The following is a 144,179-nucleotide window of genomic DNA, read 5'->3' as shown; positions in this document are numbered from 1 at the left end:
AAGGCTCCCGTCATCTTCAGCCACTCCTCGGCCTACACCTTGTGCAACCACGACCGCAACGTTCCAGACAATCTGCTACACGCGCTGGTCAGCCTCAACACACAACGCACTGACGCTGGCAAAAAATTCCCACAGTGTGTCATTACTTTCTCTGTCTCATACTTGTGGTTTGGAAGCTTGACATTCCTGTGTTGTTGTCTTTTAAGAAAAGGAATAAGGGGCTTATTATGGTCACTTTGTACAACGAGTTTGTAGGCTGTGGTCGCGAAGCAAACATCTCAGTTGTTGCTGGTGAGAAGTCATTCATGTCCACTATTGTACTATATGCTACCCCTCGAACAAGTTAAGAATACATTACTTTAACATTTGCTTCTTTCAGACCATTTTGACCATATTAAGAGTCAGGTTGGGGCTGAAACCATTGGGATCGGAGGGGACTTTGATGGAGCCTCTTAGTAAGTATGAACTTTCCCAGATCTGATACTTCCTCAATGTGGCAGACTGATTACTGTTTACCTTCCGGCTGTAGTGAGGGACTAGCATGCGTGCTGTCCAGTACCTCAGTTCCGTCAGAGCTTTTATGGTAATGCAGGAATCGCTGATTTGTAGCTTCCCAGAGGGCTTAGAGGATGTGTCCAAATATCCAGCCCTGATCCAGGAGCTTCTGCAGAGGAACTGGACAGAGGCAGAGTTGGCAGGAGTGCTCAGACTCAACTTCATCCGGGTGTTTGAGGACGTAGAGCGAGTGAGTGGGCTCATGAATACACCACGAGAAATCCCATTAAGTGTACTGAAGCAGCTTATAATGGTCTTTGATGCCTATCTGTCACTAGTACCACCTGATTGATCCAATATCGATTCATATCAAACACCAATCCATAAGCCTTATTATTTTTTTGATTATTTTGCCTAATTTACTTACTTAATTATTTCACATTCATATGTATTTATAAACAAGTTTTAATTTAATTTGGTGATGCTAGTTTCTTTCGTGGTGACGAATGCAATATTTGCATTTGCTCTCACATCACAATCAAATGTTTGTAAACATGTGCGTGTCCGCATAAGAAAATATGTCATATGATATCAGGATTTTTTTGTGACAAACAATTCAAAACAAGTTTGTGGTTGGGTCATTCTTCTATGGGTTCACTTTCTCAGGTCCGAGACGTGTTGGAAGGCACCTCTCCCAGCGAGGCAGAGATCCCATTAAAGGAGGTTGAAAACCCGTGCCGTCTGGTACTGAGGCCTCCCAAGCCAAACCAGAACTCCGTCAGGGCGTTCATGCTCAAGAACAAGAGCATTTTCCTGTCTGATGGAGCTGTCATGTGGATGACACTCCTGTTCTGTCTGCTACTTCAGTAGAGGTGTTATACTGATAGCTAGCAGGTCAGATGTAGCACTTATTTGCATATAGCCTCCGTCTGATGGACTTTGTTTACTCTAATCATTTCCAATTTGCAAGATATCTTATGTGGCTGTGTATAGCAGAACAGCGAGGATATAGACTGTATCAGGATCTGAGTAAAGTGACTGAAAAAAGTGTAGCCAAAAATAGAAAATATTAACAAGGAAACGGTTGTCATCCGAATACCAGACACCAACTTTGAAACTTACATCATTATTCATTCATATTTTACACTGAGTTTTTGACTTAACATCAACAATATAACAGTATAATACTGTGTTTAGTTTCTATACATTGTAAGATAGCAGTTTATGCACATATGCTATCTGGTTTTTTTCTATTCTGTTCTATCCATTTTGCTCGAATAAACAAACAAAACAAAAAAGGAAAAAAAACAAAGGCAATGTTGTTTCATCACATGCCCAAAATGTTTCAAATTAATCACAACATAAAATAATTAGCACAGGGCTTGTTATGGAAAATCTTTTAGTTATTTGTAATTTTGACAGGAAAGATAAAATCATTCACTGTAATGATGGATCACATCTTTTTTTGGTGCGCTAATCAAGCGGAATACTAACCAGAATGTACTCTTTGGAAAAGTCAGAATACAGAAAAGTTCTGTAAAAAAATCACCTGTTGTTTTGCATCTGTTTTTCTTATTACTGAATTGTTTTCATGTCCTGGGAGATTTCCATTTTATCATTCAAGTATTTGATATAATGCAAGATTATTTTACATTGTGAAATAAAATAAGTGCATTAGTCAGTGTATTGTATGAATTCATTTCTGTAATGTATCACATAATCGTTACTGCTGCAGTTTAGGCAAGCATAAAGCAAAAAGGTAGTGTTTTCTTTTTCTTTTTTGGTCTTTATTCAGTGTTTATTATTTATTTATCAGATTTCTGCTGAATAATGTTCTTGTTTCTACAAGCAAAATACTTTTATAAATAATATTATTTATTCTGATAATACTCTGGCGCTGGTCATATTGAGTACTGTGCATGAATTTACAAACTCTCTCATAGGATTATCAGTACACATTTACAACCTGAAAAGCTGCCATTCTGCAATACAAAGCAAATAGAATGTACAAAAGTCATAAATTACTTGCTCTTTAAAATGCTCCATTACAAATTTCCAATGTCCATCAGCAATGCAAACCCCACTTTAATGTACTATCTACAAACTAATACTTGATCCCAATGGGGGTGTTATAAAACAAAATAAATACGAAAATAAATTATCTTTCTCAACTTCTCAAATACAAACCAACGTTTGGCACTTTTGTTTGCAAAGGCAGTGTAAGATGCTCAACACTTGAAACCTAGAGGAATATTAGCTGACGTGAGCCTTTACATAAATGTAATGAAACCGAAAGAGAAATGTACTGTACATGTGTATGCTATAGGGCCACAGTCATATCAGAGAATTGCTAATTTGTTGTCAGAGATATGACTAAGAATCTTAGTCAGCAGCTTTTACTACCTTAGAGCTCCATGCACAGTGTTTGGTCCTTGTCAGTATAGAAATGACTCCCCAGTGAATGATTCAAATGACTGGTCAGTGGTGGGACATGAAAGTACATATAGTTCATGGCACTGCCATCTGCGTCAAAACAATGCTGCTGGACAATTTTGCATAGATACGCATCCTTGTTTAGGGAAATACATTCCGTCTCACCGCCACGCTCACTTTACACTTTTCTTTCTGTGTGGTATGCTACACAGAACCTTAGCCAAACCTAACCAGTCAACGTCTTTATTATTGTGTCTGACTGTTGGTGTGGACCTCTTAGGGTTCTGCTGTAAAATGTTGTGAAGGTAACCCTGGCTGCTTCTAGGGGTCGGGTCATGAGTAGATAGTGATGACCTCTCGACCGCCACCTCTCACCAACAGAACCCTTTCAAGACCCTCTGTCAGGACTTCCAGGAACTCCATGTCTGAGGAGCAGTTAAGGACACACACACACACACAGACATTCAGGCACTCAAAACAGGAAGTCTCTTATCATAGGAGCCATTTGGTGCCTGTCATGCATACAGTTCTCCACTGAGAATAAAGGATACAGTTTTCATCCCCGTCTGTGTTGCGGGGAGGACCTGGCATGTTGAGCAACACTAGCCTCGCATCATGGGATCTGTTGACGATGACCTCGTTGAGCTTAACAGCTGTGTGCATCCGACGCACATTAGACTGATCCCTGAAAGCAAACAAACTCATGTCAACACGAAAGCAACGGATCCACTTTCAGTATTAATTTCAGCTAGCGCCTGTATACAAGCAGCAACGTGTTAGCAGCTGACTTACAGACCGACCCACTCTCTGTTTGCACAACAGCAAAGACGAGAGCATGTGAGAGAGCATTAGAGCAACATGGTTAAAACAGACGCATCTGAAAACGGCAGTCTGGTTGAATTTATGGCTCACTGTACATACGGTTTGATACTGATGAGCTCTCTGAAGTTCTCTGGAGCGTTTGTCCTGTTCCTCTTCTCGGCCTCACACTTCTCCACGGTCCAGGTCATCTGAATCTTCTCAGACAAGGGCTCCGGCACGTCTTCTTCCTCGTCCGAGTACAGGCTGCCCATGCGGATTATGGAATGCCGGTCTTTCACCAACTGTGCCTGGGTGGATGTTTCACAGACATGCGGTTATTTTCCACCTGACTTACAACATTTACACAGTAACTGTGGCAAATTTTTTGCTACAGATGGGAACCCTCATACTCAGTTTCAAACTGAAAAGTTTAAACTTGAAAAGCCAATAATATAATTAGTGTGTCCATGACAGCCATACCTCTCTGTCTCTTTCTGTATTGGATAGCCTCATTTGCCTCAACATCTGAGACCTCTGCTCCATCATCAGAGTCCGCTCGTACGTGTACGCAGAAATGTCGCTGTCATGCTGGGGGCACAAGTGATTATCACAAGATAATTAATACTTGATTTCAATTCACATTATGGACTTTAATGAAAACATGACCGTTAGTAGGCTGGCCTCCAGTTGTTGAGCTGCATGGAATCAGAGCATACCATCTCCACCACCTCCACTTCAGCCTCTATCCTCAGCTGATAGAGGAAGGTGGCAAGGTCTTTCTTCATCTGAATGCTGTTGTCGTCCATCTGGGCCACCGTGAAAATGCGCATTTTACATTTCCGCCAAACCTTAAGAGTGAGTGAGAGTGAATGAAAGATGTTATTATTGGCTCAGTCAGTTTTTTTGTCTGTTTAGAGATTCCTCGATTGTCAAGGTCACTATGATAATTAAAAAAAAAAATTGTTTTATTGTAAGTATACAATTACAATAAATGGTTAATAATGGTACAAATCTTACATATTGTCACTTCCGTACACTCACATGCTTTACCATAAACAGTGATTGTAAGACGATGATGCCCTCTCACCTTGTGTTGTTTTAGGAGGAAGGGAAGTAACATGAGCATTCCACCGTCATGAACTATCCACCAGACATCAATATGGCCGTCAGTGAAGCGTTCGTGATTGCTGGGGTAGAAAGACACATTCTTTGGCACCATGAGAGCAAGGTGAGCCGCTGTTGTGCTTCTGACAGTATCTGCAATGACAGGAAGCCGAACTTTTCACATCGGCAGTCGACCAAACCACAAACGATGACATACGGAGCATCTCCTTTGCATCATGCACACACACACACACACACACACACACACACACACACACACACACACACACACAAATATGTTGATTAAAAAGACCCCTCAGGAATAGAAATGGCATGTTTTCTTTCATCATAGATTTTATTGTTGTTATTGTTATTGTTGTTTATTTCAGCTCTTTAGGTACTATAGCACATACATGTCATCTTCTTTGTTATCATCATCATCACTAATCATTTGTCCGCCCTACTCACTGATAAATGTCTTCCAGGCCCGTGGGTCTTCACTCTGTCTCCAGCCGTATGGCCAGCCCATCACCACGGTATTGTGCTTCATCCCACCCAGACCACATGACTGGATGAGGTGGGCAATGCCCTCTCGTACCTTTGAGGTCACCACCACCTGACAGAAACCTTTCACCTTCTCGATCTCCATCATGTTTTTGATTGCCTGGGGAAGAAAAACAAGTTGTGTGAAATTTACAATTTCAATTTGTAGTATATACTGTAGTGTGTACTGTATATCCTGTAGTATACTACTATGGTTCTGAGACCAGGAGTATGATTTCCAGTAGTTGTACCTGTTCAGATGCTTGGGTTTCACCATAGCTGTCGAGGAAGTTGCCCTGAATGACAGACCCTACGATAGTCAAACCCTTTCCTGCCTTCAGCTGAGAGGCAAAGGTGAGCAGTCTGGGATACTTCACATGCAGGTCCTCATCTAACTTCAAGAGCACCAGCAGCTGAGGCCTGAGGGATGAATATTACAAAATATCTTAAATTGGAAATATTTCTTATATTTATGTTCCAGTTGTGTTTATGAGAGTCCAGAGGGCACCAACCTCCAGTTTTTGGTATGAGGGGGTCCTGCCTCAAGACGTAGGAGGGCATAGCGAGCAGCACTCAAAGACAATCCTCTAATTCCATCCCCCCACTCCTTCTCAGCTCTAAGAGAGGAAGAGAGAGAGAGAGATTTAACGTTGTTTGTTATTGAACTCATTCCTTTAAACCACATTTCACATTTTGTTTAAACAAAGATTACAGGCTCAACTTACCCTTGGTACTCAATGTACTTGTATATCATTCCAGCAATCCCCATAGCCACAATGGCGTAGTACCAGGAAGAGATGAACATCAGAGCCACACACATGCTCATTCCCAGGAAAGAGAGAGCCCTAAAGCAAAACCATTCCAGGGTTAAAACGATACTGCATTACTCTTCAGATAATAGAGTTGTCTTGTATGGTGAATGTCTTAGCTGAATAGGTCATAATGTTTATCTGGAGCAAGTCTGACCTGTTTCTAAGAAATCGTTAATTGATAAACAGTCAGTAGGAATTTTATAAATGCCATTGTCAGTAACAGTTTTCCGTGGAATTGAAGACAAGATAAATCAGTAATGGTAGGCCACAAATTACCATAATACAAATAGGACACGCCTGTCAGAGGTAGTGTAACAACAGGGGCTATTTTTACAACTCACCAGTGGTAATATTTGAACCTGGGTCTCCAGTTTGGAGTTCGGAGTAGTGTTTGCACTGCACAGGCTAAGTTCACAAACAGGTAACACATCAGGAAGAACCTATTGGGTAAAGTCAAACATTTACGGTACATCCGTGCATCTGTATGGTTAAACTCAGTTTTATGTTGATTCTGGGTTCAGCATTCCAATATCTTGTCACACTGCAGCTCTGAATAGCGTGTGCTATCCAACAGTTTTCCATTCCAGGTAACTGCCTTAAGCAAAACTCTTACACAACTATGTCATGAAGTAATGAGCTTTAACTATTCACATGTGTATGAACTTGACTGTGTTCTCACATTGAGAGAATGGGTGCCACCATGTCCAACGAGGCGATGAGAATACCCAGTTCAGCGATGATGGCGGTCAACAGCAGTGCCCACGTTGGTTCCCCATTGGCCTTGCCGTGCCCAAAGACCTGAGAGGAAAAAAAAACGAAACCACAAAGCGTGTTGAGCGATCCCACTGAGTCAATACCAGGCCAAACTTTGCATGTGAAAATGCAAATATATATACATATCTTTACATAAACAACCACGCTTTTCTGATGTGGGAGTACAGCAATACAGGTTTTGTTCAAAATCCCGTCCCACGCAGAGTGTTTATTACTGACAAGCCAGGACCTTTCTATCATGGCAAGACTCAGTTAGACGCTAGATGAAGTTACACTTGCTGAGCATTACTGTAGCATGTTGGAACCCTACCCTGAGAAAAGGGATGATGTTGTCCTTTGCAATGGCCTGCAGCAGTCGTGGGGCCCCAGTCAGGGACTGCAGCCCTGCTCCCACAGTGGAGAAGAAGGACCCGACCACAATGACCCAGGGCGATGGCCAGGAGAGGGTTCCCACCACCAGGTTTTTACTGACAGCGTCCCCAAACCTGCAGGATACAGTTCAACTCTATCATGAACGTGTACAACCACACTAAGTAAAATAAATAAATATGTAGTATTACTATTACTATACTATTTAGTATTGTGCACATTGTTATTAATTGGAACTAATGATGTAGGTCACTGTGTTGACAGTATCACACACTGTTCCCTTACTTGTCTCTCAGGACTGCACCCTCTGTGCATGCCCCAAACAGGACCACTGAACTCATATATGTGGTAGCAACAGTTAAGGATAATGTTTTAAATAGATATTTCAACATCAGATTGACACATGAGACAAATTAACTTTGTTTATTAACTTTGTTTATCATGCTTCAGAAATAAAGAAATCCTGTACAGAATAAATCTGATGGAATTTACTAATCAGTATAATACCAAAGTGTACAGCTGTTATGTACAGCCAGAACTTTATGGACTCATTGAAGGATACAGACGAGGGAGGTGGTTATTATTGCCATAATGGTTCCCACTGGTATAGACCGCTGTGCATCTTTGAGATCTCCAGATCTGTTGGAGCCTGCCATGATACCTGGAGCAAGATAAATTATTCCCTAAATCACTCGTCAAAATAACGTTACCACTACAGTTCCACAATAATATCCAAATTATGTGTAAAAAGGACTTAACTTGACCTTAAACAGATGGATTACAAATATATGTGTGCAGACTGACAGGAATAGGTAATTATGAAAAGTTTTTTACCAGTGGATGATGGGAAGAATATACCCACTAGGAGGGTGAAGGAAGTGGCAATATCAGCAGACACGTACAGGCCAAAGTTCTCTATGGACCCAGGCACATCCACTGAGGCCAGATTGGTTTTCTCCAGGATCTGTCCCTTATCAAGGTAGTTACCCCACATGTTGTCTATTGCAAAGCGGAGCAAAAATACCAAACAGATATTGGAACAATTCCATTAGCACAGTTTATTCGATACTATATAGCAGAGGTAAAGAGCACGAGTCTATATCACGTTTTAAAAATCTAGGCTATATGGCATTGCACTAAATTACAGCACATTTCTCACTGAAAAAAAAAAAAAGAAATCTTAGATATTGCCTTTAACCACTACCCCAAACATACCACATTTAAGTTAATGCAATATATCCCAAATTGAGCATACTGACACTACAGTCTGATTCTTACCTCTAATGACCCCACTGGACAAGCCAGGGATCCCTTGGATTTCAGTGACATTGTTCTGGTTGAAGTACTCATCGTCACAGTGGAGGCTGGTGGCGTTTCCTGAGCCACAAAACCTCTTCCACAGTTGGCTTGGCACGGTGGTGTTGCCTTCCACAACAGTCTTCCCACATGTGTCAAAGAGGTCCCTCACCAGTGTCCGGTTTCCCAGCATACAAATCCTGCATATGAAGTGTTTCCACATAGAGTAAACAGAAGAAACAATGGCCGCTGTCTCAAACAGTGTATGTGATATACACAAGGTATATGCATCTCTACTGTATTTGCCTGAAAGAGCATACATGTGGTAGTCCTGCACTACTGAAACATTGACTTGGTGTGTTCTCCCTGCTGCCTGTACTTGTAATGGTTCAGATGACCTTAAATGAGATTTCCCCCTATTACAATAGAAGAAGTTGTCCAAACTATTCTTGTTGAGGGTGATGTGTGTCAACTGTTTAAAAAAGTCATAATGAACATAACTAACACCTAAATGTAGTGATAATTAACAGTTTATGTGATGTCTTGTATTCTCTGTCTTACTTACGAAAAGTCTGGTGGATGGAAGCTGGACATCACAGCTCCGGCATAGATTGAAACAATGGAGATCATGACGCACGCGAGAAAGAGGGAGGCAAGCTTGTTGACGTACTTAACCCCCACAAACACAACAAGAGCCATCATACTGAGGCATATAGTGCCATAGACACGCATGTTGTTCAACATGGCCCCATCTGCGCCATGAATATCGGTGGAGTGAAATATTTCAGACTGCGGAACCAGGTATTTCTATGGATGAGAAAAACACAATGAAAATACACATGAAACATGTAGGCAAACAAAAAAAGTAACGAACACCTGCAGTAAAAACAAGACTATTGACTCACCAGAAATATTTCAACTGCACCTAATATGTACATGGCCGCTGCAAATGTTGTCCCAAGGTAAAAGCACAGTCCGACTGCACCTCCAAACTCCGGGCCCAGGGAGCGAGAAATCATAAAATATGCCCCACCAGCTGCAAGAACACAAGAGTAACAGGTAGGCGAGATGGATGAAAGACAGCTCAAGCTACTCCAGACTCCATTCCGTAGTCAACGGAACTGATAGATTCTATCAAAATGGCTGAAACATCAAAGGGAGTTTTAAATATTAGGCCTACCTGGCACAACTCCATTCGTGGCAATTGCGCTCATAGATATGGCAGTAAGCATTGTCTGTAGGATGACAAAAACAAACATGAAAAACAAAATACAATATAGGCCTAGTAGGCATGGAATATACCGGTACACAACGTAAATCACACTGTTCCGTTTATAATTATAGAATGTAAATAAATATTATAATGACGTTTTGCCCCAGGCCTTTCAGCTACCCTATTGTCCAGGTTAGGGTTAGTTCAATCGCAATCCTTTAGCCTAGTATCTCTAAAAGGGTCAGGTGAATATTTGACGAAACACCTTATTTTTATCATTTGGTAAAATATAGTAGGTCTAAGTAACCTTTACTGGTTAAAATGGGATTGAGGTCTCATGTAGTGTAAGCAGGGAAGTTGTTTATTTCTCAGTGCTCTACTGCAGCTCATGTTATGACCGGCAAGAGCTTCCTAATGTTGTAATCTCTTAGCTAATTGCAACTTTGTTGAACGATTTCCTTTTGGTATCAAGTGTGTGGCCACACGCGACACGAAACAGCCAAACATAAGAATTCGTTATTTATACAGTAGGTCTGTAATTTCACTGATGCCCTGCCTGAGGCCTTTCCTCTAGAACGGCAGTTCCGCAGCCAGTTTGATTCCAAAATACTCAGTGAGTGAGTAGACAGTGAAACTCATGAACACGGGGTTTTATGTTTTTGGAGAAATCCTAGCACCACAAGGCATCTTACCATTACAGTTTTGAAACATGTTTCAGGACTTTTTAAACGAGGATGTGTCACCTAGTTGAAATTGGTTTGACCAAAAAGAAAAGAAAATGTGTAAACTTACACATGCACAGCACATGACAACTATGATGAAAGACTGTACGACTCCAGCCATGCCCACGATCCAGGTGAGACGGAGGAAGAGGATGACTCCAAAGATGTTTTGTAGACAGGGCAAGTAGACACCCATCAAAGTGCCCATATTTGGTGACTACAGAGAGGAATAAAACACAGCCATGTCACCATGCAAATGCACAGAGTCACTGTAGAGCATAAATATTAGAATAGTGTAATATGATTTAGTGTCAGAATTGGAAACATTGTAAAATTTTAGGGAAGATAGATGAGGGGCATATTCACACAGTGTAACCCAACTGTCTTCATTTACCAAGGAGATCTGCAAATGTTTTCATCTACACAGTGTTTTTTGTTTCAAATTATCATCGTAAATACAACGGAAAAGAACAGTGAGTTAGAAGCTTGGATCACAGATGGCTCCATGAGTGTAGGGCATCGATCAGAATCATTGATCAGTGGCATCTGGGTCATTCAGTAGAGCTGACCCCAATAAGTATCCAATAAGAGGTAGCATTGACATGGTCACTTGCAAATGTAGGACACGATCACTGATCATGTAAGAGAACCTGAAAAGTTAATTTATTGTAGAAGCACCCATCTCAATCACCATGCTTTGGTCCACCACTATTAGTCACCATCCTCATGTACACCAAGTATGCTTGCCTATTGAATCTTTTTTGAAAGAGCCCTCATTCTGTCATTCCTGTTAGTATTACAGATCCTTAATATTTGTTGCCTATTTGTTGATACAATATGTGTACTATTTACACATTAGTTACACCTTTGCCTTTCATAATATAATTCAGTATACTCTATTTTGAGTGTATTTATGGATACCACATGTGTGCTGTCAACTCTTTCTCTTTGCCTGATATTCACAGAAGTACAGTCTCAAATCTCAGCATGAGATTTTTACTATTTTGATGTTGTCTGTGAAACTGCATGAGGAGCAAGCTTCTGCTTGTGACTGTGTTTTGTCTGTGACCTTAACCTTTGGGATATTTCTTGTAGATGCGTCTGCGTTTTCAGCCTCCTCGTGCTCTTTGGCCCCCTGGGTGACGGGGGTGTAGTTGACCAGTCGGCTGAGGAGAGAGGACACCTTGGGCCTGATGTCCAGCTCCTCCTGCAGGGCGGAAAAGGTAATGTTTTTAGCAGTGCAGGTACAGACTGAACGAACAGTTAGGGCTATTCACAAGAGTCGTCACATCCACTACTTCCAGGCCATTGCTCTGCCAGTAAATGAATACTCCGTGATAAGGCCGTAGTGTTTGACACAAAGTGGTAAGAATTTACCAGAAATGGTTATTGCCTCAGGAAATACAGAGTAGAGTGGCCCCTGCGAAAAGGCGCTCACCTCAAACAAAGCCAGGTTCCTGTCATAGAAATCAGTCTTCTTCGATGGGGAATCATTGCTGTTGAGAAAGGGGCTGTCCTCTTTATGATTTCCATGACCTAAAAAAGAGCAGAGAAACAGATAGAGTCAGAGACAGTATTGATTTGGGTTGTCAGTGCTGCACAACATATTTTTGGTCAGGGTGCACCACACAGTCGGTGCAGTTTGCCCTTTTGGGGGCCTGGGATGCTTTTAGAGCCTAATAGGGACGTATTGTCCTCTCAGGCATAAGTTACATACTATGTTTGGAAACAGAGTGTCCACAACAGAGTTAGTCAACAGAGTGCTCTTTAAAACCGGATTACAATCATGGACAAAAGACCACAATTGAGAAAATGTACTTTATTTCTTCTGAACGCAGTGATTGCAACAGAAATGAAACCACCACCCAGTAAACACTTCGCTGTGTCTTGCCTTTTTTAAAAACCCACGAAAAAGGGTAAAACAAAAGCATCACTCATGGAAGTCCAAAGGGCAAACATTGCGATCCAGGAAGGATATTATAAACAAGCCATAAGTGAAAAGCTTAAGTGCAGTACGACTACCGTTCACAATGCCATCATGAATGGACAGAAAGTGTTCTGAAATAGGCAGATGTTAGGATAACACAATCGCAAACAATTATTTTCATCTCTGAAGCATTCACTGCATTCGGAAGAGAAAAGAAAATGTTCTCAAGGGTGGTCTTAAAGTTTTGTCCATGACTGTACAACCACCACCGTATATGATTATGGCCCTTAGATTAAATGTGTCACCCCAAGCTGTTTGCATTACTAGCATGCCATCTTGTGGTCTTCTGCTGGTCTGAAAACTGGGTGGTGTTTAAATGGTGAATTGTGTAATGGGCTTTTGTGAAGTTTCAACAGTCCTCTGCTATGCAGTATGTTTTTAGTAGCTTGGTCTGTTGACAACCCAGCCCTTGGATGAAACTCAGCTACCATTGATTTTTCCCCCCACTCCTTCCGATCTCAGCCTGAGGAGTACCTCTGAATACTGTTGTCTTTCCTTGTTTTGTTCACACAGAAACAACCAAGTTGTTGTCTGGAATTTATTTATTTATTTATTTTCTGTGTATTATTTCCTGTGCCCTTAAACTTGACGTAATGTTCATTATGAATAATGCACTGAAGCTGTCTCCTTATAGGAAGTGAGTTTGGTTATTGTAGCTGATTTCCCATCCATGTGAATGTCCCTATGTAGCATGGAAGAGACTAACTGTCATGTGGCCTTGGGTCCTCTCTGCTACCCTGAACCAATCAGAGTGAATCAATTTCTCTGTCTCTCCCTTTCTCTATGTACGATTGTTGTGCAAAGTGTGTGTGTGCGCATGTGTATATGTCTATGCGTTTGTGTCCGTGTACATCTTTCTCACTGAAAACACACACACTCACTGGAGATCTTCTCCCAGGTCACTGAGTCTGAGACCTGTAATTGTTTTCTTATTCTGGCATTCTTATTGACTGCTGAAGCATTAACATGAAACACCACGGACAAAGGCTTCTGCCCAAGAGCAAATATAAGCAAATGAACTGATCTCAGCCTGGGTCAGACCAACAATTAGTCTAGTGTTTTTGCAGGCTTGATTGCTCACATTCTTCCAAGCAAAATCGTAATTTCCTAAACACTTTCATCAATGTAGATGTTAGACAGTACTGTTGCCACAGTCACATTGATTACATTATACCTCTCATTTTGCATAGTAGCTGTATGTGTAGCATAGTATACTTTTAGATACATACACTGTAAGAGAGAATTTAAATATTACGTCAAGGTCAAGTGTATGGATCATTTAATACACTGATTTGAAAAATAAAAATAAAGTAAGCAATAGCAAGTATTAAGCAATAGTAAGTCTTAAGGCTTCACTCAGGAGCAGTAACAAACCTCAATGGTTTAAGCATGAAGTCCTTATTCACTGCTCCTCTTTCTCCCTATCACTTTAGTATGCTGCACAGTACAAACAAACAAATGCACACGCTACGTACGCTCCATGCTCTGACATCCTGAGTCGATTCAACCTTTGGTTCATCACTCCATCATGCCAGTTTCTAATGCTGAATCCTTCTCATGCTGAATCCTTCTCCAAAAATCATGCCATAGCAACTACCCTTAGCTTAGTGCATCTGCACAGTCTCCAATAATTCCTCCTGGTGAGAAAAACAGCCAGACAGGTGCGAAAGTGAAAGGTGAGTTACCCCACACTCACCCTTCTCCAGCTATGCGTCTGAAGGAGCTTCACTCACCTGTGCCTACCACTGCATTGCCATTGATGCTGGTGTGTTGGGTCTGCATGCTTCCTCTATGGACACTGGGAACACAGTGCTGTATGCTGTGAGCATGGCAGTCCCAGAGCAAGCAAGGCACAATCCAGGACACACTGTCACTCAGTCAGCTCTAACAGGGCAGGAGGGGGGATATACTGATCCTGCACACTAGGCACACAGCATGAGCCGGATACACACACAGAGAGCGGAGGCTGTGGTGTGTGAATAATCTCCATCATCCAATACAACATGCATTAAGATAAACTTCCACTCAGGGGGTTGAACACACGTACATGCTCACATGTTTGCTGCTGCAGTTACTGCTTACTCGGAGACAGCATGGCCCAGAGACCTAATTGTGATGTCATAATCAGTGCAACACTGTGATGATCTGTAGAGTGTACTGTTAATAACTGTTCCCAGATACACTTTTATTTATTACATGTGTTTGTTTGACAAGCAAAAACTAATAAGGGAGAGAACAAATCAAGCAACCACTTGAACTCTGTAATGTCAGAGAGGGTGGAGACAAGTCAAAACATGACCAAAACGTAGCTTCAGCAAAAATTATTTACAGGGCATGAGGTAAGGGAAATACTCCTTATTAATCGTTACTCTACTCTATTTCTCCTGAAATGCTATGGCAGCTTTGCCAGGTTAATGGAAGCAACACCTCTATGTGTAGGAGGATAGAACTCTTGATAAAAATGGCCGGTATTTGTGGCTCTCTTTCCTATGGCAAAAACATAGTGGAAAACATGGAAGTGTTGAAGTTATGCCATAATTTACGTCAACACACCGGATGGATAACAACTTGGTTGTGTATACTGCCCTCTAGTGTTTTATCAATGGTATTTTTCCTTATCGGAATTTGTGTTGTTCGCATCTTCCTTTGGTTTGTGTCTCCTTTGGCATACATCAACGTACTGTTGATATTAGTCTCAGGTCTTTCCACTTGAATGTCTTTAAATCAGAGAATGAAGGATTGTAGTGTATGACATTGACATTGTGGGACAGTAAGGGAAATGTCAGATTAGGTTTTGGTTTTACAGTCTCGTTTTAACTCTGCTGGCTTCTGTCTTATTAAAGAAATGCTGGCTGTTTCCCCTTGACCACATGCTGGACATCTCATTAAAGGAATTACAGGTTTCACGAAAATATCAAGCACACTCCAATGCCCTGCTGGGCTGTGCTTATGGCAAGCCTGAACAAGTCAACAGTGCCTCCAGAAGAATGCCTCACAGTTCAGGACACCAAGGAATGGCAACAAAGCAAGACTGGCAGTTTAAAAAAAAACTATAGCAGCAGTTGCTGTGTTGGGCTGTTTCTAACTCCTGAAAGTGCCAGTAGGTTGTGTGAAGTTTTCAGGTTTGCCGTTGTTACTCTGTATCTATCTGTATTCTAACCATATGTGACACCATGTGTTATTGGTTACCAGTGAATAACTACACTGTGAGGATTTAAATCTCCTTAAGTCTGAGTGTTCCCTTGATAGAATGTTCGCAGGGTACTTGAAGAGCCAGTCATTTATTGGCCTTTGGACAGGATGTGACATAAACATGTTTTTAGTCTAAATAGACTTGTGGTCTCTGCTGTTGTTAAGGAACAATGGTTGGAAGGAAAAACTGAGGAGTTGTAACATGGTAGAAATGGGGTTGACTTGTTGTGCAAGCATTGATACTTGATGTTAATGTAAGATCTTCTCCACAAACTGGCTGTGTGTGTGTGTGTGAGAGAGAGAGAGAGAGAGAGAGAGAGAGAGAGAGAGAAAGAGCAAGCTGTGTGTCTATTTCTGTGTGTGTGTGTCTATGAATGAGAGAGAGAGAGCAGTGTGTGTAGTTATGCGTTCCATTTTAACAGTGAATGCCCATGTTCATAACTCATAGCACAGGGGGAGGCCGGGCTGTGCTCTGCGAAATGTGTGCTCTAAATCCGATTAGCCCTCCAAAACAATTTACCACACCATTAGCTTCTTAGGTATGAAAGCTTATCGGTGAAAGTTCCCATTTAATGAACATTTAAGGACTTCATTAGACAAAAGTCACACGGCTTAGGCTGCTTTGCTTCATGTTGTGCCTTTGCAAAGTGTTGTGTTATGGTGGCATACCCGACCGTTTCATTCATGTCCCAGATCAAAGAGCTCTTTCGAGAGACACGTGACTTTTTGTGGGTCTGAGAGTATATATGTCTGTGTATTTCAAAGGTTGTGATCCAGAGCTGTCTTTAGATGCGAAGGATCCTTAATGTTTATATAAGGTCTGTCTTTGACTTGCATCATGTATAGATCCCAGGGGGTCGCCGCCATGTCATCAGTCTCCTCACACTCTCTGGCCTAACAGCTCCTCAGAAGGAAAAAAGCAGAAGCTCTCTGTGTCAGTCATCCAGCCCAGTTACAGGTGGGAAAGAGCACGTTTATCCATATACCAGAATATATATATGTTGCATTGTGTAGCATATTTGCCATTGTACCAACAACGCAAATCTAGGTATTTTAGAGGGGTACGGGTTGTTGTATTTGGCAGGGACATATATTGAGGAATATTTAACTACAGTTTGTGTATTGATGCTCCTTTAAGTTAGGCTCAACAGGACGATGATATTCATCTCACTCTGTCATGTTTCTGTTACCTTAGATGTGAAGAACTTCAAAAAGTAAAAACATTTGAGTTCTAGAACAGAGCACAAACAGATTAGCATGACTTGAATTAGGTAAATCAGGTAAATAGAAACTGAATATAATTACAAAAGCACATGCAAATGATTTGCCTAATCTGTAGTGATGCACACAGGAACTAGTGATGCATACAGGAACTAGTGCAGTGTTGTCTTCTTGTTGCACAAAACCACGTGTAGCACTTTCTTACAATTTGGAACTGCTTCTAATCACTGTCCTGATCTTTCTCAACTGTAATCACAGCCCGTGTATGAATGCAAATGATATGCCATTACATTCTGGTTGTTGTCCTAGAAGTCAGAGCATGTGAGAGCCTCATCTGCTCAGTATGACTTCCTTAACTGTACATTCATGTGAAGTGTGGGAGGTCTATTAATCTGATTACCATGGAGTTCGCTTTGTGATGATAATATTCCCTTTAAAAAGTAAGGGGCAGATTATTAAAAACCGTGCTGTTAACATTATCTCAACCTTTGTTTTTCAGCAAGAAAAATACAAAAACAATTCTGAGGCAGTCGCCTGCAATCGTTATTCATAATAGGGCTGTCATAAAAGTAGAAAGGAGAGCAACTGTAGTGGAATAAAGAGGAGGAATGCTAAGCGTCTGCATCTGGCCTTTGTGTTGGGGCTTTAATGTGTGCTAACGATGAGGAATGAATGGAGTGTAGGGGGGGGGGGGGGGTGATGATCTGCTGAGATGAGGAGAACTTGCTTTTACCACGTTCTTTTCTCAAGCCTGCTTTTCACAGGGGAGACAAGTTAATCCACAGAAAATCTGCCCCTGAGTTTCTTTGTATGTGTTGGCGTGGATGATGTACTCTTAAAATGAGTTAGTTCAGCTGAACATGTGCTGCCCGCTTGAGCTATGTGGTATTGAAAGAACACTTTTATCGTGGCTTCTTGGTCCTGTGCCAGTTCGCAATACCAGTCAAGGCAAGTTAGTTCGGCAGACTGGTTAGTCACCAATTGCAGCCTATTGCTGTCTTTCAGCACAGACTGATACACCATTTAAGGAGGCACACTGTAGTTGAAGCAGAAGGACGTGGAGAGCTCAGTTATTCTCTGTTGGACATGATTGCTGGCCCTTGGCTCAAAAATAGAACAGGGTTGTTTTCATATGTTTCAAATAAGTCCTCCCTCAGGATGGTTAACATATAACAGCTTCCCAACTGCTGTGGATGTGTGTGTTGTTAAGAGTTAGTGTTTTGAGTGCAGTGGCAGATCTGAAAACAGGAGTCCATTTGAGCTGTTTTGAAAAGTTATGACAAAATGGCATCAGTGACTCATTTTTGTTTAGTGTACATTTGATTGTTTTTTTATCTTAGACTAGAGGTCAGATACAGATGGAGTCTGTGTTGTCTCACATTGCATAGGAACATTAAGAAGACTAGAGCTATACTCTTATAACATACTTGATAACACTTTCATGCTTGTTGACACCACCACGGATGTAAACCACCGATGAGCAGTGAAGGCTAAACCATGTGTACCCTTATTGTTGTACAGTTTCCCCCACTGTTGTTACCTCATCTCCTGAGTATGTGTTAACAGCAGTAGCTCAGCTGTTGGTGGGACATCTGACCAGACCAGACACACCCCAGACTCAGTTGGCTTTTGGAGCCCTGTCTCTGTTGGATCCGGCTCCTTAACCTCTCTTTGTTTATCTTCCACCACCTAATGCTATCAAATGGGCTACCAAAAAGGACCAGGGATAGCCACACTGCTTGCCCATACAAGGCCACAGAGCAAAACACAACAGCACACAACATTCTGAGATTCACGCACGACAAGGGAATGTTAGTCTGTCGCGTCATTGTGATGTGCATAACATGGGCGACATGCTCATTCACAAACACACCCCTTCAGGCGTACAGAGACGTGGCCTTGTTGCCGTGACGTTAATGGAATTATGGGGTGGACCACTTCAGCTTCCACTCAGTTTTTCTCTCTCTTTTTCTCTCACACTCAGCTGGAGTGCTGGTCACAGGCACAATGGTCACAGTGTGCAGTCCAGTGCCGAAACGGAGCAGAGCTCACTAGCTGGAACAAAGTTAGCTCTGTGGCCGTCTTCACTCTGCTCTGCCTCCCCCATCTCCCCTCCCCTCCCTTCCCCTCCGGTGGCTCGGATCTGCAGGTCCACCCCTTCCAAATCACCCCCCCTCAGACTCAGCCTCCCTGGCGGGCCTCCCTCCTCACTCCCCAGCTACTCAGAGCAGAGGGGGCTCAAACCAGGTCACTGCTCCCTGTCTTGTCTCACTCTTTCTCTCACAGCTCCTTGTTCTGTTCCACTATTTCTCTCACAACTCCCTCTCTTGTCTCAATCTTTGTTTTTTTTTTCTCTCTTTCTCTCTCTCTCTCCAATTCTCACCCCCTTTCTATCTCTTTCAGCTGTTTTCAGACCCTTTAAATTAGGATAACAGACAGCGAAGTTTGAGATGAGCTCTGGTGTTGATGTCATTGCCAGACTGACTGCTGTTAAGACAATATATATGAGAGGAAGAGTGTGTGGGAGCATTTCGGGTCATATATTTCTTGAACTCCAGTATCCCCTCTTATGAGGACAAAGTAAAAGGGGATTTGCAGTAAGATGTATGAATCAAACGAGACAAGTAAAATTCAGAACACACTTTAAATGGGGGCATGAATCAACATTTTTCATCTATTCCTCTTTCAAATCTCCTCTCTGTGTTTCAGGCTACATTGACTTTGAATTTCTACACACAAAGCAAGATGGAAATGTTTATAAAAAAAGACTATTCTTCAACTCAGCAGTGACATCATGCTGCTGAGGTGTCTGTGTAGGTGGTAGTAACTCTCTTCATCTAGTTTTTGAACTGAAATGAACTACTGTGCACAGTATGTGGGGAGAGACAGAGTGGAAGGCCCAGACAATAATAAACGGAGGGCTGGGCAACTGTGTGGTTTCCACGGGTACCTCCTTTTTGGAAAGTGTGTCGTCATTTTCAAGTCAGAAGCAGACTCAAAACTCTGCTCCTCTCCTCGCATTTCATCTCGCCCAACGTCTCCCGACTCCTCCAACTGCTCTGCCTTTCTGTGCCTAGCTTGTTCTCACGCTTATTTCACTCACTAAATAAGCGCGAGTGAAAATATTGTCTGGGCCTTCCACCCTGTCTCTCACCACATACTGTGCACAGTAGTTCATTTCAGTTCAAAAACTAGATGAAGCCCTTTTTTCAATGGCTCCCAGGGGTAAATGGGACCGAGAGAAAGCTCACCACACCAGCTGCTCTCTGGGGAGGGGGGAAGAAAGGGAACCCTGGCCAAAGTGGCACATCTTTTGTGTTCTGGGGAACACTCGAGGCCTGTCTTATTACAGAGAAACCCAGCACCCCCCACCCTTCCCTCTTTCTCTCTCCCTCTCCCGCCCCACACCTCTCCCTGTTTATCCAATTGTTTTTCCTTTGTCACCGCAACGGAATACACAAGGCCCTGGAGTGGACTTGCGAGAAAGTTTCGTCTCGGTTGGTCTCAAATCCTCTGCTGAGCCCCCCAAAATCCCTAAAGTCTACACACGAATAGCTGATAGTCCTCTCAGAAGCCCAGGGAAAAAAAGTGAACTGTCAGAGAGGCCACAACTGCTGGTTGGAGAATTGCCATGGTTACCGTACCGCTGTAGGGTGGAACACACAGCTGAGAGGAGTAGGCTCTGAGTTTTTATTAGAGTTACAGATTGCTACTAGCATAAAAGAAAGTAAACCAAAAAACTACTCAAGATGTGTTTCTCTTTCCCGCTGTTTTTCTTTCCTTTTTCACACATACAAGAGTTGAAGAAAGAGTGGTGAGCAGAAGTTTGTCTCGTCATAAACTTACCATCAGAACTGACAGTGTCTCCATGTCCAGGGTAGCCCTGTCCCGTGTCCCTGTAATCCACCCAGTTAATCCCTTCTAGGCTGTCATATGTGGACGGAGCGTTGTCTTCCACGGGGACTACGGTAAAATGGGGCATGTTTTCATCCGTTACCAGCACTTTAAAGTCCCCTCACTCAAAACGCTGTCTCCGTCAGCCTGCTCAGCTCCCACTAATCTCAACGCATTCCAGTACACTTCGGTCACTTCCTCTGCTCTGAATTACCATACTCCCCTCCCACCGGCCAGCCTCCTGGGCTCGGGGTGAAAAGGGGGCTGCTTTGACACTGTCATGCCTCAGTGTTTTCCATGCGAGGACACCTCGGATAAATCACCATAAAGGAGGGGACAGAAACAAATGAGAGTGATGACCGCTTTTCTCTGAGCTCAGGTGATCATCATTTCATGGGGAGGACCAGTCACCCATAGAGCCATAGGATATTTTTTCATAGTTATTAATAATTAATCAAACACCACTTTCCCTTTCAAACCATCATTTAAAATGTTCTAACTGAGGGGAGGTTTCTGGTTGGTTGAAGCAGGCTTTTCGAAGCAGTGCAAATATGTTCAGGTGCAGACATAGGTGGGCAGGTTTAATGGACAGTTTTTCTTTTTATTTGTCTTTTTCTTTTTAACTGTGTTTAAACAAGTGCCTGGCTCAGAGGGATTACAGTGTGCTGCAGCTGGTGATGGAGCTGTCAAGTTCTGTCATGTTTGAAGCATTATGCAGATTAAATCAAACACCACAAGGAGGAGCCATCCCAAAGCAGCTTGGTCATGAAATAATACATCTGCAGACATGTTACGTTTTCTGTAGAAACTTGTTTCACTGAGGAGCACTGTCCGGTGATTTCTGGGAAACGGAGTGGCCAAGGACAAGCTAAAGTACACCACAGAAGTGCTTTTTCTTTGAAATGTTTGACTTTTTCACTTTAGCGCAAGACAGTCATATATCTTTCCCCTGGGGAAATGGAGGCTTACTCTCCATGAAACAGATGTGAAACCCTTGGAAGGTCCTGTAATTACTCTGAACGATTTGCTGTAAAGTCATTTCAGGTCATTTTGTGAGTGTGTGTGTGTGTGTGTGTGTGTGTGTGTGTGTGTGTGTGTGAGAGAGAGAGAGAGAGGGGGGGGGGGGGGGGGGTGGAGGGTGAGAGACTCTGATCTGGTGAGGGTTAAAGTCTACTCTAATATTTGTTCAGTGTGAAAGAAGTGGGATGAAGAACCAACTTAATTTCTTCCAGTTTCCATTAAGAGGTTTGTGCGCTCAATCGATATTCCATGTGATTCATTTCAGTACTGAGGCTAATGACGTCTCCAAGGACTGCCTAGGCTTCTCCGTCTCCCTCTCTGCCTTTTGAACGGGACTTGTTACTTTGTTTTCATGGCTACAGTATCTAGAGGCCCTCCTTGTCTATAAAAACACCCTCAGTGCAAAGTTGTTTACATGTACAGGAGTCAGTGCCAACACAGACTGTCTTCCTCATTCCCAGTCCCAACAGTTTGTCACATTGTATAATGTTTATGTTTTCTACTTCCCTGAGTCATTTAAAAAGTATAAGCGCCATGGTTCTAACAGCAAAATTAAAACACCCCAAAACTCTCCTGGGACTGTAACCAGACAGCATAGGAGGCTGTGAATATCATGACCTCAGGCAGTTTATAGTGCTCTCATTTCACAATAATTACCACACAGACGTCATTACAAGTCCAAGGAAATTTCCCACCCTGGTGCTGTGTGTGGTTAGTGCGGGTCAGTAAGCAGCTGGCCCTCTGCTCTGTTCAGCCCTTCTCCCACTCGCAGTTACTCAGTCACGGGGAAAAAGAGCAAGGAGGACGGGGGTCTGCTTCCTGGAAATGCTGGGAGGCCCCACAAGGGCAGCCTTTTGTACCAAAACACACGGACAGGAAACTTCCAGACAAGCTGGCAAACACATTTCTAACTGCTCTCGGCATCACCCACCTTTGTGTGTGGGTGGGTTGGCATTTCCTTTAAGTGTTAGCTATTCTTGTACATTTTAATGCTTTTTGTTCAGGTTGTGTTTTATGTTGAGGCTCATCGACTATCTGTAATTTACTGTGTACTGTATACTTACATATAGTCAGGTATTTGTACATTACTTTGACCAGAGTATTCAGAGCTCAGACCTTTTGTCAGGCAAAGATCTGTTTGTCGGTTCTTTTTGTTCTTAAGTGACCGTGGTTTCATGGATTCGAATAACTGGCTTAGTCGGACTGAAATCGAATAATCCGTTTCATGTAAACACCTTTGTCCGACTATGTGCGGTCCGACTACGATCCGACTAACACCCTTGGATAACTCGATCCGATCCAGTTGATAGTTCGACTATTGCGGCATGTAACGGTGAATTGGATAAGGAACTGGACTTTGTGTCTTTGCGCATGCTTGAAATCCCGCCGCCCTCCTCCCTCCCTCCCTGCCAGGTCGTGACCTGGAAGACGAAAGAAAGATAAGTTGTCTCAACTGTTCATACTAATGACAAGTTTTTTTATGAATATTCTGCAGACCGTCTCACAAGCTTATTCTTGTTGATTATGAACAAACATAACAGAAGAGGTCCGAAGATATGAGCACCTTTACAACCCCTCCTTAAACACGTATAAGGACGTTCCATATTTAATTGCTTAAAACACACAGCAGTAGCCTACTGTCAAATCAGCTGTCACTCGGCTATTACCTGACCAAGGTTCCATGGCAATGTTCCGAAAGCCCATTATTCCGACAGCCCGCTGTTCCGAAATTGTGAGCACAGCAACGTGAACCACTATAGCCCACATGCACATCCCAATGAATCACACAATCATAAACATATAAATGCCTTTATTTCACAAGCTTTAAACCAGAATATTGTAACGTGCCGGCATAGTCGCCCCATAATGCCGTGCGGCGGGCGCATTCTGTTATACTCTATGTGATTCACTAGCGCTCAACGATGTTCCCTATATGTTCCTTACCGTTCTAAGTACATGTCGTTGTTCTGTGTTGGGACGGAGGTTATACAGGTGGGTGACGATGGCACAGTCTGTTCGTGGTAACTTGCACCAGGGCATAAAGCCTGTGCCATTTTGACAGTGTGTTGTGTTTAGTGTTTAATACAAATTTATTTTATTATACACACATGGCATTTGCATCGCGATGATACAATAATATTTGTATGATTGCCAACGCATGCATGCTTTGTCAGTGCTTGACAAGATCTGCGTAATGTCCTGCGACAATCTGCCGGTGATTTCCTTCGCATGAGTGGTAGCCTACCCCATATTCAAAAACAGAGTAGGATAAGTTAACAAATATTGCCTAGGAAAAGTTATATGCGTGATAGCCCGGTGAGCATCTCCGCTCTGCTGTGCAAACGAAATGCTGTGTGTGTTTTGTGCCACTTAAAATATTTCAAAATTTTGCCAGGGGGACTATTTTTCGGAATATTGAGATTTCGGAATATCGGGCTTTCGGAACACTGGGCCGTCTCCCCTGACCAATACCTGTCAAACTCGGTGATACTATTCACAACTAATTTGTCCTTCATTTGATCAAATATGATGAAATTTGGTATTGTGCCCGCGAGGCAAGCGTGAGTTTAGTTTTGTTCAGTTATCTGGCGCTGAAAAAAAACACGAATAAGTACTGTCAAATCAGAAAGCAAATCAGCTGTCACTCGGCTATTACCTGACCAATACCTGTCAAACTCGGTGATACTATTCACAACTAATTTGTCCTTCATTTTATCAAATATGATGAAATTTGGTATTGTGCCCGTGAGGCAAGCGTGAGTTGAGTTTTGTTCGGTTATCTGGCGCTGAAAAAACGTCAAAAACGTGACGGGTGGTGATACAGATACAGAGCTGGAAACAGCTAAATGAGTTACAGCCAAAACGCAGTGAACTTTATCAAGCCCTGGAAAGTTCGGCAAATTTCTACCCAAACATTCATTGCGTCCTGAAGGTCTTGTTGACAATGCCCGTTTCCACAGTGTCTGCTGAGCGGTCATTCAGTACAATGAGGCGTCTTAAGACATATCTGGGCAATTCTACCGAATTGGTGCAAAGTGTGGTCCCACAACAATAAAAACTATTTACAAAACAATTAAGTATTCAGACATAGATATTTACTAAGAACATGTTATGGTCTATTTAAACCCAAGACATTAATTGAGATAGGGATAAGCTAAATATATACAAAATCATCATTTATAGGGTACTTTCTATTGGGAAGTAGCTGTCCCTAACCGTGGCATCTAAATTTCAATGTCTGTAAATAACACTTTATAGATTTTTTTGATTTTTTTCAATTATGTAATTTCAAAGATCTTTACGATTAAGTTTAAACAGAACTTGGAAGATTTAGATTTATTGTGGGTTTAATTTAAACAAAAATAAACTATACTCAAAAAATCATGTCCATAGTTTTCATGTCACTACCGAAACACAGGAGTTTTAGTCCATTGGCTGAGCCTGGTTTTTAGCCACACCCCTGCATTTATAACCAGGCAGTGACACTGCATCCCTGTCTCTAATGGCTGAATGGTAAGTAGCTAGATCCCATACTTTTGATATAAATGTGTTCCAAAGTCTGAAAATCAGTGTGTAACCTTAAGAATTGTCACTACCGAACACCTTTTTTTCTTCAATTAAGTAAACTTTTTGGGGTTTTATGCAAAGTATTATGTTTGTTTGTGTGTACACCTCTTCAAATATTTGTTTGCTAGCCATGTGCTTGCTAGAATTATTTATTTATGCTCAAATTTAGCTAGAATTGTCACTACCGAAACAGTCACTACCGAAACAGTCCCTACCAAAACGTATGGTGAAGTTTCGGTAGTGACATGATCGTTTCGGTAGTGACAAAATGGAATGTTAAGTAGTTCAATCCCATCATTTTGAAATAAATGTGTTATGTGGACTAAATGGTAAAGATGTAGATAATGCTGATTTCTATCTGAAATTGTTCAGGAGAGAAAGAATCATAAGACACCAAAATGCCAAAAGGAAAAAGTGGAGCAGAGATGCTGAGAGAATACCGACAAAGAGTGAGGGATGACCCAGTCAAACACCAAGAATATTTAAGGAAGGAAAGAGAAAGAAATAAGAAACGAAAAGAAGAAGGAAAGTTGAAATGTATCAGTGATTTATCCAACAGGGAGCAAAAGAAGGTCAGAAAATCATGTGAAAAGACAGCAAAAGCACAAAACATTTGTGTTTTTAATATTCCCAACCTAAAGCATGGTATGAGTTAAGATTAAGCAATAAGGTTGAGGAAATATGATACAACCTTGCAAACAAAATACTGTGGTCACTACCGAAACAGTGCTGTCACTACCGAAACAGTGCAGTCACTACCGAAACACTGGATGTTTTGTAAAAAATATAGTATATTGAGTTATCAACTAAAATGTTATGATACTGATTGGTTTAATGTATGTTCAATTTCATCAATCATCAACTCTGGAATCAATATGATCAGTATTTTGCATTTTACAAAGAAATATTGCACTTAGATTTTGATGAATTGTATAAATTGAACTTTGAAATTTGGTAAAAAAATTCATTTTTATTGATTTCATTGTGAAAACCTTCAAGAAATATTTGTAAAAATACTCTTCAGAAAAGGGAAGGAAACACAATCTGAACAGGTTAATAATAATACGTTTTTACTATAGTTTATTGCTATGTTTCGGTAGTGACAATTTTTGGGAGAGGAAAAACATTCCAACACATTCTGAAAATACAATATAAAAATTGACGGTTCATTTACTAGATATGTGTACTTTAGATATGGTACAATATATATACGGACAAAGTTTTGGGAATAAAACATACAAATTTTCAAAATATTTCCAACCTTACTTTGCACCAATTCGGTAGAATGGCCCATCTACGAAGTACGATGACTGACAAAAGACTGACTGGACTTGCTCTCATGAATATTCACACAGATTTGGAAATCGACAGCGAAGAAGTACTAAAACAATTTGATGCAACTGGCAGAAGGGCAATGCGTTTAGGCTGTAACCCATTATTTGCGCGCGTGTGTGAATGTGCGTGCGTTTTTCTCTCGCCTTTTATCTTTCACCTTTGAATAATGTAACTTATAAACACATCGGCCCAGCAGAAACAAACAGACAACCCAAGAGGCAACACGCATTTCTGGACAGATGAACAGAGGCGATTCATGCTCAATCAACTGTTGTTGTTATTGGTAGTGGTGAAGAGGTCAAGCGGAAATGGCTGTATCACCACTAGTTGTAATGAAAACAGCGCCACCTATCGTATCGGATATGACATGCTTTCGGCCAATGATTCGATTTATTCACTGCCATGTATATTGGGATAATAGCGCTTGCCCCAAAAGATAGCATAGTCCGACTAAGCAAAGATTCGAATTATACCATCATGTAAACACACTGACTGTTTCATTGAGAGAGTAAGTAGATGTATTATAGATGGCTGTTAGTTGTTCATCAGTGAAAGCACCCTCAAACTATTGACATTGGAAACAAGCAGTGGTTTTTAATTGCCGCTTTTCCACTGCAGGAACTCGGGGCACTTCCCAGGTGGTGCAAACGTTTACAGGAGCAGCCCCCTAATCGGCCCTTCCAGACTTTCTATTTCCATTGCAGTGCAAGAACTATGGACCTACAAGTGACAGCCTAATATTTTGCCTTTCGATCGCAACATCAATTCCGAGCATGACAAAGTAATGATATTTCACGTGTCGCAGCGGTCATAGACTTTTAAACCAGAGATTTTTCTAGATAACGTTACGATTACCCCTAGGTCGAATCAATAGTTGAATTTTGCTATAAAGTTGCTCAAATTTGATTAAATGGCTTCATGTAATTACTTGACCATCTCCCCCATCTTGTTCATTATGGGAATGACCCTTCTCATTACAGCGGCAGTGAAGGAATCCAGAGGGCCAATAATGGAGTCTGGCATTCGCCAACCTCCACTGAGAGGCTTTATGGATGACCTCACCATCACAATGGCAACCCATGTGCAAACAAGGTGGATCCTGAAGGCACTCGACGACGTGGCAACTTGGGCTCGAATGAAGTTCAAGCCAAAGAAGTAAAGAAGCATGGTGATCAGGAATGGTAAGGTTACAAACAGGTTCCAGCTTCAAGTCCAGGGGGAAGTCATACCACCGATTGAGGAGAACCCAATAAAATGCCTGAGCAAGTGGTACGATTCATCTCTCAAGGACAAAGGCAGTGTTTCAAGGACCGAGAAGCAGGCAGAAGAGTGGCTTAAAAAGATAGAGAGCTCAGGCCTACCAGGCAAGTTCAAGACCTGGCTGTTCCAGCATGGCCTGCTACCAAGACCAAGCTCCTGTGGCTCCTGACGATTTACGAGATACCTATGACAGCGGTTGAAGGGATTGAGAGGAAAGTCAACAAACATCTCCGCAAGTGGCTTGGTATTCCCCCAAGCTTCACGTCAGTAGGGTTCTACATCAGGTCGGGACAGCTACAGCTACCCCTATCATCGGTGGTTGAGGAGTTCAAGGTGGCAAAGTGCAGGATTGTGATGATGCTCAGAGATTCCACCGACGAGATGGTTAGAGGCGCAGGCGTCACCACAAGATCTGGGCGCAAATGGGCAGCAGCCACACAAGTGGAACAGGCAGAAAGCCTGCTGAAGTTGAAGGACATCATCGGGAACCCATGCACTGGGCGGCAGGGACTAGGGTCCACCCATTTCCAACAATGGACCAAAGCCGACCCAAGGCAGAGGAGAGTCATGGTCCAAGCCGAGGTCCGGCAGCTAGAGGAGGAGGGGAGATGGTCTAGGGCTGTGGAGCTTGGTTTACAAGGAGCCTGGACGAAGTGGGAACTACCAAAGCGTAAGATCACCTGGCCTGAACTCTGGAGACTGGAGCCTTTCCGAATCTCGTTCCTGCTCTGCTCAGTGTACGACACCCTTCCAACACCAACAAACCTGTACAGGTGGGGAATGAGGGAGGACCCACAGTGCAGGTTATGTGGGGAGAGAGGAACAATGGCGCATATACTGGCAGGATGCAAGACTGCTCTTAGCCAGGGGAGATACCGGTGGCGCCACGACAAGGTCCTCAGAGTACTAGCCGACATCTTGGAGCAGGAGAAACGGAAAAAGCACCAGCCTCAATCGAGAACAACACCATCCATCCAGTTCATCAGGGAGGGGGAGAAACCATCATCCTCCAAGAAGACCAAGAAGGGCCTACTGCAGACAGCACCATCATGGGAGATGAGGGTAGACCTTGGAAGGAAACTACACTTTCCCCAGGTCGTCCAAACTTCCCTGAGGCCTGACATGGTCATTTGGTTAGAAGAGGCCAAGAAGATCATCCTGATCAAACTGACTGTCCCGTGGGAAGAAGGATGCGGTGAAGCCTACGAGAGGAAAGCCACCAAGTACCAGGACCTTGTCCAACAATGCAGGGACAAGGGATGGCAGGCCTGGCTATTCCCAGTGGAGGTCGGATGCAGGGGCTTCCCGGCACAGTCTGTGTGGAATACACTCACAGCTCTGGGAATAAATGGAAGGGAGAGGAAGACAGCTGTCCGTAGGTTGGGGGAAGCCGAGAGAGCCTCTTGCTGGCTCTGGAATAGGAGGGAGGAGAGAAGCTGGGGACCAGGAGAAGACGGGCAGTGTCTGGCCATCACTGCCGGCCCGCCATCTCGAGGGCGTTGTGGTTTAGGGGTCGAATCGTCCAATGAAAGTTGGTCACCACCTGATGACATCTTCTCCTGGTCGAAAGCTACAGTCACTTCCTAAGTGACTGAAAGAGTAAGCACTTTATTGTGTATATAATAGATGAATGAATATACCAGCACCACTATGATTAATTAAAGCCTGTATTTCATTCAGTGACTGTAACCCCAACAAGTTAACTATGTAAGCTATACCATGTTTTCCCGGCCATAAACCACACCGTATATAAACCACATTACAGTATTTTATGTCATTTTATAAAACAATCCGTGTATTGACTGCACCTGTGTATTAACCATAGTTTATTCAATGTCACATCATCCTGTCAGTTGTGGTGCGAGTGCTACTGGCCATTTAAAAGTTGTATTGGATGGGCATTTCAAGCAAATATGCTTGAAACACACGCACACACACCCTTCCCTTCCTCCACTGATGTCCCATTATTTTTCTCAGGATTGTTTAAAGTCTGTGTGAAGCTATCTCACATCATCCATAAGTGGTTGTAATCACTCTGAGATGATTTTGAGAAATTAAACTTTGCTTCAGGTTATACGGCACACAGTGTTACTTGGTTGCTATGGTTGCCTAGATGCTAGTTAGATAACTAGCCAGATAGCTAAAGGAAACTTTTAAATAACCTTAAATGGTTTAAATGGCAGTTCCATTCCAGAGCTCCATGACATGATAGCTAGTTATTGGGAAAAGTTATAATGGGTGCCTGTGCAGCTTTAAACAGGTGTTCATATTAACATTAGTTCATATAACACACACTAGCAGCTGCCAACTGTGAAGATGGTTCCCTAATCAAGAGATAGCTAGGATAAATAAAAAGCTAAGTTGATTGGCGTGAGGCCTTGCATGGTTTACACACCTCTTGCAGAAGCTCGAGCTCTGTAGCATCCCTTTAAATAGGCTACAATTAGGTGGGAATACACACACCCGTTTCTTCATCGTGTTCTATCCCATGCTGTTTTTAATGGGATTCATATGTGAAAAAGGGAGAGAGACCCATTCACCTGGTCATTTTATTTTGCTGTATTCACCTGCTTTTAACAACGATGCTTATTGTCTTCCACTCACATTACGTTTAACCATAGGCATCAACCATCACTTCAAGCCCCACCCAGCAGTTCCATGGCCGCACAGAAGTACCTACCCCGGAGTAAGTACTTATATCGCCCCTGAAACTGGCCCTGAAAGAGGTCCTACAAGGGGAGTTTCCTGCAGTGGAAAAGCGCCCAAAGGTGTCAGTCTCCTCTAAAACTGCCCTCGAGTTCCTGCAGTGGGGAAGTGCCTTAGTGAGGAAGGGTGCCCTAGTATATACTGTCAGAGGCCATTGGCATAGCATAAGTGTCTCAAAGAAGAGAAGAGAATTGGTGCCGTGAAGAGATATGTTGGTGCAAGTTTGATATGGTGTACCATGAAACATGATAATAAAAGTACTGAAAAGGAATGTTATTGTAGTCAGTCAAATTATCTAATCAGTCTAATCTTGTATGAAGTGGTAGTGTGAGTTGGTCTTTCATTCTGAAGCAGAGCGATGCTAGAAAGAGCCTGAAGTTCCCTGAATATGGTCAGGCTGTTAAAAACGTCTGACATTATTTACATTTACATTTAGTCATTTAGCAGACGCTTTTGTCCAAAGCGACGTACAAGGGAGAGAACAGTCAAGCTAAGAGCAATAAAAAAGCATGGTGTAACAATAAATACTACTTTACATGAGAATTAGAAAAACAACAACCTAGAAAAGAGGAAAAAGAAGTGCAGGAATGTAACTGCTGAAGTGCAAGTTAAGCGCTAGTCAGGTGCCAGTTAGGAGGGGAGGTGCTCTCTGAAGAGTTGGGTCTTCAAAAGCTTCTTGAAGGTAGAGAGGGACGCCCCTGCTTATGTGATCCAACTACAGATTCTTGGCAGATTTGTTTAGATCCAGACATAGACACTCTGCATTCAGTCTCAGCCAGTAGAGTGCATTGCTATCAATGCGTCACACAATAATTTGTGTCTAATATCAGCTGTTCTTCACTAACGATTTATTTGTAACACATGCAATATTACACTCATTGAAATGATTTGGCAAAGTGTGGTGGCATGCTCTCAAATATGCAGGAAGTTACAGTTGGAAGCATGACTTCTGCAACAATTGCTCTACAAATTCCTTGTACAGTTCTTTAGTTTTTCCGTATTGGGAGTTATCTAATATTTATCTTGTGTGAGTGTATTGCTATCAGCAGAAGTCAGCAGAACAATCCTTGGGACTCCAAGAAATCCAGTATACTAGGAATCTGTTTCATTTCTACCTTCATATTCATATTTGGACTCAGCTGTCTGAAAATAAAACACGCAAGCTGCTCTTTATTTGCATATGTATGACTTGGAAAAGGTGTAGAATAAGTAACCACCTGTAAGGAATGAGGTGGGGGATGATAATTAGTAGTTGCAAATGAATGGAATGAGGTCAGAAACCTCCTCTGTCTGGGACATAATTATGTATACCCATCAGCTTTAGCTGTGCTGTTGTGCATTCATGGCCATTTTAGATGGAATGATCTTAATTGGAGTTGATTGTATTTTGAAACCGATTAAATACTTAATAACTTAAAATCAACGTTGACAACACATTGACCAGAAGTTCAGATGCTTAGCAAGTGTGCATTTTTGAATGCATAATCTTTAGTTGACGTAAAAGATAAGATTGTGGAGTCAACAAGATATCTAATATATAATCTTCATATTATCATTGTAAGTAGAGTGCATCAGATGTTTTACTATGTTTAGTTTAATTTGGTTATGAGTTTTTTCCCAGTGGATTCATAGAACATAAACAGGAATGGGTTGAGATGGGATGCTGTGTGTAGTGGGGTGCAGTTCCTAAGAAACTTGCGCAGGTGGAGCCAAAACACCAGTTCTGAAGAAATGTTTTCTGGGTACACAACTGACAAAAATAACGTATGTAACCACTAGATGGCAGCAGGACTCCAGTATAAATGTGAGTATAGTATGTGTGGTGTAGTATGTAGTAGTGAATTTGTAGAATCAATTGAGGGCACTCTACTTTATGCTGTATAACATATGAAGATCCCTCAAGCACTTTACATAGCACCACAGAGTATGGCTGATTTAAGAGATTCGGGGCAAATAACTGATAAGACATTGACTTGCTGTTAGTAAGTGTCATAACTAGTGCACCATATGAACATCTTATGACGAATTGGGGTGTTTTCCATTATGATACCATAGGACGCTGATTTTTGTGTGTATGGGCTTATTCCAAACTGATGAACAGAAAAGGCCTGGCATATGCAGGGATAGTTGTGTGTGTGTGCGTGTGCTTATCCAATTTGTATGGGTGTGTTGTGGCCTCCAAGACCATATGTATTAGCAGTGACACATCTGCATTTGGGCTCTCATCCTTGATTCGCAAGTGTAAAACATAAAGGTAGAAACAGTCTCACATTTATGCTGTTGGTGTCATCTCTTACAGTCTTTTTTCAAGATGGGGTCAGAACAGCAGCCCATGTCAGGGACATTGCTATGAGGTGCACATAGTTTGCTGCATTCACTTACAAGGAGATCATATCCATGTATTTCCTGAAATTTGCTTGATTTTTTTAAAGCATCTTTAATCACGAGTGAATCTAATCCATAGCTCACTCAATATATCAACCGTATCAGTCAGACAGTACCAGATTTCTGATTGGCTCAAGGTGTAGCTGAGAAGTAAGGTTTGTAGCCTGCTGTATGGCCTCAGTTATAGTCGTCATTGTTTGTGACAAAGTAGTGTATATGGAAATATGGATTGTTGTGTAAACAATATATTAATGTAGTGGTGTGCTATATTTTTACCTTGTTTTACACAATATTCAGAGTATAAAACCAGAGCGATACATATCGTGAGGAAGTGTAATGCATGTGTCTACCTGTACAAATGAAGTAGTATCTTGTATGCTATTGGTAACTATTGGCATTAGGACAAAGAGGCCCTGAGAGCTGGACTTTATTAAACCTTGGCTCGGCCCTTGTAATTTTGTTTTGCACTGCTGCAAGTTTCCCATTCAAAAAGGAAGCTGAAGTCAGGGTGAAAGGAGAGGATTTTCCTTCATGAATGGGATTACGCATGGGTACCAGGGAACAGCATGCAATCTTTTCACCTAATCTCCAGACTACCAATGACATTCATTATACTTTCTGGCTTGGTGCTCAATGGGGCTCAGGTCAATCCAATTACAATTGCCCTCCCGTGTCATGGTGAGGGACCCTCAGGTCGGCCCTTATTGTTTCACATGACGAGCTGGTCTGAGGAGCTATGTCTGACATTTGTAGAGCCTGCATCCCTAGAAAAGTAATTATTTTGTATTGGCCTTCTGGAAATGTCCTCTTCCCTTAAGCCTCTTTCCCAATCAGGCCCCTCATAGCTGTAAATTTGTTAAAATAACATATATGTACTTGTTTCAGGCCAAGAGGCAAGTGGGGCTTTGATCGAAGTTAAAATGTTTGTTTAAACATACTTGAAGGTTATTTCATGTTGAATGTATTTCATGACTGAGCACATGCAATATAACCATTGCTTTTTGTTTTTTAACTCACCTTAAGATATGACCTCAGCTCTCAAAATTGAGAAGAAATAGTTCTGTGGCACCAGGTTATTGTCATAAAACAGCTATTAAAATCAAACTGTTGAAGAATGTTAGCACACATTGACCACTTTGTTCAGATGGTTCTCCAAGAACAGAAAAGCTCAGTTGGCCCTTTTTAACCCCTTCAATTTAAGAGTGATGCAACCTTTCAGCCTATGGTCCGGCAGTTTAAACCAAAACGCATCTCACCGTAATATTTAGAAGAGTTGTCTGTAGGTAAACGATGAGGTTGAGATAAGATGAAACTGATATCCCGACACACTGGAGGGAGGGTGTGTAGAGGGACGTATCTTTTGAAGGCCTGAGGGGTGGAGTGCTTTGATTTAGTGTCAGGGACCAAGTTTATGACTCTGCTATTTTCCTCTCATTAGAGCAGCTATTTAACAGTCTTCTATCCAGCTGTCCTGCCACAAACCATACATTTCCTAGATAAGAAGCTATTAGTTCATAGGCCCAATCACCATGCTCACTCTCACTTATTTTTTTGTGACAGACTGTATCAAGACACAGTCAACATAACTAGGTCCAGTTAGCAGTATCAGCATTATTGGGTCTCAACTGAGGGTTGGGTGGTGTTGTATACCTCTCCAGCATTTCATCCATGTGAAATTCAATTCAATTCAATTCAATTTTATTTATATAGCGCCATAACAATACAATTGTCTGAAATGAAATGTTACAGATGACATTTATCTTGGGTGTCCCGTAGTACTCCCTGTTGTGTTGTGGGTCCTGTCTAGTACAGTTGAACCAACAAATAGGCCCTGCAAACTGTGAGTCAGCAATAAAATGAGTATGTACCTTGGCTTTGAAAGCTGCCAGAAAGGCTGCCAGATGGAAAACCAAATTTTTTTTTTTTAAATAAATCAAAGCAAGTGACTACATTTACAAACCTTATTCAGGTACTGTGACAGTTTTCTGTCTGATTTACTTGCAAACATAAATAACGGTTCACTGTCATATTAAATACCTGCTTAGTCACTGGTGAAGGGGTCTAGACTAATGCTACCAAAATGTGCTGGATTATGCTGTAAACTTCAGATATTTTATGCGGATGTGAATTGAAGTTGCCAAATGACTGAAGTTAGATAAGCCCTTCTTATCTTTACAGTGGACAGGTTTGCTTATAGTATTAATTAGGTTTGAATAGAGATCAAGTTTATTTTGCTGAGCACCATTGTCACTTCATAAAACAGCCAGGCTCACTTCTCTATCACATTCACTGGCGGCCAGCTGCCAAAACTGTAGCCGTGTAAGACAGAAGACGTCATAATGCAAATTGAATTATATTTTCATTAGACCACAAATGAAAACCGTCGGGCTGTTTCAGAACCTCTTTTATTTTCAATTTTGACTTCAGCTTGAGATCAGCTACTGCTCACGTGTCAACCCCGTGTAGCCATCACGCTTCATGCAAGTCCTCTCCAAGTATTTGCTCAGCGCTCTCCCACCAACCAGTGTGACCCTCTGAGTGCTTAGGCCCTAGGGCTGAAGCTCTGTTCAGCTCCTGTGCTAATCCGGCCTTTCAGGATTCGGGCCGTATAGCTTTGGCTTTGCCGTGATGTGAAATGAAACCAGTAAACTCTGTTCTCTGCAGATGTGGATTGGAGATTCAAGAAAATGTGCAGATTTTAAATTGTACATTGATGGTATGCATAGGGTGTTTGTTTGCTGAAAATACATACTTGGTTAAAGTCAGAGTTTCATATTTCCCTATCAATATTTGTCATATAAATGGCAATTATATTTGACACCAGTTTCAGTTATAATGCACACCTATGCTGACATGCCCATCATTTTACCCTCAGTGTCTATAGTAGATGCTGCAAGTCCCGCTGTCTGTGTATGGATCTATTGTGAGATTCATACTTTGCCAGTGCAATGATAAAAGAGTTTGAGACTCGACAATGTAATCTGCAGTACAGTAGGTTTACAGATACCTCCCTCTATGTTTCATTCCTCTTTTCAGCATTACAGCTCTTCCTCGGTTAATGTCAACCAGCTTGTGTGTGTGTGTGTGTGTGGTGTTTGGTGTTTGGTGTTTGATTTCTGGCCTGTGACGGGGGGTGACTGGCAGGCAGGCAGGCAGTGTTTGCGGGATCTCCTCAGAAAACAGAGCACCCCCTCGGCGTCCCAGGAAATCCGCCGCAGATGGACGCGATAACATCAATTCCTCTTCCTCCTTTGACAGAGCACAGAGGAATAGTAACCAGCCCAAACAGGATTAGAGCATGATGAAGATCTAGCCCTGAGTCAGAGCAACATCACACAAACATTGCATTTTCACTGCTGTTTGTGTTTGTATCACGGTCGGGCCCGAAGGGGTCAAGATTGTCATCTCATAGCCATCACACACACACACACACACACACACACACACACACTGGCTGTCCAGATCCTGCCCCTGGTTTGTTAATGTTTAACACTGCTCGTGCTGTCATGGATGTTGATGGAGTTGTACACACGGGAAATGACTCCGATGTCACAGCCGTCACACTTGTTTTAAGCAGGTTATGTAATGTAACTCTATCTGATTAGGGAGCTGATAAACGGACACATTTGGCATGGCATTCATTTGATCCTTTTCTGTGTATTTTTTTTCCCCTTTCAAATGTTGCTCTGTTTACACAAGCTTCCTGGTTTGATTGTTTTTCTCCGATGATAATGTCTTGGAAAGCGATTCATCTGGGTTCAGATATGAAGCTGATTGCCCTGTGCATAGCAAGTGGCATGATCGAGTTGGGGAAGATATTTCCTACGTGTAAACTTGAACACTTGAATTAATATACATGTGGCTTTTTTTATTCAAGCCAAACTTTGAACCAACCATTGCTGTACATATAGCAACTCAGGGCCTCATTTACTAACATTGCGACCGCAGCGCAATCAGCGCCTTTGCCAAACCGCATATAGTGCACGGTATTTTGCATCCTATTTATCAAACAAGAACCCTCGTCGCGTCATCTGCGCCTAACACCGCCCATTAGTGTTATTTAGCGCTCCGCTAAAATAGGGAAGAAAGAGCCTGCGTGTTCCACCATGGATGATGAGCTAAAATTAGAATTAGAGCTTTTGGTTCACGAGGTTACAGCAAACTAACCCAGGTAAATATAGAAACTCATAAATATTTCTCCGTTTAGCCCTTCCATCCACATTAAAAGTTGTGATCACTTTGAATTCAAGACTTTTATTGGTGAGCTGATTTTGGGAAATTGAACTTTTCAGCGAACATTGAGTTTCTGGATTGCTATGGTTACCCCTCAGGGTGCCTGTGCAGCTACATATTAACGAGTTTATGTTCACAAGTTCATATTCACACATATTAACATGAGTTAATTACACACAGGCAACTGCAAACTGTTAAGATGGTTCCCTACGATAAAAGATAGCTAGGATAGGTAATAGCCAGGTTAACTGCTCCATAGCATCCTGTTAAATAGTCTGGTAGGAATACACAACACCCCTTACTTTAAAACGGCGTATTCCAACACTGAAAACCAATTTACTTAGTTTAGTTAGTGTACTTCGAGTACAAGTACTTTTCCTGAATAGATACGCGTTACTCCTGCGCAGAAGGCGAGCACTGTACTCGGTGTGCTTGAACTATGGGTGAAAATACAGTTTAAAGTAAACCATACAATGAGCGGCGATTCTGGGCAAAGCGTGGCCGAACAGCTAGCTGGTGGGACAATTTTGTATATGCCTATATTAAATGATATATCAAATATAAACATTTAAAAAAAAATAACATTTCTGATGTTCGTACTTTTCAAATTTCTCGCAGGCACATAGTTTTCATTTAGCAGCTGATATGTCATGCTGAAACACCTCTTGTTTCGTTACTAATACATAATTAGGCACACTTTACGCATCTCCTCCCATCTCTTTGCGATGAACACCCACTTTCCCTTATACCCTCCCAGCAGCGGTAATGTAAAGTGCGCCACCTTTGTAAATACGGTTTTATGTTTTTACCCGCTATTTTACGCCTGAAACGGGCGCAATCCTGTTAGTGAATGAGGCCCTCAGTGTTCTTTAGTGTTCTTGATGACAAAAAGAACAGTTTGATTATTTTGTCCCTCTTTTAAATATTTTTTGGGGGATTCAGTGTGTGTTTTCTATCAGAATGTGACTTATAAAGTCAAACAATGTGATATGATTAATAGGATAGGCGCAATAAAATAATATTCATCCTCTGAATGTAATCTCCCCAAAAAGGTTGTTTGACCTTCAGCAATCCAGCAAGACCAAACTGCTGGAACTATAGTATTTTCTGTGATCTCACTGAAGACGTAATAAATTATATTTACACTGTAGAGGCTCTGGTTTTACTGATAATTAAGTTTTTGCAAACACAATTTGAGAAATGACCCTTGGTGCATTTTTTCCTGACTGTTTTGTGACTCACCCTTGCTACATCTGACTCATATGTAGTTTGAAAAGGACCTGTTTTAAAGGCCTCTTCCTCTTAGATATGACCTCAGTGGCTTGGGTAATAGTAGTATAATCAGCACGGCATAAACATTTAACATTTTTATTTGATGAGGCTAATGTCAGGATGCCCAGGGAGATACTGGCTAGCTAGCAATGCGTGAAATAACCCCCTTCTTTCATGACCCCTAGCATATGTCAACACACACTCGGAGCAGACAAAACAAGCTGCAGTAAAGAAAACAAAAAACAGCTGTGCGGAAACATGTGTCTTGTGTACTGTTAAAGACAAAAACACTTTCAGTGACGCCTGGAAGAGCGATTGTAAGAAGCCAAAGGGTGGGTTTTAGTAGAGTGAAACATGCTTTCACATACCCATAGCTGTATTCGTCTTCTCCATTTAGGTGGACTTAAGTCTTAGTTTTTGAAATGTTGTCAGCAGTGACAGCAGCATGTAAATATGGACCTTGTAGTAGATGATTTTCTTTTGTATTGCTGCAAAAATAAAACAAATGTGATTTCCTCTGGTTGCTTTCTTTTCCAAATATGCTGTAGGCCTACGTGTGGAAGGTGTAAATACTTGAATTTCTCACAAGATTTTGATTACTCTCAAAATATTAATGCCAGAAATCTGAATCTGAATCTGAAAATGAAAATGGCCTAATGCAGCCCAGTCATTTAACCTCATTCCACCAAATAAATGGAACCTCTTCAACATGACCTTCTGACTGTGTGAGCACCTGGAAAGATTTCATGAAAATCTGACAGGTCATGAAAAAATAACTGCAGTTAGTGTTTTAAGACCTTTTGTGATCAGGTTCAATAAATGAGGTAATACAAATTTTCATGAACGTTAAGATGTATGCATATGATGCTGTAATCCAGCAATACTGATTAAGTGACAAATTGCAAATAGAACTTAAAATTAATGATGTAATTTGTCAGTACTGTTAGACTGTCTAATGATGTATCATCATGTACTCAATGCATCAAAATGCATCTGATGTAGTATTGAATTACTTTAATTCTAGCTTTGGTATATATAATACTTTTTTTTAGTTTCAAAATCTTGGCTGTTTACAGTATATACGTATATATACAGTATATATACACAGAAAGAAAGTGACTCTGAGATGATGTATAAACTCTGAGTTTATACATCAGTTAAAGCACTGATTCAAGAACAATATTCAGATTGTTAAATGTTGAACTGTAAACTGTGAATCCACACAGGAAGTTCAAACTTATCCTTGTCAATATAATAGTGTTGGTTATTCAGTATGATGACACTGGCTGTATTATTTCTCTAAGATCTTCTTCAGGCTCATGAAAAGGAGTCAAGACCTTCAGCTGAAATACCTTGGATTGTAAAGGTTGAAAGCCTGAATTTCTGAGTCTGAATTTTGTGGTAATGGTGTCTATTTACATTGGACTAAGTTGGAAATAATATGTACAAGCTCTCTTTTGTAGGCAGAATAACAACATAAAAGCTTGAGAACCTGAACAACCCTGGTCATGGTCCATCTAAATCAATTTCCCTCTAAGATCGAATTACACCATATCTGAGTGTTTTCCCTGTCTGGAGACTCCCTCAGTTCAACTACAGGTCTATAAGATTTAGGAACTGTAACAAATCTTCTCAGAATTAATTTCATACCGTCTCTGAACTCTTCAGGGATTCATAGTTACTGTAAACAATGAGAATGATCTCATTTGTGCTGGCCCCACGAAACAAAACATTGAGAAGTTTTACGTACTGTAGATGAACCTTGAAGCCTAATGGACAGCTGTAACATCATGCCAACACCACATGGGAATATCTAGTAGTGGACATAAATATATGTATGGTTCTATGTCCATGCTTATACTGTATGTCCTCCTCTTTCAGGTCCACAAAACTCAGACAGTTCTGAATTGCAGGATGTTGGATGTCACAACAAATTGGAGGGTACACGGACGTCAGCATAGAGCCTTGTGTACTCTGATGAAATCTATGTCGCTCGGACCCTAGAGACCCCCACGTACTCACGGATGCAAAAAGTGTAACACTAGCATAAGATTCTTTGTATGTATATACTATGTTATGATATTCTGCCATGTTCTTAATTGTTTCCCTTCCCCTTCTGCCACAAGCCCCCCCTTTTCTATCTCTACCCGGCCGGCCATCAAGCAGAAGGCCCCACTATGTGCCGCGGTTCTGCTTAAGGGAGTTTTCCTTGCCGCTGTCGCCATTGTGCTTACTCTGAGGGGGTTTCAGGCCCTGGGCTCTGTAAAGCGTCTTCAGACAATTTTATGAGAGACAATTTTATTTATTGATAATTTTATTAGAAAACATGGACAGTTGAGGCAAGTGTTTTGGTTGTGGTGGAGCACTCGGGGCTGTGGCCACCAACAGCTAAGAGAACGTATGGAACTCTCAGGCCTCTGGCCTCATTCTAACCCTCTGAGTTCCCTCTGAAATCAGTGGCTTTCATTTGGAAAAGCGGGTTGTAGGTAAGGACCCTCCTCAAAATACCACCTTAAAACATTTCACCTCTCATAAGTGCCTGTGGTAACTTTCCTCTCTCAGGCCTTGAGTGGTCATGAAAACAATAGTATCTGGAGCCAATGTAGTTTGCAAGCAGATAACAACAGGAAGGAGTGTCTGGTGGTCCCAAATTGTGAAATGTTGAACTGAGGTTAACTCCACACCATGCAGAGTAATAATTGCCATGATATATTCCTGTTTCACAATACCCTGGACCAGCACCATTTTTGTCCTAACTTGTGAGGAAGCCCACTGATTTACTCAGTGAGTTCAGAGAGGCATGCTGCTTGCTGTGAGATGATGGATGTGCCTTTGTGCTACTCTGGGCCATTATGGAGTTGAAACAACTTTAAGAAGGACAGATGACCCTTTGGAGGGTGTTGGATGCACACATACCCTCTCTTTTCACGAACATCAGTGTGCTCTACTCCCAGTGGGATTACATCCATTTCCCTCTGCGGACTGGGACTCCTGATTCAGACATTATAACTCCATCAGCTGTACTGTAGCTGTGCTGAAGATGAGCTAGAATGCCCCTTCAGGCAGGACAAAAGTGGAAAAACTACACACATCTATACACACCAACAACAGCCACCATGTTTTTTTCTCCACTTTGTAAATATCTGTTTGTGTGCCCAATGCACTGACACTAATTTAAAAATAGAACTCTCTGTGATAGAGCTACTCTTCAGACGGACACCCCCACTGGACACGATATCTGGTCCTTAATCACTGCAGTACTTGTGTGGTCTTTGGGTTCTTCAAGAGATTTGTTGCCTCTGATTCCTCATGGACAGATCAGCCTCATCTAGATTGTGATGGGCAGTTAAAGCCTTCTTTGAAGGATCGACAGTTCTGACATCCTCAGGTACTGAAAGATGGAATTGAGGAGGGAGATTTCAATTTCTCCCCCTTAGCCCACATCCTTGAATATTTGGATTTCTCTGGTCCGGGCGTGGAGGTTTTGCTAGTAGTTGAAGGAGAAAACAGGAAGCTCGTGCCGCACATCGTGCCTAAACTGCCCCCAAGAGAAGACATGCTTTCTAGTGCAGGGAGGAATTTTGGATTGCTAAGCACACCCTTGGTACCCACACATTGTTTTTTTTTTAGTTGTTTAATAGCTTTGCACCGGATATGGTTTCTTTTTCATTCTTTGAAGCACTCCAATTTCAAAATGCCCTTTGAACCAAAGAAAAACAAAGTTTACATTACAGATGGAGAAATATATTTTTTGTCCTCACTAAACCCTTGTACAGGACCAACAATATTGCTTTTGTTAGACTAACAAGTTTTTACCAACAATAATGCCATTGGCCCTTTTTTTTGTTATTACATTCTAACCCATTTTTGTTCCTCTCACACAAGAATCAAAAGATTTGTTTTTTTGTATTAACTTGAAATATTAACTGTCAAGGGATCCATACACTCTATGTTGGAAAACCGAAGTGGAAAAAGTCTCTCCCTCACTTCGTTTCCTCTAAAAGTCCAACAAAAACAACCGCAGGGAATATTTACTGTACTGAAGAAGACCATTGATGCCTGACTTCCTTCGTTACACCCCAAATACTCCCTCAGCTCGTGAGGAAGAACCCCACTGTGACCCTTTCTCTAATATTAGTCTGCTTGCCTTAGTGCTGCCCTCTGCAGCGATGAGAAGCACGGCCGGGTTATCAGATGGCTGGGCAGATTCCCAAGGGATGACCCAGCAGGAAAAGGAGAGAATAGCCAGAGGATTAATAGCCTCACCACTGACTGACAAAACCCTTGCTTGGTACACATGGACAGTGGCAGTTCCACGTCACGTAACCGAAGGAGAGTGTTTGATTTTCATTGACATTCACGTCGTTGGGGGAAGTAGTATAAACTTGCAGTGTGCGGGAACTATTTCCTGAGTAAAGCCTTTCCAGTTGTCTGTGGTTTCTTTTGAAGTTCATAACCAGGAACTGTAGCTGGAAATGAGGGTAAATTGTTCAATAATAAGTTCTTACTTTTTTCCTGAGGATTGACCAAGAGAGTATTTCATACATGTCTTTCTGTCTGTTTTGCCTGCCTTTGATTCATGCTGAAGGGTATGTTCTGGCCTGGGGTGAATATCCCTGTATTACTGAGAACATTTAGTTAAACCACAGCTCCGTGGTTACCAAAAAGAATGTGCTTTAATAAATTAGTCCCTCCAGGATTTTGCAATTTTTTGCGATCAAAATTGTGGTGGTGATTTCAAAAAAATGTGTGAGAAATATTGCTGTGCATAACCTTAACATCAAGGCTTATTTTCTGCGTCGAATTCGCAAATTGTGGAATGGGGAAAAACTAGAGGAGACTTGACAGGTTGATTGAAACTACAGATAAGGAAATGTTTTGATTCATTTGGAACATATAAATAATGACCAAAGCTTGGTGACATTTCATTGATGAGCAGTGAATACAGTTCCCAATTGTAGCTGACCCCCAAATTAACCTCTTGATAACAACACCTTCTCTGTTCTCACCATGTCTTTATTTTCGATTCCAAGACATCATCAAACGGAAAGATTTTATCAGTACGGACACAAAGATTAGTCCTCTGCAATTGGATTATAAGCATAAACAACCCTCTCAATATGAAGAAGCCAACCGAAAAACTCCCCCAATCACATTACAGCTCCACAGAGCATCCAATTAGTCAGTTGTCTGCGGAGGGCCAGCTTGACTTTTATTGGCTAAACAAATTTGATGAAAGTTTGTGGTTTTGACCTTTTTGTTACATTAAAGCTCTACAGGAGGGTTGGGCCGGCAGAGAGAGATAAGGCTGGGGAAAATGGCAACATGAGCCAAGGCTTTATCTGCGTCAAAGATCATCTGAGATTGAGGAAGAAGAAAGTGCTGCGGTCGCTGAGACTCTCGAGAGGTCACCTCTCATCAGTGTCAGCGGTGGCAGAAGTAAACGAAATAAAAGATTTTCACCATTCCGAAATCACGTTATTGACTTATTTTAATGTTCCTTTTCCATTTCCCCATCCTGTACTGGTCGCTGCTACAAGACCTGAACAGAGATAAAACAGAGTAGTTAAAGCAGAAGGAAACCCTTATGCAATGCTGAAGAGAGAAAGAGAGAGAGAGAGACAAGACAGTGGAGAGAAAATGTCATCAAATGCATCCAACAGGCTTCGCCCAATGCAGATAATGGCTTAAAATCAGGTTGCTGGATGTTGTGCCACAGTGCACATCATTTAAAATAATGATAATTCATAATTATAGATGCTGTAAACTACGTTTATAAAACAGATCTATTTGTGTGGTTGAAATGCAGTCGTGATGCATTAGTATCCATAATACAGTATTTCATTGTGTACATTGTACATTTATAGGTCCATGATTCTGGCGAAGGGTTGTTGATATTTGAGCTCAACAGTGAAAATACACCTCCCTTCCATCCTCTTACAGCAATGTGTTGATTGGCTGGAATTGTCTATGGCTCTTTCTTTCTCTTTCTCTGTACATTTCTATATTTGTCTCCCGTTTCCTGAGCCAGGACTGTGCATGAACACCAGAGTTCTTTTGAGTGCACACACTGAATGGACAGCTGTATGACTGTGAGGAGCAGTTTGCTGAATTTGATGAAAACAAAGTGTACTGAATTAGCATCACGGACTCTACCTTTTAAATTGTTTTGTGTACATAGACATGGGCACGTATCTGTCCTTTGCAAGTGATTATGAAGTGTACTGTTGGTATTGGCCGAAAGTCAAGAACTTTGTTGAGATAAAATAGTATATTAAGCGTAGTAGTGTTGAGATATAGCAGCTGATGAGTTGTTTCCTTTGTGAAAGCGTGTTGTAGGGCGAGTTACACTGTGGTGATGTGTGGGTTGTAGAAAAAAATAAATACATGCCCCTGAAGTTATAATGAAAAGAATAACAGTTCTGTACACTTGTGAGTAAGTGAGTGTGTAAGAATGTATACAGGATATGAACTCTTGACTTCATGAGCTCCACTAATGTGACTAATGCAGTGTATCCTTGTTAGGCCACCTAGGAGATGATTGGCTTAGACATGGTTAATGTATGTATCTCCTTAAATACTGCACTATTTCATCTTGTGAGATTCTTATCAGGCTCATTGTTATAAGATTCTGGTATTCAGTGGAGGCCTTATGTTGAGGTAATGCAACATGAAAAACTACTTGGAGAGCTAAAGGCACTTTGTGGACATCTTTCCTATTTTTCTACAATTGCAAGACTTGTCCAACCAAGACTGGATGTGCACACTTATGTTATATTAAACAGTCAATGAGACCGTGAGATGTACTGACTTCAGATTGGGCTGCTCCATGGAAGTCTGATTGGTTTGATACCTTGTGTCAAACAAGCGACCATATTGACTTGGTTAGGCATCCGGAAATTCCCTTGTGGGTGAAGTATTTACCCCAGGATGATATTTTGGTGGTAAATACTACTCATTTACCCATTTCACCAGAATGTTATTTTGTCTATTTTAAGCAGTATTTTTTGGAACTGTCCAGTTGACAGTAGTCAGCCTCATAGGCAGCACCACCTTAAAACATCCTAGGTAGGCTGTGGTGGGCGAGAGGTACACCACAGCTTTGGGCTATGCCTGTAGAGCTTATCATGGGGAATGTCACATAATGGTGTTAAACCTCACTTATGTATGCTGTGGAATAGAGTTTATTTTGAATAATGATAATAATGATGAAGGGCCAGCTGATTTTGCATCTTGTTAGGCTAATGAGCATTTGTGGTGTGATGTCGGCATTAAAAGGTTGTTTACTGTGAAGCCAACTTCTGTTGGATTTATTAGGAGGTGTTCTGGATTGAGTTCACTAACGTACTGAATTTAACTAACATACGGATAACATGGAGTGCAATTTTGTAAGGGCTGTTTAATTTTCTACTAGCCTGATACACCTGCCTGATACACCACCTGGTATCATGGTCTGTACGCGCAGTTCAAAAGCTCAAATCGACCGTCTTGTCGAGGATCAACTGTACCATTCAGCAGCTAGTGGGGACTAGCTTAGGGTTCTGTTGAAGACGTTCAAAATGACTATATGTTTTTGCAATCGGTAGCTGCTGCAGTTTACATCACACCTTTAATTGAAGTAACATAATTGAAAGAAACATTAAATTCTTATCATGAAACTAATATTTTTCTCAAAAATATGTCTGCCACAATTATTGGCACCGCTTCATTTAATATTTTGTGCAGCCTCCCTTTGCCAAGATAACAGCTCTGAGTCTTCTCCTATAATGGTTTATGAGGTTGGTGAACACATGGCACGGGATCTGAGACAATTCCTCCATACAGTATCTGCAGATCCTTCAGATTCCGAGGTTGGCGCTTGTGGACTCTCCTCTTCAGCTCATCCCACAGATTTTCTATGGGGTTTAGGTCGGGGGACTGTGATGGCCATGGCAAAACCTTTATTCTGCAGTTTGTGAATCATTTTGAGGTGTGCTACGGATCATTGTCCTGCTGGAAGGTCCAACCACGGCCCATTTTAAGCTTCCTGGCAGAGGCTGTTAGGTTTTCATTTAATATCTGCTGGTATTTGATGGGAGTCCATTATACCATGCATCCTAACAACATGTCCAGGGCCTTTGGAAGAAAAACAGCCCCACAACATCAAAGATACGTCACCATACTTCACAGTGGGTATGAGGTGCTTTTTTGTATGGCTATCTTTCTGTCTACGGCAAACCCACCTTTGATGTTTGTTGCCAAAAAGCTCTATTTTGGTCTCATCTGACCATATAACCCGGCCATATAACCATTTGCAAACTGTAAGCGCTTTAGTTTGTTGTTGATTGACAGCAGAGGCTTTTTTCTGGCAACCCTCCCAAACAACTTGTGGGGATGTAGGTGGCGTCTGATGGTAGTTTTGGAGACTTTCCGACCCCAAGACTCAACTAACCTCTGCAATTCTCCAGCTGTGATCCTTGGAGATTTGTTTGCCAGTCGAACCATCCTCCTCACGGTGTGTGGGGTAAATGTACACACACGTCCTCTTCCAGGCTGATTAACATCTCCTATCGCTTTAAACTTCTTAATTATTGCCATGATAGTGGAAATTCAACTGTTTAGAGATGTTCTTATATCCATTTCCTGATTGTGCAGATCAACAACTTTTCGTCGCACATCTTCACTGTGTTTTTGGGTCTTTCCCATAGTGATGAATGACTAAGGGAATTTGGCCTGTGTCACCTCATATTTATAACCCAGTGAAACAGGAAGTCATGGTTGACCACTTAAGAGTTCCTAATCAAACAGGTGAACTTAAAAATGTAAAACATGACTGGAAATATACTTCAGTTAGATTTTAATAATAAGATGCTCTAGGGGTGCCAATAATTGTGGGACACATGTTTTGGAGAAAAATATTTATTTAATTAAAAAAGCCTGTTTTGCTCATATTCACTAAGGGTGCCAATAATTCTGGAGGGCACTGTATGTTTCAAACCAGTCACAGTGGGGGGTGCTTGTCATTATTGAAGATATAAAATTGATAAATCGATGTGTGAATTTCATTGTCAGTAAGTGCAATATTTCTTCTACGTCCAACTCATCTCAAATGACAGATGCTGACTGCTATATTGAGCAAGGATGAAACAGAACTGGAACTGATGACAGAGTATATTTTAATTAGCCTTCCCAAAAAGGCAGTGTATATGGCATCATGTCAACCCTAAGCCAATTGGATAAGGGCTGATTCAATCTCTTCACATTTAGTGAAGGTCAACACCCATTAGGATGCCAAGGACTGTGGCAAGACCATATTCAAGAAGTTAATGTGTGTGTGGTTATACCAGGCTAGTTTCCTATAGAGCACCTGTCGAAAATACATTTCACATATTAAGCCAAAGGTTTTCAAGAACAACAGAGCAGGGGCTGTCAAATCCAGAAGAAATAGTTTTCCACCTCAATTAAATCGACACAAAACTTAACTAAAACGCAGATGGAACAAGAAACATTCCTCAATGACTGCTAGCCCTCAGTTTGTTTAACTGAACACTCTGTGAATCTGGGGCTTATTGTCAGAGTAAGTAGCTTATTTCCCTCACTAGTGGAGCTCTCGCTCTCATGTCTTGCTCCCACACACATCTCTGTCTGCAGCTCAGTGTGAGAAAGTGGCGCTGGTGTAAGACCCAGACCTCTGGCCAAACCGTTTGATAAGCTCCTGGAGCCGTGTTCCTCTGGCTGTGGCCATATCAGTATGGAACAAGAACAGACACTTCCCGTGTAAGTGGTTTAGTGCAGGCACTGATTTTCCTCCTCTTGACTTTCAGGTTAGCTAATTAGCACTCTCTTCTAGTCTACTGTTAGCCTATGAGTGTATATGACTGCAATTGAGAGATAAGAAGACATGATATGATCTTTGTTTGAAGTGTCCATTGTTGTGTTCATTGTTAATTAAATTACATCATTAACACTGCATAAATACAATAATTCAGATTTTCATTGTGCAGGTTAAAAAGAAATACAATAGCTTAATATCCAGGCCATAAGTTATATGTTTGTTTCATAGATGTACAAATAATTCTATTTATCCTATACAAGCTTATTTATTTATGCACTATGCCCATGCATCCCATATTGACTTTATACAGTATATAAAGCAAAGAATTATGTTCAAATAATAATATTGAAACATCCATACAAAATATCGCATATATAATGTTGCACATTCAGGGCCTCATTTACTAACATTGCGACCCATGGACGGATTAAGAAACCACGGGCCCCTGGGCCTGGACATGTTAAAGGCCCCCCCCCCCTTCGCGGAAAAAAAATAGTGCACTCGCAAAACACCATTAGGCGTATATATATTTTACCAACAATGTGTTGGATTTAACGGTTGAATTAGATACTTTGGCTATTTGGCTATGGGAAGGTAAACAGGTCAAAGTTTACTCTGTAACATCCACCTCTGGTGCACTGCCCTGCTATTGTTTCTGACATTACATGTGACAGGGCAACAGCCGAGTGATTCTTTTCCAAATTGAAACTGATTAAGACCTACCTTAGCAGCATGGGGCAGGAGGGGCTGAATGGGCTGGCTATCCTGTCCATTGAAAGAGCAAATCATGCATCACCACTTTTATGTTTGAAAGGCGTCGTTCGGCAAGTGTACTGTGCCTCTGGCTGTGCTGTCAGCTTGTAGGTCTTGACGTTCAGATTCTGCGCCTAAACTAGCTATATCGTATCGTCTCGTCACATGATCAAATAGAGACTTGACCTTGGCGAACAAGATACATATTACCCAGCAATCATCATTGCATATCTGTATATGACAAAAATAACAAATTAAATAAGAAATTATTCATTTAATTGAATCGGCTTTTTAATAGTTTCTATAGTGTATGTACGATAAGCATATCAAGGCTGTGTGCTCTCTCCTTTACTCTTCTCCCTCTACACCAACAACTGCACCTCCAGCCACCCCTCTGTCAAACTCCTTAAATTTGCGGATGACACAACCCTCATTGGACTAATCTCCAATGGGGACGAGGCAGCCTACAGAAAAGAAGTTGACAGCCTGGTGGCTTTATGGTGCAGCCAGAATCACCTGGAGCTGAACGCCTGTAAAACAGTAGAGATGGTAGCAGACTTCAGGAGGAGCCCAGCCCCAACCATCCCCCTCATCATTTGTGACTCCCCAGTTAACACTGTGGAGTCTTTCAGATTCCTGGGAACAATTATGGCACAGGACCTAAGGTGGGCGGAGAACATCACCTCCACAATCAAGAAGGCCCAGCAAAGGATGTTCTTCCTTCGGCAGCTAAAAAAATTCAACATGCCGCAGAAAGTGATGGTCGAGTTCTACACAGCCATCATTGAGTCAATCCTCACCTCATCAATTACCATCTGGTTCGCTGCCTCTACTGCAAAGGACAAAGGCAGACTGCAGCGGATCATTCGGTCAGCCGAGAAGGTCATCGGCTGCGACCTGCCTTGTCTCCTAGACCTGTTCCACTCCAGGACCAGCAAGAGAGCATGCAAGATCATCGCTGATCCTTCCCATCCCGGTCACCACCTATTCCAAAGACTCCCATCTGGCAGAAGGTTCCGGGCTATAAAGACCAAAACCTCGCGCCACCTGAACAGTTTTTTCCCCACGGCAGTGGCGCTCACAAACAAGCCCCCTGCATCACACTGACTCTGGGTTTGCCAATTCCAATTCACAATTATTTATTATTATTTAATATTCTGTATTTGTCTTTTATTCTTGTTTTTGCTATTTTGTTGTTATGTTATGTGTTTTATGTCCTATGCACCAACCACCAAGATAATTTCCTGTATATGTAAATATACTTGGCCATTAAAAGAATTCTGATTCTGATTCTGACATAATTGTGTTATAAATTGCTACTGACGAATTCCCCCTAAAAGTTATGAAAACCATGACAGAGACAGGTTTGCCATTTTGAGGGAATATATAGCATAAGGTATCTTCGATAATCTATATAAAAATTCCTTGATCACTGTCGCATTAAATTAGCGACTCTCTGACATCCATATTTTCGAAAAAATGTATAAAGAAGGGTTTGCTTTGCCTACGAATCTTCCGCGCTGGCTGCATTGTCTATAGTTACGCCCCTGGCGCACATGCTCATTTTCTAACACAGCACAGGTACACTCAATTAAAGCCATTAGCAAATTAACAAAATACACCTTTTTCAACCACAAATAAGAGATACATAACAACGACTTCATGCAGAGGCTCTGGCTTAGGGGCCCCTTGCGCTCATGGGCCCCTGGGCCTGGGCCCGGTAGGCCCGTTCGTTAATCCATCACTGCAACCGCAGCGCAATCTGCGCCTTTGCCAACCCGCATATAGCGCACGGTATTTTGCATCGTATTTATCAAACAAGAACCTCATCTGAATGTGTCGACGCCTTACCAGCGTAATCAGCGCCTAACCCCGCCCATTAGTGTTATTTAGCGCGCAGCTAAAATAGGGAAGAAAGAGCCTGCGTGTTCCTTCCGCCCATGGATAGAAACTCATAAATATTTCTCCATTTAGCCCTTCCGTCCACACTAAAAGTTGTGATCACTTTGAATTCAAGACTGTCTTTTATTGGTGAGCTGATTTTGGGAAATTAAACTTTTCAGCGAACATTGAGTTTCTGGGTTACCCCTCAGGGTGCCTGTGCAGCTTCATATTAACGAGTTTATGTTCACGAGTTCATATGTATATTAACATGAGTTAATCACACACAGGCAACTGCAAACTGTTAAGATGGTTCCCTTAGCTAGAGATAGCTAGGATAGTTAATATCCAGGTTAACTGCTCCATAGCATCCTGTTAAATAGTCTGGTAGGACGCTTGAGAGGCTATAACGTCAAAATAAACATGGAAGGTGAAATGAATATGCTGCTCTGTCTCTACAATTTACTTACCGGTAGTTTAGTTATTGTACAAGTACTTTTCCTGAATAGATACGCGTTACTCCTACGCAGAAGGTGCACTGTACTCGGTGTGCTTGAAAATACGGTTTAAACCATACAATGAGCGGCGATTCTGGGTAAGACGTGGCCGAACTTTTCCCGAACAGCTAGCTGGTGGGACAGTTTGTAATTTTATTTGTTTGTATGCCTATTAAATGATATATCAAATATAAACATAAAAAAAAATAACATTTCTGATGTTCGTATTTTTCAAATTTCTCGCAGGCACATAGTTTTCATTTAGCAGCTGATATGTCATGCTAAAGCACCTCTTGTTTCGTTACTAATACATAATTAGGCGCACTTTACGCATCTCCTCCCATCTCTTTGCGACGAACACCCACTTTCCCACACCCACTTTCCAGCAGCGGTAATCTGCGCTTTTACTCAGGTGCGCCTCCTTTGGAAATACGGTTTTATGTCCCGCTATTTTACGCCTGAAATGGGCGCAATCCTGTTAGTAAATGAGGCCCTCAGTGAGGCAGAAATTTCTAGGTGAAAAGCAGTGATGACTGTGGTGTTAAAGTTACCAAGTAAGCACTGTCCGCAAGCAAATTAAGAGTGACACGCTAAGGTCTCATACCTGCTGACTGTAAACACTGATGACAGCAGCACAGCTATAGCGCTGAGGGCCAGGGATGGGGTGAAGGGAAGGGCTGCATGGGACAGGGAGTGAGGGCCGATACAATGGGGAAAGTGACCGAGCCCATAATGGCACTGTCAGCCTGGGCTGAAATGGAAAGCGTTGGTCAGCACAACCCAACACAAAATAAAAGTTCACAGCCTATTATTACACTGAAGTGAAAGGTGTGTGTGTGTGTGTGTGTGTGTGTGTGTGTGTGTGTGTGTGTGTGTGTGTGTGTGTGTGTGTGTGTGTGTGTGTGTGTGTGTGTGTGTCTGTCTATCGGTTTGTCAGTTTCTGTGTCTGCTCTTGCAGACTGTGTAATAAAGAAGATTATTTGGAGGGTGGCATGTGAATGTTGAGGAGGAGGCAGTGCATTCACACAGTTCGCTCTCATTCACTGTTGGATACAACACTGATTGTACTGTTTGTCTTGTTTTGCCCAGTTTAAGATCCTTAAGGTCCACTCTTGACTCTGTCGACAGTCATTTTGGCGGATTAAATCAATCAAACACTTTGAAAGATTAAGCCAATCAATAAAGGCTTTGCTAGCCTTTGTCTCTCAAGTCAATTCACCCGTGTCGTGTCTAGTGCAGATCCCACTAATGAATGACTGTCCACATCTGTGTGCGAGTGAGTGTGTAGAAGAAACTCTTTGTTGTAGTAATGTGAATAATTGGATTTGTCTTTAATAGATAGTTGTTTTGCATGTTTAACAGGACATTGTAGTGTGTACACAATCGGAGTTCAGTAATGCCAGGCCAGACTCCGCTACATTCCTGCAGTGAAAGTGATCCTGGGTTACACTGAAGAATACATTTCTGAATACTGTAATTTGTCTTACATCGAACACCATGATTTAACAGTTGACACTAACGTTTAAAATACTTTACACTCACGTCTCCTTATAAACAATTTGATAAATACAAGATTAGATATATAACAAAAGAATATGTATATATACTTTATTTAACACACAAATATCTTAAAATTTAATGTGTGGCTTATTTCCTACTATGCACTGTTTACAAAGTGATGTTTAGATTTCATAATTTCACTCTAATAAACAACAACAAAAAATTACAATAATATAAAAACAATGACATTAAAGGTTATACATTTGGATACTTTAAAGATTTTATCATAAAATGAAAAAATCAGGGGAAATTATGCGAAGTATCACGTTTTCTGCTGAACAACACAATCATACACATGACAAAACAGTGGTTATGACTGTCATTTTGTGAAAGATTTGCAATTGTGTTACACACATACAATACATATAGCAATAGCACACGCACACACTCACGCACAAACACCCGCACACCATAGAGGAAAATCATTTTCTGTAATAAGTGGACTACAGTGGAGTGGCAACCCTTGATGTGGGTTGATGATCTTACAATGTCAAATAATTAAATTTATTTTGTAGTCTTTAACATTATTACTTGTAAACCAATGTTCAGAGTTTCTTTAGAAAACAAATCGTGGCCCCTCCATTTGCTATGTAAAACAGAATCAAACTGATGCAAATCATCTATATCCCACCATTGCCTCCCAATGGCAGGCTGTCCACAAATATACTAAATTAAACAAGCACTTTTGATGGGAGCTGCTTTCTAGATTCTAGACCTGTTGTCTCAAATTACCCTCATTGTCACTACATAAACTCAAGAACAGGCCTCTAATTCTAAAACAGTACAAATTCAAAGTATTTGAATTAATAACACATACTTCTCTAGAGAAGCAAAACTGACAAAAGTCATAATCCATCATTGGATGATGATAAACAATAAGAAAACAAAACTCTTTATAAGAGTGGCAGAGTCTAGACCTCCTTAAAGATCTGAGTAAAGTAAAGTATATCTTTGGAAGGACCTTTAGTAAGTAGTGTCAACATGGTCTGTTCCCTTTTCTGTGAGATAAATGATACTCCTTGTACACAAAATCAAAATGGCCAAGCTGAACTATATGCAGAGTTGTAATCTTAGAGAACAAAATGTCACATACTGCCCATATAACATGCTTTTCAAGGCAGAAGTACAGGTGGATGTTTGTCACAAACCGAGAGATAAGCAGTAGTGAATGTAGTATTTGAAGTGTCTAGCTTGATAAGGCACTGACACAATAGAGCTTGATGAATGTTGTCATGGAGTTTCCCTAGCAATGGCCTCCTACCCTTTCTCCTTCTTTATTTTACATCTCCATAGACAAGACGTCCCTCAAACAATGGGTGAACTTATTCCATCACTACCCTTAAACTGTTGGTTCAATATAAAACATGTTAACCAGAGATTAGCCAGTGTTTCATACAAAAGTACTCTGCCAGAAATGTTATTTGGGGTGGAAATGACAATGTTCTGACAAAAGACAAGCTCTGCAAGCAAGTAAATCATTGGTTGCAATCCAACATTAGGTTTCGGAAGGGAGACCGAAGCTTGTGGTTGTCTTTACACAGTCACAATGAGCTGGAGGTCTAAAGCCTCTCTTCAAAGGGTTTCCCAAGAAAACTACAACTACAGCCTGAAATGCTTTCCTTTGCCACACAAAGAGTTGAGGACTGTTTAGCATTTCTGATATTGTTGTGGGTTTTCTAAACATTCGGCAAACATATAGCAATAACACTGACAAAAAAAGTTAAACATAGACTCAGAATGATAAGAATTTGTTTTGTGAATAAAATACCGGTAGATTTCCAGCATGTTTAGTTTATGAGAATTATTTGGTTTGATTTCATCTTTGGGGGTGGGGGGGGGGGGAGCAAGAACACAGACAGTATGTTTTTTTTGTCCACTGAAAAGTAGCGATACCCATTTAACAGTAATGGAGCGGTGCGGACGGTGCATTGTTCAGAACACAAAGAAGCCGGTGCTTCACCCTGTCCACCTCCCCACGGAAGGCTTCTCCCTTCTCGCCAACCAACAGCAGACCCCTCTGCAGGGTGCAACACCTTCTCTAGCGACATACTTCCATTTCGCTTTGGACAACAAGGAGGGGGTGGGGGGGGGGCTTCCATCAAATGGCCAGCCAGTGTTTGAGCTGAAACCCAGAGGTCCATTGACATTACAATCAGTTTGCAAATGCTTCAGACAAATTATGTATATATTCTTAATCATTGGTCTGTACCATAGGTTTGAACTACAAAATAATATGATATTTAGATCAGATTAAGAGGGTCCTTCATGTTATGTGTCTACCCCTATTTCACCACACCTGACTGAATTCACCACCTTTACCCAGTATGGCATGCGTGGCAGGGGGTACCCAAAGAGTAAGACTGAAAACCCCCCTCATTTATATAACTGGAGATTTGTGTAGTCTGAGGATCATGCCAAACTGTCATGGCATTTGGTTTCAGGACTCAGCACTCACCTTAAACTGCCTGACATTCCCTTCTCTCACCAGGTGATGTTCGTGCTCCGGGGTAATACAGTAGGCTATCCTCTGAAAGAAAACCCATTAAGGAAACCGTTGAGCTGGGTTCAACAACAACATGAAATATATATATATATATATATATATATATATATACGCTCCAATGGAAATCCATCAGTTGTGTGGGATTATTCAACAATTAATGATCACATACAGAATAAAGCTTTTAACTGATAATGATATAAAACCCCATAAAACATACTAACCTCTTTGAAGGTACCTGGAACACTGATGAACTTATAAATGGCATAGATAGGTACAAAAAGCATGGATGACAAAGCTATACTCCAGCCAACCACGTTAGACCATGCAGGAAATGTGTAGTCATCGTATTTTAAGCCAGTAGAGGTGACGATACTTGCGATGACCACAAACTGCGGGAAAATGAAAAGGAACATTTCTCATTAAACAGTTCATGTAGCAGTTAGGAAATAATCTGTGTCTGTATTCATGATTCAGATCATCACCGATGTGAGTTTCCCTCCTGTTTCAACCTTTAAGACTAATGAGATAATAAGGTTACTCCAGGGACACGATCATATCAAGTCACTTCACTATCAGTTCCCTCTCTACTTCCAATTGAATATCAAAGGCCAAAATATTTCAGTCTGCTCAAAGACTGAGCACGTTGGGGGGATACATTTTCTATTTTTGTTTTGTTTTGCATGACTTTAGGTAGATAGGAAGCATCGGTTGATCAAATTATGCGTTATGCAGTTATCCATGTGATATACTCCTGAGCATGTGCTGAATGAAGACCTTTGTTATGCATAAATGATAGGCATGCATTATTGCTGATCGTCTGCTAAACCTAAGTGCTTGCAATACCAAGGTTACGTGGAAGCACATATACCAATGCATCATGCATTAATCTCTTAATTAATTTAGTTATCATAGGAATTACCTGTCTGTATTTAGAGAAGATCACATTGGTACCATGATGTAACATGTTGTAGGCTAACATGTTGTAGACCTCATGGATGACTGCCGTATACCTTTACCCCTATACACCCCCCCCCCCAGCTTACCAGGAGAAAGGCTGGGCTGACAAACTTCCAACAGAGCCTCCAGTAAAGACCTGGCTTGAAGCCCATCATGCGCTCGATATCCTCACTGAATCTGTCCACGCCTGAGGGGCAAACAGACAACAAGGGGCCTAGGCGTCATTTCCCAGAATGCCAGAGAGCCCTGGGAAACTGGCAGACTAAACACTTTCAAATGGACACTCGCTGGCGATTGCTCTTGTCTGTATTTGATATCATCAGAACACTCTGTCACAACTTTCATAAATGATCATAAGAATCAGGATGTGCCGACATATTTTTGCTGAAAAACAGTCAGTTTAGTGTACTAGTGTGTGCGTGTGTGGTGTGTGTGTGAAAGACAGAGAGGTAGTCTGCGTGTATGTCATTGTTCCTTACATGTGCACAGTGGCCTCCGTGTGTGCTTTCATCTGAAAGGCTGAGTTTGTGGTGAAATAAGGCAGGAAAGAGGCAATCGTGAGGGTATGCTAAGCTCCTCTCCTCTGCTCTATCAGAAATGCCAGCTGTGGCTCGGGGGCTCCTCTGCTACGGAGCCACAGGGCAGTGTGTGGGGTGAGGGCCCGGAGGAGGGCCATGGAGAGAGAGGTTGGGCATCACTTGAAAGCACAGATCAAGACCTGTGGCTGTTGGCATGAGCCATTAAAAGTCAAGGCTCTTGTCTTATTAGCTCAAGCAGCCATCAGAGACTGTTTGTAGCTGAGCAAAAGAGACTGGGAGCACGGAGAATAAAATGCTAGCGGTACACGAAAGGCAGGGAAGGATGATTGGAGTGGTCAGCTAGGAGGATGGCATGAAACTAGGGGATAAATATCAAACGGTGACAATGGCAGAGGGTAGACTCACCGTAAAACCATGAGACGCCGATGGCCTCGATCAGTACTGCAAACAGAATGGAGGTCCCAGCAGCGTAGTTGTCCAGCAAGGTCAACACGTAGATCCCTCCCTGCAGAGCGGAAAGATCTTAAAATGCAGTGGTTCTTGGACAACATCAGTAAACAGTTACGTGGACCATAAACATGTGAGGGAAATCACTGGATTCCAGTTGGCTTGAGGTGTATTATTGGAGCAGAATTATTTGCAAATGTATGTGGGAAAGTGGCAAAAAATTGGCAGGTTCTGTTTGCCATACCTCAGCTCAGGGTAAACAAATGCAGACAGATAAATCTGCGCACACATTGGCAGATCTGCCACGGCCAAAGTGTAGCAAAACTCATGTGTAAAACGACAATTGAGAGGCCCGCCTGAGTTGTAACTCATGACTCTTGGAGCTAAATACTTAGACTTTGTAGCCATTAATATCTATTTCAAGATTTGTCTACACATTCACAGATCTATGCACACATTTACAGATCTGTCTACACGTACAAATCTTTTACACATTTACAAATCTGATTACACACACACAGATTGAGATTCAGTTACACAACTCTCCACACACATTTGCAAATAATTCTGCTACTATAATATCGCCATAGTGCCACCTTAAATGTCCTGTGAAGCACAGACTCAGGCAGGCCAATGATTTACAGAAAAAATATAATGTCAACATGTTGATGAATGTACATTTCCTGCGGCATTACTTGAAGTGTCACTGAAAACCATTACGCTACGAAAATGCATAATGAACATTGCCCAATTAAAAGGAAACATTTGGCTTGTTGTTCGTGCAATAAAAACTGACTGCAGTCAGCCTTGTTTGTTGTTGTTTGTTTGTTTGTTGTTTGTTGTTGAAGCACTTAGGCACAAAAAACAGTGCTATGTTGTGAGTTTCGGCCCTGATAAAATGTGTGGTTTGACCTGATGCAAGGTGTTACAGAGAATCAAATTCACAACGCATTAGTTCACAATACCAAACTGAACGTCAAAGCATTAACAACCGATTTCGAGCATTCCTACTTGTGAAAAAAGGTAGGGTTTACAGGTATAAGTCATTACACACAATGAAAACAGGGAACGATTTTAGAAAAAAACAATAAGGCCCTGAAGCTCGGACAAGTGTATACCATGAATCTAAGCTCAAAATGGTTGCAGCTTGAGGTGAAGTGGATTTTTAACTGGGATATTCACAAAATAGTCTGGTCTCTGTGGCCTTAGTGCTCAGCCAGCACACTGACATCACAGTAGCTCTCAACCGATCTAATGAATGTGGAGAATTACTTCTTTCAATATTTTACATTCTATTCCGTGCCATCTAGAAATGCCATGATACAGTCTGGATACTGAGAAATTAACAGTTTACTCAGAAACACTAATGGCTTACCAGTGTGACATTAAGACATTAAGTTCAGAGGTCAGGTGTCATTGCAGTATTAACAAAACAGTACTGTTCTCTCCCTTGTACGTCGCTTTGGACAAAAGCGTCTGCTAAATGACTAAATGTAAATGTAAAACAAATCATTAAAAGCAAGCTGGGTCATCCAAGTAGGCTGAACAGTAGCTATAAGCTGTGAGGTCTGTGCAAGGCTTCTGCTATTGCCACTAGTCTCTGGAATGGAAATCTTACAGGGGTTCAATATTCTGTAAGGGTGATGCATTGTGGAGCAAAGTTATAATGTATCCAGTGGAAAAAAGCACTGGGCCAACCACCCAGTGCGTCACCCACTGATATTCCATCCATTTTACTGGCATGTCTCCATTCTCCTGGCCTTCACTGACTTACTGAGATGGAAATCTGTTTTCTTAACTGTACTTCTCTCACTGTGAGCCAGTAACTTCCACCAATACACAGATGTGGGCAGCCACGCCATACATTTGTTTAGCTACACAAAACAAGTATTGCATACCTGTATATGTATGTATATGCAAAATGTTTAACTCTGAGGCCCTCAGGGTGATGACGTTATGAAGGAAACTCTCCTGAGAACCATCCCTCTTAGAATAGTCTGCTGGTTGGACTACCTTACAGACTTGGTGTTCTGCGTTTTCTTAGAAATGACCGTTACAGAATATAATAGCTGACAACAGGGACAAGACAATCTGTTAGTGTCTGTCTGTTCTCTTAGAATAGTCTGCTGGTTGGACTACCTTACAAACTTTGTGCTCTGCGTTTTCTTAGAAACAGGGACAAGACATTCTGTTCTGTGGGGAGGGGGTATACTTACATTGGTGATACAGAGTAGGGCAACCAGGAATGTTCCAAATGCTGTGGCAAAAGTGAATGCCTTGCGGTTCCTCTTAAGTATTTGAAAGTCATCTGAAAGGCCAGTGATAACGGCCTCCATGCCTCCCATCTACAAGGGTCAAAGTGAAAGAATACTATTACATGCAAAACTGTCATAACACTCTGCAATAGAGATTGCCAGATTGCCACAAGAGCTGGACAACATCAAGTCTGTGTCAAGGCTGTTTGAAATGTGTTTCTCTCGTGTGGATCTGCACATATTGTTTCTCCTCCCTGTGACTTGGATATATAACAGGAGAAAAAAAACAAAGGAAAATGTCCATTTTCTTTTCTGTTAGCTGTTGCACAATGATTGAGATCCCGCTGCTGCTCAGATCTCAGGAGTACCCTGGAGGACCTCTTACATCACTCACTAACACACATTCAAATTCCATGACCATGTGTGTGTAAGAGACCAAAAAAACATTCACAGCCTAAGTGAGAGAACGATGGTGAAGCAAGTAACATTTGAGTACCACAAGCTTGGTCAGCGGGGATACATGCAGTATCTGAGACACCATGGAAATAACATTGGCAAATGATGTATTGCTAATAGCCATTCTGACATGTAGGCAGGAGTGAAACTTACTGAACTGTCAATGCCAAGGGTCAAAAGCATAATGAAGAATATGATGGCCCACAGTGTAGACAACGGGAGAGTGGAGATGGCCTCTGGGTAGATAATGAACACCAGTCCTGGCCCTGTGGAGAGAGAGAAGCACCTCTGTGTTACAGAGACAACTTAAACAGTGCAGTCAGATATTTAAAGAGAAACATGGAGCAGGATACCGTTTCATCCCCTTTCACTTGGCAAAACAGTGTCAGGGACAGTCTTGAAAGTTCTTTTTTTGTGTTTCAAAGACATCTTACCACAAATATCTATAGTGTGTGTGTGTGTGTGTGTGTGTGTGTGTGTGTGTGGGCATATTTTGAGCCGAGCGCCCATCATTTTTGGATTCACTGCTGCCTCTCTGTTTGTCACTGCCAATATATAACAAGTCGTTGTAGGGGGGAAAAGTGGTCATTCTGGCATTCTGGAATTGAGTGGTGCAACATCTCATGATGCTGGCGGAGATAGTAAATGCAGCCAGTTGGATTAAATCTGTTTAAAAATGAAATACTTCTTTTTTTTTTTACATAGAAAGAGACTGACTGAAAGCACACCTTCAGTGGCCACATCTTTGATCTTCACGCCATGTTTCTGTGCCATGTAACCCAACACAGAGAAGATGGCAAACCCTGAGAAAAAGCTGGTGACGCAGTTCACCGTACTGGTCAGGATGGCATCCCTGCAGAAGACACACAAGAGAAACACACTAAAGATCACAGTGCCACAGACAAGATGTTTCATGCAACAGTTGTTGAGAGAATAATAGACTGAACGTATTTAACTTTTTTCCAGTTATCTGATTGTTGCTCAAACCCTGCTGTCATAAATCCAAACAGACAGTTTGTTTTATGTTTTATATTGAAACCATGTCTTGGCTGCTTCAAGCCTCATGTTGCGATTGTCAAAAAAGTGGGAGCGTGTGGTTTCTTTTTGTTTGCAAACCCCCAGCATATATTTCTTTCTTCTGAAATCAGAGGGGAAATCAGGTTAATGAGGAGCTCGTCCTTCCCCCCTTCTGAGAGCTTTCACATCCAATTAAGTCCACGGCCTCAGTCTAGCTTCACAGCCTGCCTCTGTATGAATTAAGTACTACACCGCAATGACCTTGTCTGGCCCTGCGCGGATGTTGAAATCCATCCTCACTGACTACTTATGATGCTTCCCCAGCAAAGAAAATCTAACGTTCAAAAGATCCCATCTTCCATCAGGTCACATCTGACACACTTGACCTTAGGGCCAAAGAGTCAAGGGTTTTGACTGAAATGGATCTTTAATTATCCAAGGCTTTAGCTGATTTATAGTATCGTGTCAATTTGGAATGTGTGGGGAAACTGTAAAAGCTACAGGAGATGCTCTTAGTTTTTTCTCACTCAATCTGAACTTCTGAGAACGGCAATTCAGCACTGAAATCCTCCTCTTTTTTTGTGTGTGTGTGTGTCTTTCACCACCGTCTCTATGCACACAAAATGACTCCCAAAAGAACTGTTTGTCACCCATCATGTACAGTATACCTCAAAGCTATTATCCTTACCATATTGCATTTTAGCAGTGCTAAAGGCAAGACACACACACATATTCTTTTTTTTCTAGAAGGCATCGCAGATGTGGTATATGTCATGGTTGGCTCTAGTGCAGGTTATTAGTTTTACATTGGAGCTATGCATTTGAAAGATTGTCAGTGTCTGAATTTACTGCCTTTGTTCAATTCGCAAAATGGCTGACTGTACCTGTGACACCACAGCCAAGCTGTTCTTGAGATAAGAGCGATTGCTATGCTGTGCCTTTTATTCTTCACAAGGGCACCCAGGCGACTTTTCTCCTCATATCCACATTAACCTGTTCAGAAAACAGCAGGCTGCCGACACTAATGACTGAGCTGCTTCAGGAAACTTTTTGTAATATGCGGAAGATAACAGAAGGTGCCGTATTGCCCCCGGCAACAATGTGGCAGCTGTAAATTTGTTGGAAGAAACTGTAAGAAAATATGTGCTAGAGCTCATTCATTGCTCACTGAACTGTAGTCTTTAAAATAGAATACCAACTCCAGAATTGCGATCAAAGCTGGCCTTTTTCCTTCATACGTTCCACCTAACAGCTATAACTACCGGTACATAATTTGTCAGTTAGCAGACACTCCTATTCAGAGCGACTTAAAGTGAACTAACAACAGGAACAGCCCCCCTGGAGTCCCCTGGGATCGAGCTCATGACCTTCCAATGTTCCAGATCCCTAGGAGAGGGGTTTGACTTTTAACGTAGATTTGTTTGCGGCCGCCATTTTGATCGATCGTGTGACCTTAGTGCACTAAGCTACTTGATGGTTTTCCTCCATACAGAAAGTGGTACACCGGGTGTTGTCCCAGTTGAATAAAAATCGGGCAGCAATTTGGCCCAGTGTAGCACAAAAATTATCAGTCGAATATGGCAATGAACTGTACTTGGCTAGGGTCACATGGCCCTAATGTGTAACGTTGCGTAGAGTGTAGCATAGGCTATTGCCAGTGTTCTGTAAATTAACTTTCCATAAGTGCATATTGCAGTGAAATTAGTTTGAATAACTTATTTAAAGTCATTATGCTAGTATGCATATTATTCAATATTTGAATTATTATTTTCTTTTCCTGCATCGATATAAAAAATTATTGTTATCCCCAGTTCTATTTTTTGGTATACTGGTTATTGAATCAATACTTACCAATAAGCCATATGTACCTGTTAGTAACTACTACATCATTTAAGCCCATGTATACACACACTGTCTTACCTGTAGCAGTTGTTGTCAAATTTATTATAACTGGCATATGCGATGAGAACTCCAAATCCTGCCCCCAGGGAGTAGAATATCTGAGTTGCAGCATCAATCCAGACCTACACCAGAATGTGCCAGGATAGGAGCAATGTAGTTGAACATTCTCATACTTTCATTTATTTAAGTATCCAATTATTGAAAGTCACCTTTTAATATTTCATCAAATATTTATAAAATAACTTAATGCAACATACAATATTGTAAAATGTTATTTCAATCCTTAAGAATTTAAGAAGAGGCCACCTAAGTGAAAGGGCAAAATCTTACCGATGGCTTGTTCAGCATCTTAAGGTCAATGGAGAGGTAGTCTCTTATGCCATTCATAGCCCCTGGTAGAGTGATGCCTCGAATCAGCAGCACAAACAGCACCATGTAGGGCATAGTGGCTGTGACATACACCACCTGAACACAAGTACGAACAGTTAGCTGCTGGAAGGTAATATTGTTAACCATACTGATATACCAGTAAACAATATCATTCAGCGGAGTAAAAAGGATTAAAAGTCTACAGTTTGAGATGGAGTGAATGATGCCAAGATATCTTTCTAGTAGATGCAAGACTTTTTCAAATAGTGCTGCACATGAACTACTGTGTACATCTTGAAATATATATAGAATGTCTTTTTACTTGTTTAGGAGACTGTATTGACATTTGTATTGCTGGTTATAAGGATCTACCATATTGATGGGTATCAAGAAGTAAAGCCAGACAGTTTAATTCTTTTTTAGACAGGTCACAATAAATTCCCTAGATCCATGCTATGTTGACGGGTCATGAAACAACAGCAATCCACACATTTCCACAGTGCACACTGCTCAGTGATTTCACCTAAAGTTCAGCGCAGTGTCCATGTGAGCAACGCCCTCGTGCCAGAGTTTGAAGGCCCTGTAATCCCCCCCCTGCTGTACTTTACCTTTCCTGAGGACTTGACCCCCTTCCACAGGCTGAAGTAGAGGATGAAGACCACCACCACCAGGCACAGGACGAGCTCCCAGCGTGGAGTCCCCAGGTCATGGATTCCTCTGCTCTGATAACTGTGAAGGACACCACGCCTGCAGAACACAAACCACAGGAGACGGTCATATTGGGTAACCGCTCTTTCTTTAGTGAGAACTTTGGGATTTCTTTTGGGAGGGCTCGAACTCTGGCCAATAAAAGAGGTTTACACTACAACATGTCTTCCGTGAACATGTTTTTTCAAAGGGATAAGCAGCTCCATTTGAAATCAATTGGTCATGGACAGATTGCCCTTGTCAAATTTCATATTTATCAAAATCTTTTTCTAGGAGAATGTATTATGCACATTAAGCAAGACTACCAGAAGTCGTATACTTTCGCACATTTAGAGGATTGAGTAGGTGTTAATTGCATATGTCAGGAAAATATGAATATTTATCAATATGCTACAATATTTACCCTGGCAGGACAGAATGTTTTTGAATCATTTGTCCACTTGAAGTGACGTTTCAGCCCCAGTAGTCTCAACAAACACCATTTAAGGCTGATAAGAGGCACCTGTTCGGTTCATATTTACAAATTTCCCAGTAATGGTGCAACTGTTTGACACCATTTTTCATCGGGTCTGACAGTTTTTGCACTTCAATAAAAAATAACTCAGCAAGCAGCACATCAATTTCTTCAGCAAAAGTACTTGCTATTCTCTTCAACAAATATAAGCAGGCTGTCTCCCTATTTCATACTTCTTAGCTGAAATACTGAAGTGGCTTAGTGTCTTCTAATGATTTAGCAGGTAAGGGATTAATAACAACCTCGTAAACTTCTTGTGGCCCATCCACCTGGCTTTGACTGAGTGAATGAAGGTTCAAAGGTTCAGAGTCTAGGCAATCCAGTGGTGATAGATGGGGTCTCATCTTTCCAGCAATAAATATGGCTTCTAGTGAGTTTTCCCAGACCACTGAAGAGAATTCCAAGGCAAAACACCCTGACCCAACATACTATGAGTGAACTCCCTAGACAATATTACACTATCTGACAGAAGAGAAAGCTTTCCTGTGATTACGCTTCTGACAACCGCTCACCTGTACATGAAACTTGTTTTTAATAAGTGCATTGTGTTGGATGTGTTTTTTCAACTCCTTCTGGTGTGTTTGAGAGAAAGGAGAGGTATGATTACGTTGGGCCCTCTCACTAGTGCCACTAGTTAGTTAACACTGTAGCATCCTATGAAACATAGAAAGAAAGAATGAAAGCCCTCCATTTTCCCTAGAGATGCCACGAGTTTACCAGTTTGGCCTCTCATGCAATAGTTAAGTTCAAAGGTGAGATTCTTTTTTTAGGAAGATTCTTTTTTTAGTTTATTTGGAAACATCTGCACTCTCATGTCACCCTCAGTGTGCACGTCAGTAAACCGAAATATTTCTTGGATAGGAGGTTTGGACCCCTACTAGAGAAACATGTTTATTTTTCAAAACCCAGTGAAACCCACCAGCCATAGCAGAACAACTTAAACCTCACAAAGCTCCTCACTCTTCCTCGTCCCACACTCTACTGTAACAGTATATCCAGCAACTTAGCTTAAGAAGGTAATAATTTAAAATGCGAAGCTGAGATTTTTTAAACAGCCCCTCTCTCCTAAGACAAGCTTTGAAACTCACCCTATTTGTTTAAAGGCAGCTGTTGAGGAAGCGTGTTACTTAGTTTCCCTATGAGTGTGCCTGACTGCGGGAGCTTAACACACTGTCTCGGTGATGGAGCGTGGTGATAAAGTGAGCATTCCATTTGGATCTGATGAGCAGTGTGGTTACTTAATGTTCCTTCCAGGAGATGTTGGACAGACTCTAAACGCGCATCTCAAGATCTAAGCTTAGTAGAAAGTGGTGGGTTTGCATGCCAGCTACACATTTTTTTTTTCAGTTTCTCCCATCTTGATTACAACGTCACAACTGTGAAGTTTAAAGGAAGCGAGATAGTCAACAGGCCATCGCAGATCGAAACAACAGGAAACTGTAGTCCTCTGCCAAATAACAGGCCCTTACATCACATCTTATCTGATATCTGCCCTATAAAGTGCATCCCATAGATCCCCAGTTTCACAGTGTGTGCCTCTCACTTCTCCACCTAAGGTCTTTCTGAGCCTCTCTTAGGTAATGCTTTGCTAGTTGTTGCAGACTGAAGTCATACTTATATATAAGTAATGTGTTGTTAAAGTTCAGCCTGGTTCTGCATAAGGGCTTGTGCTCTCACAGGGGGGGGGCTGCCCGAGGGCTTCGCACAAACACCACTCTCTGCCCTTAAAATATTCTGGCACTGACAGGAACTCTCCTTTTAAAGCCGTTGTTATTGTAGAGTAATTGCTTCTTGAAAGGCAGGTTAATGTGATCACAAGCCTGTTTGTTACATGAATTACACACTATCAATTTCCACAAAGTGAGTTCTAATAGAGGCAATTTTTTTCTAATTCTGTACAAATTGTGTTTTTAATGAAGGCTATCCATCATTGGCCATTCATAAAATCACACACAGATGCTTCAGCATGTACAGAATCCATTCATTGTTTTTAATGTCGATCGCAGATCTCATACATATGTTTAAGTGCACTTGTGTAATCCATGTGTTCTGATTAAAGAAGGAGTTTTCTGAGATTTATATTTTATCTAGGTAGTGAAAGCAGCTTGTATATTGCCTAGTTAAATTGAACTCATTCGTTCACGTTCCCACTCTGCCAAGAGGCTGAACCTGTCTGTTCTTTTGTTGGTGTGTAAGACTAAGTGGGCTACAATGCTGCACTGAACATTTTGTTCTGAGAGTTTCACACCCTGATGTTTCAGCTCTTGACGTGAAGGGTATACAGACAAAACACACATGCTCCCTTGCCTTAGCATACTTCATACTTGTCACTCTTGCAGGTGTAGGCAAAAAAATATGAATAAAGTGTTTTTAAAGATCGCAGCAGTCCATGGCAGCAGACCAACAAAAACGTAACAATACAACTGTAAACTAAGTCTAGCTTAAACAATAGAGGCCCTACATCCATATTCAGCAAAAGGCTCCAGCATAAGGATACAGCATGATTTTCAGTGGATCCCTTTCGCCCTGTTTTCCACTGTTTGTTTGGCTGAGCACCTTCACCATGGGGGTGATAAATCTGAATTTCAATCTCAAACTTGCACCTGGCTCTGCACCAAGCCCTGGAATAAGCGAGTGTGAGTGCTGTGTTCTGGAGGGTAACACCTCAAGAAAAAAAGCCCATCTCCAGATGGTACTAATCAACATGTCATTATGAATGAATGTCAGGTTTAGGACATCTGTCTGAAAACAATCCACTGCCACCTCTTAGGCAACAGTCAGTCATCAAAAACAGAACACATGGAATCAGACCTATCAGACTGTCAACTGTCAACAGCCTCGTAAAAAAAACCGTAAATCCCTTGCTGACTGAAAAGTCTCAATGCTCCTCATCCACATGTATAGCTTTCCCCCTGTACCGTACTTTTGGACATGACTTTCACATGTGAGGTCTGCCAGGAGGTTCAGTCAATCGAACGATTGTTTCATCCTGACAGGCACCTGGCCGTTCATCTAACTGTCCCCTCTTCACATATACTCCCCTCGACAGATCGGGTTCCACAGCTAAGGATTACTCCATCGTTTTGTAGTTTTATCCAGAGAATGGGAGGAGACCCCTCTGGACCATTGCTTTGTGCAAGGTTTAATCCAGAGCTAACCCTCAGCTCTAGGAAATTATGGTTCACACATAACCAGACTAAATGTTTTCCCGACACAATCCGTGTGGAACATGCTCTGGACACTACAGCGGAACACCCAGGAATGTATAATTGGCAGGTTGATTGTATTCTGCAAAATGTGAAAATGTTTTCAACCTGCACGGATCACAAACTTCTTGAGAAGCAAGAAGTTCTTTTGGAGAGGCAGTGTTTATGTGAATCTGTGATTCACTTCTGTTCTCACTGAAGGGATTTCCACCGGAGTCGACAGGTGGTGGGTGAATTCTTCCAAGACATTCTGTAATACTTATGTAAATGTAGGATGAAAGGACAAGGAAGGTCTTGCCAATTGTGTCTTTATGAGGACAGGCAAGACAGCAAAGCTGTTGCTGACCACATACAGTACATGGGCCAGAGAAAGAAAGACTAACTACACAAACACACTACAGACATTCTAACTTAATGTGATCAAGCTATAGATCAGCCGCAAGCCAAACTGTAAGTTGAAAGCAGTCATGACCCTGGTATAATAGAGTTGGCATCTATAAACGTTCCTATTCTGTATGAATTCAACTTTCTGTGGTCCATAGAGCAAAAAATACTAGGAACAAAAACTATTGATTTGTCATTCCAAATTTTTTTTATATATAATCTCTGCATTGAAAGCACATTTCAATTGCATCAGCAGTCCCTGACAGTTCCCAAAAACCTCAGAATGAAACATGATGATTTAACATTAAGATTTTATGCTCTATTTCTAAACCACAATGCATATGACTGACTAAAGGCCCTTTAAATTAGTGAACAAAACCTTGTAAACACAAACAACACTCAATTATTATTTGCAAAATAGATAGTATTTATGGAGCTTATAAGTAATTATAGATCTCAGCAGTCTGTGCCCAAGCTTGGCGACCACAGTCCACAACCCCAGACATGCTTTTCCATGGACTTCTCAATCATGGAACGGGACATTCCTATTTATTTTCATTTAAATTGAATCAAATGAATCCTTATGCTGTTTTAATAAATGCTCACCATATCTATGAGCTGATTGTAATTGTTCTAATAATGACTCAGTAGTGTTGTTGCCCAGGATCGATGCACCTCATTAGGAGCTGTTTGCTGTTGAGAAGCTGTGGAATCCATCTGACTTCAGGGGTTAGTGACACCTGCTGCACACTCGCCTACACCAGGACTATGATCCTAATGGCCAGGCAGTGATATGACACTAATGAGCACGCATAAGGGGAGTCAGCGCCTGTTCCTGCAACATGGCAGGGCGGCGCTGATCGATGGACAGTGTGATATGCCCCTCAGAGGACATGGGTAACTTGCCACATCTTCTCAGACAGAAGACAAGATTAGATGACAAATCAGTGTGTCTGTATTGAGGGAAGCCCACATCCCCAAGGGGTGGCAGCAAGGCATGGAGTGTGAGTTCATGCTGAGGGAGCTCCAGAGGGGATTTAGGAAAGAACAGGGTGTTGGCAGTGCAGGTTTGTTAGTCCTGTGCATTAGGTAGTGGTGTGTCAATCATTGGTACACAGAGGCTAACAGGACACCTCTGAGTTGGAGTTGGAAGCTCTGTTTAACTTTTAGTCTGTTATTGCGCTATTATCTCTCTGAGCTCTCTGGATGTTCCACAAAGTGGAAAAACCTCCCATCTTGGAAGTGAAAGTGAACATTTAAATGTTTGAATGTTTAACAGAACAGTGAATAATGCTTTGAGATTTGAGAGTGTTCACGTTTTTGTTTTCTATGAATAGGCGAATTTATGAATAGTCTTGTTTTCAGCATGTCTAAAGCATTATCTAAAGACTGAAAGTTCATAAAGTGATCTGTACAAAGCAGAGAAGCCTACGTCATTCGTTTGGTGTCTGGAAGTTCTTTCCTAATCATTATATAAAGTGCAGAAAGAGTCTAGGGCGCAGGCTTTTCCTTTTAAATGGAAAAGAACATAAACAGGAAATGTAGGGAGCATGTACCTGTTTTGTAAGAAAAACAGTCAATAGCCGTACAGTGTGAGGAAGCTTCAGCATGCCTCATGCATAAACAGCATGTGCCTTGAACGCAGGAGAGTTAAGAGCAAGAGCGGGGAGCTTTTATCTCCTACAGGACCGCCTGTGACATACTAGTCTCAGGGAGTTTTGTTTATGGCTGGCGGTTTGCACATCAGCTGAGAGATAAGGCTTGCGCATTGTCCCACTCATTTCTGACTTCCACTGACTTCCTCAGGGCTGCAAAACCAATCTTCACACAGACTCTGGGAGAGCTCGCTTACTTTGAAGTGCAAACGGATGCCTTTTTTGGTGACTTCAAAAGCAGCAACTAAGCTTTCTTGCCTTCATGCACTAGTGCTATCGGTTATGAGTGGATTTAAAGAATATGTTAGTTGCAGCACAAAAGTTTTTGTCATATTAGTGACCCACTTATGTGCTTTTATTGCACATGCCTACTATGTAACAAAAGTTAATTGAACAGTTGTAGATGAGATCCATATGTGCCATTTGATGATTTAAAGTTTTAGCACTTTTTTATTTTACTTGTCCATGGCAAACTTGTGTTCATGGACTTAATCTTGCTAATGGCATTAACAGCTCAATTTGAGATATGCCTTAATGTGCAATATGCATCATAAATGAAAAAAAAAAAAATAGGTGGAATATTCGAACCGTGGTACTGAGTGGGAAGCAGCAGCTGAAAATGTCTAAAACATCACCAAAATGCCCCATTGATCATCATGGCAGGTCTTTCAAGAGAGGTAGTTTATGGCATATTTTGTGTCAAATATGACCTATTGTGGCTTTTTCACAGTACTGCCCTGAATCCCCTTCAGGGATTATTTTGTAGATCATTTAGAAAGTAGAATTTACAAATTAGGCTGAGATTCTGTGTCATTTTTGAGAATACGAATCACACAGGTTTCCCACATCACCGGACTGGACCAAATGAAGACAACATTTGGCAACAGTGTCCTTATTGGAGACATAACCAGCACATCTGGTACTGGGTTCAAATGTCTCCCAAGGATCCGCATCCTTGCAAATACAAATAAGTAGAAGTTAAAACAAGCAAGCGATACTCAAACAACTTCCTTGTCTGATTTTCTTTTTCACTAAAAACATAAATGATGACACGCAAAGCGCTTATAGACAGGAAGAAAAAACTCAAGGGAGATAGAAATCATATAATAACACTATGAAGCCCCCACTCAGTGGAAAGAGGACATTATGGAATAAAGGGAGTGAGAAGATCACCGGCGACCAAGGCTGGTCTGTACACAGAGAGCCTCAGATCATGTCTGCGCAATCCTCCGTGCACAAATCTATTGCATTTCACTGGGGTTGATTCCCAGCGGGCCAAGATAGAGTGAGATTCTGTCAAGCTATTTCTGGTCATGCAGTTAGCACCCACAATAATTCTAGCCATTGTGCAGCGCTGAAGCCCTTCACCAAATGTCAGACGTCACTGTCAAAGGAATACAATTGCCAGTGACGACAACACATCTAAATACGAGTGGGAGAGAGGAAAGGGATGGTGTTACCAGGTTCCGCAAGTTTGCAGTGATTTGTGTTTCAGAATGTGGTGCTTTGGTCCTAAAATATATAACCTCCTGTAGCCTTTTGTTCTTTTGTTTGATTGATTCACTTTGTGTGTTTATGTGGGGATTATAAATTAAAGCTTTCAGGAAGAGTTCATCTTTGTAATACAACACAATATTTAAAAATAGCTGACATGGGAGGATGCTCCTTTTAGGAACGTTTCTTTCTTTTGCCAAGTGTACAGTGGATGGTTTTCAAAACCCTTCAATGCTTTACACAACAAAGGTAAGGCAGCCATTAGTCAGTATTCTGCATGCAGATTGTCACCATATAGTACTTACTCGTAGAACTCAGCTGCTGGCGTGAGCTTGTATTTAGAATAACTGGTCCCGTTTCCCAGGACAGAACCGTTGATGAGCGTTGGGATTGTGCAGTTTTCACTGTTCCACTTGTTATTGCAGTGGAGCCAAGGTAGTTGACTGGTGCAGGAGGCGAACAGGTAGTATAGGGACCAGGCTATGATGACATTGTAGTAGAAGCCCACGTACAAGGCAATGATGATGACCGTGTAGCCAACACCTAAAAGGAGACGTGAAATGATTCATGTAGAGTTACACTGCAGTTACCCACGTACATTTTAAGACAGCGCAATGTCACATTCTGTTTGGCTTTGAATTTGACACCTAAATTGTGCTTGCCAACACACGAGTCAATTTCTACCTCTAACACAACACTGATAGCAGAAATGTCTAGACTTGTGTGTGTACCCTTTTGTGAACATGTGGCAAAACAAAAGAGCAGAGGAAGCTGGTAATGAGTTTTCAACGCCTCACCTTTGAACGCTGGGCATATCTTCCACACTGTAGCTGCGCCTTGTCTGTTGTACTGTCCTAGAGCCAGCTCCATGTAAAAGAGAGGCATCCCGGCAATAAACAGGAAAAGAGTATATGGGATCAAAAAGGCACCTGGAGGATGGAAGAGAAAATATGCTTTTTTTAATTTAGCAAAAAAGAGGTGAATCAATGCATTAAAAAAGCAGAACTGCACAGTAACTATACAACTAACATGTTCCACACCCCAGTAAGGTAATTGTACAAGCAAAGTTTGAAGTGTACATAACATTCAGGAAGTCTGTTAAAAATCCATATAAATTGATCTAGTAAACACCATAGTAAATTATTCAATATTTGTTCTTAAAATGCCTGAAGGGATTTGATTTGCAGCTGGCAATCCTTAACATCTTAAGTTAGAGACTGTCTGCGTTGAATATTGTCAGAGAAACAAGCCCGTTTATTCATTCAGAGGTTAAGAATTAGCCTACATTTGCAGTTAATACAAAACTAGGATAATAGGGTAAGCACACGTTTTGTTTAGCAGATATATGAACATAGTCGGAGTCTCATATCCCTATTTGCACCTAATGTTACAGCTCATTAAGCTGGGGTTCCTTGTCTGTTCTAAAACGGGCACTTAGAAAGCGTCCAGCTACAGAACTGGTTTGTTTCTTTGTGGGTCAGTATAACGTTGGCGCTAGACGTGAATATAATAGTTACTGTAACATTGAAACTCATTGGATAATTAGGGTTTCCTAACTTTGAGTGCAAATCCTCTTGTCCTTTATACCAAGAACTATTGTTGGCGTATTAATTACTGTTGCCACAATAACAGTACCATGTTGTTGCTTTAACCCACAGAAAGAATTTGTGTGGTCAATATTTATTTAAACACCATCTCATTGCAACATAACATCATCATTTAGAATAATAATTTAGAAGCATTAGAAACTGGTGAAAATGTTTGGAACATATGCGCAGACAGTGCTCTCTGAATTGCATCTACTCTACTCACCTCCGCCGTTTTTGTAGCACAAATAGGGAAATCTCCAAACGTTGGCCAAGTCCACAGCAAAGCCAATGACCGACAAGAGAAAGTCTAATTTCTTTCCCCATGTTTCTCTTTCCTCATCAGTAGGGGCCACCGCAGATGGACAGCCACCTGGGCTTGGGGTTTCGATGATGGAGGAGTTGGTGTACTGGACCCCATTCTGTTCCTTCACCAGAATGAGTTCAACTTCTTTCTTTTCCACATTGTAAGGTTTCAAGGGGGCAACAGATGAGAGCTTGTGCTCAGGCATAACTTGGAGGTTCATCTTCTTGGCAACTTGAAGCCCGGCGGCCTCGTGCTTTCACAGCCACGAGGAAGAAGCGAAGTTGATGCGGGTGCCGCCGCTGCTCGCCCTGATGAATATGATGCTAATGATTAAGAATCACAGTCTCCTCTTAAGCAGTTCATTTTCTTCGTAAACTGGAGTGGTGTCCGCCGCTTTCATCAGCTAAGGAGATTGATAAAGCAAATTTAGGTAAAACAAACAAACGTAATGTCATCATACAAATAATATTGTCGCAAGTCCTGTAGATTTCCCCCGAACACATATTATTAAAAAAAATCTTATAAACTGTGATCGTTTTCCCATTGGAATATACAAATAACAAAATAACAACACGAAGTGAAATGCAACACCAGCGGTTAAACAGGGTACCCAATGCCAACAACTTCTGAAGCAGCTGAGCGCGTCTGTCCGTTGCAACTTTTCACGACTGTCGCCCCGGTGCGTTGTTACAGCTCTGCTGAACATGACGTTCAAACTGACCGATTCTACTAAAACTAAAGATTAACATTGACAAAGCCGAGTATTAACATAAGCATACTAGATGTGTTGCAGACACGGCAACATGAGAATGCCATTCGCGAGTTGTCGTTAGAATGAGTAGGAGAGAAATCCATACTTGTGAACCTGACGGCACCCCTCCATGACCCGCTTCTGTTGCTGTCCAGATGGGTGTGAGAGCCTGCCCATTCTGATAGAACTTTAAGACTCGCCTTCCTAAAGGCTGGAGGCGAAATAAATTGCGAGCATTTAAATCCACATCCTCTCCGTCCACGTGATATTTTATAATTTATCATTTTGATGTGCCATCACCTAGGGTGCGCGGACAACTACTGAAACAAGGACTACAGTAGGAGTAGGCTACAGTAGCGTCTGAGAGGCTGCTGGAATCTACGGTACAGTGCATAATTTACAGTGCTCATTACACTAATATTTGGGAGTTTAACTTTCGATACAATCAAATATACGCTAGCAAACACACAGCAAACAGGCTGTTTGACAACAATTAAATAATTGTCCAAGGGACCCCGAAATTAAACTTGACGTAATGCTTTGTTTTAGAGTGTACGAGGACTACTGTTCAGCGGTACAGCACGTGGAAATATCACAGGTAGGTCTCAGGGCAGTGCAAAATAAAGACTGTTGACTTAAACTAGTACTAGCACATGTCTGCTGAAGAAGTTTAGGAAAACACTGTTCAGTTTTTTCCAACTTTAATTACCTGTTTCTTCTCTCTTCTCCTAAACAGATTGAATTATGTTTTTCTAAGAATCTGTAAAAGCATTGTGTTCTAAGTGTAATCGAGTTGTAAGCCAGCTTTAGCCATAGGCAGTGATTTCTATTAGATATTGTGGATCAGTTCATCCCATTAAAGTCAATGAATGTCCTCTTAAAGCTCTCCAGTGCTTCTTTTATAAAACCTTAAAAGGCGCGATTTGGGTGTTTTGTTGATACTCTGGTGGAGATTAAATAATAAATGCAAGCAAGGAACAAGGTTATATGGGTAATTTATATTATCATTAGTGTATTTACTCCATGTGGGCTTACATTTCAGGAAGTTGGCAGGTGGACTCTGGAGGTGACCTAAACAGGGTGGCACTGGTTCTTTAAACAAACAGACTGGGGAACAGCTTTGTAAATTGCACAAAAACAATGGACATATGGGCCCTATGGCTTGCCCACAGTGGAGAGACACCATCGTAAGTCGTTAGACCATGTCATTGTTCACTAACTCCTCTGGGATTTGGGATTTGGTGAGGGTCTCCGAGCAGGTGTTAATCTAGAAGATGGATGGATGGAGATGATGGCCGCGTGATGCGGTGTCTTGCCTGAGGGGGAATGTTTGCATGAGATCTTACCTCATACCACATGTGTTCTGGATAAGCTCTGACCGTAGAAGACAGTCTGGGCCTGGCATCCCAAAAGTATCGTAGCATCGCTCACCATAAAGCATTGTGACATCACCATTAAAGCATTGTGACATCAATGGAGACGTTTATTGAAAGGTCAGTGGTGCTCTGCTGCCCGAGAGAACTAGAGACCCGGACGCACGACCAGGAACCACACTGCAACTTGGTGAAATTTTTGAGGCAGTTTACAAAAGTACATAATAACTCAACTGATAGGACATGCTGGCAATGAGAGAAGGGTGTGCATTTCCATATTGTAAGATACTCTGGGTAAAGTAACTAAAAGCAAATATACAGTAGTTATTTGTGGATGCCAAAAGCAGATCCATTACATTTTAGAGATGGAAGCTCCTTCAGCCCTGCAGATCCTCCTGGCTGTCTACCCAAATGCAGCATTCTAGCTGGCATGGGCCAGCCGCAGCAGCTGAGTAGGTAGCATCATTTCTTCAGCATCCGATGTCCACCTCACCCCTCCAGGCTGCAAGGCCTGCCTCTCCCCAGGGGGCACTTCTCTGCTTCGGCCAGATCATTATCTGGAGGGGATAAGCTTAATGAGACATGAAAACTCTCACTATTGGCCGGTGATGGGGTCACCAGTGGAGCCCCGCTACACACAAGCTCAACAATACTGATTTTCCTGGATAATCACCACCAACTTCATATCGTAAATGTTTAATGTTTCAAGTCTTATTCACAAGTTTTAAGATGTTCATGAAGTGTGTTGTGAGCATTTGGAGACAGGATGAAGTATGAATGTCAAGGCACAATAGTCACAGCATTTAATAGTATGAATAGTGATTTTTGGCATGGCACAAATTGGAGCCCCCTTAAGTGTGTTATTGCTATAACAGCAAAGACACAGGGGCTCCATCCATGTGTATGGTTCCTAACTAGGATCTCCAGTTGTTAGTTCTGTTTTAACCCACGCCAGTCAGTCATGAACTGTATCAACAGTTTGCCAGCTTTTTGGTACGTTATCACCAACATGCGTAGGTATAAATCAATCCATTGCATCACAATGAGGAGTTCCATTCACCCGTGTTCCAATAGAAAACAATCTCCTCTTTTGTGTATTTCCTTTCTCTGGTCATTTATCAGTTGAGTATGGAGGTAAAACAGAGCCCCAGGGCACAGTGTCAAAAGGTTGAACATTAGATGACCTCCTGTGAAGACTACAAAATTTGTTAGGACGTTTCCTAGTGTTTCCCTAATCATCTGTCATCCAGATCAATATCAGCTTCAGACGTTGTACTAGGAGACCTGTTATTGTGTGGCACTACAAAAGTAAAAAGCAAGATAAGATGAAATGAACCACAATTACCTGCAGGTCACTTATTATAGTTCACTACCTAGTTGCAAGTATTCATGTATTGGAAAAAGCCTGCTGAACAGGGACTTGGGGGGTCTATGCGTAAGCTTGGCTAGACATAAAATCATCGATTATAAACTGTCTTTTTAATACGTTGTGTAAAGCTCTGTCTGTTCCAAGCAAATACACCGTACATACCATTTCACTCAGCACTGTTGATCTAAAATGGCAAGAGTATGCTATACCATTTCACTCAGCACTGTTGATCTAAAATGGCAAGAGTATGCTATAGCTTGCAGTAGAAAGGAAACATGCAAATTATTGATGGGCTATAACAATAACATAAAAAAAGGTGGAGGGGTGTGAGGAGGCAGATCAGTCCTCTGTGAAAATCATTGGAGGCTGAAACATTTCCATTGAAGGTAGAAGCTAACAAACATGATACATGAGACCGGTTACTAGTATGTGTGTGCTCTCTATGCCTTGGAGCACATACAGTATATTTAAATTTGGTTGTATATCATCATTAATTGATCCGTATCACAAAGCTGCCTGGGTCTTACATAAATGACAGGATGAGTAATGACTAACGTAGAGGCCTATGACCTCTTTTGAACTTAGGACTTTACCTCTAATAGTACATTTTCAGACCGAAGAGTTTTGTATTTATTGAGTAGGCACACTACACATGGCCAAATGACTGTGATGAAAAACTGAATCCTTTCCAAGCTGCCTAGATGTTGGTGCTTAGTTGTTGTATGGCCATCTGTAATACACTTGATATTTTTTTTATTTCAAACCAGATGAAAGTACACTAAAACAACCAGAAAACAAAGAGCAGTGCCAACGTGTATATCTGTGGAATCAGGTCTATCTTCCCAAATAACTGTTACATCATCATGTGCTACTGTATGTGAAAAACACATTAAGATTGATATATTTACTTCACATTTACAGTATCTGGTTTTACCAACATTCCTTTTCATAGCTGTTTAGTGTGTATGTATCTGAAACCAAGGAATTCAACATGGGTAATTATTAAGGAATAATGTATTTATTATTATTTGTTCGTTTATTCCATCATTATTATATTTACCTATTGGTGAACAGAAGGGCACATGCTAGTCTTGCAATTGAAGTAAAAGTGTGCAACATTTGCCACTTAAGGTATGTTTATAGGCAACTAGTTTTAGTTTCATCTTCAAATTCATTTTGATGGTACATGGTCATGTGAGGGACAGATGAAAACACCTGTCTTTATCCACCCAGGCTAAACACTATGTAGTTCTGTGGTCTGGGTCGGACCCCCGTGGAAATGTAAGAAAAGCTTTCACAGCATGACATTGCCAAAATATACCAATTTAGCATGGTAGCAAGTATTTATCAATGCCAGCTGTGCTGTTGTTGATGCCTTTTATGTAGTTAGCTTGCTAGTTTCAGCCTTGGGCCACACCGTTTACTTCATCTGTGCGTGACGGCTATCTCGCTGAACTGCAGGGCTCGTATGCGTGTGTGTCCACACCGCCAGCGTTGCTGACATGATGTCTTTATGACTATAAACAGATATTTTCACTGTCTATTTTTGCTGAGAACTGCGGGCCTCACAAGCCTCAAATAGGCACCACGTTGAAGCTCTAGATGACGCGCTGCTGCGGCGAGGCTCAAGACGTGGCTGCTCTCACCACGGGCACCGAAATGAACAGCAAGAGGTTCCGCAACCATCACGCACAGGTGAGGTACATGGTGTGGCATGGGCCTTACACCAAAAACTCCTCACTGCGGCTCTAAGAGAACATCCTTGTGTGGAAATCCTTGTTGTTGTGCATTGAGAAACAGGTGCTCTGTTCAGTGGGGTTTCCTTGTCACCAAAAAGGGAAAAAAGCTATGACAAGACTGAGGGAGACATTAATTCAAATGATTCAAGTATGCTTTTCTACTTCCAAGTGTGCTTTTTTTGTGCAGTTCCCGTTGATGAGCACTGTGACGGTAAAGCCATGTTTGGGCCCTGTTTAATCTCACTGGAGCCCTGCCTCTCTTTATACACACAGGGTGCATCTGCTCCCCTCATCTTGTCCAACAACGGACACTCAGGCTGAGCCATCACCCATGCTGAGCTGAGCTTGCCCCCTTCCCCCTCCCAGTGGACACACTGTGAAGCTAGGATGTGGCCCTCCCAAAAAAATGGGAAGACGCATCATAACAAAGTGCAGCAGACAAAAGCTGTTAGGCCAAACATTGTCTTTCTGGCCTCAACCTTGGTATATTATGTTCTGGTGTGCATTTGTTTTAATACTGTGAATTACACAAAACAGGATGAATTTTCCCCTACTGATGAAGCGAATAGATGTGATGTCATCCAAAGGCGTGAAGCAGTGTCAATGCAAAACAAATACACACACACACACACTCCAGGAACTTTGAGCACGGTATGCTTGGCTAGCAACTGCGAGCTCACGCAATAAATGTGTGGAATGGGAGGCCGAGCCTATGAAAACAAGGCACACATGCGAGCGACACATGTCGAAATATGACACGTCCTTGTCAGAGAACACTCTGTCTATGCCCAACACTGCCGGTGGCCGCCACCCAGGACTGATCTGCCTCCTCACTCCCCTCCACCTCTGGGCATACACATGCTCATGCCCGCCTTGCCTAGAAAAGGGGGGACCTGTCAACGTGAAATACAATACCCATCATCACGCATGGCTAATACATATCTGGAGCAGGTGGAGGTGTGACAAGCCATAAAGAGCGTATAACGAGCGCATGCATAGAATGTGATAGACCTGTGAGGAATGGCTCAGGCAGTAGACTATGGCAGCCTGTAACGAAAGAGAGAGAGACAGAGAGAGAGAGAGAGAGAGAGAGAGAGACAGAGATGGAGTGAGAGGAAAATAGAGGGCATATATTCTGTGTTCCACCTACGGGGAACAGCACAGAGTGTATGCTCTGCGGCAGCCCTCCGGCAGAAAATAGGCAGAGAGACAAAGGTGGAACTTTTGTGTTGCTGTGATTACCGCTATTTACCGAGCCATCAATTAGGCCGGTGGGCCTGTCAATGGTGACCTTTTTCTACCTCTGCTCTGATTGTCTTTTTTACTCCCCTGTTCCAGAAGGGTCTGTCCTGCACGGATCCTGGCTCCCACTCCTTGTTTGGTGGAAGGGAGATATAACCAGATTAAAGGCACTGATTGCCCACAATTTGACTAGACAGGCTCACCTCAGGCACTACCGAAATGGATACAGCAATATCGAGACTGAAGCAAAGGAGAGGGACAAGGAGAGAGGGAGTCTAAGAGAGAGAAAAAAAACAACAACACACTCGACAACATGACTTAATTGATGCCATGCCACCTCATCAATTGTGATTAAAATGAAATGGGCTCTTTGTGCTTGAAAAGGTTAAAACAAATTGAACGTGGAAATCACAGCTGGTAATCACAGCCTGTCCAACAGCAGGCTTTTAATTAACCGAGCCAGTCACCATCATTCATCTGCTTGTGTTTAAAGCGAGTGGGGGACATCACCACTTCAAAGGAGAGGGCACCATAGATCTGGAGGCAGCGATATAATGTAGTCACTCATACCTGATGCATTACAGGCAAGATATCCCTCTTCTCTGTGATGATAAAGAGGGTGCTACGCAGTTGCCATGTTTCTTCTCAATAATGTGAATTTCATCCACCATGTCACTCATTCATGAGAATTCAATAATTTGTGCAGCGAGGCAAATGTTAGTGTGTATTTGCTTCATCAAGCCTTCACTCACAATATGGTAAGAACAGCGACCTTTGATTTTCCATTGATTTCCCCACCATCTCTTCTAGTTTTTTTAAACAAATTATGTAATCATTGCAGCTTCAGTGGCCAGTACTCAGTCTGTGCCCAATGACTAGACAAGTCTTACATAAAAACTGTATGAAGCATCAAGTGAGGTAGAACTGCAACTGATCTCATTCCATGTAAGTTGTGCACAACTTTTGTTGTTATTTACACTGTAGATGAAGGCTTCATCTAACATTTGATTTCTGTCTCTCTTCATTCAACAGAAAAAAAGAACAATCTCCTCACACACTTCATCTAATCGTCAGTAAAACACATTGAAAACGGTGGAAACTGATTGTTTTACGCAGGCCTGTTGGGGTTTGGAGTGTAATGCGTTGTGTAATATGTAGAGCTGCTGCCATCTTGTGGTTGCTTGTTGAACATGCACATTACTCCAGGGGCAGCCTGAGATCAACTAATAATATCACTGCAAACTTCATCGTCGTTTCCTGGAAAGGAATTAAAAAGTTTACATGTTGTGTTAAAACAAACACAGACAAAAACACTCTCACACAAACAAGGGAGAAAAAAATTCAAAGATTTTATTGCAAAATAAGCTAAATGTGCTGTGTTAACAAAAAATCATTTATAATTGGCTTCTGCATGGCTAAGTAAATAATGCAGTACATTAATTTGAAACCTACCTCCCCCTGGTATACCGGCATGTATGTCGGTACTGTTGCCTTTTTGCTCACAAATTGCCCTATTTTTTTCTGAAGCTGCTGGGCATTAGCCTACAAAAGCTGCAGGGATATGCTGCTGTCTCAGCAACACTGTTCTTAAATAGAAATGCAAATAGAAACAGATACACAGCAAAACCTTTGATTACTGCCGACTTTCTGGAGCAGAGTCCCTGAGCGGAGAGAGAAAGTGAGAAACACAGCATACACTCGGTAATCTCTAGAGCAAGAAACTCCAGTGGCTTTTTTCGGGTAGCTGCTCCTCAGAAGAACATTTCGCAGCAAGAGTAAAAAATAATGATCTGTAAGACTTGTAAATCTGCAGTTACTTGCCCATATCATGTTCACACAGAAGCCAGCTTTAATTAAACCAAAACAAATTTTACTTTGGGATGACATGTAAGTCAAAGGTCCTTTTGGGCAGTGGGCTCAAAATCAATTACTCTCAGGATTCACACCCATTTTCATTGACATTTAAAACATTTTGAATTACTTTTCAAGGACCTTTAATGAAATGATCATGACCCTTCACAACCTACAAGTACACAAAATTGCGTACTTTACTCCACAGGTTGGGCCGAATTATTGCATGAAAATTAAACAACAACCTTTTCCCTTCCTCTTCTAACAGGCTAGTTGGGCGAACTTGAATTGACTTAGTCTGCATGCAGCAGAAATTCGCACAACGAAACAGCATCCATGGAACAATAACATAATTGATTTCATTAGACCTACATATAACAGAATAAAATGTAAGGACTTTGGCAAACGTTTCAATGTATTTTCTGAATTCCATGATTTTCCCATGATTTTCATGACCGTGTGAACCCTGTACTTTTCTAAAAAAGCATTTGTATAATTACCAATGTTTAAAATGTACAAAATTACAAATTTTAGGCTCTCAAAATTAGTGGTCTTAAAAACATCTAGCTCAAGACACAAATAAAGTGTTTGGGGAATAAAGGCATGATTACATTTATGCAAGTAAAATTTATTTTGAACATAGATCATTTTGTAAGTACCATTTATATGTTAAAGCACTGATTGCTATGGCTGAAACCAGGTATTACTCTGAGAACTAACTCCCAATTAAGATGTACTGAATTTTGATTTATGAAGGGGCGCCTCTTGTCTCTACACAAGGCCTTTCCCCCTAAGGCAGATTTGAAAAAAAAAGGGTTCCATAAATCTGAGTGACCTCTTCACAACAGTTTGGCATCTCCTCACATGCCAATTCTGTTATAGTTCCAGTGGTTCTGACAGTCAGTTCAGTTCAGTTCAGTGCATTAGAGACAGGGGCTGCGTCCTCCCAAGGCACCCGCTGCTATCAGTCGTCCTTCTTGTCGGAGGTGCTCTCCTCCTGGCTCTCGTCTGAGCGCACGCAGGAGAAGTAGCCCACTATGTCTGTGTCGTCCCCCTGAAGGGCCTGGTAGCGCTGCAGCTCCAGGTAATTGGTGAACAGTTTGGCATACTGCGGGTGCGTCAGGGCAAAGGAGCGGAACTCAGCTGCAGGGAGAGACGGAGAATGAGGTGAACCCAGGAGTACACACCGAAGCCTGTGTGTGTGTGTGTGTGTGTGTGCCAAACCAAACTAAATGCTAAATGCCAGAATAGCTAAACACATCTAAAACACATGCAATACCCCCCTAATCAACATAACTGGGCTACAGACAGCGTATGTTGTACCGTGAAGGAGTGCGGAAGATCCCGGGTACAGCACACGGCGCGTATTGCGACTGTCACCAGCCAACTAAATACTAAATAAAATCCCCATACACCCAGCCAGGCAGCCTCTCTCTCTCTCTCTCTCTCTCTCCCTCTCCCTCTCCTTTCTTATCACATTGCTAATGCCTATAATAACCCACTCACTCTGTTCTTTTTCTTTCTCTCCTAATCTAGACTATCTTCGCCATGGGACGCTGCTGTAGTCTCTCTACCCGGTCTACCTGCAGAAACCCTCGACCAATTGCACCCACCGCCACCGCACTGCCGTACACTTACTCTACCTCATACCCTATGCTAGCATTTATATACAATATATATTATTGCCACCATCGACATGTTTCTCTGTTCCTACTCCCCTTACCCCTGTAATAGTAACCCTATCAGCACAGTGTATATCCACTAAACTGGTCTTGTCTGTATCATGTGTTTACCACTGGATGTCTGTATATATATTATGTACATCTACCAAATGCAGGCTATGTACAACACCTGTTGTTTCCCTTCCCCTTCTGCCACACAACCCTCCCCCCTTCCCCCCTTCCTATCTCCACCCGGCCGACCTCAAGCAGATGGGTTCCCCCTTATGTGCCGTGGTTCTGCTTAAGGTTCCTTCCTGACTAACAGGGAGTTTTTTCTTGCCCGTGTTGCCATTGTGCTTGCACTAAGGGGGTTTCAGGCTCTGGGCTCTGTAAAGCGCCTAGAGACAATTGTATTGTTATGGCGCTATATAAATAGAATTTAATTGAATTGAAGTGTGTGTGTGTGTGTGTGTGTGTGTGTTACAAATTAAGGAGCAGAAATTAAGGGGGCAGAGCAAGTCATTACCGTGTGTTAATGTTCAACAAACTATATATTTTTGCAACATTTCAGATGTTTACAGCCTGTAAAATAGTGGCTTTTGCTAATGTTTCAAATGCTCAAATAGATTTAAGTTAAATAATGGAGAGATTGTTTGTTTTATATATTATTATGTGTTGGTACTGCCAAATAACAAATAGTACTAACTAATGACATAAACAACACTCACTATAGGTGATGTGGCCAGATCCATCAGCGTCAACGTCTTTGAAGAGTTTGGTCACATTGAGATCACACACACCCAAAGTAGAGCGCAGCATACTAGCAAATTCCTCTCGGCTGATGCTTTGGTCATCATCGGTGTCAAAGAGCTGAAAGAGATGAAAATATACTGACCTAAATTATACATTCAGCAATCATCTAACATCTGTAGGTGTGAAAATATCTGTGCATGGGAAAATAACTCCAACTATAAACCCAATTTTAACATTGTGTCTGAATACTTTACCACAGCCCTACTTACTACTCATGCACGCTAGATACAAACTGTCACATTTGTTGTAGGTACATGTACTAAGCTGGATGCCGCTCTTGTACCTTAAAAGCCATTTGAATGACCTCTTCTGTGTTGGCAGGTCGGCACAAAACTGTAACTCCAATTACATACTCTCTGAAGTCAATAGTGCCGTCCCCATCCTGCAAAGGACAAAAGCAGTGGGATGAATTTTATGAGATGTACAGTTTTTTCATCTCTCTCTCTCTTACACACACACACACACACATACCCTGTCAAAGAGAGCGAACAGCTCTTGCAGGACTGGACTGATGGGAAGCTTGAGGAAGTTTGCAAACTCTTCGATCTTGATGCGGCCACCCTTGTTGGAGTTGGCAATAGAGGCAAAGCTTTCAAGCTCCTTCTGGATATTGTCCCATTTCAGTCTATCAGAGATAGAGAGAGAAGATAGAACACCTTTCAAATGAAAATCACATTAGATGAATCACACGTAGCAGATGATACCAGTATCTTGAGCCAACAGCCTGTGCATAAGATGTGGACAACACAGGGTCCTCAACAAACAAAGCAGCTCTATTTAAACTGGCCTCAGTTTGGCAACTATGCTGTTGAGGAGCATATATTGTTGTTGAAGCATTTTGCAAAATGTTGCATGTTGATCTGGGTCAGTAAGTGACTCCCATTGATCTTGCTCATCAGAATTGTTTTTAGAAATGAGCGCAGGTTGACTGCCAGCAATGATGGACAAATTGAGGGGAAATAGCTGCGAGTACAACTGATGGACCAGTTTCAACCTGCCGAGCTACCAAACACTCCCTAATTAACAGCGGTGGGGTTGTTTTAATTGTTACTGCTATATTAAAACACTTTTCAGATAGCTGAAAGGCTTTGCTTGTAGGCTTGATTCAATAAATATCCCCAAAGATGAAGGGGATACTGATACTCTGACATGTCTGTCTTGACCATCTGCAACGGTCATGAATAGCAGCTACTGTGAGCAGGTGTGCTGTGATCCGCTGTTGTTGTTGTTGTTGCAGACTTACTCCAGCTTCCTGCTGATCTTGGTGAACTCCACGAGGCCGGCCTCCATGGGCAGAGTCAGCTCCCCCGCAGAGATCATGAGACGGCAGTCCTCAAAGGTGTGGTCCGTCACCGGGATCCCCAGGGCTCTGCACACATCAAAGCCATGAGCCTACTGCTTGTTTGTCTGTAGCCATCCATGAGGTTATGTGATAAACTCTTTGTCTGTACTGCCGATGGGTTAGACATTGTTTCCTATATTTATATGCAAAAGAACAGAACACATGTCCATCCCTGACCAAAGAGGGACAGTTCTACTTCACTTGGTCCCCGGGCGCTTACCACAGGGTTCCCACGCTTCCCTTGAAAAAAAAAAAAAATCCATGCTACCTCCTGATTTTCCAGGTACCATATTAAGTGATGATTTATAGGCCCCTGAAGCTTTCCGCCCCATCCCCTCTCACACACAACCCCCTAGGACACCTGGCTAATGTTCCTATTAAGTAGTATCATTTTTTAAAGAAAAAACGAAAAATCACAAAATAGCTAAAAGTAGATATAAGAATGAATGTTAAAAAATGTATCAAGACTAGTCATGTCAACTAGTAGTAATGTCACAGCCTAACGTGAAAATGTATTGGTAGTTAGCTAGCAATGCAAGGATAACCTTGCATAAGAAGTTTCACTGTAGAGGTCAAGGCTCCCGTGTTGGCTGGGAAATGCATGTATTTAACCCTTCTATTGAGATCGCGAGTAACGTTTCTCGGTTATTATTCCCGAAGTCCACCAATCCGAAACTATACTTATTAAGTCCATACCACCAGGTTGCCAGCATCAAATTCCAACATCCAATATACCAGATAGGATGCCAAGAGCATGCTCTACAACATGGGATCATCCATTTCTCTCTACAGTAAAAGCTGTTCACATGTAAAGGGTTTTTATAAACTCATCTTAATTCTGTGCTCAATACATTTAGCAGACGCTTTTGTCCAAAGCGACGTACAAGGGAGAGAATAGTCAAGCTACGAGCAATAGAACCTAGTGTAACAATAAATACTACTTTACATAAGAAATATATATATAAAAAAAAAAACGAAATAGAAAGAAAAAGAAGAAGTGCAGAAATGTAACTGCTGTAATTGCAAGTTAAGCACTTGTCGAAGTGCCAGTTAGGACGGGAAGTGCTCTCTGAAGAGTTCGGTCTTCAAAAGCTTCTTAGAGGTAGAGAGGGACGCCCCTGCTCTGGTAGTGCTAGGCAGTTCATTCCACCAACGTGGAACTACAAATGAGAATAGTCTGGACTGCCGCTCACTAGAAGAGCGCAGCATCCTGGGTGTAACATTGGCCCTTACAAGAGCATTTAGGTAGGTGGGAGCAGAACCATCAAGCACTCTGTAGGCAAGCATAAGTGACTTGAACTTATTGCGAGCAGCTACAGGCAGCCAGTGGAGGTCAATGAGTAGCGGGGTGACGTGTGCCCTTTTCTGTTTCATTTTATTACTATTTTACACATCATCCAATACAATTTTCCAGGACAACTGTTTCAATTTCCATGTAAGTGTTCACTTGCTCAGTTTCCATGACTTTTCCAAACCTGGAAAATGAAAAAATGAATTCCATGTTTTCCATGGTTTCCAGGTACTGTGGGAACCCTGTACAAGCTGCCCACTGCTCCTGGGGGGTCCTGGAGGAAGGATGGTCCAGGATGGCAGAGAATAAATTCCCCGCGACCTCAGGCCTGCGTGTGTGTGTGTGTGTGTGTGTGTGTGTGTGTCTTGTGTCGCCTCCATATATGCATGTGTGTGTCCCAGTGTGTCGTGTGTGCCATTAAAACCTGACAATGAATGAATGAATGAATGAATGAATGAATGAATGAATGAATTAATATTTCATTAATTATCATGAGGACCTCTGGTGATAAAATCTGAGGCAACTGTTTGTGTGTCCTTTACTTTCAACTAATGCGTGTAGCAGCATGCTCTTCCTGCAAAACCAAGCCGAGACACTTTGACAGACTAGCCTAGTCTGGGCTTGACACAGCCTAGACATGGATACCAACAGCATATAAATAACCAACACTCAAGTAATGCCTATTCTGTGTGCACTAATAGACACATACCATATGCATCCGTGTACACTATGTGCAAGTTATATTCAGCAGAGGAAACGAAGAAGAGGTGAAAAAAAATATGCTTTACTCTGCCATGACTCCTCGCACTTTCTGTGCAAAAAGAGTGGGGCTTTTCTTCTCGGCCTCGGTGGGGGTTTGAGGGGGCAGGAACTATAAAAAAAAGGTCACAAATGTCAGAGGTCCTCCCGCAATGCAACATTCCTGCGTTTGGTAACTAAAATAAAAACAGCTAGTCACATGTCATGTATGGCAGTCACTTCCATGTGTCAAAGCAGGAGTTGCAGAAGTCAAGAAGCAGGGGAGGGGAGGGGAGGGGAAGAGAGGGGAGGGGAGTGTGGGGGGTACTAACCTCAATCTCAACGGTTGTGTAGAGCTGACACAGGGTGAGAAGGAGCAAAGTCCCCCTGCAAGTACCCACAACATGTGATCACTCTCTCACACCCTCTCACTCTCTCTTACGCACACACAATATCAAACACAGAGAGCTGCTTTTCCTCACTGGTTCTAGATGATCTAATTATACTGAACTTCATTTAGCAGCTTCATGTAGAGAGTTTAAAACTAGGTTTGCACCTCTCTCATAATCCAGAGGGCTAAATGCTGGACTTAATCCACAGCCTTGCAATAGTATTTCACAAAGTAGCTTGGGAGCAGTTGTAAAAAGTTTGAAAAGTCAAAACCTACAAGCAGTTTTTGATACAGAGAAATACCACACACAAACATACAGTTTTGTAACCATGTGTGGTTGATTTTTGGGTATTTTTTGGAGAAAATGAAAGTACGTACGACGTTGGGCCTTGCCATGTCCAAGTCACATTATCCTTCAGAGATAAAAAAAAAAAAAAAGGTGCAGTCGTTAGTCAGTCATCGCCAGTTGTGCTATTAATACCAATGTTTTATGGCTTGCTTCTAATTTAAGACTAGCCTGTGGTACTCACCAGCTTATTGGGGTATCTGAGGACCACAGGTTGCACTGGGACACCAGGGATAAAGGCACCTGAGAAGAAATCAATAAACACATTATAACCAGGACACATAGCTAGCGTCTACAGCTACCTACCTGCCATGCAAATGCTAACATAGCTTGCATCTACAGCTATCTACCTGCCATGCAAATGCCAACGATGATGCAAAACAAGCGCCACTGATAAGATGAAGACAAAACGGCTGACAACTCTCACCAATCACAAGCTGATGAAGATGTTTGAAAACAAATGTGTCTGATGTAATCTGACTTGTGTTTACATGCTTGCAAATGTTTGTGTGAATTATATAATGGCACCATAAGGGAGGGGGTACATTTGGGAGACTATTTTCAGCCTGGTGCCTCTGCTTTTGTCTATTTGTGCTGACTGCAAAACCACAGCTTCCACATGGGTGAAGGGAGAGGGAGAAGCTCTCACAAAAAAAGGCTACAAGAGATACCATTCTCTTCCTGACACTTTACGGGCGCATCTATATAATGGAGATTCACATTAGGAGTTATGAAATATACACTACACAGTCACAAAACTCACAAACAAGACAAAAAACAAGACACTAGGACCTCAATTCTACATATTCTTGAGTTTGTTTCAATGGATTGGATGGAATGGATTCAAATTCTGCTGTAGGCTTACTTAATCCAACACCACAGAATGGTCTTCAGATGTGCAGTATGCTAATTATATGCACAGTTAGCAAATTCCAAGCAATACATTAATTCATTCATAATACTATAATGCAAAAATAAAGATACTGAAATTTTAAAACAACTACAAGCAGGTTGTCTGCAATGTATACTGCATTTGAACATCTGTGCTGGCTGTCTAGCAAGCTTAGCAAGAAAACCTACTTATGTGAAAGCATAATAATAATAATCTTCCTTCAATTTATACATTGCAGCACTGGGTGATTGTAGAGATTGTATCTAATTAATGCAATACACGAACAGAGACATTTTCTTACTGAACAAATGTCTGTGAGCAATGGAATGTTGTTAATCCTAAAACAGTACAATCTGCCCACCTTGTTTGAATGTGATAAGACAGGATCGATTGGTACATGTGCCCTCAGGGAAGATCAAAACCTGCAATCAACACATGCGGTCAGTGCAATAACACCCACATACAGTACACTAATAAACCCTTCAGTCAATTCATCCCTACATCCAGAAACATACCATACATTCTTAAAAAAAAAAAAAAAAAACCTAGGCTCAGGATGTGAGAATGAGGAAGGAAACCACTTCATGTGAAGAAATAACTGCAGTGGGTAATATTCTGCAGGCCATTCCATATAATTGGCCATGTGGCAACTTTAGCAAGTAATGTGTGGTATGGCGTGATCTGATTTGGATGACCTACAAAGCATTTGCACCAATGATAAGACAGCTTTGACTTGTCCCTTAATGATCTGGGCTTGGGGGTTGTAAACTACAGTATATGAACGACATGTAGCAAACATTCTTTCGAAATACATTATGAATAACCATATTTAAATGATGGTCAAGACGACCAATAGACTAAACCCTGATTTGATGTGTAGTCAGTGAATCAGTCTGATCTCTGAGGGAGTTATTCTCTTTAGTACAGGTACCTCACACATACAAAAGAGGGGCCAGGGGACTACATACATACCTGTGGCCAGACTCCTCCTGATGTGGACCTGCTCTCAATCTCTTTGATCGTGTTCTTACGCGAGTCTGGATCTTTTCGAGAGACCAGCACAGGTTGCAGACAGCGCAGAAACCCTGTTAGCACAAACACACACACTTTTTAGTTACACGGCTCAAGGGTCATGTTGTGAAATACCACAGCTTTCATAAACTCGGTGACACAACCCATGCTGGGGGGTGCTGACAACATTCCACTAAAAACATGCTTTATTAGTCTGAACTCCAACTTACTGCCAAAAATTGGCGTGGATATGGTCTCTGAACGGGACACTGTAGAAGGGAGGCCGGCGATGATGCACACGATGGCATCGAAGAAGCTGGAGTGGGGCGCCACGGCCAAGATGGGCGCCTCGCCACTGCTCACCTTTCTACCCCTCACCACAACCCGGAAGCCCAGGCTGAAGAAATACATCCGGCCCAGAAAGGCTATCACCGTCCGACACAGAAACCTGCGGTGTGAGTGTGCTTGTTAAAACCACATTGTGCACTTCCCCAATTGTAAACGTGGGTGGGGTGAAATGAAGTTACTTCTAACTGAATAGGGACTGTGAACTACTTTATTTCATGAAACACTATTGAGATTATATGTTACAGCTTTATAATGTATTTGATTGTTGGAAAGCTGATTTTGTGCGTTGCGTCTAGTTAAAAGCTTGGGTGTTCAGCAGTTCATATCAGACAAATCATGTTTTGCAATGAGAGTCTGATGGTGTGGATTATCTACAGGCCGCTTCTATGGAAACTTGCTTCATCCTGTGGTTCATCATTGTGTGTGTGTCAATCTTATCAATCTACACCCATTTGCTGTTTTGTCACCAAGAAATACATAGACTAGCCATTAATGACTTTAAAATATAACTGATGCATTACTGCATGGATGATTGGTAAAATACATTTGTTAAGTAGTCTAAATTCAGTCCAGGTGAAGGACTGTTGGCCGTCTCAGGTGATAGTATCTGTGTTAGTAAGAGCACTCATTGTTTACCTTCTCCATCCAGTCATGGGCTCCACCGCTCCTTTCAGAGGCATTTTGAAAGTTACTAAAGTAGCCAAAGGCCATGTTAACAGCACCACCACTGTCAGGAGGAGACACCGAAGAGGAAGCAGCACTAGCCCCAGGAGTGCACACTGAAGAGAGAATACAGTGCTTTTAGGACATGGTTCAGTCAATTCACATTCCCATAGGCAGTCTCTCCCTCCATTGCCATTCGCATTAAGGAATTTATTGCTCTAACAGCTGATGGAAGGGAGAAAAAAAAAACTTTCCTTTCACTAAATCCCAACCCGTAGAGGGATTTAGAGTGGCTACACAGTTATGCTCATTGTTCCTGTTTTTAAAACGAGTGAGTATTAAGTCTGTTGTGTAATTACAGGATTAGATTAGGTTGATGCATATGGGCAGCGTCAGCGGTAGTTTACAGCGGGCAATTAATTAGGCTACCGGTTTGAGCAGAAAATTATTGTGCGTTGAATTCAAGCTGTACTCACTTTAATTTTGTCGGCCTTGGTTAATTTCTGTTCCTGCACAAACGGATTGAGCACCGCCGGTAGAAGAAGGGACTGTTGCCTCGGCAGAGCGAACACTCTCTGGGGTGGCATCCTCACGGGTTAACTTCAGTTCAAAAGGGGTTACAGATGATGACAGCGGGAGTCTTTCTCACTGGCCAGAACACCGTCTGCAACAGCCCAACATCTTCGATGCGCACATCGGCGCATCGTGAAATTTGTGCATTTCCTAGTTGTGCATTACAAGCATGAAACAGACCGCACAAAAACAGGAGTAGTGTAGCGCACTGCTTTAAAGCCCCTCCTCTCGAATCTAATCCTGTTTTGAGATGCAGTAACAGATCAAGTTGAACTGAGGGCGTCCTTACGAACAGAGTTGTGAAAACAGGCCGCTTGCATTCAAATCCTAATTAGCCTACATAACACTAGGTCTTTTTAGTGACTAAAACCAATATGAGAATGCACCCTAATTAGAGAGCTCTTGCTTTTTCGCTCAGAAACACGGTGTTGTATTTCAGATTTCTTTTGTGCGCCCCCTATGAAACTCTTCCATTTTGAAAATGGCGACGGGTTAATATGGAATCAAACATATCAAACTGTGATAGGCTCATAGGATAGGCTACATTTACAGCCATGTGCAAGGGCATTGGTGACGTGTGGTCATATCCGTGCATGCTCAGTTTCCCCGGTCAGATAGTCTACAGTTACAGCATTTCGCCACAGGGTGTCACTGTAAGATCTAGAACTGTCCTTGTGGAACTGGGATGTAAATGGGCCGTATTTTCAACCCCTCCACAGATACATTATACATTTTAGATACTGTAATCTTAGAAAACACATTCAATTGGTGAACACATAAGATTCTTTCTTCATCTTTATTTTTTTTACCAACAACGTATAGAGACAAAGTGCACAAAGCAAATACAACTTACAAATAAACTGTACTGTCAATTCCAGAGTTAAAAGACAAAAGTAATTATACAGAACGATTATTTCAACTAAACTTTTCATGGTACTTCCTTGTCATGACTCCATCATGCACCAGACCCTATACAATCTTCAGGCAACCCGTGCCATGAATCCATCAGCACCATGATTATAAATCTAACAAGAAGAATATTACGGACTGACTTTGACAGTAATTTGGTCTCCATGTGTACAGAACACATTTATAAAAAGTGCTTGCCTGTAAGTTATAATTGTGAAATATTTGTGTGTGTAACAGATACTTTTGGCTTATGGCCAGCTAAAATTTTATCACATCATAATCATAATCAGATATACCTCACAGTAAAGCACCATCTGCATTTGTGTGTAATGGGGACATACCTGATGTCTCAGAATACTTAATGTGGAAATAGTTTATCATTCAGGATTGGGGAACTTCAGATCAAAATAATTCACCTTCAGCGTTACAAGAAAACAGCAAATATCACACAGTAATATAAAAAAGACTTTTAAGGTTCATCCAGTTTGCCTATGTTCAGCTTGCAAGGAGGGTTCAAAGAATTATCACTACTGTGACTTGGCCTTCTGGCAGGCTGGGTGGCAGGTTATATTAGTCGATTGGTAGTTACAGTCTTGCGAGTGCAGGGGTTGTTGCTGGGCGAGATTGCCATAGTAACATAGTTTGCGATGACGGTGGACTACACAGTGGGCCAGGGTCAAAGGTCATCACAGAATGCCAGTGGCTATGTGTCCAACAATCACTCAGCATCGCAGCCAGTCTGTTTTCACCTCTCCCACTTTGGTAATCTTCAAACTGCTGTCATCTATCTTGAGATAGTAGGAATCCTTGAAAAAGTAGCTGGAGCCTGTCAAAACAGCACACAGACAGACATCAGTCCACACAAAATGTTTTCCCAGAAGTCCTTTTCTTTTCCTTTTTTGAAAACTGATCTCTTTGTCTCCTACAGTTTGGGCTCCAAGATAAAGGAATACAAAAACTTGTAAGGCAATGTGCTATCAAAATAGTATCTACACACACACACACAATTTGCTTACTCTGTTCAACTGTCTTGCAGAGCTATTGAGAGACAGACTAACTCTTTCGTAATTACTTTGGTTTTGAAAAGTCCTACTGCATCGCTGAAAACAATAATCAGGCCGGGCAACAGATCCAGCTTTTACAGCTGCTTAAGGGAGAAGTCAAAACTTTGCACAGGAGTTACTTTGTGACTGGGTAGCCTTCACAAAAGTCATTTCACTAAATGATCAGTGTATGTGTATGTAAGTGTGTGTGTGTCTGTGTGTGTGTGTGTGTGTGTGTGTGTGTGTGTGTGTGTGTGTGTGTGTGTGTGTGTATGATGTTGATGGTGGTTTGGTGTTGGTGCCTTGTGAAAAACTGGGAGGTCTCTTTAGGTCCCTGTGAATGAACGCACACACACAAAAACCTTAGTGCACATCAAGCACAAATGCCCAAACCACTCTGCCTCTTCCACCCTATCATAAACCCTCTCTCTCTCTCTTTCTCTTTTCCATATCTCTCTCTCTCTCTCTCTCTCTCTCTCTCTCTCTCTCTCTCTCATCCCCTCAGCTGTTTTGTTTTTTGGTCTGCTGATCAACAGGCAGGCCCATGCAGCAAAAATGACCTCAGCCCTTGAAGGGTTATGGTGTCTTTGGGCCTTTCTCTGTGTTGTTGGAGGCACGGTGCCAGTTGTAATGGGGCCGCCTGGAACTGTCAGGAATGCTCAACGAGGCTCCAGCCAGCCGGCTCCCTCCGACAGGACCAGTAGAAGCCCGGACTGCAACAACAAGTGGCCTCTCGCTAGGCCGGGCTACGCTAGGCTAGGCTAGGCTTACTTACCTTTCTGGTTCAGGCTGAAGGCTGCGTCTATGTTGTCTGGGATGCCGTTCCAAGCGTCTGCGATCTGCTTGGGGAAGCCAGGATCCATCTTCTTCTTGGCCTCGTTGAACCTGGAGGGTTTAATGCAGAATGTGTTGTAAGGGAAATGTATTCGAGAACTCCATGATGCTCACTTGGGCCAAAAATGTTAAATGTGAGATTTGAATATATTCTTAAAAATTAAAAAAGGGTGAATAATACATTTGTTAATTTTGGGCTTCAAATCAAGTCATACCTCCAGAACCTGGTTCCAGCAAACACATAGGTCTTCTTGCTCTTGCTGAAGGAGAAGGCTGCATCTACTTTGTGTACGTCGGATGGCAGACCGATGGAAGAGAGGCTCTTGGGATAGCCTCTCTCCAGTGTGCTGCCCGAGTAGATGTAGATCTCATTCCCTGGAAGGAGAACACAGACACAGTTAGCATAACACAAATAGGAAAAGGTCATTAGACCTAGCACACAACTTGTGATGGATGATAGATTTGTGATTCAATAAACATTCATTGTCAGTAAAAGTATCTCCTTTGACTTACACCACGCCTTGGTTTACATCAGTCCTAAAATGACAACAATACATAAAAATGTATCATTTAAATTATGACCACATAATTTATTTCTATTTTTATCTTTTGACTAAAAATAAACCGTGAATAAACCAACCGTATTCTTCAATTTTGACTTATCCAGAAAGGCAACGTGAAAAATGTGACCTCACTACATGATAATTTGAAGGGAGAACTTGAACGAAAAAAGGCAAGGCATACTTGTCATATAAATCTCCTCGGTGAAAAAAATGTGTTCAGACAGAGCTTTGCTTTCAATATCTGTTAAGAGCAACCTTGCCTGAGACCCATGTAAATCTGTTTAAGGAGCATGCAGGGAGGGATGCCATGCATGGCAACTATTAGCACAAGCCACAAATACAGTATATCAAATGTCTGAAGCAGGGTGAAAAACCACACTCTAATGGTAAAACCAGGCCATTCACTTGTGGTTCACAGATTACTGCGTTGATTTATATTTCAGAGTCAACTTCGAGTAGAAGGAGATGTATTAGGGTAATTTCAACCATACGCTTATAAGCAATGTCTTGTGTAAGGGGAAACCTGATGGCGCAAGCAACATCGGAATGGAGGTAATGTGATTTTACGGTGGAACAGGGTCTTCTTTGGCCTACTGTACCTGCAAAGAACACAGTCTTTTCCTCCAGTGGGTTCTCATAGGCTGCGTCTATCTTCTCAGGAAGATCGCTCCAGAATGTGGCCACCAGCATAGGGCCTGTGGGCTTGGACATGAAAGTGGCAGATCTGAAGAGGAACCTGGAAAAGGTACAGAGAGAGAGTGAGGATGAGAAAGAGGGCCAGAAAGAGTAGTAAGGAAAGATACAGGAAGGGAGAGGAGGAACTGGAAAGAGAGAATAGGTATCAGAGGAAGATAAAACAATAAAGAGTGAGAGAAGAAGAGGATGAGAGCAGAAGGAGAGAAGAGAAGCAATAGACAGAGGATCCCAACTGGCCACAATGGCGTGATTCATGGGAGCATCTGGTTCTCGTTATGGTTGGAGGTGCCGACGCCAGCGGAACAAGCCTGCACTCGCCCGGATTTCCAATATGAAGCACAGCAACAGCAACAGCTACAGCTACAGCTACAGCAGCAGCCACACTCACTTCCCCTCCTTTCCACTGACCTATTTTTCTAAAAGCCAAAATAGTTTTGAGAGTACAGATAAGTCCCTCCAGCTACTTCATGCAATGCTAATGGGGGATTTTCAGGAAAACTTTATTTTGATAGCCTACATTTATGTGACATTGCTATTACACAAATATTGAACTGTCCACAACCTGTCAACTAGCCCTCTAACTCTCAAGTACCTGTCAACTGAGACAAACCCAAACCTACCTCTGACCCTCACCTTAAACAAACCCCACGTCTCGCTCTGACCTGTCCACACTGTCAACAGACAGTTTATGCAAGAGTGTCGTTTTCAAAATAAAGCATCCCGTTTTGTGCAGACAATCTTATTCTATCCCCTTTCTCTTGCATCCTGTAGCTTGTTCCTGCCTTTGATGTTCACCATAGCTGTTTCTTTCCAATGCAGAGCAGGCAGTTTCAAACAATTTAAAACTCTGTGGCTAGATTTTCAATAAAGGTCATACATTCTTTGGTCCCTCCTCTTGCCACTTGTATGCTATTGCAATTTTTTCTGACTATTTGCAAATCAATGAATGGCCTGAGGCCAAGATATATCTTAACTTACTTTTAGAGTATCCACAACTTAGACCCCTTAGGTCTTCTGGATCTGCTGTGTTACTTAACCCTGAGTTTAGCTCTACATCAAAGCAGTTCTCAGTTTTTATAATACACACAGACGCAACAAAGTTCAAGAGGAAATGGGACATACTTCTCAAAACCTTTGATTTGATATTCACAAGGCTTTTGACTTTGATGGTCTCATTTGTATTACTTGTGTTTGTAATGTATTATTTAATTCCTTCTTTTCCCATTTCACTTAATTTGTAAAAAGTTTATTTCCAGTTTATCACCTATTTTAAACTTAAACTTGGAAAACTATATAAACAAACTCACTTTACCTTGTCTATTATGGCTGCAGCTGCTGAACACTCCCTTAGGGTCACCTAGAAAAACTGAAGAATTTGAATTTCTCTTTGACTTATTGCCAGCAAAACTACACACCTTCTCAGCACTGCTACAACCTGAGGTAAAGCTACATGAATAAAGCAAGGGAACTGGCTCTGGAACAGTCATTGTTCCGACTGAACGGCCGAGATCAGAGGAGCAGCTCCAAGACACCACACCCAATGATTTCCCGAAACAGCTAACAGTGAAGGCTGTACTCATCTTTCTCATGCACTCCCATTTGCTTGCCAATGAAAACATTGCATGGGCAGCACAAAGACTGGGGACCTCAGGCGGTGTGGTATGGCTGGTGTAAAGAGTGAAACCTGACTCTGTTTTACTACTCTGTTTTACTGCTTCTTCACCTGAGAGTGTGAATGGGTGTGAAGTCAGTCGAGGTATCTGTGTAGACGATGTGTATCCACTGATTCAGTTTTTTTTTGACGCAGTGATCATACCCAATTCTGTCAGTAGTGCAGAAAAATATCCCTCATCCAATGAGTTAAACATCTGTAGTCCTCAGACCCAGCTGTGAATATCTGAACTCCAGAGTCATTTTGAATCTGAAAACTGAGACTTGTCCTAAGTAGCCCTCTGGATACAGAGCATCAGGCAGCAGTGGTTTTGTTTATCTGAACTCCTTTCTGGTGGAATTTCCATTCCCACTGTCATAATTGCTTGATCCACTTCCAACTCACGATCGTCATCAGAGATGGTGTTTCTGTGGAATTGGGTTTCTGGAGGAAATTACTTTCCAACTTCATCAAATGTCTTAACCAGAGAAACGCTGAACATCTGAATAAAGTATCACGCCACCACAGCAGTAGATGCATCCACGCATAACAGTATTTATATTAAACCCTCGTTATTAATCAGGGATGGGAAGACTTCAGAAAACTTCATGGCAGCCCGAAAGCCCTAATAACACAGTATAAACAGTATTTACAAACCAGTTGCACTGAGTCACTGTCTGTTTCCGGTCAGAATGACGCAGGACGCATACTTAACCTGCCCTATACCTGACGTCCACTCTCTGTCTATGTCTGGCCGTGCCCTGCTGATGTGATGATGAATTGCGAACCACTGTGCGAGGAGTCCTAATTCTGAGTTAAAGCAGGATTTGTTTGCAGAACTTGTGGGTGGTTCTTCTCCACCTCCAAACGTACGGTTGAAAAGGATCGATGGTCTTCGGCATGAGAGCAGCTCTTTGAGTCCAAGGCCCATGGAACTGTTTGTTTTGGATGCGATTCCAAAATGGCTACCACAGATCTTACAGTATGCTCACCTCAAAAGTAGGAAAGGCCAACGCTGGCAAAAAAAAGCCAAGGAATGAGACACATAGAGATGGCTTTTAGGAGCAGTGACTAAAGTCTGTCTCTCTCTCTCTCTCTCTGTTTGCATGTGTGTGTGTGTGTGTGTGTGCTCATGTATATGAGGGGAGTTTAAGCAGGATAGCAGCTTATGTGGGTTAACGGCTCCCCCCAAGGTCTGTCTTAGACAGAGTTCAGCTGTTGTTGTAAATTGTGTATGCACTGTGCAGCTGGGAATAACAAAGAGTCATGCAGAGTTGAAGTAGGAATGCTGTCGTTGCAAAGGCTTGCGGTTTGAGTCACTGCAAATCAGAGTGTTTCAAGTCTCTGAAAGCAGGGGGCCTACCACTGCAAAAAGTGGACTGGTTGAGGGTGCTACAGTCTGTAGTAACACACTGTCTTTCCCCACCTCTACACTCACGCAACTGATTTCATAGAGTAGCTACATTGGTTAAGACTTATTCCAAATGAAAATCCATGTGAGCCAATACATTTTCAATAACAGCTAAGCTTTTCTGAATATAATAACACATTCAGGGCCTCATTTACTAACATTGCGACCGCAGCTTAATCTGCGCCTTTGCCAAACCGCAAATAACGCACGGTATTTTGCATCCTATTTATCAAACAAGAACCCTCGTCGCGTCATCTGCGCCTAACACCGCCCATTAGTGTTATTTAGCCCTCCGCTAAAATAGGGAAGAAAGAGCCTGTGTTCCATCGTGGATGATGAGCTAAAATTAGAATTAGAGCTTTTGGTTCACGAGGTTACAGCAAACTAACCCAGGTAAATATAGAAACTCATAAATATTTCTGCGTTTAGCCCTTCCGTCCAGAGTAAAAGTTGTGATCACTTTGAATTCAAGACTGTCTTTTATTGGTGAGCTGATTTGGGGAAATTAAACTTTTCAGCGAACATTGAGTGTCTGGGTTGCTATGGTTACCCCTCAGGGTGCCTGTGCAGCTTCATATTAACGAGTTTATGTTCACAAGAAAGTTCATATTCACACATATTAACATGAGTTAATCACACACAGGCAACTGCAAACTGTTAAGATGGGTCTCTAAGCTAGAGATAGCTAGGATAGTTAATATCCAGGTTAACTGCTCCATAGCATCCCGTTAAATAGTCTGGTAGGAATACACGACACCCCTTACTTTAAAACGGCGTATTCCAACACTGAAAACCATGCTTTTCAAAAACGCTGCCCTAGGCAGATACATTTGAAAACTGTAGTTGTAGGTTGCCATGGCGCTGGGGGTAGCTTGCGCTTGAGAGGCTATAACATCAAAATAAACATGGAAGGTGAAATGAATATGCTGCTCTGTCTCTACAATGTACTTACCGGTAGTTTAGTTAGTGTACTTCGAGTACAAGTACTTTTCCTGAATAGATACGCGTTACTCCTACGCAGAAGGTGTGCACTCGGTGTGCTTGAACTATGCAATACCGTTTAAACCATACAATGAACGGCGATTCTGGGTAAGACGTGGCCGAACTTTTCCCGAACAGCTAGCTGGTGGGACAGTTTGTAATTATATTTGTTTGTATGCCTATATTAAATGATATATGAAATATAAAAAAAATTCAAATTTCTCGCAGGCACATAGTTTTAATTTAGCAGCTGATATGTCATGCTAAAACACCTCTTGTTTCGTTACTAATACATAATTAGGCGCACTTTACGCATCTCCTCCCATCTCTTTGAGACGAACACCCACTTTCCCACACCCACTTCCTAGCAGCGGTAATCTGCGCTTTTACTCAGATGCGCCTCCTTTGGAAATAGGGTTTTATGTCTTTACCCGCTATTTTACGCCTGAAATGGGCGCAATCCTGTTAGTAAATGAGGCAGTATACAGACTAGTGCCATTCAGATCAATGCAAGCCAACCAGTATCCAATCACTGTATGAGATGACAAGCGCTTTGCTTACGTTTATTTCCCCCCACTTGTTCACTTCTTTATTTATGACCTTGCATCAGTGTCACAATGGAATTTCAACTGCCTTTCAAATACTCAAACACAGCAAGATCCCTTTTTGAAGACTGTACTAAGCCAGTTTTTTTTTCCAAAGTGTAACAGAACTGCTATTGAAGAACTTATATTTCTGAGTACTATGAAACAATCAAACTATAACCTTAATCAACATGCAACTGATTATGGTAAGACTTCCATTAGGATTGTGGTGAATTATTCAATCTAAAGTCACAAAGAAACGAAAACAGGGGCCTGAGCTTGACAACTCAATCTTCTCTACCACATTCACTGTATAGCTATCGGTGCACCAAGAGGTCCTACACAATACATACCTGTCCTTGAAGAAGAACGTCTCTCCCCGAATCTGGGCCACAGCATCAAAGATAATGTTCTCATTGCAGAATTCCATAGGGGTCACTGGACCTTGAGTTGGTGACGTGGGTTTGTCGGGTTTGTCTGTAGAACCGCCTGGATAGAAGAAAGAAATACAAGATTTGATAAAACAGAGATGGTCCAATGTCAATGGACAGAACGAAACAGCAGAAAAACAGAATCACTGAAGAGTCTTTGGTCTGCATGGCCCACCATAGAGCTCCTGGATGCCGCGGATGTCGTCGTTGGAGAGCACAAAGTTCTTGGTGTAGGTGTAGACAGGGGCCATCAGGGCTCCGGTGTCCTGCGAGTGCTCCAAGCCCAGAGCATGACCAAACTCATGGGCCGCCACCAGGAACAGGCTGTAGCCTGGAAGCACAGCCAAGGAGGCAGGTTACAGATTTGATGTATGCACAGAGCACGAGCAATACCATGACCATGAATTCAGATCCCAAGGAACAGAAGCAGTGATATTGCTACACTACACTCTTCCATAGATTGTAAAACGCTACTGGACAAGGTTGTTAATCCACTGATGGATAACTCTAAAAACAAAACACCAAGAGATGCAGTAGAACAAATAACTTCAATGCAGTTATCTTTGCCCTGAGGTAATTAGGATCCAGAGATGTGTGACACAATACCTTGGTCAGGGCAAAAGCCCCATTTACGGTCATCATCAAAGCTCTTGGAGACGGCACACCACATCTTGCCATCACTGCGTCCAGAGGTGGTACAGGAGTCATAGCTGTTGCTCAGGAAAACGAATGGGAACACACAAGGAGCGCCCTCGGAGTTCCCTCCCACCGTGGACATGGCTGCAACAAGAGCAGAAAATGGAATTCCAAATGCCTTTTTTCCGGCATCAAGCCTGATTAGAGAGGAACAGTATGTCTAAGACCAAAAGGGGAAGATGTGGGAGTAATAAATAGTGACTATGATCGGAAGCAACAGTGCATTTGTAACTATTGCACAAAGACAAATTGCAGTAAACTTGGGCACTGGGTCGGTTGAGACTCTGTGGAGCCAGCATGAAACCAGAGTAGACTCTTGTTTCAGAAAAATATCTACGGTCTTTATGACACATATTACTATTTACCAGAAACGCTGACAAACATCTTGGTCATATGTTTATCCTTCTGATTATTTTCACACACACACACACACACACACACACACACACACACACACACGCACACACACACACACCCAAACACACACAAACACACACACACACACACACACACACACACACACACACACACAAACACACAAACACACACACACACACACACACACACACAGTAATACACAAAGTACCCTGCTGCAGGACTGCATTCCCAGTGAATTAGAACCAGATGAAAAGCTTTCTCTACCCGCTTCACTAAGCCAGCCCCCCTGACACAATGGAAAATAAACCCGGCCAGTGCACAGTAAAAACTTTTACAGCCATCAGGGAGACTACCACAAAAATGGAAACCACAGTTTTGGAATGTTCTTGTCTGCAAAAAAACACAAGGACTGTGCTGCAGAGACAGTCATCCCGTAACAGAAAAAAAACAAAGGCGAATCAACACAAATACGTCTGAACACTTTGGCTTTCAAAGAGAACCAAGAGTTGATATGATTGCTATCCTCATACATTCCTAAAGCATTACAACACCGTGAGAAAGCTAGCAGTCCGGCAGGAGGATAGTCATGGATCTCTGTTATTCCATGGTATGAGGTAAAAGAAAATAGACTGATGAAGTGAGTGTGAATCTATATTGTGTATATTCGACAGGTGCGGTAACTCACCAGTTTCTGGACAGAACGCATACTTCTTGTCACGGTCGTAGTCCTCGGTGGTGGCACACCAACGGTAGCCATCATCTCGGCCTTGGGTGGTGCAACCATCATACTTATCCCCCTGAAACGTGAAGGGGAACTTGCAGGGGGTTCCATCGGAATTCCCACCCAATGTAAACAGCACTGTGTGGCACAAGTGAAATGACCCAGTGAGAATGCAGAATATGTCGGTTGTGTTTGAGCAGTGGTATTGATCCGCGCAGCAGAATCTGCTATCCACACAATCTACTGCAATTTCTGATGGCAACATACCTTATGGTGTATATAGCGTTTCGAAAGACAATTACATTTGAGTTTGTGTTTGAGTTGTTATAATACATGACCCTATGTTGTTTGCTGTGTATATCTTTTATTCAAGTCCTATATCAACTGTGTGGATGAATCACTCTTCATGAAGAAGGTTCGTGTGTGCATTAGCAATACATAAGATATTCCAGCAAAACATCAGTACCAAGGACAGCTACCAAAACAAACAGAGAGTAAACATCTCCACCCAACAGCTCCACTCATTCGACATGAGAGGTAAGATACTCACACTCATGAGGACAGAAGCCATATTTCCCATCGTTATCAAAGTCGTATGTGGTTGAACACCAGAGGAAGCCATCATCGCGGCCCTTAGAGGTGCAGGTGTCGTACTCCGTCCCCATGAAGAGGAAGGGGAACTTACAGAATTCGCCCTCCGCATTTCCAAACTTCACCTTCACCACTGTGGAAATGACATTGCAGTAGAAAGTCAAGGAAAATTGAACACAAAACTTGTACTCAAGGGAAGTGAAAACGGTGGTCAGGCAGGAGACCTGATGACACTGCAATGCTTTCGTTCTTTTATTTCTGAATTACACAAAAGGCAAGTGATTAGTTAAGGTTTTTTATGTTAGGAACAATCCTTCGGAAACCAAAAAAGCTGTCTCAGTAACCTGAGGCTTGACCCTGATTCATCGCTGTATGATAAAATCCGGGAAATTCCCCTTATAGGGAAGAAAACAGAGCAGAACCCAATGTTTAACCACATGGAGTAATTGCTCCGATCACTTGCAGATTCGAGGCCTGCTTTTCATGATATTTCAACCATAACTTCCTCCCTCAAAACACTGAGGAAAAAAAAGCTGAACTTTTGTACCTTGGCCTTCGCCCAGCGTCCACTGTTCATCATCGTCAAAGTGGGAGTCACCCCCAATGCCTGGGCCTGGAGCGAAGGCATGAGCCAAAAGGCCATCTTTCCCATCGAAGGGGTAGCCATCACCATGCTCTGCAGATAGGAGGGATGTTACAAAACACAGATAAAATCACTCTTACCCACATTCAGATAGCATAATGTGTACCTTTGTGGACAAAAGACATGAACAATCGAATGAGAGATTCATCATAGACAACAACAGATTTTACAGGCACTGCTAGGTTCCCTGCTCACAAAGATTTATCCTCCTGTCATTGCTGCTGTGGGTTTGGTCTTCTTCATGATGGGAACCAGCATTTACCTTCGTCCACTAATCTGATCTCAATTTGGGCAGGCCCACGTCATTTAGGATACACCACACAGATGCTTTCCTCTGACTCACCGTCTTGGCTCGTGGAGCTATGTCTAACTGCTCTATGTACAGACACCTACGTATTTACATCTTTCTCCTGAACGCTGACCCCATAAAAACAGGTTTGGTCAGAGCAGGACTAGGCTGTGAACACTTTGAGGGTAACTGTGTGTTGTTCCTGACTGTTGGGCAGATTTGTGCTGTGCTTTAACCACAGGACGCATGGGCTGCTATGAAACTGTCAACTGTGTGGGCTACACTTAGTTGAGGGAGCAGTTATGGCTACGGTGGCTTCAGTGGATATTGTCATGATTTTGCCAACTACAATCTGATGATTTATTTTATATATATATATATATTTTTTTTTTCTTAAAAAAATAAATAAAATAAAGCTGCGTATTGCTTGTGGGGAAAAGTGAGACAGATATTCCATACCATTGCGGCCAAAGTTGATCATGATGTCAGCCTCTCCGTCCATGATCCTGTTGAATTTCAGTGGAGTTACATCACTCCATACTTTGAAGGCACGGAAGAAGGCATCATCGATTGTCTCCTCATCCAGATCAGGACTGTGCCCAAGAATTCTGTGTGAGAAAAATAACGTGTTTAATGAATGTCAATGACTTAACCCCTCTTAAACTGCTCCAGTTACTCAGAGTCCAGTCCTAAAGCACCCTCTGTACTGCTCTTTGGTTGACCCAGCTGGCAACTCTTCGTCTATATCTTTTTTGAGTTGTTTCTGATGTTGGTCAGACATACTTCCCAGCTTCTTAACCACCATCTAAAAACAAGGGTCTAAAAAGGGCTATGTTGTTTGCCTTCCTGGGCCCTAAACCAAATGCTGGGCAGGGAGGTCTTCTTAGCATTATCCATGTTCAACTTGTTGATGGAAGTGGTAACCATCTCACAAAACAAACAACAGGGGGTGGAGGATGTAGGCCTCTTAGCTCAACACTTGGAGCAAATGCACACACACACATGCACGCGCACACACACACACACACACACACACACACACACACACACACACACACACACACACACACACACACACACAGAGAGAGAGAAGTGCTATGTTTTTTTTAACCTGTATGATATATCCTTCTTGGTCCACACAGGCTTCCTATGGAAGAAGTTGTAATTGGCCACATCTGGCACTCCACAGCGGGGCTTTTTCATGATCTCCACTGTCTTATGGTCGATCTCCCCGGTTTCTTGCAGAGAGAAGAACTTCTGCATTTTCTTCAGCGTGTCTTTAAGGACCATGAGGTTGCATCTGTCTGTTGGGCATCCATAAAACTTATTCAGATAGTGCTGGTGATTGGGGGGAGGGAGGAAGGAGAGAAACAAAATGAGAACTTGACTTTGCCAAAGGTACAAGCAATTTTCTTTCCCACTGCCAACTATCTTTCAAAAGTTATGTGAAGGTTTTTGGTTGGTTTCAGATACTTTAGTAGGATGAAGCCCCATAAGAGAAAATCAGCTTGAAAATTGGTTCAATATATGTCTGAGTTTTTGCTGGTGGGTGAGGGATCAAGCTAGGCAAATGATCTATGAATAACAGATGATACATTCCAATGATAAAACCATCAGTAATCTGGACAAAGAATCCAATGCTTATACATTAGAGTTACCATTGTGTTATTTTTAAAGGTAAAATATAATAAACACATACACACAGGTATGATACATTATCAAATCAAAAAGCTTGTTTACAACAACTCAATACAAATAAAACAATTTATTTTGCAACAGAAATCAACTGTATACAACAAATTACAGCATGCTTGAACTCTTACCAGTGCCACCTCTTTGTCCGTTGGTGGACTGTCGTCTCCTGGAAACTTGATAATAGGCGAGGGAGCAGCTGAAGTTCTCATTAAAACAACGCACTGTATCAAAAAGACTTTCAGAATCAAATGCCTGGAGCAGAAAAACTTATAAGACCCCATGTTTACCTCTGTTGAGACAAACAGAATAGGTAGTTTTTGGCTTTGCGCCGTACACAGGGTAATAGTCCTTTCAGCCTCCTCTGCTATTTGACTTTCCTTAGCGGCATATCCTACTGCCCCCAACCCGATGGAATCAGTTCTGCTTGCCTATGCAGTTTTGTGATGCTGCCTGGAGTGGATTCGCACAGAGTGCGCAGTCTCCAGATTGGGATTTTTTTGGGAGAATGAAATAGGAGACGAGTGGGTAGAGGGAATGCGCTTTGTGCCGCTACTGCACTTCAGGAAAGAGTGACTAACTTCTAAATAAAATGTGTTACTCTGTGAACTCTGAGGTAAAATTAGTTGTGAAAGGACATTTCCTTCTTGCAATCACAATTACATAGCTGTAAGCTATTTACTTGTTTTAATGTAAACAGAGAAGTACTTTATTTCCAAAACATCGTTGTCTTAATATGACCACTGCTCAACTGGACCCAATGTGAAACGAAGCTAAAATATGCCCTCTGGTGATGGTTGAGGGATGTGCAAAACTTCACCTTCAGAAGTGATGTCAATGGAAACAAATAAGGCCAATCACGTGACCTGAGACAGGCTGCTTTTCCTCCTGATTGGTTTTGGGAAGTGCAACAACAAGACCACCCCAAGTTTTCGAGATAAACGCTGACCAAGCCGAAGGCTTCGAAGGATGGGTATGTCTTCCCCGCCCCTCCGACACAGTTAGATTTGAGTCTTTTCATTAATTTGATAAGTCCGACGAAATTGACTCTACACTCTACATTAGTGTTCAGTCAATCAATTTTCTATAATGGCCTACTTCGGAGCAAAAGCCACAAAAATCCAGTGCAGCGCAAAATGGGATTTAGTGTAAAATAGCCTAAATATTTGAACTTGTGTTCTTCCACTCAGTATACCACAGTGATTTTGCAGGATAATGTGTTGGTTAGAGATTAGTGGCAATATTTTGAGAAACATGGTAATTAGCGACGTCACCAAGTAGGTTAAACTGAGTAAAGGCCTTATACATATAGGGGGAAAGCAGAGACCTCTTCGTAGTTAAGGCAGAGTTTAGGTGTGAAAGGTTGACCCCTGGTGGTAGGCAAAATGCAGTGCGACTCTTCAGCAGGAATAAACAGCAACACAATAAAACAGATTTGTCTTTTTATTCACGATATTAAACAGCAGCATCACTAGCATACTTATTTAAAAATAGGCCAATACCCGTTCCACATAACTCAGGTTAAGACAGTTAAATAAAGGTGAACTGTTGATTTTGCAAGGTGAAAGGCATACATACTTGTGCCTGAACTCGTCGGCTTTGCTATTACTACATTACCATTATATGAATTAAATTCAAAATGTAATTTACATTGTTTATTTTATTTTATTATTAGGCCATTTTATTTGATATTCTCATTAATAATGGGCCTTAGTCAACGCAACAGTAATAATGACCACAAACTCCTCTTTTCACGACGACAACATGTACATGTATAACCTTGTGCTCGTTGTCTCCGGTTGGCCTAATTGGATTCACTCACAGACAGGCCCTCTATTTGAAGTCGGTGTCTTCGGAGTGACTGAAAGTAACACTGCCCTCCCGTGGCAGCATTAAGCCCTGCGCTCTTTGATGAGTTCTTAGAGGAGCTCCTTGAGCTTGAGTAGGCCTGCAGATTGCCCCTGGATTTCTTTTAAGTCCTTTTGACATCTCTCTTTTCTCCAGTGTAGGATTAATCTCGACAGTGTATTGACGTGGACTCTTTATAAGAGAAAGCCAAAGGACTTAGTGGAGGGATCTGACAGACGAATAGCTCTTGAACAGGATTTTTGCAGCATATCTCACCGACCAATTTCCCTGCATTGAGCCAGAGAACAGTTAATTTTTCATAGCCTGCTGTTTTCAGCCTCAGAGTAAATGTAACATCCATTTGCCTACAATATCCTGGCCTTGTCACTTTGGAGTAGGGCTTTATTTCATGCTCTGATACATGCTGCCATCTCCCCCAACTGACAGAGAACAATCTCCCATCAGCCAGAGAGCGGCTCGGCTGACGATTAAAAGCACATCCGCTTTCCCCCCGTATAGAAAATGCTTATATGTGTAAACTTGGTTTTGGGGGGGGGGGGGTGGCTAAGTGAATGCCTTTGTGCATATGAATGCAAATTTGCTCGCGAAAACAGGCATAAGGAGATTGAGATGATAAACTTTGATTTGCATGTAAATTGTTTCTTTTATTCTGCATTTGTTGACTGCCAGGTCCCCTTTAGATTGAAGCAGCTTGAGCTTTTGTTTGGATCTTTGCCTCTGTGTGTGTATGTGTGGAGGGATGAGTGTGTTTGTGTGTGTGTGTGAAGGGATGAGCGTGTTTGTGTTTTGTGTATGTTGAGAGACAGAGAGACAGAGAGAGAGAGAGAGCTTGATTGCAAACATAGTACACTGGCATCATTTGTGTAGATAGAATGTTCAGGCTTTCAGGCTACACCAAACAGTGAATAAGGAAATGCATATGTTTGCACTTTGTCTGTGCATACATTAGGATATGTTGTAGAGTGTTGTAGAGAAAACTGCATGTTTTTGTCACTGACAACTTGTATTAACAGGAAAACATACATTTGACAGATGTCACCATCTGACTACATGCCATTGCCAGATATGTATTCTGTTCATGTGCCATATAATTAAAAGCCAGAACAAGTTGCCATCCGCTTAGCTATTCTCAGTGTCACATCAGTGCTGGGAATTGACCAGGCAGGGAATGAAGGCCCAGTCCTCTTGCCCAAGTCCAGCTGGCCCTAGAACAGGACAGTCTATGCTTGGTTCAGAAGGATGGACTTGCTCTGATGTCCCATCTACATGTTGGCCCATAGAATATTCATTGGAAGTGGTCAGATGTTATGTTAAATCAATAGTGAGTCAGTTCTCTGTATGATTCCTTTATGATCATGAATGACAAGTATGGTCACATCTGGATTGTCATGGTCTTCTTGGGCTGCTGTGGAGAAGATCCAGCTGGAGGGAGAAAAGTTGGGGGGTGGATGTGGGGGGCTACAGGAAGTCTGAAGTCTGACATGATCATTATGCAAAACCCTCTCAGCAAAGTTTGAGAGGGACTTTGATTAATAATAATGACACAACTGTTTGGGTGTGAAATCAAAGCTGCATCTCAAAATGCTCTCTCTTTAAAGTGCAGCTTAAGTCCAATAGTAAAAAGTAAAAAGGCAAAAATCAAAATACCCCTACGAAGCTAAGAAATGCTGGACATAACAATTCTGCATTGGCATGCAGTATATTGTTTTAAGTAAAAGTTAATTACTTTAAGTACTTTGTTACTACAAAGCATGACATATAATAAATCTCTGATAGAAATGTTCTGATAAATTATTGAATGTAAATCCATTATCTTCGTCATCCTTTATTTATGAGTGCATTAGGCAGCACGGTGACTTTAACACTACAGGGTAATTATTGTTCCATAGTCTGTCACTGTTCTGTCATCGGATGCAACTACTGAGGCGAGAGACGATGAATCAGAGCATTGTGGGTGTATGAATTATTTTTATTTAATGTCTTTTTTCTTCACTGCCGTCTCTCTGTTTCTCTTTTAACGGCGGCTTGTAAACGCTGATGAAATAACGCGCTCCATTATATGCTGCGAGCGCGTGGATGTCTCCTGTGGCCCTCCTCCATCTCAATAATAGGTCAACAGCTGTATTTAAAAAATTAATCACATTTCTTGGCAGTCGCAAAGGTTAGCTGACGCGCTCGGAGATGCAATTGGAACCTCAGATCAGCGGAAAAATCTCAGAGGAAATGTGAAGTGCCGCCTTTGATGAGAACAGCATGTAAATGATTTGTGTGTGTTTATGGGACACGCGTCTCCGTGTGGGCTCTGTAGCGCCATGCGCGAGTCTGCAAAAGCTCAAGCTTCCAGTTCCTAACGCACGAGAGCACACTAGCCACAACAATCTGAATCTGCCATGCATCACAACCAACACCAACTGGACCTCAGTGAGATGGCATTTATCAATTTTAGCTATCAAAGTAGTTTAAATAAGGACGAATTAGCCGAACGGAAATCCAAAATATAAGCACACCTATCTTTTCTAAGGCAGCTTCTGGACACACAGGTTTGATACTGATATTATTTTATACCTTCAATAAATTACTCTGGAACATACATCAAGTACAAGTGTGTGGACACAGGGATGACATGTATGGATACTGTGAATTGGTTTTTTAATTACTGTAAAATGGGTGAATTTTACAGTAGCATTCTGACACATTTTTTTGTGAGAGCTGTGATTATAATGTTTCCTGTATCACTGTTATTCATTATTCATACCCATCACCACCATATAAGCTTGACCATGTCTGTAGCGGTTTGGGTCAGAAGAAGCTCACTAAACATTTAAGATAATTTGAAGAGGATTCTTTTGCACCACTTTGTTGCAGGTGATTTATCATGTAGTGTGAGCCAACCTCCCCAGTAGTGAAGCAGAAGCGCTACCACTCTCTACTATGACTACTCTCATTTTGAAATGCATGAGCCTGATACCGATGCTCAGTTTTTAGGCCACTGCAGATGTACTGGAGATTATATGGAATGGGTGTAATTTGTCATCAATGAATGAGGTGATCAGTGTCTGTTTCTCAGGCTTTTAGAGCTCAGTGTATAAGTAATTCAGAAGCTTTCCCACTGAAAGTGTTAAAGCAGAATTTGGGAAAGTTTGTCGAAATCATGTCAACTGCGGGTCCCTAGCTTATTCTGCTCTTGTACGTTGCCAGAGTGGCTCTGATGGGTTGTCAGAAGTGTGAAAGTGGAGTTTGTGTCCTTCACATGAAAAGCTTCTCTCTCTCTCTCTCTCTCTCTCTCTCTCTCTCTCTCTCTTTTCAGTGTAGAATGTGCCCCTGGGCTCTTTTAGCCTGTCTGTGATGGAGAAGTGAGGATTTTCGGGGTCCAGTCCCTGAGAGTGCAAATCCCTCTCCAAACATGACGGGGTGGAGATGCTCTCTCTCCGGGGGACCAGCGCTCCTCGCCCGCGGCCCTACCTGGCTGGCACTAATGTATTCAAACCTGTGTGTGCTGTCTTAATAACATGTCGCGTGTGTGCTTAGTGACGAGATTACCTCATCAGTGCACCAGCAAGGGAACTGCGCCCGCCTGTCTCTCATAGTCAGGGCGCTCAACATGTCTCCCTTCTCGGCGGCGAGCTTCCTTGATTCACGGAAATTGTAATACATCCAGGTAAGCACGCTTAATCTGCTTTGGGTGTGTGGTGGAGAGCACGCAGTGTTTGATTCGATTTGATGTGTATCTGTGGCACCAACACTCAACATCAAACAGCAAATTTCAACAGCTGGCCCCAATATGAGTTTTGAAATGTTTTTTTTTTTCTTCTCCTCATTGTACTTATGTCTGCTCTCACCCAAAGTAGTTCAAACAAATCCACCCCGCCCCCTTTTCACCTCCGCGAACCTGCTTCCTGGAAATAAATAATACCTTTAAAGCTCAATATGGCGCTGTTATGCTTTTTTCCTCCTCTGTCACAAATTCCAGACAAAAGTGAATATCCTGCACTCTGTCAATAACAATATCAGCACAGGGCCAGGGAGTGCAGAGGTGTGATTTAATAAAGCTGTGACACTCCACCCCCCCCCCCCCCCCCTCCTGTTTAACCCCTCACCCCTGTTCTGTGTCAGTACAAGGGGGGTGTTCAGTTTCACACAGTTCTCAGATGATCCCACCTCACCCTCGATCACATCTCACCTCACCCTCCCATCTCCCAGCCCTAAACACATCCACCGCACAGCATGGCCATTGTCCACCATTTGTGTCCGTGTCAGAGGATTGCATCCCCGTCATGCAAACTCTGAAGTGGGGGCCTTGTTGGAGTGTGCCGTTGGCAGAGCCTTTGCGTGTAGCACGAGCATGGCTATGCTGTGGCGTGTGATGGGTGGAGTGAGACCCCGCTTTGTGTATATGGCAGGGTTCCGTTCGGGCCGGCAGGGGTGCCTCCTCTTATTCCTGGTGTACATGATCTGGGCCCGACCCGAAGATTCCAGCGCGCCCTAATGCACCCCATAGCACGGCACCTCTCCCAGCCGGTCATGTTTTCAGGATATTGAGAAAGACCTTTGTCAGGAAAGGGGAGGCCCGCAAGTCCTTTGGGGAAACTCTCGGATCACTGCTTTTAATTACTGCCTCACCTTTGGCTTACCAAGGTAATGCTGAAGCCAATTTAACTGGTGGCATGATGTCTGTCAGGTGCCTGTTTAAGTTTTTTTTGTGAACGTGTGTGTGTGTGCGTGTGTGTGTGTGTGTGTGTGTGTGTGTGTGTGTGTGTGTGTGTGTGTGTGTGTGTGTGTGTGTGTGTGTGTGTGTGTGTGTGTGTGTGTGTGTGTGTGTGTGTGTGTGTGTGTGTGTGTGTGTGTGTGTGTGTGTGTGCATGCATGTTATGAATCACTTTGAGCACACATGTCAAAAAAATCTTGTGCAACAGTATTTTTACATTTATCATGTGTCTCATGCACTGGTTAAAGTGCAAAGATTTCAGTGTAGGCGTGTGTTTGTGTTTTTAATATTTTAATGTTTTTTTTTTTTAAACTTGTGTGTCAGGCAGGGCCAGCACCTGGTGGAACATGCCATATTGGCCATGCAAGAATGTGACAGCGAATGAATCAACTGGGCAGCCAGCCTGGGGTATTAATATGCAAACAGAATAGACGGCTTAAGTTTAATTTATATAATATTCCCAGAAGAATCATTATTATTCCGAGGATCTTGCCAGCAACATTTGGCCTATCAAGAAATTAACTTTGTCTCCTTGCTAAGTACACCAATACATCAAGCCGTAATCTCTGCAATAGATGAATCATATTTCATATTATACAAGACGAATGTATTCATATTTCATATTTTTCTAATTTTTCCTGTCTGCCCATCTGTACGTATTAAGTCTTACTAAGATTAATTCTGTGATCCTATTCGAGCAGGAGGCAGGTGTTTTTCCTAATACAAGTAAGAGTAAATAAGAGTGAGTATCGAGACATAATCCCTCGCATTATTTCTTATATATCCGCAACATATCAGGGACACTGATTTCCCCGTCTAATGGCAATGCCAGATTCACTTTTGTGATCATTGTGTATTTATGTGTGTGTGTGTGTGTGTGTGCGTGTCTGTTTGTGTGTGTGTGTGTGTGTGTGTGTGTGTGTGTGTGTGTGTGTGTGTGTGTGTGTGTGTGTGTGTGTGTGTGTGTGTGTGTATGAGAGATTATGTGTGCCAGAGTGTGATGGGGGGGGTGTATGCCCAGAAATTTCATATGTGCAGCATTGTGAATATCACTGGCGTATGAAATTGCTATGTATGTTGGCGGATCAGAGTGCTAAATCATTTAAGATGTTGGCCTATAGAGGGGGGGATCAGGCTTAGAGCATCTATGCTGAAGGGGGGGCGGCGGCAGCAACAGCAGAGGTGTTGGGGATGCAGGCATGTTTTGGTTTGCTAAGGAAAGGTCATTCTCCTGCATTGTTACCAGTGACCCACATTCCCATCCTAATACCAATACTGCCCATAATTGTTTTTTTTTTTTTTTAAAGTGAATTCTATCCGTTTTCCTTGCTGGGACCAGGTGTTTAATGTGGGGTGTCAGTACTACTGTACGAGGCTTACCTGGCGGCTGGTGATGTGTTATCGGTCAATAGATCTATCGCTTTTACAACCTCTCCTCTTAATTTCACGTGTGTTGTACACTTGTCTTTCCTAAGGCGTTGCAATGGGCCGCAGACGCGCAGAGACAGATAGCTGGAGAGTGCTAATGATCCCACTGTCAGACAGGGCTCACTTCACTTAATCTCTCTGTTCTCTCTCGGCGTGATCAAAGGCGCACTAACGCAGGCCCTGATCGATCCGTGGAGCGGCCCTGCATATGGCACTTACGGTATGCCACTGACGTAGAGATACTCTCCTTTTCTTTTTTTCTTTTTTTAAATCTATCTTTTCTACTGCTGTAATACAGCTCGAGACTGGGGTAAGTCATGCTCAATCAATGATTTTCTGTCACGGGTTGGACTAACTGTTCCAGTGACTTTGTGTGTGTTATTGGACTGGCTGGTTAATAAGAACAGTGAGGATCTTGTCAAGGACAGAGAAGGGCTCAGCCTGTCCTTGATACATGTGTCTTTATTTTCAAACATAAATTAACTTTATATCAGACCAATAGTATAAATATAAAACAAATATCATATCTGGGAAACTATTCTATTCTATACTAGTCTATGGTTAGACACCATCAAATCATGAACGTTTAATTGATTTGTCTAATTGGTTTGTTGTTGCACCTCTGATGGAATGTGCTTTCACCGTCTGGTGGGTAATTTAAAATTTGATATATATATATATATATATAATTATAACTGGAAGCACATTTTGTATACCAATAGGAAGCTGTCTTGAAATACCAGTGCTGAATCCTGAGTGTGGCCCAGCCTCGTTGAAGCTGCTCATGTATGCTGTGCTGGTGCAGCTTGAGAAAGAAGGGCCTGCATGAACTCTCTCTGGCTGCGCTCCTCCGTGGGGCGGCTCATCTGGGATTGGGCTCAGGTCAGCTCCCCACGCCGCTAGCGTATGCAAAGTAATTCATCCTCGGCATTATCCCAATAATGATATATTTCAGGGATTATGAATGGGGATGTTTCCTGCGGTGGAGCTCTAAATGTTATTTAGGAAGTGGTTTTGCGTCGCTTTTGCCCTTTAATCCTGCCGACGGATACACCGCCACCTGTGTGGAAAATGTATTCGAAATTGCGGAGAGCAATTTGCGGCGTATAATCACCTGAGCGATCATTATGCATCGGGAAATGGGCCCACCTTCCAGTCTCATTTGCCAACAGGGATGGGAATGGCTCAGGAATATGTGATGAAGGCCTGTTGGAATTACAAAGAGTTCCAACTTATATTATATTTCTCCTTTTTTGACGTCAATTGATTATGATGCATGAGTATGGTCTAAATACAATTACAACTCATTGAGACATGCTAGCAAGTTGTATGGATTTAATTTTAAGAATGTCAATGTCAAACATTTCATCATTCATAAGCATCAGTGTGCATTGACAGATATTTTTGGCAGTTTTTTTTCGGAAGCACCACATCAACAGGAAAGGAGCTTTGGCACACAAGATGGATTAGTTATTTCTTTAAGATGTGCATCTCTTGCGTGCCTCTCTCTTTTTGGGCACCGCGGAGCCAAGCAGCAATAGAAATAGCAGAACAGTGGGCGCGTTTGTCTGTTGACAGCGCTCTTCAGGCTCCTAATTGATGACTAGTGGGTGCATTTCGGAAACAAGAAAATACACTTGGGGGTATCTGCCGGTCTCCCCCTTCTCTCTCTCTCAGGTTTCCCCCTTTGAAGTGGTGGAAGGGGAGGCTTAGTGGTGACGCTCCGCGTTGCTCTGCGTGAGGGATCCGTGGCGCGCCCACCCGCTTTCCTTCCTCCCTCGATTCCTCCCCAGGACCCCAGTGGCATCTACAAAGGCAACAGTTTGCATCTGAAGAGTGGAAATATCCCGCTGTTCCCCCGTCCCTCTCTCGTTCCCCCTTACTTCTTTGCCAAATGAGTGCAAGGTCTTGCTCACTGAGACTTTGGCGTGGGCCCTAAATGGATGCAGTGTCATTTTAGTTTCTCTGCGTTTTTTTTTTCTTCTTGTTTTTCCTTCTTTGAAACTGCCCTGGTGAAAGCTCTGAGCGGCATGTCAGGGCAGTTTCCCCTGAATAATTTTTAGCAGTGAGAAGCCTGTCTGAACGCCCCTCTCTCACCCCTCTTGCTGACCCCCCCCCCCCCCCCACACACACACACACCCTGGCCCTGCCTGGCCTTCATTACACCTCTGATTGGTTGCACATGGAGGGCCACAGAGAGCGGCCTGTGTGTCTCAGCTCACGCGAAAAGGTGTGCAGAGGAAATTACCGAAGTCCTCTTGTCGTAAGCCGAGTCCCGCGGGGCGATTTCCTGCGTCGGCTTTGCACGCGTGGCCCGGCGTCAGGCCCGTGGCAGGGGAAATAAGGCAGATCTGTGGGGAAACCAGAGGGATTGGGAATGGCAGTCAGTCAGTCAGTCAGCACGCACACAAACACGCACGCACGCGCGTACACACACACACACACACACACACACACACACACAATATCAAACGTATGTATCAGATGAATCATACATTCAAGCATTCACACACAGATACCTCAAACTACTCATTCACCAGTGAACACACAAATGTAAGTGCACAGACATACAGTACATGTATGGTAGTCATTACACACCGGCTCTGGCACTCACACACACACACACACACACACACACACACACATACACACATGTGTACACACACGTCAAAACATACTGTGGCATTTAGTCCATACACACACATGTACACTGGGGCCTCTGAGGAACCTGATACTGAGGGCCCAGGCCCAAGCCCAGGCTCCAGAACCACAGGCTGGGCCTGTTGGGATACCTCTGGGTCTGCCCCGTGGGATCTTTGGTTGAGGGGATCACATATCTCCCTCTACCAAGTCTGACATTCCTCTACACATGTCCGCTACCATGTAGACATTCCAGGGCTTGCATGCTGTTTGTATTATAGGGGATTACAGAAGGAAACCGTGTAATGTAGTGTCAAAATGTCAAGTGATAACTACATTTTATTTTTAAATGGATGCGTTAAATTACTCCAGCATTGGCAAATAATCTGGTGAATTATGTTCTTTACCACAGGTTTTTTTTTTTTTTTTTAGAACAGTGTAGAATGAGAATAAAATGATGGATGCGGTGTGACCTAAAGGTGCCCAGAGGACGGCCACCTCTGGATGTGTTTCTGTTCCCTGTCTCTTTGCCTGTGCGTGTGTGTCGACATGTGTGTGTGCTGTGTGCCCTGGGCAGAGATGAAAAGTTTTTTTTTTTGTGGACTTGTAACCCCTCTCCCCCTGCCGGTAATCACCCCAGAGCCCTGTAATCCCCGGCGCATGCAGATGCCGCCAGGGAAATATTACTGTTCCTAATATTAATCTGCTCTCAAATGCCTTTCAGTGTCTGAGATGAGGCGTCCTCGCGCTCCATGTTCCTGTGGGAATTAAGTGTACTACAAGGGATTCATTGAGAGGTAGATATGCCACCCCTCCACCACCTTCCTCCCTGCTAGTCAAGGATCAAGTCGCACTTAGAGGTCGCGTTGGTGCTTTAAGGAACACCCGCACGCACGCACACGACGCAGCCCCCGTATCTCCATATTTTCATAAACACTCCACATGAAAGGGAAGTCGATGCATGGCAGTGCAGAAGACAAAAATCCGCACACGCAGTCGTCGCTGCCACGCAGTGTCAGATGGGAGCGCGATGAAGGTTAAAGCTGCTTTAAGGTGCTGTGTTTCTGCATCTGTGATACCTGCCTCCACGCCGCCATAAACCTTTTCCCCCACCCCGTGTTTGTTGCTTTTGTTGCAGGTAGACTGCTTGCATGATGTTTCCATCAGCCCGTCAGAAGGGGCCTCGTGCTGCATTAGCCCAAAGGAGGCTGTGAAAATAACGGCTCAGCAGTAGTGTTCATTGCTGTCAATCATCTGACCCTGGTCAACTGTCCCGCCATCAAAGGCCTTAGTACTCACAACTTTTCTTTGTGTTTGCTCAGTTTGGAGCTCTGTGAGGCCTTCTGTTAAACTGCATCACTGTGGAAGGTTCATGTAAATAACCTGAAAAGGACTAATGTTGTGTGAGTGTTTATTGATAGTTCATGGGTTCACATGTAGATGCTGTAGATGTTGTGTGCAACTGTTAAGTCATATCCCAAGCTTTTTTTAAATGTATTATATTGCTGTTATATGTGCTACCTTATGTAGATGACTATATTTCTGTAGGCTCTAGGTTTTTAAATCTCCACAAAATTCTTTTAGACGTAATATGTTTTTGATATACATTGCAGTTCATGAGACACTCTCCATGCAGATCTGTGATACTTATATTAATATTTATCGTCTTCATTATATTCAGACAAGCTGCTGTCCGTCAGGGAAGCCTGGGATCCGGGGATGCAAGCCCAGACTCCCCCTGAGTGCACAAACAGCACCTTCTGTTTATGAGTCAATGTCCTCTCTGCGCCGATGGCTCAGGCATGTACTTGCGTGAAATGTTTTTTTCTTTTTTTTTCTTTTTGCCTTTTTGAGTGCTGCTGGAATTGGATGCAGCCCTCTGTTTTATTTTCATTCTACTCTTTCTCTCTTTCTTTCTCACGCTCTCTCTCTCTGTTTTTTTTCTGGTGTATATGCAATCTGGGTGAGAGGGGGGAGACGAAGGTGAGCAGCTATCACTGGAGTGTGAAATCTGCTGGCAGGATTGACAGCTGGATGACGGATACCTGTGAAATACACTCACACTTCAGAGGGGAGGGAGACCAGGGGATTATTCTCAACGCTCCATACAAAAACATTATCAGTGACAGAACTGAGGGATTGCTTCCCCCCCCACACACCTTTCTCTTTCTTGCTCTCTCTCCCTCCTCCCTCCCTCTCTCTCTCTCTCTCTCTCTCTCTCTCTCTCTATCTCTATCTGAAAAAAGAGAAAGAAAGAAAAGAGTATGTGCAAGAGAGAGTGAAAACACTCTGAAGTTGATCTCAGATGTAACAATGGGAAAACATCTAGAGGCCTCGGACCGATATTGTCTTGATTTGGCAGGGAAAGCATGCTCAATTATGAATGTGTGTTTGGGGGGCTGTTGCGTTTCCAGAGCGGAACAGTAGGGTGATGCCTTTTAATGGAAACCCATTCTTTTGAGACAATGCTGTCTGCATTTGCATGCCTTATGTTTGTGTACTGAATTTATGTAATATCCCACCCCTCCCCCCAACATCCTTTTTTCTCTTTTCTCCACTCTTCGCACAGACACCCACGCTTTCTGATTTTCTTGCCAGATCAAAGACAAAGTGGATTGGTAAGAGCAACTTGAGTGATGTTTGCTTTTTAAATTCAAGGGTTTTTTCGTCATGGCAAGAATGCCAGCATTTTTAGACGTATTTTTGTTGGAGGCGATTTGCGTACCCAGTAGTGAAGTCCTTCATCCTGCTCAGAGCTGAATAGGAATATTCTCTCCCCTGTTGTGCTTATCAGGTCACCTTGTAATGAGCCTCCTCTTCGTGGAGAGAGTAATGACAATGGCACACTCGTGGTGTTTTAAGACTTATGGCTGCGTCTTAACCTTGACCAGGACAAGCTGTTCCTCCAAATAGTTAGTGAAGATCTTTGATGTGGTGCAGGGGATGGGGGGTGGATGGAGGGGGCCGAGGGGGGGGGTTGCGGGGGGGTGCCTTTGGGAATCGGCCTCCTTCAGGTTCTGTTAGCTATCAGTATAAATGCAGACCACCAGCCATGCATTGAGTGTGTAATTATTCCATTTCCAAGATAAATCTGGGGTACAGTGTCATATCCATCATGCCTGTCAGCGCTTACACGCCGACCAGGGCAGTAAATGGAAGCCTTTTTGCCCATATGCACTTCTATATAGTCATCAATTCTGGGCAGTCTATCCATTGTTTCGTCTTGACGGCAGTAAGCCAATAATGAATGGGCAGGTAGTACGACAATGACAGGGCCACCGTGACAGAGGCAGCGCTGCTTCCCCTACAGCGTTGCTTGCTCTGGACATGACTTCATATGCAGGACATAAAGCCCTCTTCCTCTGCCCCGGCCGACCAAAACATCTCTGTCTCCATTATTTCACATTTCCTCCTCAATTTTTTACAAGGTTGTCGAACACGAGCTGACAATGTCTGCTCGCAAATGTCCGAGGAGAGCGTGTGGGTAAATATTTCCATGCTATCGTGGTAAAAGAATGACCAACAAACAAATGTTAACAAAGAGGCCCAGCCATGCACCCATGGGGTTTACAGCATGTCTACACTGGAAGACGCTCAGAAACAGTCGTTCGGTCCCTCAGACCGAGGCTGTGATCCTTGTCTCTGCCTTGTTACAAAGCAATAAACATTGCTTGTCCACTCAGCGATGACATGGAAAAAAGACTTAGCTTGTGTCCGCTGGATATTTTTTTTTTGACATGTTATTTCTGAGGACACTGGATTAAGCTTGTATCTCTTGATATAAACCTAAAGAAAGGCTTTTTGATGATTGAGGTCAATACAGGTTGTGAGCCTCTCAATATGGTAAGAAATATTTTTTGGAAGATGTCGGAGAGCCCGACGAGGAAGAGGAATATTCTTCAATTCTCACATTTGAATCGCTAAAGGAAATGTATACATGGGCCTTTTTTTTGTGTTGACAGCAATTTCCCTCTGTGTTTACAATGTGTGCGAGACGAGGTTAAAACACACATAATAGTCATCTCTATCGAAGCACAAACCTTTTTTTTCTCCCCTCACTCTGTTATGCCTTAAACGACAGCAGTGTGTGTTTAAACAATCTCCCCCCACACTGCCCGACCTCTTCATGGATGGTGTTGATAAGCTGTGTTAGCATTGACTGTTTACTTAAGATGCTGACTTATCTTTCGCAGAGGAGCGGGAGGAATCATTTTATGCCTGCGATAACACCCCGGCCATACAGTCTACCTCAGCACTTTGAATAACGCTCTAGCCTCAACCGTGGCAAATGTGCCATTGTGCAAACCATATTGGGAATCATGAGACCTATTGTGAAGCTGATATCTGATATTTGAGAGGAGGGGGTGGGGTGGGGTGGGTTCTTGATGTGTGTATGGTGGATGAGTGAAATGCGGGATGGGGGTTGCCACCACAATTCATCTTAATGCAATGTTTAAAGGATTTGTTGGACTATAATGTGCCGCTATTAGTCCTGAAATGTGACGACTCTACAGAATTATGCCAGCGATCTCTTTGCTGATGGCTGCGGCGGTCGAGGCCCCGCTGCTGAAATGTTCTGATATGTGCAGTATTACATGCATGAGTGACTCTGATGCATTTACAGTAATTGATTCTTTTCAGGGCGTTTTCCCATCCTTTTCTTCCCCCCCCATCCCCTTTTTTCCAGCAGCTTCAGTTCCCCCTGGCTTGGCCTCTGGCTTGCATGTTTTAAGAGGGCAGTGGAGCATGACAGCCTGCTCTTAATACCACTGATATGACCCCCCCCCCATCCCCACGGCATCCCTTGCACCCCCAGTAATTCAATCCTGCCTTTTCACACCTATGCTGTCGATAAAACCAGCCAGGGCACATGGCCTGCCCACCTCGTCACCCCGACGCTGCTCTGTGCCGTCGCCATCATGCCTCATGTGCCCTTTTATTCACTGTGTGAGAGACGGGTCTTGGTCTCTTTTGTAATCTGCCAACATCCATACACATGAAGCCCCAGTTTTCAAACAACTGTCTCAACTGTGCTCGATGGCCCTTACATCGCTAAACATATCTGTATCCAGTACTACCACACACACATACCTACAGACAAACAGATACAGTACATACAATCATACTAATATGGATACTGTATGTAACTTTTACCTCTGTCTTTTTTTTAATAATGATGAATAACCGACATATTAACACCTTATGCATCATTACTGTGTTTTGTTTGTATTTAAACAGGCTTTCTACTTGGATCATCATGGCATGAACTGATGTAGAAAGTCAGGCTGTGCTTGCGATATGCCTGCTAGCACTGAAATGTAAGTACACGAAACAGCATACCACATTTAGCCAGCACACATATCATCTCCTGTATTCCTTTCCGGAGTCATTCTTCATTTTAAAAATAACTATAGACGGGTCTGAAACTCTACCCTCTCTCTCAGCTCTGTCCCTGTGTGGATGATGTGAAGTCCCTGTTTTTTTCAAACAAGCTCCCGTGTAAGAGTCACTACTCAGAGGGCAACAGTGCGTGGCTCACGTAACGCTGTGCAACTACAGCGCTACGTGTTCCAGCCACTGTGTACATGGCCTTTTCCTGTGCATTGTACTGGTAAACAACGGGGAAGTTATTTTGGAAATGAAGCAATTAAGCGGCTCCAAAATGAACACAGCCCCCTTGTAAACCGGCACATGGCAATGTCATTTGCATGTCTTTGAATAAGTAATCTCAGAGGGGATTTCCTTCAGATGAAATTCTCAACGCCATGCGGTCTTTGTTTTAAACACAGCAAACAAACAAACAAAAGCGTCCTGGGTAACGAATTTTTTTTTTTTTTTTGCCTCCACTTCCTCCCCCAACTCCTCTCTTCTACCTCCTGTCAAATGACCTACGGCAGACTGACAGTGCTTATAAAGGGCATTGCTTAACCTGCTTTAAAAAAAGAGAAAAAACATCAAGACTCTCTTATTAGATGAAGAAGTAAAAAAAATGTAGGAAAAAAAGAAAGAAAATAGCGTCTCAGGTTGAGCACAGATCCTTTCTTGGTCTTAATTAGAGACACCATCCATCATGGCGGCAGAGTTGCTATTCATCGTGGTGATTGGGGACATGACAAATGAATGTGGGGGATAAAGGGGGTGTCAGTGCAGAGCGGGAGATGGATGTTGTGCTAGCGGGAGCAGAGAGAGGGAGAGAGAGAGGTACAGTCGGCTCTGGCCGCCGGCCAAGCACCCCACCCCTCTCACTCCTGTCCTCGTGCTCCTCTTCATCATCATCCTCATCGATGCATCACCTCATGACGGACACCACGAACATGGCCTGGGCCAGACTTGGACTAGGACCCCGTATAGCCTGTGCTGTGTAGACAAGCACAGTCCCGCACCGGACTCGAACTGGCAACCTCGGGCATGGGCGTCGGGCGTGCTAGCAAGGCAGCTAAAACCCTGGGGTGCTAGCGCCTGTCACTAGCACGTCTCTTAAGGTGTCGGGGAGTGAGTGAGTTAACTCACTGCACAGTACTGTACCCGCTGGCTATCGTTACACTTGCCTTGCCTCACCTCGGCGTTCATTTATTAGGAAACCAACACCTTTGTCAGGGATCCGCTTTCATTCGTCATCCACCCCCCCCCCCCCACACACACACACACATCTCAAACACACACACGCACACCATCCCAATTCTGTAAAGTTCACCCGCATTTAGGAGAATAATTGGATGTCAATCAAAGAGGTAAATAACATTTAGATTCTCTGTGTGCGTTGTACCAGAACGTAACCAGACCCTCTTCGATCAGATGACTCTGTCCTTTACAATTTCTCACCAACTTCTATGGTGTGGAACACCCTGAGTGATGTAACAAGTGAACGTTAAAAAACTTGTACCAAGATGTTGTGTGGGTGTAATGATGAAACAGACACATTGAATGCCTCTGTAGCGTTTAGTGAGAACAGATTAAAGGGAGGTTTTAGCACAATGATCAGGCCCTTGCTTCTCTCTTTCTATCCCCCTCTCTCTCTCTCTCTCTCTCTCTCTCTCTCTCACTCTCTCTCACTGTATCTGCCACTCTTTTTCTCTCTCTTTTTTATCTTTTCGTTCTCTCTGCTGGAAGTACGGAGTTAATGGGCTCATTGAGGTGTTAAGCAGCACACATAGAGACCAACAAGAGCATCAGAGGGGTTTGCTAGAGTTCGCACTCAATTTGAAACTATTAGAACGGCGTGAGTGACACTCTTTAAGTCTGTCTCCTTTAGACTTTATTAGCCGAATAACTTGAATCCCATTGTGCCGAGGGAAGAATGGTTCATCTGCAAACGCGAACAGAAGCGAGAGAGAAGGAGAGAGAGAGAAAAATAATAACATTATGAAGATTAATGCAGGCTCCCAACCTCATCCGTTCGTCCGCCCACATTTTTTTTTTTCTTGCTTGCTTTCTTTCTTTCCGTCGCTTTTTTTTTTTGACAGCGCATTGAACCCGGCTCTCATAAAAATTTTGAATTGGTTTTTCAATTACTGGAGTGCCTGAGCTCTCTCTGGCTAAACAATGACTTTCCTCAAGATCCATTGAGGTGAAGTTAGATTATGCATTACCGCAATATCCAATTTAATAACTCGGATTTCCCCCTTTATTGTTTTTCTGTTTTCATTGTGCTCCCTTCATCAGCTGAATCTGGCTAGCTGTCTTACAGCAGACAGGGCCTCTCGCCTCGCTAACAAAGACATTCACCATGACGGTGCCAATGAGCGAGGCGTCACACACGCAGCCATGAATAAATACAGCAGCTCCTCAATGAGGGATACATGAAATTGGATTCATAGTTCAACTCACTGTAAGAAGCGGAAAATATGATTAAATTAATTATGGCTGGAGTGAGATATTAGGCTCCATCTACCAAATGGCTTTTAATGTACTCCTTTATCGTATTTTTTTTCCGGTTTGCCTTTGAATTTTTATAAATCTTGCGCCCATTGAATGCCAGCAGATCTCATTTCTCTCCCTCCTCTTCTCTGATCTTCACTCTTTGCTTTGTTTCACAATTTAGTTTGGCTGGCACCGGGCTACTTTCCAGAGGGCTCTCTCCCCCTGCATGCTTTCACACGACTCTTAAAGACTTTGAGATGGAGCTCTGTAATGACGTCTGAAGCTTTCTCCATTGTTTTGTGTACATTTCCCTTATAGATATTTCCATGTAGAGGAACTTTGGTCACTTAGCCCAAGTGTTTTGTCTTTCACCTTCCATGATGAAAGGCTTTCTTAACAAAAGACAGCAAACTCCAAAGTCCCATTTCAAAGTTAAGTGTCATGTGTGATTTTTTTTAAACGATAAGCAAGTAACCCCTGCTGCATTCAGGAATCTCACTGCCCCCGGGAACAATGGCAATCTCTGCTACTGGAATTTGGCAATGATGTCATTTCAATTTGGCTGAATTAAGCTGATGGATCTGCTTAGGAACCAGATAGGAGAAATTGCCTTGCCAATCACAGTTCTAAACAATAGGAAAGGTAGAGCTAAATGGATTGTGATTCAACCTGGATCCAACCTGAGGGATTTATTTCTGTTTTAAATTCTTACCGGCTGGAACTGAGGCTGACTATATGGGTGGTGCTACTGTACTGTACCTCTCCCTTTCTGTGCCTCAGTACGAGTGTGTGAGTGTGTGTGTGTGTGTGTTTATATTTGGGTATGAGTCCCTTTGAGCTCACTCAGCATGGCAGACAAGGGAGTGAATTGAGGAGTTTGTCTTCATTTTTCATCACAGACAGCCACTGTATATATTTTTTCTTTGCCCAAGGCAGCTCCCTGTGCAGTTCTGTGACTCCCAAGGTTAGACGTGGGAATCGTCAAAGCATTTGTTAAAGCAGATGCACTCAAACATTTGCGTAAAGGAGAGGACAAGGAGAGAACAAGGCCAGGAGAGAGAGAATGAGAGAGTGAGCAAAGAAAGAGAGATGCCATGTTGATGAATTGAAAACACGGGGGTGATGTTTTAGCGTGTTTCGCTCCATGGCTGTTGTCAAAGAGATTATCTCTCAGTACACTCTGTGAAAATATTCAGCACTCAAGTGCCTTGGATTGATGGGGCTTGCACTCAGATGGAGGCAATGAGGCAGGGTTGAAGATGGCCATTTGATACAGGCCTAAGGCTGTCATCTGAATATCCCCTATGGAACCTACAGCTTCCGATAAACCATGGCCTATATAGGCATCTCCTCAGCCCCCAGTTAAGTTTTTGGACATAATCTGTGTGTTTTTCCCCCTCTCTCCCCTTTTTTCCCTCCTTTCTTCCAAAGGGGGCGAAATTGCAAAGACATCTGTTATGTTATTAATTTCACATAAATCTTAAGCTCCTCGATGCTTGAAATGAGGCGTCATTCAAGCCGAATTAATGAAACATGATTGTAAGTCCCTCACGTGGAAGAAGGGGGCTGTCATACAATATTGAGTTGCCTATAATCACTGTGTAATCTCCGTGTCTGCCAGGGGAGGGCGGCCCGCCATACTGCCGTAAAACAATATCGCACCCGAGATCAGAACCGTTCCCGTCTGCCAGGATGAAAGGGCCCCCGAAGCCGTCAGTGTGGCAGAGAGCTGCGTCTTGGCACAAATTCTCATTGCACGTTTTTTATCCTTGATGATGATGATGATGATGATCTCGAGTCACAAGGAACTGTACTTTCTTGTAAAATTGTTTAGATCCCAGTGTCAGAAGTTTTTTTTTTTTTGGAGGCAAAGGCAATCTTATGACTGACGATTGCTTTGTAAGTTAAATGCAAGCACAGTTTTGAACACATGGCCTTAGTCTGCCATCAGTTTTGAAGGGGGGAAAAGCTTCAACCCAAAAGACAGCGACAGATATACTTTAGTTGACAAAGATGCCATGATTACTTTGAGGACTCCTTTATAATGGATGTGCGGATGATCACAGTACTATGTGCCTGTCTGAAATCACCCGCATCTTGCTCTGCAAGCCCTCAGCTGCAGCTTCTGAGCAGAGGCAGACCTGCTCTTCCAACAGCTGTTGTGCCCCGCTTCAAAATGGAGACATTTTGTACTCCCATCCTCTCAGTGTCGAGACCTCTACACACGCCGCTCCATAGATGTTAATATCCACAAACACACACCCTGTGAACGTTTGCAGTGACATCAGTCGAGGGAGCCGGCGGAATCTTCACCGCTTGTCTCTCGTTTCTCGTCTCAGAAGCCAGCCTCTTCTGCTGCCTAATTATTTTTATGCAAAGCGATGGGGGCGCCAAAAAAAAAAAAAAGAAAGAAAGAAAAAAAATACAGGGGGTGACACACAAACACACTTGAAATGGGGATAGACCTCCTCATTGTTTTGCAGCGCCCACGGCTTAATTAAAATTCACGAGGAGCCAAGCTGCCTTTGTTCCCCCCGCGTAGAGCCGCATTGTTCCTCAGAAGTGAGCAGAAGTGCACATAATGGAGCACAAACAGTTCCCGACGCCGATCGGAGCCGAGATGAGACGAGCGGAGGGTGAGAGGAGTCGAGCCGAGCCTAGCTGAGGGGAGACGAGAGGAGGCAAGCAGGGCCGGCTCTCCCCGGGAGGTTTATCTTACTTTGCTTGTGAAGACAGACAGAAATGGGTTGTCTCCCCCCTTCAAAAAACACATGCAGCCCATTACTTCATTAGTGGTAGCCTGACTTTAAGCAAACAGACAAACACACTGAAATCAAATCAACCCCTTACTTACCTCCCCTATGCCCCCCGAGCAATACAACCACCTCAACAACACAAACTTGTACCCCCCCCCCACACACACACACACACACACTCACACACACACACACACATACATCCAGACACCCACACACACAGACAGATCCAAACATAGAACTGCACACATGCTCAGCAGTCAACTCCTGCCAAAAAAGTGTCATGCGCCCAAGCAATCTGTAATTTTGGACTCAAGGGGTTAATTGCTTGCCGTTGCATCAAAGGGGAGTTTTGATGTGCTTTTTAAGGGCCGTGTTTAGCCGCGCTGCAGAAGGGGCCACTTGAGACCTCCCTCCCTCCCTGGGCCGAGTGCACGCAGGCATCTTCTCAGGTAATCCAGCCTCTCAAAGACATTATTGAGTTTTCTTGTTTTTCTTCTTCTCTTTGTCAAGAGTGAAGACGCTGTCTGTGTGTGTGTGTGTGTGTGTGTGTGTGTGTGTGTGTGTGTGTGTGTGTGTGTGTGTGTGTGTGTGTGTGTGTGTGTGTGTGTGTGTGTGTGTGTGTGTGTGTGCGGCTGGGGAGAGCTGAGTAAAGAAAGAGAGCCCCGACTTCTGAAGAGGGCGCTGCAGTGGCTGCTTGATTCTCATTCACCTCTGCAGATCCACGTCAAAACACAGCTAGACCTTTTAAGGCGCCTGGCGCTTTGAAGTGAAGAAAGAGCCTCAGATCCGCCGCTCTTTCTCTCTCTCCGCCACATTTGCCGGGGCCAGAGAAATTAGCAGCCGCTCGCGGCCCCCTGCTCCCTTTGAAGTCCTCCGCCTCCCATTTCTTCCCCGGCAGACCTAACAGTGAAATCAGACTGAGCGCTGGCCCACTCCCAGATTAAGATAACTCACTCAACGGACGGCACTGAACACGCCTCTCCTCAACCCTTAACGCGTCGCTCGCCAGAGGTTCTCCTGTGTGTGTGTGTGTGTGTGTGTGTGTGTGTGTGTGTTGGTAAGGCAGCACCTAGCCGCTTGCTAGTGTGTTGCACATTGTTGACACAAGTTCCGGCTCATGCGAAGGGTGCTTAAGACGCTTTGGTAGATCATTGAACTGCTGCTTTTGTGTTGAGCTGGTGCGGTGAGATTTTATCTTATGCAGTGCAGAGGGTGGATCTGAGCAGCAGAGAGAGAGAGAGAGAGAGAGAGAGAGAGAGATGGAGAGTGAAAGATCAGGAGATGGCATGGAAGAAAATGCCTCCATGAGCTGTAGGTTTCAGAGGAAGTGGCTCTGAGGTCTTTCGAGGTCAGGCCACAGCTCTACTGTACACCAAGGCCCTGAAACAAGGCCCTGCCACTGTAAAGCCCCTGCTGAGACAAAAGCTGGAGAATTAGCTCCTGTGTGTACAATCTGCAGGGCCCATTGTAATCTGGCTTGATTGAGGGGGTCTGATTAAAAAGGAAGGGGGGCACGAGCAGCGTAAGCCCAGGGGATATGGTCTCATTGCCCCCACTCAAGTCCCCTGAGGATACCCCACCACTCCCCCCCCCCACCCCCACCCCCACCCCCCACCCCGCTTGGCCCCTGTAACTGAAACGGTCCAGTGCTGTCAGAATGGCTGATCCGAGTGCCCCAGACTGAAAGTTTCGGCCCTTAAGAGGGAGGCTAATCCCCCCTAGGGCTTCTTTTCCCTTTCTTGATCCTCATCAGACGCACTTTCTCGCACTCACGCCATATTGGATGGGGGATTGTTAGCTTTGTGAGCAGTCCGAGTGAAAGTGCCTGAGCCCACCCTAGTGTGGCTTTCTCAGCCTGAAAAGCGATTGCTCTTACTCTCCTTTGACACAGTGTTGATGGTGTAGTAAGAAGACTATATATCACACGTAATTTTTTTATTTGTGTTCATAAAATATTTGATATGGTATATTCATTACTCTATTGTAAATATAATAACTTGTTTTTCTAATTGTTTGATCTTCTCACACACCCCAGTATACATTTAATGAGACTGACTTAGTAAAGGGAGATGGGTGACACACTGCCACTTCACACAAGTTTAGTTTCCATCAGATTTATATTTCTCCGTATTTTTGATGTCATGTCAACTAATATCACTTTTTCCATTTACCCATCACAGCTACCTACGAGCTTACATGAAGATGTTTATCTGAAGATCAGTAGTGAAGATACAAAAGACATGTGCACTTCTGTTTTTAGCCAAACACAATGACAGATGTAGTTAATGTAGTTTTCCCCTCTTTACCCTATTTTCTTTCAAACTTGGTGTATTGCTCAACCCTTCTAGTTAAGACTGCTTTGTTCTGTGTAGCCCGAAGGTGGATAGCGCGGTGGTATCGGTGTACCCCTTTCACTCTTGTCTGGCATCTGACTACAATCAGGGAAAAAAAAAAAAAAAAAACGGTTGATGGGTGACGGGTGATGTGTGTGTTCATGCATGCGAGGAGGTCAGGTTACTCTTCAGACAGGCTTTTTAAACTGTTGCTTTTCGCTAAATCAGTGTCTGGTGTGTGTGTCTTTTGTGTGTGTCTGTCTGTGCGAGTGTGTTGGTGTATGTGTGTGTGTGTCTACATTACTGTGCGTATTCAAGTGTGTGTGTGCCTTTGTGTGTGTCTTTGTGTCTACTTAAGTGTGTGTGTGTGTGTGTGTGTGTGTGTGTGTGTTTGTGTTGGGGCTACAGTGGTGATATCTGTACCGTCGCTCCTTCCCCAGGTCTCCTGCCTGCTGCCGCGGGGGCTTCAGATCTTATCGCTGGGCACGGCGAGGCCTGGGCGGGTCTGCCTCATGTGTTAAGACGCGACAGGGGAGAAAGATTAATGATGTTGCTGAAAGGAGGAGAGGGGTGGTGTGTGTGTGTGGGGGGGGGCTTTGCTCCCAGCGGCCTGGCCTGGCCTGCCCTTCTCTGGCCTGCGGGGAGGTGTGCAGAGACCTGCCGCATTTCACATAGGACAGGTCAAGTGTTCTTCTTCTTTTTTTTTTTACACACGGTTTTTCACTCATGAGACGAGACGAGCGTCTGGCCTGCTTGACTGCTCATTGTTTTCTTTCAAGTGAGGGATGAGTGATGAAGCTCTGGAGATGGGGGGGGGGGGGGGGAGGAGGCTGCAGGGCTGGGCCTCTATGCCTGTGTGAGAGTCACTCATTCACAACACTGCCTACAGTGGTGTCTGGGGGCAGTTCACTGCACAGCTCTGTCTTTTACAGGGGTATGGCATAGTTACTACCCTACGATGTGAGTCTGTGGTCTATGGTCCATGGTCTGTAGTCTGCATTTACTTGAGTCTGTGGTGGATGGTCCATGGTCTGTAGTCTGCATTTATGTGAGTCTGTGGTCTATGGTCCATGGTCTGTAGTCTGCATTTATGTGAGTCTGTGGTAGATGGTCCATGGTCTGTAGTCTATGCTCTGTGTTTTGAGTCTACTGTCCATGGCCTATGATGTATCATCTCTGGTCTGTGTCTTGTGAGTCTGTGGTCTGTACTGTATGTAGTTTGTGTCTTTACTGGACATTTATTCTCCCTACTTTTGGTTTTCAGCATTATTTTCTTTACCTCAGTGTGTAGGTCTGTACCATTTCCTAAGCTGTACCACCAAAAATATTTTAACTAAACTATAAATTACAAATACGTCCACTTGCCAAAGTCGTACAAGACAGCCAGGTACCTGCTCCATGTTTTCTAATATTTATATATTCTTTTATGGTGAAAAGAGAAACTTAGATATTTGTTTTAAAATACAGTCGGCCATGAGCTCCAGCAGCTGTTTGAGGTTTAACTTACTGAGCCACACAGAAGGCGTCTTGGCTTAATTCTCTCATTTCAATGAGTGACAGTTATAAATCCTTGGGGATTGTCTTATAATTATTCCTAATTACGTTAGAAATGGTCAACGCGTGTCAAGACAGATCAAGGCCAAGAAGAGCTTAAGAGCAACAGTCTTTTGGCCCTCCGGATTATGGGGTTTGGATGAGAACACTTAGGTCATGTTGCTGCTCCAAACAACCCCCCCACCCCCCAAACACTTGTATGCTGTACCGTGGGAGAAGTAATGTGTTGACAAAAATGAAGAAAAATATATGTTTTGGAGTGATTTACTTTTTAATGCTTAACCAATGTAAATATCCATGTATTTAAATAGAAAATATACCCTCCGGAATCAAAGGTTTTTGTTTGTCCGTCTCGGTTTTGGTTGTTGTCTTTACAAACATGAGACCAGAACTAAAGAGGTGATGTCATGTAACTTAAACCTAAGTTTATAAGGAGCTTGCCAGCCCTGGAGCAGGGACAGAGTCTACGGGGCAGACTCGACCTAGTTGCCAGATCTGAGGGCCTTTTTATTCACCAGCAGCGACCTACAGCTCTTCTGAGGTTTGGCCTGAAAGGAGCTGGAGAGGGACAAAGGTAATTCAGCACACACCAAGGTACTTGACTAAGTAAGAGTTTGTGAGAGGGTGTAGGGATTCAATACACTGTACACTCAGTACTCCCAGACACACACACACACACACACACACACACACACACACACACACACACACACACACACACACACACACACACACACACTGTGGCCAAGTAGGTCTTGAGACCTGGAGAGAGAGTGAGAGAGAGAGAGAGAACAGGTCTCTCTGGCTTTATCACTTTCCCAGGTCTGCCCTCTCTTTGACTCTTGTCTTCCTAGCCGTGTGGTTAGATGCTGTAAACAAGTTGACAAATGGCCCTTTGAAAACTTTGTTACAGGCGACATTTATTCGGCAACAAAGCAGTTACTTGAGATGGCTCCCTGGGCTTGCTTTACATTCATAATAGTGATCGGTTGACGATGTGCCAACCTGCTCCCAGCCACTAGCCCACCCATGATGGGCCTTCATGAAGGAACTTATTTATAATTGCAACTGAGGCAAGGTTTCCTAAAAGCATTCACTCCTCCACCTCCAACCCACCCTCTTATTCCCTTCCACCCCACACCCCCCGGTGAAGTTTTTTTGGCATTTGCAGGCAGCGAGGTAGCCAAAAGGGTTAGTGTTCTTTTAGTAACATTTTTATATGATTTGTCTTGGCATCCAGCGAAAAACCTGGAATTGGCACGCCCAAGTAGCTATGAGCCTCAATCCCGATGCCAAATTCGTTGTCAATGGTTTTTATTTTGAAGACAGAGCAAGGGGTTTTGGGGAGGGGGTGGGTGGTGGTGAGAAAAGATGTAATTAACTCTATTGTGTTCCTTTTATTGGCTGCCTCGCTCAAAGTAGGGGTGGTAATACCTATTGATGTCTCCTCAGTGGCCTTTGTTGTTTTGGCTCTTGTTGAAAAATTGGATTATCCCGTCTACCTTAGTAAGAGGCGATAATCCTTGACCTGAAACCTTTGGTACCTGAAATCGCTCTTCAACCCGAGCCTTGCTGAGGGGAAAAAAAGCCACACTTCTCATGTGATTTACCTTATTCTTAAGATAGCTCAGTGTTTCATAAATACAACATGGGATTGGTGGGGGGAGGGGGGGTTGGGCGTGCCGTTAGTTGGTTGGTGGAAGGCTGAATGTGACTTCGCCCGACTGAATGGAGGCCAAGCGGTTTGGGGACTTTAGCGAACGGTGTAGCATTACGCCGCTCCCTGCCTCCACTGTAAGGCCTTATTGATGCATTAGCCGCGTTGTGTGCTGCTGCAGCCGAGCGTGGTGACACCCGTGTCTCCAGTGTCTCCCGTCGTCTCGGGAAGGTCAGGGGCGATGGGGGTGGGGGATCAGGGGGATTCAGTGACAGTATGAGACGCCTCTCTCTCTCTCTCTCTCTCTCTCTCTCTCTCTCTCTCACTTTCTCTCTCTCCTTTTCTCTCTTTATCTCTCTCGTTTGTAGAGTGCAGGCTCTCTATGACTGGCTCACCTGACCTGAACAGGTGCCCCCCACCCCACCCCACCCCGGTGAAGAATGCCCTTTCATTAGGGGCCGATTGAGGGGCTCCAGCCCTGCAATAAAGGCTCCATTCGATACCCTTTCAATCCCGCGCCGCTCCTCCTTTGATTTGCCTCTTAACTCCCTGAGCTTTGCCACATTGTTCTGGGCATGGGGGTCAGATGTCCAGACCTACCTGAGAAGGAGAAAAAGGAGAAAGGTGGAGAAAGCGAGGGATGGAGAAATAGAAAGAGAAGGAAGACACGACAATTGGCAAGTATCCTTCTCTTGGGAGAAGCTAGAGAGTTAATGCATACTTTTAAAAGTCATAAATACAAGAAATGTCTGTAAATGCTTTGTATTTGCTTAAACATATAGTATGTATGAATGTATGTATGTATACAGTGGGGAAAATAAGTATTTGAACCCCTGCCGATTTCGCAAGCTTGGCCACTTGGAAAGAAATGTGTGATCTATAATTGTAATAGTACGTGTATTTTAACAGTGAGAAACAGAATATCAAAAAAAAAATCCAGAAAACTGCATTTTATAACATTTATGACTTAATTTGCATTTGATGCAGAAAATAAGTATTCGAACCCCTAGCAAAACATGACTTAGTACTTGGTGGAATAACCCTTATTGGCAAGCACAGACGTCAGGCTTTTCTTGTAGTTGGTCACCAGGTTTACACACATCTCAGGAGGGATTTTGGTCCACTCCTCTTTGCAGATCCTCTCCGAATCCTTAAGGTTGCGTTTTCAATGGGAGGGAATGAGGGAATGAGGTTCAAGCCCAATATTCCACGTTACATGGTCCCATCCATAGTCCCCTCGATGCAGTGGAGTCGTCCTGTATCCTTGGCAGAGAAACAGCCCCAAAGCATAATGTTTCCACCTCCATGCTTGACGGTGGGGATGGTGTTCTTGGGGTCATATTCAGCATTCTTCCCCCTCCAAACGCGGCAAGTCGAGTTGATGCCAAAGAGCTTGATTTTGGTCTCATCTGACCACATCCTGTCTCCCAATCCTCCTTAGAATCATTCAAGTGTTAATTGGCAAACTTCAGACGGCCCTGTACATGTGCTTCCTTGAGCAGGGGGACCTTGCAGGGGCTGCAGTACTTCAAACCATTACGGCGTAGTGTGTTGCCAATGGTTTTCTTGGTGACTGTGGTCCCAGCTGCCTTGAGATCATTCACAAGCTCCCCCTGTGTAGTTCTGGGGTTATTCTGCACTCTTTCGGATGATCACCTATACCGCACGAGGGGATATCTTGCATGGAGCCCCAGACCTAGAGCGATTGACAGTTGTTTGGTGTTGCTTCCATTTACGAATAATCGCACCAATAGTTGTCTGCTTCTCACCAAGCTGCTTGCCGATGGTTTTGTAACCCATTCCAGCCTTGTGCAGGTCTACAATCTTATCTCTGACGTCCTTGGTCAACTCTTTGGTCTTGCCCATGGTGGTGAGGTTGAAGGTGTGAAGTATGATTCTTTGGACAGGTTTCTTTTATACACGTCACCAGTTGAGATCAGGTGTACCTTGTTAGGCCTAATGAGGACTAATCTGTGTGCTTCTTGGGCACATAACTGGTCATTGGGAGCCAGAATTCTTGCGGTTTGCTTGGGGGTTCAAATACTTATTTTCTGCATCAAATACAAAAAAAAGTCATAAATGTTATAAAATGCAGTTTTCTGGATTTTTTTGTTGATATTCTATTTCTCACTGTTAAAATACACCTACCATTACAATTATAGATCACACATTTCTTTGCAAGTGGCCAAACTTGCGAAATCGGCAGGGGTTCAAATACTTATTTTCCCCACTGTATATATGTATGTATATATATATAGCAGAGGTCGTTAGCTGAGGTGATGCTGTTGTGATGGATTAAGTCCCAGACCAGGCTGGAAGGTGATGGGATGCCGTAGCTCCTTTGGCAGATTGTTTTTGGCAGGCTGGAGCAGTTGCAGTCACCTGCGCTCACAAACAGGTGTGGATCAGAAAAGCATTCTACCACTGCACACACATGCTGACAGTCAGGCCCTGTAGTGATCAAAGGGTGTGTGTGTGTTTGTGTGTGTGTGTGTGTGTGTGTGTGTTTGTGTGTGTGTGTGGTTGTGCACGTGCATGTGTGTATGTAGGTAATCATGGACATGATGTATATCTTTTAGTGTATGTGTGTGCATGGACGGATTAAGAAACCACGGGCCCCTGGGCCTGGACATGTTAAAGGCCCCCCCCCCCCCCCTCCGCGAAAAAAATAATTGTGCGCCCGCAAAACACGCACGCACGCACACGCACACACAAACACAACCAATGTGTTGGATTTTACGGTCGAATTAGATACTTTGGCTATTGTATTGGGAAAGAAAACAGGTCAAAGTTTACTCTGTAACATCCAACTTCGGTGAGGTGTGCACTGCCCTGCTATTGTTTCTGACATAACATGTGACAGGGCAACAGCCGAGTGATTCTTTTCCAAATTGAAACTGATTAAGACCTACCTGAGGGGCAGCATGGGGCAGGAGAGGCTGAATGGGCTACCTATCCTGTCCATTGAAAAATCGAATCATGCATCACCACTTTTATGTTTGAAAGGCGTCGTCCGGCAGGTGTAGCCTACTGTGCCTGCTTGTAGGTCTTGACTTTCAGATTCTGCGCCTAAACTAGCTATATCGTATCGTCTCATCACATGATCAAATAGAGACTTGACATTGGACAACAAGATACATATTACCCAGCAATCATCATTGCATATCTTTATATGACAAAAATAACAAAGAAAATAAGAAATTATTCATTTAATTGAATCTCTTTTTTTTTATAGTTTCTATAGTGTATGTACGATAAGCATACAGTATAATTTTGTTATAGATTGCTACTGACGATTCCCCCTAAAAATGATGAAAACCATGACAGAGACAGGTTTGCCATTTTGAGGGAATATATAGCATAAGGTATCCTCAATCCGCCCAAAAAGTCATGCTTGATCACCGTCGCATTAATTTAGCTTTTTCTAACACAGCACAGGTACACTCAATTAAAGCCATTAGCAAATGAATAAAATACACCTTTTTCAACCACAAATAAGATACATAACAGCGACTTCACGCAGAGGCTCTGGCCTAGGGGCCCCCTGAGCTCATGGGCCCCTGGGCCTGGGCCCGGTAGGCCCGTTCGTTAATCCATCCCTGTGTGTGTGTATATGTAGGTAAGCATGTATATCTGGAAGTGTGTGTTTTTGTATGTAAGTGTGTGTGTGTGTGTGTGTGTGTGTGTGTGTGTGTGTGTGTGTGTGTGTGTGTGTGTGTGTGTGTGTGTGTGTGTGTGTGTGTGTGTGAGCCCCTTCTTGCCTTTGCTGCCCCAGTCCCATCAGTAAGTCATCTCCCGAGCCCTGCTGCCATTGCAGGACAGACTAAGTGAGTGTCTTGTCTCTATAAATCTGCAGCAGTGAGGTAAGTACCAATTTAGTGCAGTAGGAGGCCAGGGTTTGTGTCTCCGTGTGTGTGGAAGCACCCCAGTGTGTGTTATTTCAGTCTGTTTCCCTCAGACAGTCATGATTTGTTTCTGTGTCTGTGTGTGTGTGTGTGTGTCTATGTCTGTGTGTGTGTGTGTGTGTGTGTGTGTCTGTCTGTCTGTCTGTCTGTGTGTGTGTGTGTGTGTGTGTGTGTGTGTGTGTGTGTGTGTGTGTGTGTGTGTGTGTTTGTCTATGTCTGTGTCTGTGTCTGTGTGTGTGTGGGTATATGTCAGTGTGTGTGTGTGTGTGTGAGAGTGTGTCTCTCTGTGTGTGTGTGTGTGTGTGTGTGCCCCAGTCTGTCTGTTGGTGTCTGTGTGTGGGCTGCCGTGATCTGTTCTGTTCTGGCAGAGGGGAGAGGAGAGGAGGACACTGAGGCTCATAATATGAGCAGACCTGTGGACTTCAGAGGCCCTGGAAATGATAGGTTTGGTTAAAGGCTGATTATCCCCCGGTGTAATGAGCAAACTGCAGCCATAAATTTCCTCACGGGCTCGGGGCAAGGCTCCCGCCGGCCCGCCTCATGCCACAGCGCGTCTGCCCTAACCCCCCCCATTCAAAAACGGCCCAGGGTAGTATTTAAGGAAACGGCACCCCAGGTACTGCTCCCTCCCAGCCTTTTTCATTCTAATTGGCTGCCCCTTTCATTGCCGCTGTCCACAGGCCTCCGACTGTGCGCTTTGTTTTCATAATTATCTGTTTAAAACACAAGCATTAGAACACAATTATTTTCACTGCCATGCACAGGTATAGCCTACATGAAGAGGAGCGAGAGATTAGAGGTAGGTAACCAAGGGGATGAAAGGTGGTGAGGTTTTTTCCTCCCAGATAAAGTTCACCATTTGTGTGATATTTTATGTACAAAGATGAGGTACAGACAAGATCTTCCTGGAGATATAATGAAGAGCCAGCTTTATGAAGGTGATGATTTCACATGAAACCCCTTTCAATTCAAATTGCATTTGCTTTGTGATGTCTGTCTGTTGGTAACAGCTATTTAGCTGTAATAATTGTTTTAGTGGATGGAGCATTTGTCTTGTTTGTTTTGGCTTGGCTTGTGTGCATAATAACCGTGTCTGTGAAACAACCCAAGCACATGCTCCCCATGCTATTCATTCACACGGAGGCTCCAGATAATTTGTGTGTGTGTGTATGCTCCTGGGTAATTGTGTGTGTGTTTGCATATCAGTTTGTTTGTATGCGTGTCTATGAATGTGAGTGTGTGTGTGTGTGCACGCGTGGGTAATTCTGTGTGTGTTCGCATATCAGTGTGTTTGTGTATTTGTATGCGTGTGTGTGTGTGTGTGTGTGTGTATGTGTATATATATATATATATATATATATATGTGTGTGACTGTGTGGGTTTAAGCTGTGCCCATTGCAAACACAGAGCCATGTGCCCGGCTGTGGCACGCTCTCCCTTGGCCAGAGGGAGAATGAAAGGAGGTGCCGTTTGGCACTTAGTGCCAGCCCCAGCCCCTGTGCCAACACCAACACCAACACCAGCGCCAGCCCATCAGAGATGCCCAGACCTCCCGTCATACCGCCTGTTCACCCCCTCTGTTCCCCTTTGACACTGGCATGGGGCGGGGGTGGGAGCGGGGATGGGACCAGGGGGCTGCAGGTGTCCCCATTAACAGGGGAAAAGTGTGTCACTGGGAAGCAGAAGCAGTGGTGTGCCTGTGAATGAGCCAGGCTGCTGCTCGCTGCTCCGCGTGACGCTACTCTGGCTGCCTCCTGTTCTCCTGGATCTCTCCATATGCCCCTCTGCTCCGTCCCACACCTCCAAAATCACGCAGCGGCTTCCTCTTCCTCCTCCTCCTCTTCCAGGAGGGCCTCTTTCAGGCCTGGGTCCAGAGCTATCTGTTACACCAGCCGAGATCAAAGCGCTGGGGCCGGCGGGCCCGCATGGACAATCCCCCCCCCCCGCTTGGATGGGACTCTCCTCGGCTGGGCTCGGCTGGGCTCAACCAGCTGTTGAGCAGGAACTTGCCTCTTTACTCTTTTTTTTCCAAGGGAAAGGAGCTGAAAGATTTATGGGTGGAATGTGCCATTAACTCCTCCATGATTGATGTCCTGAGCCTGGCTAATATGTCAATATTTAAAGCCGTTCACGAGGGGAGAAACAATGTTTTTGCACATTTGATCTTGCGTGTGTGTGAGAGCGCGTGTGTTTTTTCTTCTGTTGGTTGTCTTAAAGAAGTTGATGTGTGCATTGGAACAGATGTATAGTCATTTAGCAGGGACTATTTTTTTTTGTCTCTCCTTGTGTGTCCTTAGATACCCAGTGACAAACTGAAACCAGGCTTTTGTCTTGCTGTCTGTAAATTAATTATTAAGAAGAATTAGGCTGTAATCCTGCATGACTACATATGGAACAGATGCTGAAACTGGCTCACCTTTGTCCAGACCACTGCCATCAGGAGCTAACAGGACTGTTCCCAGATCAGAGAGTGCAAACACCATCTACTATATGTCTTGCTGAGCCTTATCTACAATTATGGATGCAGAAAGCTCATTGAACAATTCTTAAATTCTTATATCCCATCAACTTCGCTCGTTCAAGGTGCTGCCACCACCCAGGGATTTTCTGCAAACTATCGTCCGTTGAATCCTAGTCGTTGTTTGTGGAAAATGTTCAAAAAAACTGGGAGTTTAACGTGTCTGCAAGTCACCTACAATGCTACTTTTATGAAGCTACATCCCGTCATTTCCCATGATTCATTCTGCCATTACGCTCAGTAAGCATTATACTGTAGAGCCCTTGGATTTATTATGCCAGGGTCTCTGCCTCTGGATCCGTTCAGTCGGCTCATCTGGCTCTTTTGTGTCTTGAGTTCTTGAGTTGAGTGCAGTTTGTGTCATTTCTGAGATATGTAAAAACCAGATGCTTGTCACGTGTGAAAGAACATGAAAGAAACCAGCCATTGCCTAAACTTTAGCATGGATTATCTACAAGTGTTAAACAATGTTATTAGTTGAGAAATGTTTTCGAAGGAGGAATTAGAAGGTGAAGGTTCAGGAAATGTGATATTGTATATGTTGTAGATTGAATCCAGGCCCGACATGAAGAAACAAGTTCAGCTTGGCGAATGTGCGAGAGCGAAAGGGCTTTAGGATTAAGCCAAACATTGGGCACTATGAGAAATGTGTGAAAATGGTAGCCTTGATGCTTGCCTTTGATGGGGCCTTTGGATTTGTGAAGGGCTGCTTTTTTACGTCATTGCATTTCGTAATGTCATGTCGTTTACTCTCGAGGGCCAAGACCCCGCGAGGAGTAACCTCACTGAAGGTTATTGGAGCTCGTAGTCAACCCCATCTCTGCTTTTTAAGGCAGTTTCAGTTTGAATCACAGGCCATGTATGGAACTTTTTTTTTTTACTAGTTAACCAGGTGCACAACATGAACATAGATTATTTTTCTAATCCCTGCCATTTCTGAGGCAGTTTGCAAATTGTCACATCCAATCTGGTGATTGCCAAACTTTCAAAATGAGCTCTGACACCGTGCTTTTCTTTTTAACCTACGACTATGAATTTACGGGCAGTTGATCCAATTTATTTTCCTTTTCAATAACGTGACTCTCGGGGGAAAAGAGCGTGCTTGGAGACAGACACGAGTGAGCCTTCGTCCGTCTGTGTGTGTCTCAGTAATTAGTCAGGGGAATTCGGCGAGCCCTTGTTTTGAGGGGGAGCAAAGGTAGCCTACCAGATGGACTCTGTGAGGGGGTTAAGACAGGAAAACAAAAACAGACAGAAAAAAAAGTGAGAGGAGGGGAAAACATGACCATAAGACTCAAAACCTCTCCCTGTCTTCTTCTCTCAGTCCTAATTCTAAATAACAGCCTGATGAGAGGAAGTTCCTGTGTTGAACTGAGGGAGAAAATACTAGCAAAGTCCTATCATCGTGAATTTGTGCGCTTTTTCTGAGAAAAGAGCATAATCTGATAGACTGCGTTTGACCTATAAATACCCTATTTACATGGGCCATAGCGCGCCCCCCTCCCCCGACCAAAATCCTCAGCTAAAGAAGCTTAAGAGAGAATAAAGAAGTGAATTACTCCGATTCTTATGAACACATTTAATGTTGTTTTTTTTCTTCATATGCTCCCTGATTTGATTTGCTGTTATTGTTATTTGGACACTCAAGCCAGGCAGCTTAGAATTCTCTTGGGTCAGTATAGCGTACAATGTCTATCCGTCACAACAAACTGTACTGGTACTTAGTATATGGGCAGGAAGTACTTAAGTGTTTACTGTGTTATTTGTTTTTAGGCTTTTAGTTGTTTTTCAGTAAAGTTGAAGATGTTAAAAAATATTTGTGACTTTGGGTGAAATGTAATAATCTGTGAATTTAAAATCTTAATCTTTGCCCCCTCTCCCCTGACTGCGCTGAAATACCTCACAGCATATGGAGATGTATGCAGAAAACATCTCTGGGGTTTTGGGTTGCCAGGCCTGTGCTTTTCTGCGTGTTTTGCATGGCACATAGTATTCTTTTCTTTTTCGAAAAAGATGGAGGAGACAAGGGTGAAGCTTGGGGGAGTGTGGGTGAAGATGGGATGAGCGAGCGAATATGCGAATAAATCTGAGAGAACAAGAGAGAGAAAGGGAAAGAGAGAGAGAGAGAGAGAGAGAGAGAGAGAAGAATAGATGCTCCCCTCTCCCCTCCATCCTCTCCCCCCCCCTTCCCTCCTCAGCAGAGCCCCTTCGTGGGCCAGGCTGACTGGTCTCTGACAGGCTGCTCCTGCTCTGACCATACGGCCTGTCTCTTTAGCTAACAGCCCAGCTGCGGCGCCCATGTCCCAGGCCCTGACACTTTGACACGGGCGCCGCGTTGACAAATAGCTGGAGTTTTCACCTCCTGCCACACTGTCTGCTCCGCACTAAATCAGCCCTGGGACACTGTATGAGCGGAGTGACAGATCCCCTGTCAGGCCACGCCACTGATCGAGGTCTCTCTGGGTGGCTTATTGCAACAGCGAGGGCTTGGACAGTCAAGCTCCCGCTCTCTCCTCCCACTCTCCCTCTCTAGGTCTCTCTCTTTCTCTGTCACACTCTCTCTATCTCTCTCTCTCTCACTCTCTCCCTTTTTCGTATGTTTTTTTTTTCAGCCCCCTCTTCATGATATAGTCTTCCTAATTCCCAGCTGAGCGCCTTGTCAGCTCTGTGTTGGGGTGGCTGTAAGGTTCAGTGCGGCAGTACTGAGCCGTGCTCAGTGTTTAAGTCTCCACCTCTTTGGGGGAAATGATTATTCTATGGTTGGACGGAATGTACATTTCAGATGTGTGTTTGTCTATATTAGTGTGTGTGTGTGTGTGTGTGTGTGTGTGTGTGTGTGTGTGTGTGTGTGTCTGTGTGTGTGTGTGTGTGTGTGCGTGTGTATTCCTCCCTAAATAATATAAAATGTCCACACTGCCTCACACACCACATAATCATGCTTAATTGTGGGAATTCAAATTCAGATGACACTAATCGTCCCAGAAATTGTGCAGTAGGCTGTACAGTCTGGGTCCTGGTGTTACCCATCTGAAACACAACCCTACTCCCCCTACCACTCTTCTCCATGGAAACCTGGAGAAATAAACACAACCCTGTGGCTCTGAGACTACAGATGTGTCATGTTTGGTTAACTACTGTATGACAACGGGTGTATCACGCAATGGCTTCCAGAAGTCTCCGAACACCAGTACAGGCAGTGCTCTGTCTGTCTCAGTGTGACAAAAACAGCAGGTACCCTCAGGGGCTTTGCTTCAGCTTTTGTTTTCCCTGCTCAACCTTAATGTAGTCACGAGCTGGGGAAACTGACAGGGATTGCAGTGAGTGTGTGTTTTCACTAGCAGAGCACAGTGGCAGACTGACATTGAGTGTGTGTGTGTGTGTCTTTTTTAGGTGTGCTTTTCCATTTGTTTCTCTCTCTCTCCTCTTTGTCTCCTAAACTTGCTAAAGAATATGAAGGTACAGGTGTAAAATGTGTGTGTGTGTTTGAGAGAGAGAGAGAGTTTACGTGTTAGAGTGTTTGTGTTATGGTATGGGTGTGTGTGTGTGTGTGTGTGTGTGTGTGTGTGTGTGTGTGTGTGTGTGTGTGTGTGTGTGTGTGTGTGTGAGTGCACATGCATCCAGATTGTTCTTGGACTTGTATGTATTGTGTGTGTTGCACATCTGTCTGTCCATGTGCGCTCTCTGCATGTATGTCAGTGTGCATGTGCGTGTTCATGTGTGTCTGTACTTAAAGGTTAATGAATGTTACTGTGTGTTTGTGTGTATGCCATCTGGGTGCATTTGAATATGCCTGTTTATGTGCATGTGTGTGTGTCTATGTTATACATTAGAAAGAGGCTTAAGTAGTGAGTGGTGGCTGTCATTGTGGTGTGTGTGTGCGTGTGTGTGTGTGTGTGTGTGTGTGTGTGTGTGTGTGTGTGTGTGTGTGTGTGTGTGTGTGTGTGTGTGTGTCTGTGTGTGTGTGTGTGTGTGTGTTATTGATTAATCCCTCTGCCTGTGTAACCTCCATCTCACTTTGAGGTGTCCCCAGTGTGCGCTGCTGTGTGTGTCGTGCGCGTCCCTGTGATTAATGTGGATCTCCAGAGTAGGCGAGATGGAGCAGAGTGTCAGGCCAGATTTGTCAGCTCACAACTATAGATTATTTTATGTCACCTGAACTTTGGCAACACCAATGCCTGGAGCCTGATTGTTAAATCTAAACCCCAGACATACACACACACACACACACACACACACACACACACACACACGCACACATGTACACACGCACACAGACTTACCCACCATTCTGGCTCTCCCCTGGGTGTGGGGAAGCCAGATGCATTAAACAATCCACTTAATAGATAAGCTACAGTGTGCTTGACTTTTCCTACCCCCCTCTCCTCCTACCCCTCCTTTCCTTTCTCTCCAGCACTGTCCCCCCCCCCCTTCCCAACTCCACTCAACCCCATATCTCCTGCAGCTGAAATGGAATTGGATCAAAGAGGGGGGGTGGAGAAAAAAAAAACACGTTCACAGTCACACACACACGTCCTCATTGGGTTTTGTTGAAATATTTATAGGTCAGGGTTGACTGGCTAAATTGAATATCTATTCTGATCTCACTTGGCTGTTTAACTTGTGCTTAGGCAAATATGTTTCCTAGGTGATAACCTTTTATGTACCCGTCTGACTTCATTGAAATGCATAGAGATAAGAATGTGTCACACTTCACAGCCGAGCTGGTGTGCTGCGCCGGCTCGATTATTCAAATGATAATTGACCCCCACCTGTAGCTAGCTTATAGTCTATAGTCAATCACTCCATTTGCTGTAAAGATATGGGGAGAAAAATACAGTTCTGTCATTTACATTACAAACCGGCTGTGAATGTCAAGTACCCAGGGCTATTTGCAGAGAAAAGAATGAAGGCACAGAAATATACTGCCAATTATTATTTCCCATCTTTTGAATAATTTAAATATTGTTGATGTGTACATTTACTGACTGGGTAGAGATTGTGCTTTT

The 144,179-nt window shown here is 42.9% G+C and overlaps 6 protein-coding genes across 8 annotated transcripts in view; 2 read left to right on the top strand and 4 right to left on the bottom strand.

Moving 5' to 3' along the window:
• The window catches only part of dpep2 (dipeptidase 2), a 2,906-nt gene extending 729 nt beyond the window's left edge, over positions 1 to 2,177 (top strand). The window contains exons 2-6 of the mRNA XM_031568614.2: positions 1 to 87; positions 207 to 291; positions 380 to 455; positions 610 to 745; positions 1,162 to 2,177. The exon at positions 1 to 87 is cut by the window's left edge and continues 90 nt beyond it. Of these exons, the coding sequence (XP_031424474.2) occupies positions 1 to 87; positions 207 to 291; positions 380 to 455; positions 610 to 745; positions 1,162 to 1,365 (588 nt within the window). The 3' untranslated portion in view covers positions 1,366 to 2,177. The remainder of the gene's footprint in view (positions 88 to 206; positions 292 to 379; positions 456 to 609; positions 746 to 1,161) is intronic.
• A 172-nt stretch (positions 2,178 to 2,349) lies between these two features.
• Positions 2,350 to 21,048, bottom strand: slc12a4 (solute carrier family 12 member 4). 2 transcript variants are annotated; one of them, XM_031569205.2, is made up of 24 exons: positions 20,809 to 21,048; positions 12,001 to 12,098; positions 11,638 to 11,769; positions 10,633 to 10,779; positions 9,808 to 9,862; positions 9,533 to 9,663; positions 9,193 to 9,434; positions 8,610 to 8,827; positions 8,166 to 8,330; positions 7,894 to 7,992; positions 7,617 to 7,674; positions 7,273 to 7,447; positions 6,868 to 6,986; positions 6,530 to 6,628; positions 6,102 to 6,221; positions 5,889 to 5,993; positions 5,628 to 5,796; positions 5,302 to 5,497; positions 4,817 to 4,986; positions 4,446 to 4,577; positions 4,210 to 4,317; positions 3,850 to 4,037; positions 3,480 to 3,613; positions 2,350 to 3,353 (listed from the first exon to the last, which is right to left on the bottom strand). In XM_031569205.2, exons 1-24 carry the CDS (start codon positions 20,942 to 20,944, stop codon positions 3,262 to 3,264), a joined length of 3,288 nt encoding a protein of 1,095 aa, XP_031425065.1. In that variant the 5' UTR covers positions 20,945 to 21,048; the 3' UTR covers positions 2,350 to 3,261. The 2 variants fall into 2 exon arrangements, with proteins under 2 accessions (XP_031425065.1, XP_031425066.1); XM_031569206.2 differs by lacking the exon at positions 20,809 to 21,048 and adding an exon at positions 14,283 to 14,457.
• Positions 21,049 to 27,511: 6,463 nt separating this feature from the next.
• LOC116220712 lies at positions 27,512 to 30,938 on the top strand. Its single transcript, XM_031568691.2, has 2 exons — positions 27,512 to 29,637; positions 30,660 to 30,938. The coding sequence occupies exon 1, from the start codon at positions 28,225 to 28,227 to the stop codon at positions 29,623 to 29,625; it is 1,401 nt and encodes a 466-aa protein (XP_031424551.1). The 5' UTR covers positions 27,512 to 28,224; the 3' UTR covers positions 29,626 to 29,637; positions 30,660 to 30,938.
• A 21,955-nt stretch (positions 30,939 to 52,893) lies between these two features.
• On the bottom strand, positions 52,894 to 74,409 carry slc6a2 (solute carrier family 6 member 2). Of its 2 annotated transcripts, none has more exons than XM_012827003.3 (15): positions 74,296 to 74,409; positions 73,358 to 73,841; positions 72,343 to 72,474; positions 71,851 to 72,088; positions 64,193 to 64,331; positions 63,546 to 63,680; positions 63,234 to 63,337; positions 61,025 to 61,149; positions 60,450 to 60,562; positions 59,802 to 59,930; positions 57,544 to 57,643; positions 56,686 to 56,786; positions 55,864 to 56,031; positions 55,595 to 55,666; positions 52,894 to 55,261 (listed from the first exon to the last, which is right to left on the bottom strand). In XM_012827003.3, exons 2-15 carry the CDS (start codon positions 73,656 to 73,658, stop codon positions 55,238 to 55,240), a joined length of 1,881 nt encoding a protein of 626 aa, XP_012682457.1. In that variant the 5' UTR covers positions 73,659 to 73,841; positions 74,296 to 74,409; the 3' UTR covers positions 52,894 to 55,237. The 2 variants fall into 2 exon arrangements, with proteins under 2 accessions (XP_012682457.1, XP_031425063.1); XM_031569203.2 differs by lacking the exon at positions 74,296 to 74,409 and adding an exon at positions 74,049 to 74,283.
• A 6,832-nt stretch (positions 74,410 to 81,241) lies between these two features.
• Positions 81,242 to 92,318, bottom strand: lpcat2 (lysophosphatidylcholine acyltransferase 2). The gene is made up of 14 exons (XM_012827000.3): positions 91,736 to 92,318; positions 91,233 to 91,375; positions 90,479 to 90,696; positions 90,210 to 90,322; positions 89,599 to 89,659; positions 88,530 to 88,588; positions 88,378 to 88,412; positions 87,941 to 87,995; positions 87,659 to 87,741; positions 85,481 to 85,606; positions 84,709 to 84,862; positions 84,521 to 84,619; positions 84,153 to 84,294; positions 81,242 to 82,906 (listed from the first exon to the last, which is right to left on the bottom strand). The coding sequence occupies exons 1-14, from the start codon at positions 91,844 to 91,846 to the stop codon at positions 82,728 to 82,730; spliced, it is 1,578 nt and encodes a 525-aa protein (XP_012682454.1). The 5' UTR covers positions 91,847 to 92,318; the 3' UTR covers positions 81,242 to 82,727.
• Positions 92,319 to 92,614: 296 nt separating this feature from the next.
• On the bottom strand, positions 92,615 to 106,416 carry mmp2 (matrix metallopeptidase 2). The gene is made up of 13 exons (XM_012826998.3): positions 106,077 to 106,416; positions 105,365 to 105,591; positions 104,713 to 104,861; positions 103,869 to 103,997; positions 103,281 to 103,454; positions 102,695 to 102,868; positions 101,542 to 101,715; positions 101,111 to 101,266; positions 100,858 to 100,993; positions 95,781 to 95,917; positions 94,834 to 94,993; positions 94,560 to 94,669; positions 92,615 to 93,567 (listed from the first exon to the last, which is right to left on the bottom strand). The coding sequence occupies exons 1-13, from the start codon at positions 106,227 to 106,229 to the stop codon at positions 93,464 to 93,466; spliced, it is 1,983 nt and encodes a 660-aa protein (XP_012682452.1). The 5' UTR covers positions 106,230 to 106,416; the 3' UTR covers positions 92,615 to 93,463.
• Positions 106,417 to 144,179: the final 37,763 nt, after the last annotated feature.

The sequence above is a fragment of the Clupea harengus genome, chromosome 6 (assembly GCF_900700415.2).
Source record: "Clupea harengus chromosome 6, Ch_v2.0.2, whole genome shotgun sequence".
In the NCBI taxonomy this organism is placed as follows: domain Eukaryota; kingdom Metazoa; phylum Chordata; class Actinopteri; order Clupeiformes; family Clupeidae; genus Clupea; species Clupea harengus.
This window is presented reverse-complemented; position numbering and strand designations above follow the sequence as displayed.

Coding starts and splice junctions, on each gene's coding strand:
- LOC116220712 (XM_031568691.2), top strand. CDS start 28,225: ATGACAGCGGTTGAAGGGATTGAGAGGAAAGTCAACAAACATCTCCGC.
- mmp2 (XM_012826998.3), bottom strand. CDS start 106,229: ATGGGGTCTTATAAGTTTTTCTGCTCCAGGCATTTGATTCTGAAAGTC. Junction 105,592..106,076: donor CGGACAAAGAGGTGGCACTG/GTAAGAGTTCAA, acceptor CCCAATCACCAG/CACTATCTGAATAAGTTTTA. Junction 95,918..100,857: donor ACGTTCTTCTTCAAGGACAG/GTATGTATTGTG, acceptor TACCTTTTCCAG/GTTCCTCTTCAGATCTGCCA.
- slc6a2 (XM_012827003.3), bottom strand. CDS start 73,658: ATGAACCTCCAAGTTATGCCTGAGCACAAGCTCTCATCTGTTGCCCCC. Junction 63,681..64,192: donor GGGTCAAGTCCTCAGGAAAG/GTAAAGTACAGC, acceptor ACTTGTGTTCAG/GTGGTGTATGTCACAGCCAC. Junction 55,667..55,863: donor TTCCAGGTACCTTCAAAGAG/GTTAGTATGTTT, acceptor GTTTTCTTTCAG/AGGATAGCCTACTGTATTAC.
- slc12a4 (XM_031569205.2), bottom strand. CDS start 20,944: ATGCCCCATTTTACCGTAGTCCCCGTGGAAGACAACGCTCCGTCCACA. Junction 6,987..7,272: donor ACATCATCCCTTTTCTCAGG/GTAGGGTTCCAA, acceptor TTTTCCTCTCAG/GTCTTTGGGCACGGCAAGGC. Junction 4,318..4,445: donor AAGTGGAGGTGGTGGAGATG/GTATGCTCTGAT, acceptor TTGTGCCCCCAG/CATGACAGCGACATTTCTGC.
- lpcat2 (XM_012827000.3), bottom strand. CDS start 91,846: ATGCCACCCCAGAGAGTGTTCGCTCTGCCGAGGCAACAGTCCCTTCTT. Junction 89,660..90,209: donor CAGGAGGAGTCTGGCCACAG/GTATGTATGTAG, acceptor TGTTGATTGCAG/GTTTTGATCTTCCCTGAGGG. Junction 87,742..87,940: donor ACACAACCGTTGAGATTGAG/GTTAGTACCCCC, acceptor TTTTTTTTATAG/TTCCTGCCCCCTCAAACCCC.